This window comes from Toxotes jaculatrix, chromosome 8 (assembly GCF_017976425.1).
Source record: "Toxotes jaculatrix isolate fToxJac2 chromosome 8, fToxJac2.pri, whole genome shotgun sequence".
NCBI classification, from domain to species: domain Eukaryota; kingdom Metazoa; phylum Chordata; class Actinopteri; family Toxotidae; genus Toxotes; species Toxotes jaculatrix.
Genome location: NC_054401.1, coordinates 5,317,249 through 5,457,774, shown reverse-complemented (window position 1 = coordinate 5,457,774; position 140,526 = coordinate 5,317,249). Strand labels below are relative to the sequence as shown.

The 140,526-nt window shown below is 42.2% G+C and overlaps 7 protein-coding genes and 1 long non-coding RNA gene across 9 annotated transcripts; 4 read left to right on the top strand and 4 right to left on the bottom strand.

Annotated features, from left to right (window-relative positions):
* Positions 1–23,950: 23,950 nt before the first annotated feature.
* sh3bp5la (SH3-binding domain protein 5-like, a) lies at positions 23,951–31,866 on the top strand. The gene is made up of 6 exons (XM_041045192.1): positions 23,951–24,614; positions 25,336–25,398; positions 26,078–26,206; positions 27,206–27,370; positions 28,560–28,733; positions 29,716–31,866. Exons 1-6 carry the CDS (start codon positions 24,378–24,380, stop codon positions 30,259–30,261), a joined length of 1,314 nt encoding a protein of 437 aa, XP_040901126.1. The 5' UTR covers positions 23,951–24,377; the 3' UTR covers positions 30,262–31,866.
* A 745-nt stretch (positions 31,867–32,611) lies between these two features.
* On the top strand, positions 32,612–93,696 carry gabbr1a (gamma-aminobutyric acid (GABA) B receptor, 1a). The gene is made up of 24 exons (XM_041045356.1): positions 32,612–32,902; positions 35,671–35,757; positions 36,042–36,106; positions 37,730–37,868; positions 41,193–41,378; positions 42,695–42,712; positions 49,676–49,836; positions 56,619–56,753; positions 61,569–61,739; positions 62,459–62,560; positions 62,855–62,920; positions 63,151–63,342; positions 67,460–67,705; positions 68,427–68,490; positions 69,394–69,471; positions 75,325–75,475; positions 78,972–79,104; positions 82,512–82,628; positions 84,104–84,214; positions 85,265–85,358; positions 87,465–87,592; positions 89,660–89,788; positions 90,649–90,792; positions 91,456–93,696. Exons 2-24 carry the CDS (start codon positions 35,679–35,681, stop codon positions 91,738–91,740), a joined length of 2,994 nt encoding a protein of 997 aa, XP_040901290.1. The 5' UTR covers positions 32,612–32,902; positions 35,671–35,678; the 3' UTR covers positions 91,741–93,696.
* Positions 93,697–94,910: 1,214 nt separating this feature from the next.
* Positions 94,911–96,758, bottom strand: tnfb (tumor necrosis factor b (TNF superfamily, member 2)). Its single transcript, XM_041044480.1, has 4 exons — positions 96,435–96,758; positions 96,283–96,337; positions 96,112–96,171; positions 94,911–95,817 (listed from the first exon to the last, which is right to left on the bottom strand). The coding sequence occupies exons 1-4, from the start codon at positions 96,615–96,617 to the stop codon at positions 95,363–95,365; spliced, it is 753 nt and encodes a 250-aa protein (XP_040900414.1). The 5' UTR covers positions 96,618–96,758; the 3' UTR covers positions 94,911–95,362.
* Positions 96,759–101,289: 4,531 nt separating this feature from the next.
* On the top strand, positions 101,290–104,484 carry LOC121186205. The gene is made up of 3 exons (XR_005894413.1): positions 101,290–101,444; positions 101,923–102,261; positions 102,757–104,484. It is a non-coding gene; the product is annotated as an uncharacterized LOC121186205 (long non-coding RNA).
* Positions 104,485–106,669: 2,185 nt separating this feature from the next.
* On the bottom strand, positions 106,670–112,448 carry LOC121186180. 2 transcript variants are annotated; one of them, XM_041044847.1, is made up of 6 exons: positions 112,383–112,448; positions 110,264–110,387; positions 109,492–109,534; positions 109,315–109,347; positions 109,120–109,152; positions 106,670–107,575 (listed from the first exon to the last, which is right to left on the bottom strand). In XM_041044847.1, the coding sequence occupies exons 1-6, from the start codon at positions 112,439–112,441 to the stop codon at positions 107,226–107,228; spliced, it is 642 nt and encodes a 213-aa protein (XP_040900781.1). In that variant the 5' UTR covers positions 112,442–112,448; the 3' UTR covers positions 106,670–107,225. The 2 variants fall into 2 exon arrangements, with proteins under 2 accessions (XP_040900781.1, XP_040900782.1); XM_041044848.1 differs by lacking the exon at positions 112,383–112,448 and adding an exon at positions 111,333–111,418.
* A 4,882-nt stretch (positions 112,449–117,330) lies between these two features.
* On the bottom strand, positions 117,331–121,508 carry apom (apolipoprotein M). Its single transcript, XM_041044918.1, has 7 exons — positions 121,311–121,508; positions 120,724–120,863; positions 119,543–119,613; positions 118,241–118,375; positions 117,693–117,791; positions 117,555–117,582; positions 117,331–117,439 (listed from the first exon to the last, which is right to left on the bottom strand). The coding sequence occupies exons 1-6, from the start codon at positions 121,422–121,424 to the stop codon at positions 117,569–117,571; spliced, it is 573 nt and encodes a 190-aa protein (XP_040900852.1). The 5' UTR covers positions 121,425–121,508; the 3' UTR covers positions 117,331–117,439; positions 117,555–117,568.
* Positions 121,509–123,770: 2,262 nt separating this feature from the next.
* Positions 123,771–125,525, bottom strand: glrx3 (glutaredoxin 3). The gene has a single exon (XM_041044069.1). It carries the CDS (start codon positions 125,485–125,487, stop codon positions 124,510–124,512), a length of 978 nt encoding a protein of 325 aa, XP_040900003.1. The 5' UTR covers positions 125,488–125,525; the 3' UTR covers positions 123,771–124,509.
* A 25-nt stretch (positions 125,526–125,550) lies between these two features.
* bag6 (BCL2 associated athanogene 6) lies at positions 125,551–137,751 on the top strand. Its single transcript, XM_041044068.1, has 25 exons — positions 125,551–125,658; positions 126,426–126,513; positions 126,615–126,732; positions 127,103–127,317; positions 127,726–127,788; positions 127,872–127,994; positions 128,088–128,284; positions 128,488–128,620; positions 129,636–129,836; positions 129,927–130,149; positions 130,508–130,558; positions 130,669–131,012; positions 131,106–131,178; positions 131,317–131,669; positions 131,879–132,137; positions 132,262–132,431; positions 132,681–132,734; positions 133,602–133,710; positions 134,004–134,128; positions 134,821–134,955; positions 135,249–135,305; positions 135,413–135,637; positions 136,345–136,452; positions 136,548–136,694; positions 137,174–137,751. The coding sequence occupies exons 2-25, from the start codon at positions 126,433–126,435 to the stop codon at positions 137,267–137,269; spliced, it is 3,660 nt and encodes a 1,219-aa protein (XP_040900002.1). The 5' UTR covers positions 125,551–125,658; positions 126,426–126,432; the 3' UTR covers positions 137,270–137,751.
* Positions 137,752–140,526: the final 2,775 nt, after the last annotated feature.

The following is a 140,526-nucleotide window of genomic DNA, read 5'->3' as shown; positions in this document are numbered from 1 at the left end:
GGCCTAAGTGTGAGAGGCCAAAAGTGTTCCCCCAGAAAGTGTCTAGGAGCGCGTTTCGGGGCCTCAGGAGTGGTTTGGACCCCCCTTTTTGTGGTACTTTTTGTCAAGCTGAAGGTGGTGTTTCAGGTGGTTAAGAGTGCACAGGGCTCACAGGCCTAAGTGTGAGAGGCCAAAAGTGTTCCCCCAGAAAGTGTCTAGGAGCGCGTTTCGGGGCCTCAGGAGTGGTTTGGACCCCCCTTTTTGTGGTACTTTTTGTCAAGCTGAAGTTGGTGTTTCGGGTGGTTGAGTGTACAGGGCTCACAGGCCTAAGTGTGAGAGGCCAAAAGTGTTCCCCCAGAAAGTGTCTAGGAGCGCGTTTCGGGGCCTCAGGAGTGGTTTGGACCCCCCTTTTTGTGGTACTTTTTGTCAAGCTGATGTTGGTGTTTCGGGTGGTTAAGAGTGCACAGGGCTTGGAGTTTAAACCAGGGTCTGTTTTGACCGATTCTCAGGGGAGCAAGATAGAGACATGGGACCTTGTCCTACCCCCCCATTTGTGTGTACCCCGAGTCCAACGGTACCACCCTCGAGTCTCTAGGACTTAGGGTTCTGGAGTTATGAGCATTTGAAGTTCCCCCAAATAAGGGATTTGGGAGAGTGAAAATTTGGGGTTTTAACCAGGGTCAGTTTTAACCGATTCTCAGGGGAGCAAGATAAAGACATGGGACCTTGTTCTACCCCCCCATTTGTGGGTACCCCGAGTCCAACGGTACCACCCTTGAGTCTCTAGGACTTAGGGTTCCAGAGTTATGAGCATTTGAAGTTCCTCCATATAAGTGAGTTGGGAGAGTGAAAATTTGCCGAAGTGTGAGAGGCCAAAAGTGTTCCCCCAGAAAGTGTCTAGGAGCGCGTTTCGGGGCCTCAGGAGTGGTTTGGACCCCCCTTTTTGTGGTACTTTTTGTCAAGCTGAAGTTGGTGTTTCGGGTGGTTAAGAGTGTACAGGGCTCACAGGCCTAAGTGTGAGAGGCCAAAAGTGTTCCCCCAGAAAGTGTCTAGGAGCGCGTTTCGGGGCCTCACGAGTGGTTTGGACCCCCCTTTTTGTGGTACTTTTTGTCAAGCTGAAGTTGGTGTTTCGGGTGGTTAAGAGTGTACAGGGCTCACAGGCCTAAGTGTGAGAGGCCAAAAGTGTTCCCCCAGAAAGTGTCTAGGAGCGCGTTTCGGGGCCTCAGGAGTGGTTTGGACCCCCCTTTTTGTGGTACTTTTTGTCAAGCTGAAGGTGGTGTTTCGGGTGGTTAAGAGTGCACAGGGCTCACAGGCCTAAGTGTGAGAGGCCAAAAGTGTTCCCCCAGAAAGTGTCTAGGAGCGCGTTTCGGGGCCTCAGGAGTGGTTTGGACCCCCCTTTTTGTGGTACTTTTTGTCAAGCTGAAGTTGGTGTTTCGGGTGGTTGAGTGTACAGGGCTCACAGGCCTAAGTGTGAGAGGCCAAAAGTGTTTCCCCAGAAAGTGTCTAGGAGCGCGTTTCGGAGCCTCAGGAGTGGTTTGGACCCCCCTTTTTGTGGTACTTTTTGTCAAGCTGAAGTTGGTGTTTCGGGTGGTTAAGAGTGTACAGGGCTTGGAGTTTTAACCAGGGTCTGTTTTGACCGATTCTCAGGGGAGCAAGATAGAGACATGGGACCTTGTCCTACCCCCCCATTTGTGTGTACCCCGAGTCCAACGGTACCACCCTCGAGTCTCTAGGACTTAGGGTTCTGGAGTTATGAGCATTTGAAGTTCCCCCAAATAAGGGATTTGGGAGAGTGAAAATTTGGGGTTTTAACCAGGGTCAGTTTTAACCGATTCTCAGGGGAGCAAGATAAAGACATGGGACCTTGTCCTACCCCCCCATTTGTGGGTACCCCGAGTCCAACGGTACCACCCTTGAGTCTCTAGGACTTAGGGTTCCAGAGTTATGAGCATTTGAAGTTCCTCCATATAAGTGAGTTGGGTGAGTGAAAATTTGCCGAAGTGTGAGAGGCCAAAAGTGTTCCCCCAGAAAGTGTCTAGGAGCGCGTTTCGGGGCCTCAGGAGTGGTTTGGACCCCCCTTTTTGTGGTACTTTTTGTCAAGCTGAAGTTGGTGTTTCGGGTGGTTAAGAGTGTACAGGGCTCACAGGCCTAAGTGTGAGAGGCCAAAAGTGTTCCCCCAGAAAGTGTCTAGGAGCGCGTTTCGGGGCCTCAGGAGTGGTTTGGACCCCCCTTTTTGTGGTACTTTTTGTCAAGCTGAAGTTGGTGTTTCGGGTGGTTAAGAGTGCACAGGGCTTGGAGTTTTAACCAGGGTCTGTTTTGACCGATTCTCAGGGGAGCAAGATAGAGACATGGGACCTTGTCGTACCCCCCCATTTGTGTGTACCCCGAGTCCAACGGTACCACCCTCGAGTCTCTAGGACTTAGGGTTCTGGAGTTATGAGCATTTGAAGTTCCCCCAAATAAGGGATTTGGGAGAGTGAAAATTTGGGGTTTTAACCAGGGTCAGTTTTAACCGATTCTCAGGGGAGCAAGATAAAGACATGGGACCTTGTCCTACCCCCCCATTTGTGGGTACCCCGAGTCCAACGGTACCACCCTTGAGTCTCTAGGACTTAGGGTTCCAGAGTTATGAGCATTTGAAGTTCCTCCATATAAGTGAGTTGGGAGAGTGAAAATTTGCCGAAGTGTGAGAGGCCAAAAGTGTTCCCCCAGAAAGTGTCTAGGAGCGCGTTTCGGGGCCTCAGGAGTGGTTTGGACCCCCCTTTTTGTGGTACTTTTTGTCAAGCTGAAGTTGGTGTTTCGGGTGGTTAAGAGTGTACAGGGCTCACAGGCCTAAGTGTGAGAGGCCAAAAGTGTTCCCCCAGAAAGTGTCTAGGAGCGCGTTTCGGGGCCTCAGGAGTGGTTTGGACCCCCCTTTTTGTGGTACTTTTTGTCAAGCTGAAGTTGGTGTTTCGGGTGGTTAAGAGTGTACAGGGCTCACAGGCCTAAGTGTGAGAGGCCAAAAGTGTTCCCCCAGAAAGTGTCTAGGAGCGCGTTTCGGGGCCTCAGGAGTGGTTTGGACCCCCCTTTTTGTGGTACTTTTTGTCAAGCTGAAGGTGGTGTTTCAGGTGGTTAAGAGTGCACAGGGCTCACAGGCCTAAGTGTGAGAGGCCAAAAGTGTTCCCCCAGAAAGTGTCTAGGAGCGCGTTTCGGGGCCTCAGGAGTGGTTTGGACCCCCCTTTTTGTGGTACTTTTTGTCAAGCTGAAGTTGGTGTTTCGGGTGGTTGAGTGTACAGGGCTCACAGGCCTAAGTGTGAGAGGCCAAAAGTGTTCCCCCAGAAAGTGTCTAGGAGCGCGTTTCGGGGCCTCAGGAGTGGTTTGGACCCCCCTTTTTGTGGTACTTTTTGTCAAGCTGATGTTGGTGTTTCGGGTGGTTAAGAGTGCACAGGGCTTGGAGTTTAAACCAGGGTCTGTTTTGACCGATTCTCAGGGGAGCAAGATAGAGACATGGGACCTTGTCCTACCCCCCCATTTGTGTGTACCCCGAGTCCAACGGTACCACCCTCGAGTCTCTAGGACTTAGGGTTCTGGAGTTATGAGCATTTGAAGTTCCCCCAAATAAGGGATTTGGGAGAGTGAAAATTTGGGGTTTTAACCAGGGTCAGTTTTAACCGATTCTCAGGGGAGCAAGATAAAGACATGGGACCTTGTTCTACCCCCCCATTTGTGGGTACCCCGAGTCCAACGGTACCACCCTTGAGTCTCTAGGACTTAGGGTTCCAGAGTTATGAGCATTTGAAGTTCCTCCATATAAGTGAGTTGGGAGAGTGAAAATTTGCCGAAGTGTGAGAGGCCAAAAGTGTTCCCCCAGAAAGTGTCTAGGAGCGCGTTTCGGGGCCTCAGGAGTGGTTTGGACCCCCCTTTTTGTGGTACTTTTTGTCAAGCTGAAGTTGGTGTTTCGGGTGGTTAAGAGTGTACAGGGCTCACAGGCCTAAGTGTGAGAGGCCAAAAGTGTTCCCCCAGAAAGTGTCTAGGAGCGCGTTTCGGGGCCTCACGAGTGGTTTGGACCCCCCTTTTTGTGGTACTTTTTGTCAAGCTGAAGTTGGTGTTTCGGGTGGTTAAGAGTGTACAGGGCTCACAGGCCTAAGTGTGAGAGGCCAAAAGTGTTCCCCCAGAAAGTGTCTAGGAGCGCGTTTCGGGGCCTCAGGAGTGGTTTGGACCCCCCTTTTTGTGGTACTTTTTGTCAAGCTGAAGTTGGTGTTTCGGGTGGTTAAGAGTGTACAGGGCTCACAGGCCTAAGTGTGAGAGGCCAAAAGTGTTCCCCCAGAAAGTGTCTAGGAGCGCGTTTCGGGGCCTCAGGAGTGGTTTGGACCCCCCTTTTTGTGGTACTTTTTGTCAAGCTGAAGTTGGTGTTTCGGGTGGTTAAGAGTGTACAGGGCTCACAGGCCTAAGTGTGAGAGGCCAAAAGTGTTCCCCCAGAAAGTGTCTAGGAGCGCGTTTCGGGGCCTCAGGAGTGGTTTGGACCCCCCTTTTTGTGGTACTTTTTGTCAAGCTGAAGTTGGTGTTTCGGGTGGTTAAGAGTGTACAGGGCTCACAGGCCTGTGAGAGGCCAAAAGTGTTCCCCCAGAAAGTGTCTAGGAGCGCGTTTCGGGGCCTCACGAGTGGTTTGGACCCCCCTTTTTGTGGTACTTTTTGTCAAGCTGAAGTTGGTGTTTCGGGTGGTTAAGAGTGTACAGGGCTCACAGGCCTAAGTGTGAGAGGCCAAAAGTGTTCCCCCAGAAAGTGTCTAGGAGCGCGTTTCGGAGCCTCAGGAGTGGTTTGGACCCCCCTTTTTGTGGTACTTTTTGTCAAGCTGAAGTTGGTGTTTCGGGTGGTTAAGAGTGTACAGGGCTCACAGGCCTAAGTGTGAGAGGCCAAAAGTGTTCCCCCAGAAAGTGTCTAGGAGCGCGTTTCGGGGCCTCAGGAGTGGTTTGGACCCCCCTTTTTGTGGTACTTTTTGTCAAGCTGAAGTTGGTGTTTCGGGTGGTTAAGAGTGCACAGGGCTCACAGGCCTAAGTGTGAGAGGCCAAAAGTGTTCCCCCAGAAAGTGTCTAGGAGCGCGTTTCGGGGCCTCAGGAGTGGTTTGGACCCCCCTTTTTGTGGTACTTTTTGTCAAGCTGAAGGTGGTGTTTCGGGTGGTTAAGAGTGCACAGGGCTCACAGGCCTAAGTGTGAGAGGCCAAAAGTGTTCCCCCAGAAAGTGTCTAGGAGCGCGTTTCGGAGCCTCAGGAGTGGTTTGGACCCCCCTTTTTGTGGTACTTTTTGTCAAGCTGAAGTTGGTGTTTCGGGTGGTTAAGAGTGTACAGGGCTTGGAGTTTTAACCAGGGTCTGTTTTGACCGATTCTCAGGGGAGCAAGATAGAGACATGGGACCTTGTCCTACCCCCCCATTTGTGTGTACCCCGAGTCCAACGGTACCACCCTCGAGTCTCTAGGACTTAGGGTTCTGGAGTTATGAGCATTTGAAGTTCCCCCAAATAAGGGATTTGGGAGAGTGAAAATTTGGGGTTTTAACCAGGGTCAGTTTTAACCGATTCTCAGGGGAGCAAGATAAAGACATGGGACCTTGTCCTACCCCCCCATTTGTGGGTACCCCGAGTCCAACGGTACCACCCTTGAGTCTCTAGGACTTAGGGTTCCAGAGTTATGAGCATTTGAAGTTCCTCCATATAAGTGAGTTGGGAGAGTGAAAATTTGCCGAAGTGTGAGAGGCCAAAAGTGTTCCCCCAGAAAGTGTCTAGGAGCGCGTTTCGGGGCCTCAGGAGTGGTTTGGACCCCCCTTTTTGTGGTACTTTTTGTCAAGCTGAAGTTGGTGTTTCGGGTGGTTAAGAGTGTACAGGGCTCACAGGCCTAAGTGTGAGAGGCCAAAAGTGTTCCCCCAGAAAGTGTCTAGGAGCGCGTTTCGGGGCCTCAGGAGTGGTTTGGACCCCCCTTTTTGTGGTACTTTTTGTCAAGCTGAAGTTGGTGTTTCGGGTGGTTAAGAGTGCACAGGGCTTGGAGTTTAAACCAGGGTCTGTTTTGACCGATTCTCAGGGGAGCAAGATAGAGACATGGGACCTTGTCCTACCCCCCCCCATTTGTGTGTACCCCGAGTCCAACGGTACCACCCTCGAGTCTCTAGGACTTAGGGTTCTGGAGTTATGAGCATTTGAAGTTCCCCCAAATAAGGGATTTGGGAGAGTGAAAATTTGGGGTTTTAACCAGGGTCAGTTTTAACCGATTCTCAGGGGAGCAAGATAAAGACATGGGACCTTGTCCTACCCCCCCATTTGTGGGTACCCCGAGTCCAACGGTACCACCCTTGAGTCTCTAGGACTTAGGGTTCCAGAGTTATGAGCATTTGAAGTTCCTCCATATAAGTGAGTTGGGAGAGTGAAAATTTGCCGAAGTGTGAGAGGCCAAAAGTGTTCCCCCAGAAAGTGTCTAGGAGCGCGTTTCGGGGCCTCAGGAGTGGTTTGGACCCCCCTTTTTGTGGTACTTTTTGTCAAGCTGAAGTTGGTGTTTCGGGGTGGTTAAGAGTGTACAGGGCTCACAGGCCTAAGTGTGAGAGGCCAAAAGTGTTCCCCCAGAAAGTGTCTAGGAGCACGTTTCGGGGCCTCAGGAGTGGTTTGGACCCCCCTTTTTGTGGTACTTTTTGTCAAGCTGAAGTTGGTGTTTCGGGTGGTTAAGAGTGTACAGGGCTCACAGGCCTAAGTGTGAGAGGCCAAAAGTGTTCCCCCAGAAAGTGTCTAGGAGCGCGTTTCGGGGCCTCACGAGTGGTTTGGACCCCCCTTTTTGTGGTACTTTTTGTCAAGCTGAAGTTGGTGTTTCAGGTGGTTAAGAGTGCACAGGGCTCACAGGCCTAAGTGTGAGAGGCCAAAAGTGTTTCCCCAGAAAGTGTCTAGGAGCGCGTTTCGGGGCCTCAGGAGTGGTTTGGACCCCCCTTTTTGTGGTACTTTTTGTCAAGCTGAAGTTGGTGTTTCGGGTGGTTAAGAGTGTACAGGGCTCACAGGCCTAAGTGTGAGAGGCCAAAAGTGTTCCCCCAGAAAGTGTCTAGGAGCGCGTTTCGGGGCCTCAGGAGTGGTTTGGACCCCCCTTTTTGTGGTACTTTTTGTCAAGCTGAAGTTGGTGTTTCAGGTGGTTAAGAGTGTACAGGGCTCACAGGCCTAAGTGTGAGAGGCCAAAAGTGTTCCCCCAGAAAGTGTCTAGGAGCGCGTTTCGGGGCCTCAGGAGTGGTTTGGACCCCCCTTTTTGTGGTACTTTTTGTCAAGCTGAAGTTGGTGTTTCGGGTGGTTAAGAGTGTACAGGGCTCACAGGCCTAAGTGTGAGAGGCCAAAAGTGTTCCCCCAGAAAGTGTCTAGGAGCGCGTTTCGGGGCCTCAGGAGTGGTTTGGACCCCCCTTTTTGTGGTACTTTTTGTCAAGCTGAAGTTGGTGTTTCGGGTGGTTAAGAGTGTACAGGGCTCACAGGCCTAAGTGTGAGAGGCCAAAAGTGTTCCCCCAGAAAGTGTCTAGGAGCGCGTTTCGGGGCCTCAGGAGTGGTTTGGACCCCCCTTTTTGTGGTACTTTTTGTCAAGCTGAAGTTGGTGTTTCGGGTGGTTAAGAGTGTACAGGGCTCACAGGCCTAAGTGTGAGAGGCCAAAAGTGTTCCCCCAGAAAGTGTCTAGGAGCGCGTTTCGGGGCCTCAGGAGTGGTTTGGACCCCCCTTTTTGTGGTACTTTTTGTCAAGCTGAAGTTGGTGTTTCGGGTGGTTAAGAGTGTACAGGGCTCACAGGCCTAAGTGTGAGAGGCCAAAAGTGTTCCCCCAGAAAGTGTCTAGGAGCGCGTTTCGGGGCCTCAGGAGTGGTTTGGACCCCCCTTTTTGTGGTACTTTTTGTCAAGCTGAAGTTGGTGTTTCGGGTGGTTAAGAGTGTACAGGGCTCACAGGCCTAAGTGTGAGAGGCCAAAAGTGTTCCCCCAGAAAGTGTCTAGGAGCGCGTTTCGGGGCCTCAGGAGTGGTTTGGACCCCCCTTTTTGTGGTACTTTTTGTCAAGCTGAAGGTGTTTCGGGTGGTTAAGAGTGCACAGGGCTCACAGGCCTAAGTGTGAGAGGCCAAAAGTGTTCCCCCAGAAAGTGTCTAGGAGCGCGTTTCGGGGCCTCAGGAGTGGTTTGGACCCCCCTTTTTGTGGTACTTTTTGTCAAGCTGAAGTTGGTGTTTCGGGTGGTTAAGAGTGCACAGGGCTTGGAGTTTTAACCAGGGTCTGTTTTGACCGATTCTCAGGGGAGCAAGATAGAGACATGGGACCTTGTCCCACCCCCCCATTTGTGTGTACCCCGAGTCCAACGGTACCACCCTCGAGTCTCTAGGACTTAGGGTTCTGGAGTTATGAGCATTTGAAGTTCCCCCAAATAAGGGATTTGGGAGAGTGAAAATTTGGGGTTTTAACCAGGGTCAGTTTTAACCGATTCTCAGGGGAGCAAGATAAAGACATGGGACCTTGTCCTACCCCCCCCATTTGTGGGTACCCCGAGTCCAACGGTACCACCCTTGAGTCTCTAGGACTTAGGGTTCCAGAGTTATGAGCATTTGAAGTTCCTCCATATAAGTGAGTAGGGAGAGTGAAAATTTGCCGAAGTGTGAGAGGCCAAAAGTGTTCCCCCAGAAAGTGTCTAGGAGCGCGTTTCGGGGCCTCAGGAGTGGTTTGGACCCCCCTTTTTGTGGTACTTTTTGTCAAGCTGAAGTTGGTGTTTCGGGTGGTTAAGAGTGTACAGGGCTCACAGGCCTAAGTGTGAGAGGCCAAAAGTGTTCCCCCAGAAAGTGTCTAGGAGCGCGTTTCGGGGCCTCAGGAGTGGTTTGGACCCCCCTTTTTGTGGTACTTTTTGTCAAGCTGAAGTTGGTGTTTCGGGTGGTTAAGAGTGCACAGGGCTCACAGGCCTAAGTGTGAGAGGCCAAAAGTGTTCCCCCAGAAAGTGTCTAGGAGCGCGTTTCGGGGCCTCAGGAGTGGTTTGGACCCCCCTTTTTGTGGTACTTTTTGTCAAGCTGAAGTTGGTGTTTCGGGTGGTTAAGAGTGTACAGGGCTCACAGGCCTAAGTGTGAGAGGCCAAAAGTGTTCCCCCAGAAAGTGTCTAGGAGCGCGTTTCGGGGCCTCAGGAGTGGTTTGGACCCCCCTTTTTGTGGTACTTTTTGTCAAGCTGAAGTTGGTGTTTCGGGTGGTTAAGAGTGCACAGGGCTCACAGGCCTAAGTGTGAGAGGCCAAAAGTGTTCCCCCAGAAAGTGTCTAGGAGCGCGTTTCGGGGCCTCAGGAGTGGTTTGGACCCCCCTTTTTGTGGTACTTTTTGTCAAGCTGAAGTTGGTGTTTCGGGTGGTTAAGAGTGCACAGGGCTTGGAGTTTTAACCAGGGTCTGTTTTGACCGATTCTCAGGGGAGCAAGATAGAGACATGGGACCTTGTCCTACCCCCCCATTTGTGTGTACCCCGAGTCCAACGGTACCACCCTCGAGTCTCTAGGACTTAGGGTTCTGGAGTTATGAGCATTTGAAGTTCCCCCAAATAAGGGATTTGGGAGAGTGAAAATTTGGGGTTTTAACCAGGGTCAGTTTTAATCGATTCTCAGGGGAGCAAGATAAAGACATGGGACCTTGTCCTACCCCCCCATTTGTGGGTACCCCGAGTCCAACGGTACCACCCTTGAGTCTCTAGGACTTAGGGTTCCAGAGTTATGAGCATTTGAAGTTCCTCCATATAAGTGAGTTGGGAGAGTGAAAATTTGCCGAAGTGTGAGAGGCCAAAAGTGTTCCCCCAGAAAGTGTCTAGGAGCGCGTTTCGGGGCCTCAGGAGTGGTTTGGACCCCCCTTTTTGTGGTACTTTTTGTCAAGCTGAAGTTGGTGTTTCGGGTGGTTAAGAGTGTACAGGGCTCACAGGCCTAAGTGTGAGAGGCCAAAAGTGTTCCCCCAGAAAGTGTCTAGGAGCGCGTTTCGGGGCCTCAGGAGTGGTTTGGACCCCCCTTTTTGTGGTACTTTTTGTCAAGCTGAAGTTGGTGTTTCGGGTGGTTAAGAGTGTACAGGGCTCACAGGCCTAAGTGTGAGAGGCCAAAAGTGTTCCCCCAGAAAGTGTCTAGGAGCGCGTTTCGGGGCCTCAGGAGTGGTTTGGACCCCCCTTTTTGTGGTACTTTTTGTCAAGCTGAAGTTGGTGTTTCGGGTGGTTAAGAGTGTACAGGGCTCACAGGCCTAAGTGTGAGAGGCCAAAAGTGTTCCCCCAGAAAGTGTCTAGGAGCGCGTTTCGGGGCCTCAGGAGTGGTTTGGACCCCCCTTTTTGTGGTACTTTTTGTCAAGCTGAAGTTGGTGTTTCGGGTGGTTAAGAGTGTACAGGGCTCACAGGCCTAAGTGTGAGAGGCCAAAAGTGTTCCCCCAGAAAGTGTCTAGGAGCGCGTTTCGGGGCCTCAGGAGTGGTTTGGACCCCCCTTTTTGTGGTACTTTTTGTCAAGCTGAAGTTGGTGTTTCGGGTGGTTAAGAGTGTACAGGGCTCACAGGCCTAAGTGTGAGAGGCCAAAAGTGTTCCCCCAGAAAGTGTCTAGGAGCGCGTTTCGGGGCCTCAGGAGTGGTTTGGACCCCCCTTTTTGTGGTACTTTTTGTCAAGCTGAAGTTGGTGTTTCGGGTGGTTAAGAGTGTACAGGGCTCACAGGCCTAAGTGTGAGAGGCCAAAAGTGTTCCCCCAGAAAGTGTCTAGGAGCGCGTTTCGGGGCCTCAGGAGTGGTTTGGACCCCCCTTTTTGTGGTACTTTTTGTCAAGCTGAAGTTGGTGTTTCGGGTGGTTAAGAGTGTACAGGGCTCACAGGCCTAAGTGTGAGAGGCCAAAAGTGTTCCCCCAGAAAGTGTCTAGGAGCGCGTTTCGGGGCCTCAGGAGTGGTTTGGACCCCCCTTTTTGTGGTACTTTTTGTCAAGCTGAAGTTGGTGTTTCGGGTGGTTAAGAGTGTACAGGGCTCACAGGCCTAAGTGTGAGAGGCCAAAAGTGTTCCCCCAGAAAGTGTCTAGGAGCGCGTTTCGGGGCCTCAGGAGTGGTTTGGACCCCCCTTTTTGTGGTACTTTTTGTCAAGCTGAAGTTGGTGTTTCGGGTGGTTAAGAGTGTACAGGGCTCACAGGCCTAAGTGTGAGAGGCCAAAAGTGTTCCCCCAGAAAGTGTCTAGGAGCGCGTTTCGGGGCCTCAGGAGTGGTTTGGACCCCCCTTTTTGTGGTACTTTTTGTCAAGCTGAAGTTGGTGTTTCGGGTGGTTAAGAGTGCACAGGGCTCACAGGCCTAAGTGTGAGAGGCCAAAAGTGTTCCCCCAGAAAGTGTCTAGGAGCGCATTTCGGGGCCTCAGGAGTGGTTTGGACCCCCCTTTTTGTGGTACTTTTTGTCAAGCTGAAGGTGTTTCGGGTGGTTAAGAGTGCACAGGGCTTGGAGTTTTAACCAGGGTCTGTTTTGACCGATTCTCAGGGGAGCAAGATAGAGACATGGGACCTTGTCCTACCCCCCCATTTGTGTGTACCCCGAGTCCAACGGTACCACCCTCGAGTCTCTAGGACTTAGGGTTCTGGAGTTATGAGCATTTGAAGTTCCCCCAAATAAGGGATTTGGGAGAGTGAAAATTTGGGGTTTTAACCAGGGTCAGTTTTAACCGATTCTCAGGGGAGCAAGATAAAGACATGGGACCTTGTCCTACCCCCCCATTTGTGGGTACCCCGAGTCCAACGGTACCACCCTTGAGTCTCTAGGACTTAGGGTTCCAGAGTTATGAGCATTTGAAGTTCCTCCATATAAGTGAGTAGGGAGAGTGAAAATTTGCCGAAGTGTGAGAGGCCAAAAGTGTTCCCCCAGAAAGTGTCTAGGAGCGCGTTTCGGGGCCTCAGGAGTGGTTTGGACCCCCCTTTTTGTGGTACTTTTTGTCAAGCTGAAGTTGGTGTTTCGGGTGGTTAAGAGTGCACAGGGCTCACAGGCCTAAGTGTGAGAGGCCAAAAGTGTTCCCCCAGAAAGTGTCTAGGAGCGCGTTTCGGGGCCTCAGGAGTGGTTTGGACCCCCCTTTTTGTGGTACTTTTTGTCAAGCTGAAGTTGGTGTTTCGGGTGGTTAAGAGTGCACAGGGCTCACAGGCCTAAGTGTGAGAGGCCAAAAGTGTTCCCCCAGAAAGTGTCTAGGAGCGCGTTTCGGGGCCTCAGGAGTGGTTTGGACCCCCCTTTTTGTGGTACTTTTTGTCAAGCTGAAGTTGGTGTTTCGGGTGGTTAAGAGTGTACAGGGCTCACAGGCCTAAGTGTGAGAGGCCAAAAGTGTTCCCCCAGAAAGTGTCTAGGAGCGCGTTTCGGGGCCTCAGGAGTGGTTTGGACCCCCCTTTTTGTGGTACTTTTTGTCAAGCTGAAGTTGGTGTTTCGGGTGGTTAAGAGTGTACAGGGCTCACAGGCCTAAGTGTGAGAGGCCAAAAGTGTTCCCCCAGAAAGTGTCTAGGAGCGCGTTTCGGGGCCTCAGGAGTGGTTTGGACCCCCCTTTTTGTGGTACTTTTTGTCAAGCTGAAGTTGGTGTTTCGGGTGGTTAAGAGTGCACAGGGCTCACAGGCCTAAGTGTGAGAGGCCAAAAGTGTTCCCCCAGAAAGTGTCTAGGAGCGCGTTTCGGGGCCTCAGGAGTGGTTTGGACCCCCCTTTTTGTGGTACTTTTTGTCAAGCTGAAGTTGGTGTTTCGGGTGGTTAAGAGTGTACAGGGCTCACAGGCCTAAGTGTGAGAGGCCAAAAGTGTTCCCCCAGAAAGTGTCTAGGAGCGCGTTTCGGGGCCTCAGGAGTGGTTTGGACCCCCCTTTTTGTGGTACTTTTTGTCAAGCTGAAGTTGGTGTTTCGGGTGGTTAAGAGTGTACAGGGCTCACAGGCCTAAGTGTGAGAGGCCAAAAGTGTTCCCCCAGAAAGTGTCTAGGAGCGCGTTTCGGGGCCTCAGGAGTGGTTTGGACCCCCCTTTTTGTGGTACTTTTTGTCAAGCTGAAGTTGGTGTTTCGGGTGGTTAAGAGTGTACAGGGCTCACAGGCCTAAGTGTGAGAGGCCAAAAGTGTTCCCCCAGAAAGTGTCTAGGAGCGCGTTTCGGGGCCTCAGGAGTGGTTTGGACCCCCCTTTTTGTGGTACTTTTTGTCAAGCTGAAGTTGGTGTTTCGGGTGGTTAAGAGTGTACAGGGCTCACAGGCCTAAGTGTGAGAGGCCAAAAGTGTTCCCCCAGAAAGTGTCTAGGAGCGCGTTTCGGGGCCTCAGGAGTGGTTTGGACCCCCCTTTTTGTGGTACTTTTTGTCAAGCTGAAGTTGGTGTTTCGGGTGGTTAAGAGTGTACAGGGCTCACAGGCCTAAGTGTGAGAGGCCAAAAGTGTTCCCCCAGAAAGTGTCTAGGAGCGCGTTTCGGGGCCTCAGGAGTGGTTTGGACCCCCCTTTTTGTGGTACTTTTTGTCAAGCTGAAGTTGGTGTTTCGGGTGGTTAAGAGTGTACAGGGCTCACAGGCCTAAGTGTGAGAGGCCAAAAGTGTTCCCCCAGAAAGTGTCTAGGAGCGCGTTTCGGGGCCTCAGGAGTGGTTTGGACCCCCCTTTTTGTGGTACTTTTTGTCAAGCTGAAGTTGGTGTTTCGGGTGGTTAAGAGTGTACAGGGCTCACAGGCCTAAGTGTGAGAGGCCAAAAGTGTTCCCCCAGAAAGTGTCTAGGAGCGCGTTTCGGGGCCTCAGGAGTGGTTTGGACCCCCCTTTTTGTGGTACTTTTTGTCAAGCTGAAGTTGGTGTTTCGGGTGGTTAAGAGTGTACAGGGCTCACAGGCCTAAGTGTGAGAGGCCAAAAGTGTTCCCCCAGAAAGTGTCTAGGAGCGCGTTTCGGGGCCTCAGGAGTGGTTTGGACCCCCCTTTTTGTGGTACTTTTTGTCAAGCTGAAGTTGGTGTTTCGGGTGGTTAAGAGTGTACAGGGCTCACAGGCCTAAGTGTGAGAGGCCAAAAGTGTTCCCCCAGAAAGTGTCTAGGAGCGCGTTTCGGGGCCTCAGGAGTGGTTTGGACCCCCCTTTTTGTGGTACTTTTTGTCAAGCTGAAGTTGGTGTTTCGGGTGGTTAAGAGTGTACAGGGCTCACAGGCCTAAGTGTGAGAGGCCAAAAGTGTTCCCCCAGAAAGTGTCTAGGAGCGCGTTTCGGGGCCTCAGGAGTGGTTTGGACCCCCCTTTTTGTGGTACTTTTTGTCAAGCTGAAGTTGGTGTTTCGGGTGGTTAAGAGTGTACAGGGCTCACAGGCCTAAGTGTGAGAGGCCAAAAGTGTTCCCCCAGAAAGTGTCTAGGAGCGCGTTTCGGGGCCTCAGGAGTGGTTTGGACCCCCCTTTTTGTGGTACTTTTTGTCAAGCTGAAGTTGGTGTTTCGGGTGGTTAAGAGTGTACAGGGCTCACAGGCCTAAGTGTGAGAGGCCAAAAGTGTTCCCCCAGAAAGTGTCTAGGAGCGCGTTTCGGGGCCTCAGGAGTGGTTTGGACCCCCCTTTTTGTGGTACTTTTTGTCAAGCTGAAGTTGGTGTTTCGGGTGGTTAAGAGTGTACAGGGCTCACAGGCCTAAGTGTGAGAGGCCAAAAGTGTTCCCCCAGAAAGTGTCTAGGAGCGCGTTTCGGGGCCTCAGGAGTGGTTTGGACCCCCCTTTTTGTGGTACTTTTTGTCAAGCTGAAGTTGGTGTTTCGGGTGGTTAAGAGTGTACAGGGCTCACAGGCCTAAGTGTGAGAGGCCAAAAGTGTTCCCCCAGAAAGTGTCTAGGAGCGCGTTTCGGGGCCTCAGGAGTGGTTTGGACCCCCCTTTTTGTGGTACTTTTTGTCAAGCTGAAGTTGGTGTTTCGGGTGGTTAAGAGTGTACAGGGCTCACAGGCCTAAGTGTGAGAGGCCAAAAGTGTTCCCCCAGAAAGTGTCTAGGAGCGCGTTTCGGGGCCTCAGGAGTGGTTTGGACCCCCCTTTTTGTGGTACTTTTTGTCAAGCTGAAGTTGGTGTTTCGGGTGGTTAAGAGTGCACAGGGCTCACAGGCCTAAGTGTGAGAGGCCAAAAGTGTTCCCCCAGAAAGTGTCTAGGAGCGCATTTCGGGGCCTCAGGAGTGGTTTGGACCCCCCTTTTTGTGGTACTTTTTGTCAAGCTGAAGGTGTTTCGGGTGGTTAAGAGTGCACAGGGCTTGGAGTTTTAACCAGGGTCTGTTTTGACCGATTCTCAGGGGAGCAAGATAGAGACATGGGACCTTGTCCTACCCCCCCATTTGTGTGTACCCCGAGTCCAACGGTACCACCCTCGAGTCTCTAGGACTTAGGGTTCTGGAGTTATGAGCATTTGAAGTTCCCCCAAATAAGGGATTTGGGAGAGTGAAAATTTGGGGTTTTAACCAGGGTCAGTTTTAACCGATTCTCAGGGGAGCAAGATAAAGACATGGGACCTTGTCCTACCCCCCCATTTGTGGGTACCCCGAGTCCAACGGTACCACCCTTGAGTCTCTAGGACTTAGGGTTCCAGAGTTATGAGCATTTGAAGTTCCTCCATATAAGTGAGTAGGGAGAGTGAAAATTTGCCGAAGTGTGAGAGGCCAAAAGTGTTCCCCCAGAAAGTGTCTAGGAGCGCGTTTCGGGGCCTCAGGAGTGGTTTGGACCCCCCTTTTTGTGGTACTTTTTGTCAAGCTGAAGTTGGTGTTTCGGGTGGTTAAGAGTGTACAGGGCTCACAGGCCTAAGTGTGAGAGGCCAAAAGTGTTCCCCCAGAAAGTGTCTAGGAGCGCGTTTCGGGGCCTCAGGAGTGGTTTGGACCCCCCTTTTTGTGGTACTTTTTGTCAAGCTGAAGTTGGTGTTTCGGGTGGTTAAGAGTGCACAGGGCTCACAGGCCTAAGTGTGAGAGGCCAAAAGTGTTCCCCCAGAAAGTGTCTAGGAGCGCGTTTCGGGGCCTCAGGAGTGGTTTGGACCCCCCTTTTTGTGGTACTTTTTGTCAAGCTGAAGTTGGTGTTTCGGGTGGTTAAGAGTGTACAGGGCTCACAGGCCTAAGTGTGAGAGGCCAAAAGTGTTCCCCCAGAAAGTGTCTAGGAGCGCGTTTCGGGGCCTCAGGAGTGGTTTGGACCCCCCTTTTTGTGGTACTTTTTGTCAAGCTGAAGTTGGTGTTTCGGGTGGTTAAGAGTGTACAGGGCTCACAGGCCTAAGTGTGAGAGGCCAAAAGTGTTCCCCCAGAAAGTGTCTAGGAGCGCGTTTCGGGGCCTCAGGAGTGGTTTGGACCCCCCTTTTTGTGGTACTTTTTGTCAAGCTGAAGTTGGTGTTTCGGGTGGTTAAGAGTGTACAGGGCTCACAGGCCTAAGTGTGAGAGGCCAAAAGTGTTCCCCCAGAAAGTGTCTAGGAGCGCGTTTCGGGGCCTCAGGAGTGGTTTGGACCCCCCTTTTTGTGGTACTTTTTGTCAAGCTGAAGTTGGTGTTTCGGGTGGTTAAGAGTGTACAGGGCTCACAGGCCTAAGTGTGAGAGGCCAAAAGTGTTCCCCCAGAAAGTGTCTAGGAGCGCGTTTCGGGGCCTCAGGAGTGGTTTGGACCCCCCTTTTTGTGGTACTTTTTGTCAAGCTGAAGTTGGTGTTTCGGGTGGTTAAGAGTGTACAGGGCTCACAGGCCTAAGTGTGAGAGGCCAAAAGTGTTCCCCCAGAAAGTGTCTAGGAGCGCGTTTCGGGGCCTCAGGAGTGGTTTGGACCCCCCTTTTTGTGGTACTTTTTGTCAAGCTGAAGTTGGTGTTTCGGGTGGTTAAGAGTGTACAGGGCTCACAGGCCTAAGTGTGAGAGGCCAAAAGTGTTCCCCCAGAAAGTGTCTAGGAGCGCGTTTCGGGGCCTCAGGAGTGGTTTGGACCCCCCTTTTTGTGGTACTTTTTGTCAAGCTGAAGTTGGTGTTTCGGGTGGTTAAGAGTGTACAGGGCTCACAGGCCTAAGTGTGAGAGGCCAAAAGTGTTCCCCCAGAAAGTGTCTAGGAGCGCGTTTCGGGGCCTCAGGAGTGGTTTGGACCCCCCTTTTTGTGGTACTTTTTGTCAAGCTGAAGTTGGTGTTTCGGGTGGTTAAGAGTGTACAGGGCTCACAGGCCTAAGTGTGAGAGGCCAAAAGTGTTCCCCCAGAAAGTGTCTAGGAGCGCGTTTCGGGGCCTCAGGAGTGGTTTGGACCCCCCTTTTTGTGGTACTTTTTGTCAAGCTGAAGTTGGTGTTTCGGGTGGTTAAGAGTGTACAGGGCTCACAGGCCTAAGTGTGAGAGGCCAAAAGTGTTCCCCCAGAAAGTGTCTAGGAGCGCGTTTCGGGGCCTCAGGAGTGGTTTGGACCCCCCTTTTTGTGGTACTTTTTGTCAAGCTGAAGTTGGTGTTTCGGGTGGTTAAGAGTGTACAGGGCTCACAGGCCTAAGTGTGAGAGGCCAAAAGTGTTCCCCCAGAAAGTGTCTAGGAGCGCGTTTCGGGGCCTCAGGAGTGGTTTGGACCCCCCTTTTTGTGGTACTTTTTGTCAAGCTGAAGTTGGTGTTTCGGGTGGTTAAGAGTGTACAGGGCTCACAGGCCTAAGTGTGAGAGGCCAAAAGTGTTCCCCCAGAAAGTGTCTAGGAGCGCGTTTCGGGGCCTCAGGAGTGGTTTGGACCCCCCTTTTTGTGGTACTTTTTGTCAAGCTGAAGTTGGTGTTTCGGGTGGTTAAGAGTGTACAGGGCTCACAGGCCTAAGTGTGAGAGGCCAAAAGTGTTCCCCCAGAAAGTGTCTAGGAGCGCGTTTCGGGGCCTCAGGAGTGGTTTGGACCCCCCTTTTTGTGGTACTTTTTGTCAAGCTGAAGTTGGTGTTTCGGGTGGTTAAGAGTGCACAGGGCTCACAGGCCTAAGTGTGAGAGGCCAAAAGTGTTCCCCCAGAAAGTGTCTAGGAGCGCATTTCGGGGCCTCAGGAGTGGTTTGGACCCCCCTTTTTGTGGTACTTTTTGTCAAGCTGAAGTTGGTGTTTCGGGTGGTTAAGAGTGCACAGGGCTTGGAGTTTTAACCAGGGTCTGTTTTGACCGATTCTCAGGGGAGCAAGATAGAGACATGGGACCTTGTCCTACCCCCCCATTTGTGTGTACCCCGAGTCCAACGGTACCACCCTCGAGTCTCTAGGACTTAGGGTTCTGGAGTTATGAGCATTTGAAGTTCCCCCAAATAAGGGATTTGGGAGAGTGAAAATTTGGGGTTTTAACCAGGGTCAGTTTTAACCGATTCTCAGGGGAGCAAGATAAAGACATGGGACCTTGTCCTACCCCCCCATTTGTGGGTACCCCGAGTCCAACGGTACCACCCTTGAGTCTCTAGGACTTAGGGTTCCAGAGTTATGAGCATTTGAAGTTCCTCCATATAAGTGAGTAGGGAGAGTGAAAATTTGCCGAAGTGTGAGAGGCCAAAAGTGTTCCCCCAGAAAGTGTCTAGGAGCGCGTTTCGGGGCCTCAGGAGTGGTTTGGACCCCCCTTTTTGTGGTACTTTTTGTCAAGCTGAAGTTGGTGTTTCGGGTGGTTAAGAGTGTACAGGGCTCACAGGCCTAAGTGTGAGAGGCCAAAAGTGTTCCCCCAGAAAGTGTCTAGGAGCGCGTTTCGGGGCCTCAGGAGTGGTTTGGACCCCCCTTTTTGTGGTACTTTTTGTCAAGCTGAAGTTGGTGTTTCGGGTGGTTAAGAGTGTACAGGGCTCACAGGCCTAAGTGTGAGAGGCCAAAAGTGTTCCCCCAGAAAGTGTCTAGGAGCGCGTTTCGGGGCCTCAGGAGTGGTTTGGACCCCCCTTTCTGTGGTACTTTTTGTCAAGCTGAAGTTGGTGTTTCGGGTGGTTAAGAGTGTACAGGGCTCACAGGCCTAAGTGTGAGAGGCCAAAAGTGTTCCCCCAGAAAGTGTCTAGGAGCGCGTTTCGGAGCCTCAGGAGTGGTTTGGACCCCCCTTTTTGTGGTACTTTTTGTCAAGCTGAAGTTGGTGTTTCGGGTGGTTAAGAGTGCACAGGGCTTGGAGTTTTAACCAGGGTCTGTTTTGACCGATTCTCAGGGGAGCAAGATAGAGACATGGGACCCTGTCCTACCCCCCCATTTGTGTGTACCCCGAGTCCAACGGTACCACCCTCGAGTCTCTAGGACTTAGGGTTCTGGAGTTATGAGCATTTGAAGTTCCCCCAAATAAGGGATTTGGGAGAGTGAAAATTTGGGGTTTTAACCAGGGTCAGTTTTAACCGATTCTCAGGGGAGCAAGATAAAGACATGGGACCTTGTCCTACCCCCCCATTTGTGGGTACCCCGAGTCCAACGGTACCACCCTTGAGTCTCTAGGACTTAGGGTTCCAGAGTTATGAGCATTTGAAGTTCCTCCATATAAGTGAGTTGGGAGAGTGAAAATTTGCCGAAGTGTGAGAGGCCAAAAGTGTTCCCCCAGAAAGTGTCTAGGAGCGCGTTTCGGGGCCTCAGGAGTGGTTTGGACCCCCCTTTTTGTGGTACTTTTTGTCAAGCTGAAGTTGGTGTTTCGGGTGGTTAAGAGTGTACAGGGCTCACAGGCCTAAGTGTGAGAGGCCAAAAGTGTTCCCCCAGAAAGTGTCTAGGAGCGCGTTTCGGGGCCTCAGGAGTGGTTTGGACCCCCCTTTTTGTGGTACTTTTTGTCAAGCTGAAGTTGGTGTTTCGGGTGGTTAAGAGTGTACAGGGCTCACAGGCCTAAGTGTGAGAGGCCAAAAGTGTTCCCCCAGAAAGTGTCTAGGAGCGCGTTTCGGGGCCTCAGGAGTGGTTTGGACCCCCCTTTTTGTGGTACTTTTTGTCAAGCTGAAGTTGGTGTTTCGGGTGGTTAAGAGTGTACAGGGCTCACAGGCCTAAGTGTGAGAGGCCAAAAGTGTTCCCCCAGAAAGTGTCTAGGAGCGCGTTTCGGGGCCTCAGGAGTGGTTTGGACCCCCCTTTTTGTGGTACTTTTTGTCAAGCTGAAGTTGGTGTTTCGGGTGGTTAAGAGTGTACAGGGCTCACAGGCCTAAGTGTGAGAGGCCAAAAGTGTTCCCCCAGAAAGTGTCTAGGAGCGCGTTTCGGGGCCTCAGGAGTGGTTTGGACCCCCCTTTTTGTGGTACTTTTTGTCAAGCTGAAGTTGGTGTTTCGGGTGGTTAAGAGTGTACAGGGCTCACAGGCCTAAGTGTGAGAGGCCAAAAGTGTTCCCCCAGAAAGTGTCTAGGAGCGCGTTTCGGGGCCTCAGGAGTGGTTTGGACCCCCCTTTTTGTGGTACTTTTTGTCAAGCTGAAGTTGGTGTTTCGGGTGGTTAAGAGTGTACAGGGCTCACAGGCCTAAGTGTGAGAGGCCAAAAGTGTTCCCCCAGAAAGTGTCTAGGAGCGCGTTTCGGGGCCTCAGGAGTGGTTTGGACCCCCCTTTTTGTGGTACTTTTTGTCAAGCTGAAGTTGATGTTTCGGGTGGTTAAGAGTGTACAGGGCTCACAGGCCTAAGTGTGAGAGGCCAAAAGTGTTCCCCCAGAAAGTGTCTAGGAGCGCGTTTCGGGGCCTCAGGAGTGGTTTGGACCCCCCTTTTTGTGGTACTTTTTGTCAAGCTGAAGTTGGTGTTTCGGGTGGTTAAGAGTGTACAGGGCTCACAGGCCTAAGTGTGAGAGGCCAAAAGTGTTCCCCCAGAAAGTGTCTAGGAGCGCGTTTCGGGGCCTCAGGAGTGGTTTGGACCCCCCTTTTTGTGGTACTTTTTGTCAAGCTGAAGTTGGTGTTTCGGGTGGTTAAGAGTGTACAGGGCTCACAGGCCTAAGTGTGAGAGGCCAAAAGTGTTCCCCCAGAAAGTGTCTAGGAGCGCGTTTCGGGGCCTCAGGAGTGGTTTGGACCCCCCTTTTTGTGGTACTTTTTGTCAAGCTGAAGGTGGTGTTTCGGGTGGTTAAGAGTGTACAGGACTTGGAGTTTTAACCAGGGTCAGTTTTAACCGATTCTCAGGGGAGCAAGATAAAGACATGGGACCTTGTCCTACCTCCCCATTTGTGAGTACCCCGATACCAACGGTACCACCCTTGAGTCTCTAGAACTTAGAATAGAATAGAATAGAATAGAATGCCTTTATTGTCATTATACGTAAGTACAACGAGATTAAGCCACCACCAGTATCAGTGCAAAAGCAGTGTAAAATAAGATAATAAAAGATCTGAAGTATAAAATAAAATATAATATAAACTAAAATATTTACAAAATAAACAGACAGATGTGCACATGTATTGTTTATGTATTTAAGTGTGGTGTGATACATATGTATACCATATGTATATATATATATATTGCACATTAGTGTCGTATTCGGTATTGCACATTTTGGTATTACATTCAGTGTCAATTGCACATGTTGCGATAGTTAACAGAAAGTATTGCACATGAGTCCTTAGTGGCCGGAGTATTTCAGAAACTTCCCACTGGAGTTTAGGGCAGTTATAGCTTTTGGGAAGAAGCTATTTTTGAGTCTATTGGTTTTTGTCTTGATACACCTGTAGCGCCTCCCAGAGGGTAGCAGGTCAAACAGGTCAGAGCCAGGGTGGGAGCTGTCCTTGATAATGTTTGTGGCTCTGCTGAGGCAGCGGGTGTTGTAGATGTCCAACAGGGAGGGGAGAGGGCAGCCAATGATCTTCTGTGCTGTTTTCACGACCCTCTGTAGCCTCTCCCTGTCTGCTGCAGTGCAGCTGCCGTACCATACGGTGATGCAGTATGTCAGCAGGCTCTCAATGGATGAGTGGTAGAAGGTCAGCAGCAGATTGGAGTTTAGCTTGTGCTTCCTGAGGACTCTCAGAAAGTGTAGCCGCTGCTGAGCCTTCTTGGTGATTGACGTGATGTTCTCTGACCAGGAGATGTCGGCCGAGATGATGACGCCAAGAAACCTGATGGTGTGGACCCTCTCCACACACTCGCCGTTGATGTAGAGGGGGGCTGGGTCTGTGCGGTGCCTCCTGAAGTCGATAATGATCTCCCTGGTTTTCTTGGTGTTGAGAGCGAGGTTGTTCTCAGTACACCAAGCAGCCAGCTTCAGGATCTCCTCCCTGTAGGCAGCCTCATCACCCCTGGAGATGAGTCCGACCACTGTAGTATCGTCAGCGAACTTGACGATAAGATTGTCATTGTGGGCCGGCCTGCAGTCATGGGTGTAGAGGCAGTAGAGGAGAGGGCTCAGCACACAGCCCTGTGGGGAGCCGATGCTCATCGTGCGGGTGGAGGAGAGGTGGGGACCTAGTCTCACAGTCTGGGGTCGGTCTGTTAAAAAGTCCTTTATCCAGGCACATGTGAGAGGGGGGAGGCCAACAGTGTCCAGTTTTGTGCATAATCTGTCCGGGATTATTGTGTTAAATGCAGAACTATAATCCACAAAGAGCATCCGGACGTAGCTCTGCTGCTGCTCTAGGTGGTTCAGTGCAGAGTGAAGAGCTACAGCTATGGCGTCCTCAGTGGATCTATTTGCACGGTAAGCAAACTGGTTAGAATCAAAGTCTGGGGGGAGATAGTCCTTGATGTGTTGGAGGACAAGCCTCTCAAAGCACTTCATGATTACCGGAGTGAGGGCCACCGGTCGGTAATCGTTCAGGCTGGTGATGGGAGACCTCTTCGGCACCGGGACTATTATGGATGATTTGAGGCAGTGTGGGATGACTGCTTGATCCAGAGAGAGGTTGAAGATCCTGGTAAAGGTGGGGGCGAGCTGGTGAGCGCACGCTCTGAGCACCTTGCCAGGTACTCCGTCTGGGCCAGTAGCTTTCCTGGTGTTCACTGCCAGGAGCACCCGTCTGACATCATGCTCCTGGATGGTGAGTGGGGTTGCGTTGGAGCCAGAGCCAGATGGGGGTGTGGGTGTGGGTGAGGTTGGGGGTGGGGGCATGGTTGGGGCATGCTGCTGTGATTCAAACCGGGTAAAGAAGCAGTTTAGCTCCTCTGCCAGTGTTTCACTCTGTTCAGCTGTCGACGCATCGCAACCTCTGAAGTTGGTGATGTCTTGTATGCCCCGCCACACCTCCCGAGTATTGTTACTGGACAGGTGGGACTCTATACGCATCCTGTGATCCGCCTTAGCTCTTTTTATGCCTCTTTTCAGGTCAGCTCGAGCAGCACTGTACAGTGCACTGTCTCCTGACCTGAAAGCAGCATCACGGGCTCTGAGGAGTGCGTGGACCTGGCTGGTCATCCAGGGTTTCTGGTTGGGAAAAACCCTGATGGTTTTGTCCACAGTCACATTCCCGATGCAAAACTGAATATAGTCCAGCACCGTGCCTGTGAGTGTCTCCAGCTCCTGTTGTTCGAACACGTCCCAGTCTGTCTGTTGGAAGCAATCTTGGAGTTTGAAGAGTGCATCTTCAGGCCAAGTTGTTACAGTTTTTGTGGTGGGCCTGTTCCTGCATCTGAGGGGGGTGTAGGCTGGGGGCAGCAGGACGGAAAGATGGTCTGACTGTCCGAGGTGGGGGAGGGGTACGGCCCTGTATGCATTCTTGATGTTGGTGTAGACATGATCCAGGGTGTTCTCCCCCCTTGTAGTACATTTAACATGCTGGGAGAACTTCGGAAGTACAGTCTTTAAGTTGGCCTTATTAAAATCTCCTGCAATAATGTGAACACCATTTGGGTGGGCCCGCACCCAGGGTTCCAGAGTTATGAGCATTTGAAGTTCCTCCATATAAGTGAGTTGGGAGAGTGAAAATTTGCCGAAGTGTGAGAGGCCAAAAGTGATCCCCCAGAAAGTGTCTAGGAGCGCGTTTCGGGGCCTCAGGAGTGGTTTGGACCCCCCTTTTTGTGGTACTTTTTGTCAAGCTGAAGTTGGTGTTTCGGGTGGTTAAGAGTGTACAGGGCTCACAGGCCTAAGTGTGAGAGGCCACTAAGAAAGATTAGATTTCTAGATAGCCAGTGATAATCGAGCCGTTTGACAAAGCTACCTGTATAAGTTTGCACTAATCCACCATGACAGTCCATGGAGAGGAGAGTTTTTCTCTCTTTGTCTGAATCTATGATCACTTGCAGTGTTAGTATCTACGGCAGCCGCCCTGGCCCAAATGTTGTAGCGAGAGCGCGCATCTGTTTACTTCATCTGTAATGATGATGTGAGACCGAAACCACTAGCTAGCTAGCCTAGCTAAAGTAAAGAAGAACCGGTAAGACATGGACGAAAAAAACATGTGATGGGGGGACATAGTGATGATGGGCCTCTTTTTAGTTTTCATGACTGTTCTCACCTGCTTGCTGTGAAGCAGCAGCTAAATTCTCACTGATGGCGTTAGCTTGTTAGCATGCTAGGCTAACTCCAGTGGATTCGTGTTTCCGTGTGATTTGATATGGCAAATTGGAAACTCCTCAACAATCGCCACCGCTGGGATTATTTTCTAATTTACACCTGCTTTATAACACGCAACGGCTGTTAACAGGACCAGGCCTGTAGGTTTGTAAACTAGCCATCACGTCTGCTGTTGAAGCCTTAGCTAACGCTGCTGCTAGAGAAACCGTCGGGCTAGAATGGAGCCAGGTGGCTTGCGGGAGAGCCCTGCCGGGTCCGGGGAGTCTGATGCGGGGGATTGGAGGGAAGTTATTCCCGGTGGGGACGGGGACGAGGAAGTCAAAGCTGCCGAAACCAGTGGAACAACACTAGAGACGCACAGGGACACCTGCAGGGACGGCGAAAGCGAAAAACAAAAATGCGTGGGAGAGCAGCTGCATAGTCCCTACGAGGAAGAACTGGACCCTCGGATTCAGGTATGAGAACCAGCGTTTCAGCAGTTAGCTCTGTTAGTGGTCCTTTAACCTGCATCAAGCGAACATGTTTAATCAGCCAGGTTTTAATAAGTAACTAATGTCATTGACTGTGCATGTAAGGTCTGTTATCATGATTTCTTACAACAGGGTATCTGCAGATCTTGAAAAGTCTTAAAAAACACTGAACAACCATACTGAAAGAAACACTAAATGACATTTTTAGTCCTGTTCTCTCTTTGTGATCATATTTATAATCTCACTGTGGTTGTTTTGTTTCTTGTGGGCATTTTTGTTGGCTCATTGTGCTCTTTTTATGTTTCTTTATGGTTTCTTTCGAATCGTATTATGCTCTCTTTGCGTCTCTAATGGGATGAAATCTACAAAAACTGGGTTCAGTCTGTGCTTTGATTATAATAAAAGAATACATTGAAGTGAAATACTGGGAGTGTATTACAGTTTTTAAAAATAGGTGTTAGGACATTTTATTTACAGACGGGGAAAGGGAGGATTTGGTTTAATGTATTTAATATTTTATCTGCATGTTACAACTTTTTAGCGGTTGTATAGACACATACTCTTTATTATCATGATTCAGTGCTGTCCAGGACCACTATAGGATTAAGTCATCTTAACATGTAGTGTTTTTATCATTTATCATCGCACCACAACAAACTGGAATATGTTTCATTCCAGCAGCACATTATCATTCTTTTTCCTACAGGAAGAGTTGGAGCACCTCAATGAAGCCAGTGCAGAAATCAACAGACTAGAGCTGCAACTGGATGTAAGTAGAAGCTAGTGCTGATATAGTTAATTTAATAAACAGAAATTCAGTTATAACATAATAACTAATATAATCAGTTATTCACTTGTAAAGCAAAATGCCAATCATTCTCTGGTTTCAACTATTTATGTTTTACGATTACTCAGTTTTGAATCACTGCAAACTGAATATCCTCAAGTTTCAGACTGCTGGTTTTTACTTTTATAAACTAAACAATTGAAAAAATAAGTGATAAAGAAAATCATTGTGAGTTGCAGCCCTGGTAGAGCTATAGATTCCACCCATTTAATACAGTTCAGTGTTCCTGCACATGACTGATAAATATGGAGAACAGATTCAATAAAACCTCTTTGATTTTGAATGAAACCCACGAGGAATGTTTTTTCCTTTTATTTACTACCCTGGGTATTGCTTGTGTCTGTCTCTGTCGCTAAATATTTTATTAGTCCACGCAGAAGATGCTAATCAATATCTTAATATTGTTTCCAGTATCTTTTAGGCATAACCTTTGGAAAATTGAAAACTCTTAAAATGGAAAGTGTATCAGTGCTGATAGTTTGCCTCTCAAGGAATTGATTGTTCACATCCAGCCTCTCTCCTGTGTAAATTCTAATCACTCAGTCAGTCATTCTGTTACAGGTAAATCTAATCTTGTCATTTTCATGCATTAACCATTCAGGATGCCAGATCAGGGTACCGGAAGATCCTAACAGAGTCTGCCAGGAAGCTGAATGCTCAGAGCTCTCAGCTTGGTAGCTGCATAGAGAAAGCAAGACCATACTATGAAGCTCGTCGCCTTGCAAAAGAGGTACACACAAACAACTTGTGTCCAAAAATGTTAATGTGTCCTGTTGCTTAACACAGACAATGCAGTATGTACGCCTTTAAGAAACCCTCTTTGTCAGAAATGCAATTTACCATGTTGAGAGGTTATAATACATTTTTACCATGGTACCTGTGTTCTAACCTCAATATAAGCAAGGTCATCTGTAGTTTTCTAGGACCAGGCACTTAATCCCTCTTGGGGTGACATGATCACAAGCAGAAAGCTCTCAATTGCAGAAGTCGCTCCCTAAATACATTGTAGAAAAACTACAATCTAATTGTTCAGACAGCATTTGGAAGCGGTCAGGGATGCATTTGTCCACATACAGTGTTACTGCAAATGCATTCTTGGCTGCTCTTAATGTTTTCCAGAGTGGTTTTCAGTGTGCATATAGGATCATAAATCTCCTGTTCTTCACCAATTGCAAACAAAGTTGACAAAAGGTTTTCAGCCATCCATCCTTCATCAGGGCCTTTCATTAAATGTTTTGCCCTCTGTAAGCAAAGTGACAGAGTGAGCTTCCTCTGTCATCAGTGACTGGAGTTCTCAACATGTAAAAGTAAATCTGAGCAGGGGAGAGAAATCTGATCACAAGTGGTCATTCAACATGCATGTGAGATTTGTTGTTATGCCAGGTGTGAACTTCAGTCCATCTTAATCGGAAATAGGCCTACACACAATCTGGATACAAGATACTTGTTTTGTTCCTATGGGAGCTCTAGCTGTGTTAAATCATACACATGAGAAACTGTAAACAAATAAATATAAACAAGTATCTGAAAAGCAGTTTATTGTTTTCCTTTGGTCATCTGTTATTGGCCTGATGAATTTCCTTTAATCAAACTTAAATCATTTTAAAACAAAAACCATGCTTTACAAATACAGTTTAACACAGATTTGATTGTAATTGGATTTAACAGAACAAGCGGTTGTGTCCTTGTCATATTCCAGTTCTGTAAAACCTTTGTGTGCTCTCTGTAGGCACAGCAGGAGACCCAGAAGGCAGCTTTGAGCTACGAAAGAGCGGTGTCTATGCACACAGCTGCCAGGGAGATGGTCTACGTGGCAGAGCAGGGTCTGATGGCTGATGGCAAGAACACCCTGGATCCCACCTGGCAGGAGATGCTCAACCACGCTACTTCCAAGGTAATAAAAAAGAGGAGGTAGACATACTATAAGATAATGACGTCATAATTAGGAATGTGTGTAATTATGGTTTATAGCAGTGCTGCTATTCATATTTGTACTGTATTGATGTTCTTATTGTATTTTTTTAATCACAAAAAATAGAATTTGAAATTTAAAAAATCTATATATTATCATAGTCCCTCTTTCTGTTGATGTGGATGGACCGCACAGCTGGTAAATGGTAAATGGAGGAGGTGCTGGCTTTGGGGGTGGGGGCTGCTGTCTTAGCCAGGAAGCCTGTTCTCCTCTTCGGCCTCTCTGCTGTGCTGTCTGCTCTGTGTGCGTGTGTGAATTATATGAATGTAGATTAGTGATATTGGTATTTGGCAGCCTTGGACACATTCACAAACTGACTGGTAATGGGTGACAAAATTTGACAGAATAGACAGCTGGTGAAATTTTTCTCCATCTCACTGTAACAGATAGCCTGGCTGTGTGGTGCAGGTGGTGTTTTCTCTGCCGTCCAGTGTTGAAGAATATATAAGACCTTTGAAAATGCTGGAGTTCTGTAGACAATTGTAATGTAACTAGCAAATAAAGTATTTGTAATGTGTAATGGAGTAGCTCATCCCTGCCGCCAGTCAAACAACAACACAGAGGACAGCAGACAGGCTGATTACACGACAACAGATTACACCAAAACCATGTTTTCCCCTCTGCTCATCACACTCACTGGTTTCATCGAGTACCAGTAAGAGAACTGGCCTTAAAATTACCCCAGGTTCTTCAAAACATGGGTTCCAATTCACAGTTGGATTTCAGGCCGCATCTCTAGTTAAAATGACACCAGACCTGGGGTGGGTGGACCATGTGCAGTAGGTGCAGGATGGCTGTGGTGTCTCACATTGGACAATGCATGTCAGGACAAATTCAGAGGACAGACGATTAGGCTGTCTAACACTGGATGGATAGTCACAGCAGTTAAACAAGAAGCTTAGTCAGTTTATGTCCATTACCTTGGTACCAGGTTTATTTTAGCATATTTACACGAACTGGATGAATGAGCTGGACATACAGTGGAAACCATGTTTGAATCAAGAGAGAGGCTGATATCATCTACTTACTCCTAATGAACTGGCCTTGGTTTAGTGGTCTGTGTGTGTCTGTGTGTTTGTGTTAACACCCTGCTCCTGTGTGTCTCTCACAGGTGAACGAAGCTGAGGAGGAGCGACTCCGCAGTGAGCGGGAGCACATGCGTGTTACACACGCCTGTCAGGAGGCTGAGGCTCGGGTCCAGATGCTCCAAAAGTCCCTCAAGAGAGTCATCCTGAAATCCAAACCTTACTTTGAGCTCAAGGCCCAGTTCAACCACATACTGGAGGTAATGCAGGCACAGTAAAGTGCACATTATCAGCTAAACTGTAAACACATTTGCTGGTTAAGAAAAATAGTTACATAAAAAAAAAAATTCTTTGGAAATTTGCAGAACAGCTAAAATATGACATGTATAAAAGGACCTGCACCCATTACAAGGGTGTCATCATTATGCATACAAAGCTCTCCCATTCAGCAGCACACGGACTGCGAGCAGCTAAGTACAGACAGCCACTTTAACAATCACTTTGAGCACAGACAGGGCAGAAACTGAAAGTCTGCTCACTAATTCTTCTGCACTATTTGTGCTGACAAGACATCACACTGATATCTGCAGACAGCTGCTAGTTAGTATTAGCTGCCCGGCAGGGACAGACTGAATAAAGTAGAATCCACACAGTTCAGTCACTGTTCAGTCCACGGCCTCACATCTCGAAGCCAGAGATAATATCTCTTCAGGCTCAGATCAGTGTGCAGTCTACAGGCAGACAGTCCTGTAAACCGCTGTGGGTCTGCATGGACTGCCGCTATTAACAGATTACAGGACTGTCATAACTCAAGGCGGCTTACATGGCTCACTACTACCTATCTATTCAACTTAAAATATTATTTTTTGGTGTACATTATAACTCAGTTTCTACAGAGCAGACATTTTGCAAATCATTCAGCCTTAACTGAACTTACAGGAAGTAACCACTGCCTACAGATAAAAATTAACACAGAGGTAAATGTTAACAGAAAAAAGGCGCAAATGCAAAGATTGATCTCAGGATTTTAAGAATAAATATTGGATCATTCAAATAAAAATCATGATTAATCAGAAAATTGATTTCTGTTTTTGTCTAGTCCTAGTTGTAAATGTGCTGCTGAGTTGGCAGAAATGCTGTAATATATTCTGTGTCTTATGGATTTACTAGAGGTCACTGGCAGACATAAAATCAGTGTTGAAACTGATGATGAAAGTTGCTGTGCCCTCTGTGTGACTCCAGGAGCACAAGGTCAAAGTGCTGCAGCTGGAGCAGCACGTATCCAAGGTGAAGACCCGCTACTCCATCGCCCTGCGAAACTTGGAGCAAATCAGCGAGCAGATCCACGCTCAGAGGGGGAGGGACCAGGCCGAGGGAGGGTGTCCCACTGTGTGCGGTGGGCGGAGTCCCCCTGTTGGAGCTGAGTCCGACATCAAAGTTCAGGAAGAAGGCGGAGCCTGCGGTGGTGGTGCGACTGGTAAAAATCAAGTGGATGCTGCCATTGACCTGGTGGAGAAATACAAGGAGAAGGAGAATGAAAAGGAGAGGGAGCGAGCGGGATCAGATTCCCTCTCGGTCTTCAGCCTGCAGACCATCGCTTCCGACTTGGAGAAATATGACTCCATCGAGCACCTCGGGGACCTCAGCGATGTGGGGAGCGTGACTGGGGATGAGGGGGAGAAAGAGAGAAGCGGCATGATGGACAGAAGAGACAAGCTGACGGAAACAACCGCCAAAGAGCGTCAGCAGCAGTTCCACAAGCAGCACCACCGAAGCTTCAGTTTGTGAGGCTGTCATACAGACAACTGCTATAAACACTGCAAAAGTAAAATGTGAGTTATTTAAAAAAACTACAACTATAAACTACAAAGTATAAGACAGCGAAATAGCTGCAAATATAAAACTGGAGAGTTGAAGTTGTAGGTGTATGATACAATGTGTAAATAAGCACACTTATGTTGACTGACAACACATTATTGTAAAGCTGACACTGATCACAGTTGACACTGCAGCCTAGTTAAAACACTACTGGAATCTACACAGCTTACATCCCTCCAGGATACACCAATCAGCCACAACACTGAAACCGGTTACTGGTTTTAATGTTGTGGCTGATGCGTGTATGTATACTGTATATTCACTCCCTCTGAGGGATTCTGGGTAGAATTTGTTCCTTGAGCATGAAGGAGTAGTGAGGAACGATCAACCCCGTCTGAACAGCGAGACTGGAAAAAACAAAAGCCTCCGCTGTTTTCTTTCCAGTCGTGTCGAGTCTTATCAGCGATTGCTTCAAGGTAGAGGGGTCACAGGGTCTCTCTATACACACTGAGGTCCCCGCTCTTATTCACCCTCATCGAGTTAGTTTGCAGGGAAAAATGACAAAAACGATTCTGTCAGTGCAGAGTGAAAGCATGTTTGGGTTCACATTTCATATATTTATTTCCTCTAACATGCCTCAAGTAGTGCTTGGGTTATTTTTGGCACGAGAGAATGCGTTTTTTGAGAATTCCTGAAATGATGAATAGAACAAATGGTAGAGTCTGAAGACAAAATAGACTCAGTTTGACTGTTTCCATTCCAACAGCATGCACTCCTAGTTAACTATTTAAAAAAAGAAAAACATGTATGACATTCAGGGCTATATACTGAATCAAACACTTGACACAATGAAGCTCAGCCATGTTTTCTTTTTTTATGTCATTGTGCTGTAGTTTTTTTTGATGTAAAAGCCTTTCCCAAATTTATATTTTTTGGATATTGTTTACATTTAGATTTCTCTGGCAGAGAATTAATTTCCTTGTTGCCTTTTTTTTTTAATTTACCCTTGTCGTAATTTGAAGTGTGCCTTGACACAGAACAAGTAACCAATTTAGCACGAGTAGTACTTTGTTGTAAACTCATCTGTAGTTCTGTTTCGAACCATTTAAAGAACCAGTGTGTGCCCTGTATTGATTTTTAACCAATTTTAACAATCTGACTCACCCAAACACCGATTCGGATGAGACTTGAAGTGCTATGGGTTTTTTTTTTTTTGTATTGATTTCTGTATTTTCTTCTTTTATGATATTGTACTTTTATTGTCAAAGTATATGAAGCAAAACAACAAAGTCAAGAAATGACTTGTAAATGTATGTAATTACTACAAAGCTGGAAGATACTGACATGTACAGTTACATGTGTTGCTGATTTGAATATTTGACAGTTATGTTGTACAGATGTTCTGGATGACCCACAGTTTACCGTGTGTGTTTAAACCATTATTGCTGCAGTTTATCGGAAACACCTCTCACCTTCACTTCTGTCTTAACGATGGGTCTGCAGCCTTTTTGTGAATTAGTCATAATGTCACTCACTGTTTCCAGTTTATGCATTGTCATACCTATAATCAATAAAACTGATCATACTTATTGGGCTCCGTGATGCCCTTTTTTTTTTTTTAGATTTACTTCATATCTTGTAGGATTTACTGTAGATCTGCTTGTCAAGAGGCATGATAGGATGTGGATTCCTGTTTTGCAGATACAGGAAGAGGGATGGTGGGAGACAGTGAGAGGTTATGTCTTCCACAGTCTTCTCTCAATTATTCAGCAGATATATAAATATGAAGCAGGATGCTGATCTCAGAGTAGATGGCAGAGGAGGAGCAGTGGATGGTGGAAAAGACACAAAGGCGAGATAAAATAAGTCGACGGGCTTTGATTTGATAGATGACCAGTGTTGTAGAAATGACTGATTGCTGCTTAGTTGACTTAAGCTCCAAGGGGGCTTTAGGAAAGGGCTTAACAATGTAGTCACTGTTAATACCACAGCGCCATATCTGCACCTCCACCCGTGTTTAGTCTTCGTGTCGTGATATAATTATTCACCGTGGGATAAATCCGCAAGCTTATCGTGAGCCCAGCCTCCTCCTCTTAAGATTCATTATGATATTTTGCTGTTGTGGGCCTGGACCTAAGCGTGTTTCATCTTGGAAAGGAGGGAGGAGGGGGGGGGGGGGATCAGATCAGCGTGAGAGAGGGACTGTTACGCACGGTGCGTCTCCATCATGACGTCGTGAATTAGCTCAAGATTGTAGGGGGGTGGGGGGAGAGAAAAAGGAGGGGAGTGTGGTGAATCGGTGTTTCGTCGTTTATGGGGATGCGTTTGTATATAGTGCATGTATATTTTTTTGTATGGATTTTTGTCATTTCTTACCTTTACCATGCGTAACTGCAATACATGGAAACAAGCGGAATAAGATAGGTTTTGTTTTCGTAACATTCTGTTTACGCACGGAGCAGCTTGCACATTTATAGCCATATTAATATAGCCATAACAAAATCGTTGCAAAGATGCATATTTTTACCAAATAATCCGACACTGGGCTCTCACTGGCGGGTCCAACCCGGAGGACGAACTGTTATCTTGACAGAGCGCATCGAAACTAATAGTAAGTACACATGCTACAGCTTTGCTTCAGGGGGCTAGATGCTACTATTACTGTAGGTCTCAATAATAGACCGCATTTATTCAGAAAATGCTCAATTTCCCCGGTAGATAATGTAGACAGGTGCCGAATTCGTTCTTCATTTTGTATGCAAAGGCCATACATTTTCGATGGGCACAGGCCAGATTTGTTTTGAGTTCCCTCTTGCAAGAAGCCATCACCATCCTGTCCGCGTTTACCTTCTTATGCTTTAGAAAGAGAGGATCGCAGCGTGGGCTTTTACGCTTTTTAAACAACATGAAGCCGGTCTAAGCAAATGGCATGTTATTCTAGACGCTAGTTCTGAGACCTGTTCATGCGAGGGCTATCCGGTTCTTGTTAATATGGTCGGCCTTCCCCTCCAGGCCATCACGGATTCCCTTGTCAACAGCCGACAAGTAACTACCGACAGCATACGGTTGGTGGCACCCTTACTGTGACCCTCACGTCTCAATAGTTCATGCTCAGCCGTGCACAAAATGCAGCATCTGAGTCTATGTGCGTGTATCCCGTGTGGACAAAATAGCCAGTACATGCTTCCCAACATCGGAGTGTGAGCTGTCGTTGGTGCTGAAATGGACCGGATCAGCCCTTTTCATTGCAGCTTCCGGCATGATTAACACACAAGGAAGTAGGCAGCGAGTGTGTGTGTGTGTGTGTCTCTGTGTGTGTGCAACAGTGGCATTAGACGTGCAAGGGAATGTGGATGGACTGTAGGTGTTTTTGAAACGAGGTGTTTCACACAGCTGCGGTGTTTTGAGGCGGCGGCGGCGGCGCTGTCTGTAGTGCTGAAGCCTTAATTGCATTTAAAGCTTGAGGCTAGTTGACAGGCCCTCGTCCCCCTCTGTCTGCTCGGTGCCGCTGCAGCCCGTGCTGATGGAGTTAGCTGGCTCTGCGCTGGTGAGGCTGCCTCATACGTGCTACACTCACTCACATAGTTTGCTTTTATCCGGCTCAGTGTGTGATCGCTGATATTAATGACTCCTGCTGGGCTGTCCTTCTTTCTCCCCCCTTTTTTTCTCCACTGCCTCCCCTCCCTCCCTTCTTCCCACACAGGACAAAAGCACACACTGTACACTGCCAACACACATAATACACACTCTCTGGTGGTGTCTACCTCCTGCATGGTTCTTGTCAGTGAACTCTAAAAATACACTGGATAATGCTAATGAAGTATCCAACAGAGTTTGTCTGTCTTCCACAAGCAAGCCTCGCTGCCATCTGTCTCCCTCACTGTGGTGCTTTGCTTTGTTATGCCCCCCATCCACCCACCCCACCCCACCAAACACACACACACACACACACACACACCACCCCCTTTACTGCCTTGTTAAGTGTGAGAGTGTATGGGTGTGTTTATATTTGTGCATGTGTGACAACCTCATAAAGCAACATTTATTATTCAAAACTGCAAATGAGCAGCTATATATAGTGTGTTTATCACTGCTACAGTCAGTTGTGCATGTGAGTTTGTGAGTGTGTTTCCCTGTCTGCTGGCACTCGAGGTGCTGTGGCTCACGGGACTCAAGGGTCTTTTGACTTTTTTTTTTACTGTTTAGCATAAGTTTGCCCTTACATTGGGACAAGAGTTGCTATTTGTTGTTATGACAATAAATTCACTCTTTATTTAAAGGGGACTCCTCCAATTTTACACTTCAAAGTCAGAATGACTGCATATGTGGGGAAAAAAAAAGTTGTATAAAGCCTTTTGTGTCTCCAGAGGGAGCTGAGTGGAGTGGGGTTACCAGACCTCTATAGCCCACCATCTCAAGGCTACAATCGATGCTACTGCCACAATACACCCAAACTTCTGAATGAACTGTCAGTGGTCGTGTTGCATTGTGGGTAATGTAGGCACTAGATTCAAGAGTCTTTATTGTCCTTATGCAAACATAACGAAATTTTGCAATAAAAGACTATTTTCATTTCTGATTAACTGCTCAGATAACTGCTGAAGCTCTAGAGGCCACTAAGTTTTGACAAGGAGGAGGGATGCATGCATGGAATGAATAACACCACATTTTAACTGTCCATCTTGAGTCTGACAAGGTTACAGTGCTGAATCAGGGGTGTGCTCTTTTAATGTATCCCACAGTTTCTTTGCCAGTAGGGTGGGATGAGTCATTGCGCCTTAAAAAGCTGTCAGCGCACCTCAAAGCACCTTTTTGCCTTGCAATGGAAAGCTTTTGTGTCGATGGTCCACAAGCTGTTTTCTACCCTAACATGAAGAAAACTCTAAAGTCTATTGACTCTGCCTTGGTGTGAAATGTTTCTATGAGCAGCCACTTTTCAAAAACATCACTATCAGGCATCAAAACCTGTGCTGAAACGCTGTATTCTGCGCCTTTGAAATGAAGCAAAGCTGGCGATCAACTGAACCTGAGCTGTCTGCACTGTAGATGCAAACAGAAGGAGAGAGAGAGAGAGAGAAACGTGGACTCATCTCGCAGCTCATTCTCTCTGTGCACAGTCAGGGAGGCTGAAATGGGAGCTCTTTCTTTTTTTTTTTCTTACCAGAAAGTTGATGCATCCTTTTTAGAAGGACAGCAGTGAACCGAGAATGACTGTCTCAGGACTGAGGGTGTAGCATTAATACTGTAAGAATATTTTCTCGGTAACCATTTTCTTTTTGTCTCGTCTCTGTTTCTTTCTTTCTCCAAAACCCTCAATTTCCCTGTCACATTTTCCTAATTTATGTTAAAACCTCTCTCCCTCTCTTCTTTCTCTTTCAGATCCAGAGATGGCACGGCTATTGTTTCTGATTATTCTCTGTGCTCTTCCGTCTCTTGTTGTGCCCATACATAATTCATCAGCTGGAGGTAATTTGTGTGTGCTTGTGACTGGGTAAATGCGGGATTCAGTCTGTGTGTTTGCTATGTGTGTCTGTTTACAATAAGCATTAATGGACAGAAGTGACTCCACAGAGACCGCTAAGTGGCCTGAATGAAGCGCTGTAATTTGTGCAGAGAGGAAAGTGTTGGTTAAATTGGCAGTATACATTTTTCTGTAATATAGCTACATTATCTGGACACGGAGCCTTCCTCCTCTGCTCTTGTCGTCCTTCTTCATTTCATTCTTCTTCCTCCTCTTCTTTCATTGTCAGGCTGTGCCATCATCCGGCCTCCCAGGGACGGGGGCATCCGCTACAGAGGCCTGACACAAGAACAGGTACAGAGAAGACTGTTACTGCAAATTACAGGAGCTCACCTGTCAAATCAAACACATTAAACCACTACTGGCTTGAAGATTTTCAAAATAAATAACACAGAATTGGATTATTAAGAAGCTAACACTATATCTGCCAATAAATGTATCAATTGTTATATCATTTCCTCCTAACTGAATTGGAAATATAAAACATTATGTGAGCCTGAGAAAATAAAATGGTGACATTATATTAATGCAAATTAGCAGGGGATTATTACTTCATATGGTGAGGGATGTATCAGCTGATGATTTGTGTGGGATCATTTGCTACTGAGCAGTCTGGTGGTTCTGATGGCAAATTCGCTTACCACAACCATGTCCCACGATCAGCTGCGACCTTTGACCTTCACTTTCGGCCCTCCCTCTGAGCTTTCCATGTGTCATTCAGCTGTGAACTGTTCAGTAAAGCAAAAACGTCAAACAAAATCTCGAGACAACGCACGCCTTTTTTAAAACAGAAACACACTGCTTACATGTCGGGTGTGAAATCAAAGGGGCTCTCCACAGATTTTACACAGAAGCATGGGTCTACTTGTCATGGGGAGTGAACAGCTGTATCGCATTCTCTGGGGAGGGAACTTTGCCATGTCTTGGAAATAAATTCCCTGGTGATGTCTGGAGACAACAAATTGTTAATGGAAATCTTGTGTTACAAACTGAGGCTGCAGAGTTTGAAAGAAATGAGCATTTCCCATACAGGGAGGGACTAATGAAGAGACACTGTTGAGTTGCATTATGGGTAGTGTAGCATCCAGAAGTTTTGGAGCTTGACCCATGTTGCTCCTTTAACTCCTTAACATACATTGAGTGTGAGACCACATTCTTGACATTAGAAATAATAGTCTGACAAAGATTTCTTATCTCAAGGTTCGATTATTAGCTTTTCCCTGAGCTTTTAACTGCAAGTGCATTAACTGCATTTCACAGTCTTCATCAGCTGATATAATTTGCTCAGTTTCCATCCGCTGATAAAGACGGTGCACCATTGCTTCAAATGTAAATTATCCTCATTTTACACATATTTCCCCCAAATTCAGCCTGATATATTTAGTATCTTTGGAAATTAAGATCCAAGAGAAATAACAATGATCAATCATATAAAGCTCACAGGATCTAATTAACTCTGTACTGTAGCAAAACTACAATTAGAAGAGAGATTAATGTGGTTTCAAGGTGTAGGAAGGACCAAAACTTCCACAACTAAGCCATTCAAATGTGTGAAAGCTGATTGCACCTCTCTCCCTGTGTGCACACGTGTAAAACACACATACAGTGCAGGCACACAGCTCAACACAAAACAGAAACATAAAGCCTTGGCAGTCCATCTTATTTTTCCTCTCTCCCATCCAGAGAGGAGGTAAATCAGAGTGTGACAGCCCATCAATTCAGACAATATTGCCATAAAGTGTTCCTCCTTGTAGAGCCTTATTGTCACAGCCATATGGCACCAGACTCTGCTGCACTGAGAAAAAATGAAGAGGGTCCCTGAGTGAATTAGAAAAACCGGTATGAGAAAGCATCAATCACTCTTTAATTACTGTCTCTGCTTCTTCCAATCTCTCTGGGTCCATGCTACTCTTTCAGATCCGCAGTGTGCAGATCCTTCCTGTGGATTATGAGATCGAGTACATTTGCAGAGGAAACCGGGTGATCGTGGGGCCCAAGGTCAGGAAGTGCTTACCCAACGGCACATGGACGGACATGACGCAGCACAGCAGATGCTGTAAGTCCTTTTTGATCTGTCATCCCCTTTTCATCTTGTCCTCCTCTCTGCTTTTTATCTTGTCACAAATTTCATCTTTCCAGACAAATCTTGTGTATACTCGTCAGTTCTGACATGTCCTATCTGGTGGTGCAACAGTAAATTAAAGCTACAATTACAATAAAATGAAATCTCAGTTGTTTTGACAGCATGTCACCACCTTCCTCGTTTACATTACACGCAGAGGAAGCTGAAAAATATTCTGTAACATTCACTCTTGCTTAATTCTAAGGATTGGGATTGGAGTCATTTTTTTTATTCTCTACAGTACTGATATGAAAACCCACAATAAAGTAAAGTGATGCAATCCTAAGTGGAGCTCACATGAAATCAAAGCAGCCTTTTATTGTTCTGGTTTCCTACAGGACTTCCCATCTATTTAAAACCTGGAATAACTGATTTTTTGGCCACCTGGGAGCAGCAAGAACAAGTTGTGAAAACACCAACATATTACCACCTTTTAAAATGACATGAAGAACTTGCTGTAACAGTTTTTTATTTACACATCCAGCAGTTAGAGAGCAACATTACCATCCATTTGGATTTGTGCTTCTGATCACGGGGTGAACGTAAGGCCACTAATCACACTGTTTCTGGGCCAGAGTGTCTCCTGAGGGAAATATCTGTCTCTATAGCCACTAACTGTGTGTGTCAGCTGTTTGGTGCTGAACAGATAGTGTTTTTGGAGCTTTTCTTTTTTTGTAGAAAACAGCTGTGTGCTGCAGATGAAAAAGATGCTTTGAGAGCGGTGAGAGTGAACAGTAAAAGCTGCACCACTACAGCTGAACAATGATATTAGACTATAAAGATCTGCATAGGTAATGGGAGCTGCAGAGTGAAAAAAAAGTTTCTACTAAGCCAACTTGAAAGACAGTAAAACTTGTAAAGGAACATTATTGAGATTATCAAGCTGTCTGATCAAACATAGTTACAGTTTAGAGGATGTTATCATGTTAGAAGCATTGACAAATGACCCCCAGTAAAATCTTTGGTTGAATTAGGGCCATGCAAGTTAATGCTTGACCTTGGGAGGAGCATGTGTGACAAAATAATCTCAACTTATTTTCATATAAAAGCTGATAATACAAAAGAATACCTGGGTGCATGGCTGGCACAAACCAACAAAGGCCAGTCACCAATAAAGGCAGGGCAAAAACCTATTGATGGGGTGGGAAGTGGCTGGAACCAAAAGGTGAAAGCCAAACGTCTGACCTGACTGTTGTTGTTATACTGATGGAATTAGCACTGTGGAAATGGGCAAGACAACAAGTTAACATGAGGGAATTTATAACTTTCCATTGAATGGGAATCAGAGTCAGGAATCAGGAACTGGAAGCAAAGGCCTGCCTTTAATACAGTCATCCGACAGCAAAGGCCAACCTTGAACGGAGATGAGGGTTACGATCTCCCCCACATGTACAAGCTCTTGTTTGTATGTAAGCCATTTGCCAATTAAAACCATGAAATGTGGTCTGGTATTATTACCAAAGTGGACCTTTAAGCTAGCATTATTTTGTCACACATTTTAGTTGAATGTTCACAACTAAATTTCAGCGAAATCCTTCTCTTGTTGTACAGGTAATATGCTGCCAAACAGAGTTTGTAAACATACTTGGTTTTGTTGAATTCTGATATATGAATAGATTTGTTTGTATATTCTACTATAGATATCTGTGTCAGATGAAGAATTATATCAATAAATAGAAGTGAACTTATCTGAAATACCCCCATAGAGAACAGTTTGAGCAAATGCTTGCTGGTTATTGCTTTGAAGATCTATTTTGTAATTTTTTCACTATTTAAGATGTTTTACTGCTTCTACATTGTTTAACTGTGTATTTTCTTCTACAATCTTTGCTTGCAAACCAAAATTTTCTGATTGGACAGTGAAGCCTGAATGTAATTTCTAGTCAGATCACATCTCTACAGTGCCTCAGTAAATACTGAGAATAAGGCCACCGATCTTATCAAATCCCGGGTATATCTCTGTTTTTGTTCTTTCAGCTCACATTTAACATCAGTGGAATTTATTTTTCCCAAGAGTACATTCTCTACAGCAGGATTTGTGTTTGCTCTGGCTTATGTAAGAGCACAAGCTGCAGTGTGCAGATTGGAGTTTTATTATGTGCTCACATGCTGGAAGGAAGATTCAACAAACTAGGCAGCTCAACAGAATTATATTCGAGAGCTTGGCCATTTTGTCAAGAAATCAAACCAAGAAGACAAAGCTTAGGCCTGATTGATTTCTTACACGTAATTAATAGAAAATGGTCTCTTGTTTACCTTTTCAGACTTTCTTACTTTAAAATACAGTATCTGTATTAAATTGTCTCTATATTGTATTTGGGTTACATCTATGTGATTGAACTGTTTGGCCTAAATTCTAAGTGTCATGTCTGGAGAAATACAGGCACCACTCATCACCTGCCCAACGCCATCACAGCGATGAAGCATGGTGGTGAGCAGGGGGTTATTCAGTGGCAGGCTGATCAGAGCAAATTGCAGAGATATTCTTAATGAAAACCGGGTCCAGAGTGATCAGGTCGTCAGACTGGGCCGAGGGATCATCTTTCAGCATGACGATGACCCTAAGCACAGAGGCAAAAAATGAACTGGAACGATTTTAGCATGAACCAGCAACATAACAAAATGTGTAAATGATGAAGGCTGCTTCATTCTGAGCACAAAATAATGTTTATGATTTTAACTATGCCTCACATGACAATGTATGTGTGTTTTAAGTGTTTTTAGTTCCTTGTTTTGGTTTTACGGCCTGTAACTTTATGGTCGCTCTCATCAATTTCATTTTCAGCTGCAGGAGGCAGACATTTTTCTTCAAAAAGCCTCTACACACCACCTATCCAGCACACAACAGCAGATATTTTCCTCAGGAGTTGGTAGAGACAAAAAATAGAGCTAAAGAAGAGTGAAGGCTAATATTTCTCAGTGGTTGCTGGATGTGTGAATAGACAATTGTTTGTGAACAATTTCACTATATCAATCTATTTATAATGTGGTTTTATGTCAGTGTTTTTACAGCGTGTTCCACTGCCACTAAGTGGCCAAAAAAAAACATACAAATACTTCTTTAAAGTTAACTAGGTAGTTAGCTAGCCTGTCGCTGGCCCTTTGGTCCCACTCATAGAGCTTTTGGACACCTAACAACATTATTTCTTTCTCCAAAGCACATTCGCCACTACTACTACGTACCCCAGTTATTATGTATTTATCTTTCTGTAACTCTTTGTGTCTCGCTCCCTCTTTCTCCCTCCCTCTGGTTTCCAGTGCTGCTGTGCCCGAGAGTGTGGACGTCTCTGGAGAACGGGCGGGTGACGGTGAAGCCTCCTGGACCTCCAGTGGAAGGGACAGTGCTCCATTACAGCTGCCACGCTGGCTTCATCCTGGAGGGCAGAAACATCAGCCACTGCACTAAGCTGGGCAAATGGGATGCACCTAAACCCACCTGCCTCTGTGAGTCTCTCAGCCATACCATGACTTGAGTAGATGAGAATTACACTAAGCTGCCAAATACAGTAGAATTAGGAAAATGATTCTGTATGGTGGGATGCTATTTATGGCTTATAACTACATCATAGTGTGTTAAAACACATTTGTTAAATGTTTATATACTGCTAATAAATGCTAAATAGGTAAATGCTAATAAGTTTTAAGATTTACTGTAGTATTTAGCTCTAAAACGATTAGCCCATAATAGAATAATCAACTGAAAATTCATCAACAACTATTTTTCATCAAAAATGCCAATCATTATCTGAATCCAGCCTCTTTCAAATCTTTAAATCAATATTTGGGCAGAAATGTACAATGTAATCCAAAAAACATCCAGTGCCATTTTATCACATAGGCATGGCTCACCTAGGGTTCACATCCTGACTCACAAAAATGGGAACATAAGGCTTTAAAGATGACAGATAATTACAAACACCTGTTCTCCCAATGGAGCACAGTTGCTAGGCAATAAATGATCCAGCCAATCAGAGTATAATCCACAGAGGGTGCTCTGTATTGTTGGCACAAGCAAGTAAAAGGGCAAGTGTGAGAGGATATTTGTGATGTCACCCAAGAGTTTTCAGTTATAGCAGTTGGCATGTGTGAGAAGGTTTGTCCACATTAGTGCAAAAAAAAAAAAGAAAGAACTGAAAGAACTGAGATTACCAACTGGTTATCAGAGAAGTTGGCATGGCAACTAGTAAAAGTATGGGAATGGTAGTATTAAAGAAAGAGGGACTTATCGGCATAGTTTGGTTGAGTAACTGAAAGTAGGCTACTTATATTATAATCCTTAGTATATATATACATTTATAAATGCTTAATTGTTTACTGATATATATTAATACTTCAACCTTACTAAAGTACTATTTAAATCTCTTACGATGTTAAAATAAGATTTTGTGTGCCATCTACACTATATAACTGTATTAGAATTAAGGGTTTGTCTGTCTATTCTTGTGGTATGCCTATAAAATGTCACATGATTACATAATACCACAGTTGGGGACCTCCTGGCAGGCATTACTGCTTAATTTGGTGCATTTCTTAGGAGAACTACCAAGATGTGTCACTGCCATCTAGTGGAGGGTAATCATTTGAATTTTCAGCTTCAGTGCACCAAATGTTAGCTAACAGTACATCATGTAGATCAATAAGCTGAAAGCTGTTTTCAGATGAAGTAGAATAATCCTTGGCCTCTAGTTAGATGTTCTGCACCTGAATTGTATTTTTAATCAACTGCTCTTTTTCCCTCTTTTTCTTTTTGCCTGCCAAAGACGACAGAAACTACACAGGTAGGAATTTTTTTATTCTTCCTATGATGTTCTTGCTATGTAAGATACAGTGTCCAAATCCTACTGAACCACAATAGTTAATTTTGTTGTTTATTGTGGACATACAAGAGCCCAGACCACGTGGACTTGGTGACACTAAAATATGCAGATGTGGTGAAACATTGTCAGACATTTTCACAAAACATTACACTGCCAAACAAAGACTTTTGTCTTCTTCCCCAGACTCAACAAATCTGCCACAAACAAGGTTCCCTTCCTTTTAAAAGGTTTTTAAAAAAATTAATGAGAAATGAAAGGCATTCTACTCAAAGGCACAGCCCTTAAATCATTATTTCATGCATGAGATTGACTTTGACATACCGAGATCTCATAACAACGATCCCATAGCTAATGGTAGTGTACCTGAATGTAACTGTACATACAAATATCTTTGACTTTTAGGTTAATTCTGCTTCACATAAGGCTGCACAATACTGTGCCGCAGAAGCAGTGTGTGTTGTCACCACAGGGGGGCAGCAGTGATCTTTGAGAAAGTGGCCAAACTCGGGTGTGTCTCCATTTGGGGCAGCCATAGCCTAAAGCACTAACAAGTGGTTGTACTGTAACTGAAGGTTTAAATCCCCCACACCAGCTGGAAATATCTGACTCTCTTGGGGAAAGGGAAACTTCGTCTATGAACAACTTTTCCAAACAAGATTATATTTCAGTTTTATTTGAAACTGTGAAAGACGTTAAAAAAATTAGTTTTCATATTTAATGTTTGAAAACATATACAGGCTGACAGCATTTACCCCGGCTTATTGCCAGACATTACATGAGGAACACTATTTTTCTACCCCTGAGTACTGAGCAAAACCTTTTTATGTATCAAAGCACTGAGAGCGAAGATTACAACTTTAATTTGCTCATTAGCATCATTAGTGGGGTAGCATTTTCAACTCAGCCCATCCAAACGAACTCCCTTATGTCTTTAGTTCATTTTAATTCCAAAGTTCTAATGAAAATTGTGCATTCTTATTAGTTTGTTGCTAATCGTTTTTGCTATGCTCCTGCCCTCTACAACTAAGAGGCATTTTTGAAAAGAGAGAGCACAGCACAGCACAGAACTAGCTGTGGGTTTGTCACCACGCAGGTATAAATATAAAAAGGTATGAAATATTCTGTTCACTTGCACTAGTCCTACATGCAGTGCAACTAGAATATTGTATTTCTGTTGCTGTGTGAGTAAAAGTGTATGAGATTGCAGCAGGTCAGTTCTGAAAACGTACTAATGTGCTTAGTCAGGCTTCCCTGGAAAAAATAAAGGGTCAAAACATCCACTGGTACAGCCATTTTATCTGATCCCTGGCAAGGATGATGAATACATTTGTTACTGATGCAGGATGGCTCACCCTCTTGCATGGTTATGTCACCACATTAGGAATTGGCCAGATATTGAATCATGCTCTAGCTTACAATCCTTGGAAGGCTCACAACACTGCACAGTTACTCTAATGAATTAGGCATAAACCTGTACTAGTCTTTCATAAGCCAAACACTCCTGCTCACGGATACACCTACTCTTTATGCACACATTTACACCTGTCTGTGCGCACACAATATGCAACGCTGAACTCCATATATAGTTTTAAGTAAGTAATCCTGTAAGTTACTGATAAAAACTTTCCAAATGTCACGGATGGACTTGACAAACACATAATTAACAAAGCAGCAGAGAACACTGTTTCCGCAAATAGAAATTTCCATCTACTGTCTCAATACTGACCTCCTTCTGGCTCTGCTCTCTCTCTCTTTCTCTCCTCTCCATGTGCCATCACCACCCACTTACTGCCTCCTCAGCGGGAGAAAGGTTAATACCCTGCTCCTGTCTGTGTCTGCTGTACCCTGTGAGTGTGCGCGCGTGTGTGTGTGCACACATATATGCAGTATCATTGCCTCTCTAGTTTATCCGTTTTCTCCAAGTACAATATATCAAATATCAAAACCATAGGTACACAATAAGTACAAACAAATCCGCAAACAGCCAGGACATAACAAGGCAAAACAACTTCTGTCCAAACTCTGCAGCCGCTCAAGACTTTAGAATTGCTAACAGGCATTCAAGCATGTTTTTGTGCAGATAATTGTTACCCAGCACCATTTTCAGGTGTGTGTGTGTGTGTGTGCGCGCGCCTCCTGACGATAACTAGAGCTGCTATGATTAGTTGATTAATCTATCAATCAATCAATAGAATAATAATCGCCAGCAATTTTTTATAACTCCTTAATCGTTTCCATCCTTTTTTTCAGCAAAAATAGTGAAACCATGCCAAATATTCTCTGGTCAAACATTTTATTGCTTTTTAAGGTTTCATAAACCAAACAATTAATTGATTAGTTGAAAAAATAAGCTGAGGATTAATCAGTAATGAAAGTTTTACTTTGTTACAGCCCTGTGCCTAAAAAATTTAGTTTAATTGTTGATAAAGTAATTTAATAAAAAAGCAAATGTTGGCAAATGTTATAAGAATAAAAATTAATTTCAAAAAATTTCTGGGGACTACTTTCAGTGGTGAAGTAACACACATTTGGTACACTGGGGGGGTATTTACTGCAGCGGTCCCGCTGTGGATGTGGGGATTCACTCAAAATAAACCACCCTGCCCATGTTCCTTGTAACAAAAGCACATGAAGGCTCACTGATGTGTTTTTAATAGTTTTTTGATAACAATAGTGGTCTGTGGCAACAGAGGAATAAGCTATAGCAGACTTTGTTGTGAGATCAGTCCATTGTTGGTTTTGGACTAGTGGACTCATGGGATTTGTTAAAAATAAGAAAAATATACTGTGGAGTGCCATTTTTATCCTTTGAAAGATCGGTTGTATCATCAGGATTTTAACTGTACTGTTATCGTCACAGTATCACTGGACGCCAGGACATGCAACCAGACAAACTGTTTATTAGCACTAAGCACCACCTCATATGGTGGAAAATGATTTACCTTGTGTGTCCTGTGATTTATTCCCACTCCTCACCTGATGGAAATGTGAATTTGAGCCGCGCATGTGGCAGTAATGGATTTTTTAAAGCTGATGAATACTGATCGTTTGGCAGTCAAAAGAACTATGATCGTGATTTAGCTGATGATATTCCTTTATTCAGAGTTATAGTCATAAAAATACACACTCGGTTAACGAATGTTGCTACAAAGTAATGCCCTTGTGGCAGGGTATTCTTAACATATTTCCCTCCACCCTGATACTCAGGCATGATTTATTATTCTAATAAGAGTCTAATGCTGCAGAGTATGGGAAACGAGTTAGCGTGTAGTGAGCTGCTGCAGGACAAATTACGTAATGATGGTACTGTATCTAAGTTAGTGCTTCTCCACCATGACAAACTATGTTTTTTTTAGCATATTGTCCAAGTTTTATGCTCCAACTGATAAATCGCTGTTCCAGTATCAGCCAATAATAGTACTGACCCTCAAATGTATAAATGCAGCTTGAGTTTTCACCTTGCTCATACCAAAGTCTGGTCTCGGCACAGAGAAACTACATATGACTTGCTCTGGTGGTACTGCTGGTGCACTGTGGAAAAACCTTATGTCTACAAAACATTAGCGTCTTGGGAACTGCAACAGTCTGATTGATTTTACACAATATATTTTGTCAGAGCATTTTCACAACGATTTGGATTGCTCCCTGAATAAAATGTACTCTGCAGGTGGAGGATAATGTAATCTGGCAATTGTGTTAAAAAGGGAACATTCAAAACAGTATTTTCCCCCACTATCGCTTCTGCCAGGAGGAAAACAGGCCATTACCGTGAAGGATGCCCAGTGTGCAAACTGCAGACACACAAATATACAGTGCGAGGTCCTCATTAAAGCGGCTCAGCAACATGTTACAATGCTCATGTCTCCATTGCATCTTTTCCAGACTGTGCCACAGCTAATGTCTTCTCTGAATGTGGCATTTGCTACCATGGGGGTTGTTAACACTGCACTGCCCGATGCTGGTGCGTCTTGCCTGTGTTGGCTGCAGGCTTATGAAGCAAAACAGCATATAAAGTTCACAGCTGAATAATTGATAGTGCGTTGGATGGGTCACAGGGTGGCAGCGAGGATGAGGAGGTGGAAGTGGATGGCAAATACCAGCAGATGATCACTACACTCACCTCAGCCTGCGAGGGCTTGTTAGCAGCTGGATCTGAATAACTCTCTGCTACATGGAGATATCCAGATAATGAGATTTGGTTAATGAACCAGGGTTATATAACAGTCATATTCCATCGCCTAACTACAGAGGGTTTTTAATTTAGACTGGAGAAATAATGGTCATCTTCTCAATTGCTGCAATAAGTAATTCTCAAAAGGGAACTTTAACATTAACATTACACTGCAATTAGAGCACTTACACAGGAACTGAAAAAAACATGAGCGTGAAATGGAATTAAAGTGTAGTCAATAATCCAAATAGGATGCAATGAAAATGGCAGAAAGTACTGTCGCCACCTCAGTGAGTTTCCACTCTTTTCTTAGATAAGTTATTAACCTTTAGTTATACAGTTCCTCAAAGGACTGAATGATAGCCAGTGATGCTAGCAGATGCATCTCCAAGAAAAAAAAAATCTCATTTTAGAGCAGTACACAGATGAAAACCAGATCATTCAGTTTAAACTATAAAGGCTTAAAGGCCATTGTGCCTGATTATATGCGTGTAGGTGTTTATGTGTGAATAGGTGCGAGAGTGTGTCTTTGTGTGTCAGAGATTCAGACAGGGACTGTGCTGCGAACAGAGGGTTCAAACAGCAGGTGTGCAGAGCGTCCAGTGTCTCTCTTATCCAAAGTAACTGCATCACTGTCTCTGCTCTCCTCAGACAGAGATGAACGCAAGTAAAATCAGCTATGATCGATACCACCTGCCACATTTTTTTGCTGATTTCTCAAAGCAGTTTCTGTTGCATTTTATAGACTTGGCTGTGAAGGAGAGGCACAGATGAAATGGTCTATGAATTAGCAGAGGCGGTTACAGAGCAGAGTTATACACTGCTCATGTGTGGTAGAACAGTAAGCGTTTGCAGGTCAAACAGCACTAAGGCATACAGGTTAAACTCTGCTTAAAATCTGAACATTCCTTATACTACATATAATTGTTTCAATAGAATTTAAATGACTGTAGTTGATTGTCCAGGTCCTAAGAGCAGAATCAGTGTTTTAAAGTGATTGCGCTAGCTCTAAGGATGGTGTTGTTGGTTTGTCAGTCGCTTGGTCTACCACTGTGGTCCAGACTTTGTACAGATATGCATGGTTAACAGAGGATGAACCCTGATAACTTTGGTGATCGCCTGAATGTTTTAACAACTAGATTGCCACTACATTTGGTATTTGTGGTATTATTTGATAATAAAATATTTAGTTGCAGCCCTACACCACATTAAAATGTAGTGCTTGAAAGGTGCACTGAGCGATATTTGAACGTTGTAGTTTAGAAACTTTACTGTAACTGATTCATGACCATATATGAACATATCCTGTTAAAACTTAATTGAAATCTAATCAAATACTGTATTGAATTCTGATGCCAAATCATATTGTCAGAAATTTTTTTTGATGTTGTGGAACATGTTGTGCACCTGCAAATGAATTTGCACTTATTTGAAGAGAAAAGAATCTGACTCTCTAGATGTTTAATAGTTTTTGTTTGTTTGTTTGTTTGTTTTAAATTGGCTTGTAACCGAGGTAGCCATATGTACTGATGCACTGATCAGAAATCGATAATAGATGTACAAGCCAGCACTAACCCAGCAGCTGCAGGGGGTGATGGAGAAAGAAGCCGCAAAGAAGAACATATCAGAAAATAAGGTTGTGTGAGACTCTTGTGGAATGAATGTACTGTTTAAGTTAAGCTCAGCGTTTAAATCATTACAAACTCTTAGAGGACATTTTGCCCAGAGCCCCCTCCCAGCCACTTAACAGCCCCCCCTCCTCTCAGTATACATTTCAGACTTGTCCTGACTCACCCCCCCTCTCCCCGCTCTCTCTCTCTCTCTCTCTCTCTCTCTCACTCACACACACACTCAGCCAGCCGGTGCTGCAGTGGATCAGTCGTAGAGCTGTGGCGCGCCTGCTTTTCCGCGGCAAATCGTTTCATCTGTTGGTATACGGCTGCGTTAAAGGGGGGAGAAGTAGCCTGTTTTTTTCCCGATGCTTCAGCTCTCAGTTCACGCTCCAGTCTTTCGTTTTCTTTTTTTTCCTCCACTGTGGCTCCAAATCCACACTCGTTTGACCCAGTTGACATATTCTGCGCGGACCCTCGTGTCCAATTCGCGCGTCATTCTCGCGTAAAAGTCATGAGCAAGGGGACGCGCGGTCCAATATTCGTGATTGATTGCAAGTCGAAAGCGAAGCGTTAGTTTAGTCGCGCCAAATGTGTGGAATTGCGTAGAAATGAGTTGGACTGCAGGACCGAGGTTCGCTTGAAACTTGACTGATGAGCAGCACTGTGTCCTCGCATGATCGCTACGAGCTCTGCAAAGTAAAGACTTACTGAACTGTTTGACTTAGTCCCAAAAACATCCATCACGCCATGTATAATTAACCACGCATTATGCTAAATTATACGCAGACTAAATTATTTACTCTTTCTACTAAACACATGCAATTAAGGGTAAACAGTTGGCTTTATGCACAAAATCTGCAAAGCTCAACATAATATATCCAAACTCGTTGGTTTTCAAGGAGCCGGACACGTGTTGAGTTCACTTACATTTTAGTTACAAATTTCGCACATAAAATAGCCTTTGCCCCGCTCGAGTCCGCTGCAGCACCGGGTCCAACTTACTCCGGTTCAGCTCACCTTGAACCATGCTGGCAATGAGCAGAGGTCCTCCGCGGGTAACTCGCGTAACCCGCGGGCACAACATGTTCCTCCGGGCATCTCTCATCGTCCTTCTCCTCCTCTGGCCACGGCCGTCCGCAGGCAAGAAGAAGCTATACATCGGAGCGCTGTTCCCCATGAGCGGAGGTTGGCCGGGCGGCCAGGCGTGTATGCCCTCCGCTCAGATGGCCCTGGACCTGGTGAACAACAGGAGCGACATCCTGCCCGACTACGAGCTGGAGCTCATCCACTACGACAGCATGGTGAGTGCATGTGCAGGAGAGTCAGAGAAGGAGGTGCGTGCTGAAGTGATGTGTGGTGTCAGTCTGTGAGGGATCTAATGATCTGCCTCTCAAATTATCACGAGGAGTAACTGACTTTTGTCATGTTTGTGTGCTGCAGGCTTTATCGTTTGTCATCACTCTTGTGTTTGATTCGGATGTTTCCTCTTGCAATCTGCATCGTTTTCTGACTTTATGGAGTGTATTTTTTTTTTTTTTTATCACCATAGTTTTCTCAAGAGTCATGGCGGGCAGGTAAATGCAAGTTTAGTCTGCTGAAACAACAGGACATGCTGCCTGTTTAGAAACACCTGTCTTTTCCCAAGTCACAGATCTCAAAGAAGAGATTTCATATAAGGACACTCCATTGATAACTAACCCTGATGTCCTCACTCTGCTTAGCAAAGGGGACTGCCATACTACTTACAGAGCTGGTTTGTGTTAACTGAGCAAACACACCTCCTGCTTGTTGCTCATCAATCATTAATCATGGTGGTATTTTAAAATGTCAGCATTATCAACCGCTATAAATCCAATATCCGCCTCCCAACTGGTTTCATTTCCCCTGGCTGCCCCAGTTTACCACCCACTACACTCACATAGACTTTAATCAAAAAGCACATTATTTATCTTTGTGAAAAATGTTCTATTTGTGGCTGTTTGCTGCATGTCCTAATTGTTATTCTGAAAGTTTGTCTCCAAAAGGAACCATTTTTCTCAACGGAGGGATGAGTGCAGACACACGAAAACAATTACTGGATATCCCCCTCTGTCTCCTCTCTTGAGGGCCGTTATCAATCATGCTGCAGGACAGATGCCTGGAGAGAGGCCGGGGCACCAAACAGTTAACTGCACTGGGGCTGGTTAGAAATTTGCTACGAGCTTTATTCTGATTGGTGTACAAGGCTCTGCATTGGAATCCTGTTTAACAGAATAGCAGGGAGAAAGAGTGAGTGTATGTGTGTATATATGTGTGTGTGTGTGTGTGTGTGTGTGAGAGAGAGAGAGAGAGAGAGAGAGAGAGAGGGAGAGTTGGCATGGCAACACAGTTACTCTTGAAGCAAACCACAGAAACAAATAAGGTTTCAGCTCTGTGAAAATATGTGTGCAAATTCATACGCTGGATGTACGCAGAGCTGATTGTACAATGCATGCTTATTCACATTCTGTTACACATACACCTTGTTCTTTGCAATCAAATGCTAAACAGATCAAATATGTGTTTGTGTGTGTGTGCATGTGTGTGTGTGTGTGTGTGTGTGTGTGTGTATGTGTATGTGCATCCTCTGATTACAAGTGTAGTGAAACAGGCAGCTGCAGCTGTAGCCGCCATAAACATAAAGATAAAGCAATTGCGTGAACAGATTTCTTAGGGATTGAAAAACATCACTCCTCGTGCTCCAGGAGTCACTGGTGCCTCCGGCTCGAAAAATAGATGCAGATCCTTTGAATAGAACAGCTCAAAGAGGCTGGTATAACATTGTCTGAGCGACTCTGGTTAATTCCTTGAATTAAGTCAAGGGGGGGGAATTTATTGCTCCTGCTCTGGGTACAATGTGTTTGGAATGAGTTTTTTTTTTACCTTCTGATTGCAAACGTTTTTCACCTGGCTGGAATAGTAATGAGGATCTTACCCTCTGAGAGGCAGAAAAGCAATTATAAGAAAAGGGATTAATTAGCTATGATATTTACATGCAGTTATTATGACTTGTTTGGTCAGAGAGCAGATCTCCACCTTGCAAGCACAAACCTTTGTTTAACTGTGAGATTAAGACAAGGGTGTAACTGGCCCTTTGTTTGCTTGCATCTCAAGATCAAGGCTGGAGAAGAGTAATTATGCAGCAGACACTCTTGACCTGAATTTGTTATCGTGATGAGGAACTTTTATTGCGTCTTTAATGTCTGACGGCAGTCTTGAATAAAAGGCGAGAATTAAAGTTTGACTTGGATTTGGCAAACAGGTGCCTTAAAGACACAGAAACTTCAGTTTGTGACCATTAGGGCTGGAAGTATCAAGCGATGTCCTCAGCTTGTTCAACATCATACAATATTCATGAAGCTCAACACTTAATCCCAGCCTGTTCTTTTAATGGATGCAGATACCCTGTGGTAGCAGACGGCTTGTTTCTCTGGCTATCCTGGCGACAGCATCAGACTATTTACAGCCTTCTGAGATCTACACACACATGGGCAGACGCGTACACATGCACACACTCCCCATGCAGGCCGTTGCCATGGATATATCAAAGCCGAGACTGCGAACTTTGATCAATTATTAACAGTGATAGAGTGAGACAGTGGAGATACAGAGAAATGGTGAAACAAGGTGCTTCCCTCACTTCCGCCCTTTATTTTAATCAGCTGTGACACAATTTCCCATCCACTGTGGCACAACCAGTATTCATTACTGGTCCTCATGTATGTCCGTTGGAATATAAGCATGGCGTTGGGTGCCAGATGTAATTATGAGGAAATTAGGAGATATAGTTGTGCTTCCTTTGAGATTCAACACAGACTAGCCCCCAGGCCCATATCTTATCCCCTCTTCACAACTCTTTTTTATTATTCAATCTGGAGTGTATTTACAGTGTGTATTATGACAAGCCGGTGTCCTCTCCCATTATTCCCAGCCCCGGGAACCTTCAGCGTCTGTCAGAGGTTCTCGCTGGCCGGGTTTGACTGATTGGAAATCCTACATCGGCATGTTAATGTCGGCACTGATATTAGCTAGGGGAATTTCAGCACCAAGGGCAGTGACAGAAGTGCTGGTGCTTTGTCATGTATGTGTGTGTGTAACTGTATGAGTGTACTTTTATGGCTATGTACACACACTTGCACTAATCTGTGTGTGTGTGTGTGTGTGTGTTTGTCACACAGTAAATGTGAATGTGTACGTGAAGGGCATCGGGCCGTCAATCCGGGTGCTCTCATGAGCCAAGGAGAGCTAGGAATGAAAGTGGAAATGGTGATGACCCCAGAGGGCTGTAGAAGGCAGACCTCCAAGAATAGCAGAGATTCCTGTGCCTTTATTGCATACCTGCCAACACCCCTGTTTTCTCTGTCTATTTTTTTTTCATAAGGGAGACTGTGTGCTTTTACGCCTCTTACAGTGCCGTGTTCCCATTTTGTTACCAAAGGTTTCATTTCTTACGTTCATAGGAACACTGAATGATTGAAAGGTTCAAGTATAGTATCTGATGCCATTTTGCAGTTGCATTCAAGAATAGACCCCCTTCATTATACACCTTTACAGCCGGTTAACCTTTTCTTATTAACTCTACTGTGGAACGTGGAATAAGCATCTGTTAGCGGTGGAACTGCTAGACTTATTCCTTGAAAAAGACTAAAGTCAAGCACAAACCTTTCCTTCTCTATTTACTCTTAATTTAATGATGGAGGTTTTTGATATAAGAATTTCATCTTTATTTTAGCAGCATATTCCATAGTCTGGTAAATTTCACGCATTGCTCTCAGAGATCAAAAGGACCCTCCATGGGATGATTAAGGCATTTTTGAGCTTTTTTAAGCGATGTTTGTCCACTGTGATTGGGTTTGCCATCCAATAAAAATGTTTTTCTCACTAATACTTACCATTATATTTTTCCCAGCAAACATTCGACTATAAGTCTTGTTTTTTTAATTTAAGCTCTGCAGCCAAGCTTGCTGTTGCAACTATATTTAAACTTTGCATTCTGCACTGCTGCTGGCTTTGATCCATTTCAAAATATATAATATATTTTGACTAAACAAGTTAGGGGATAATAGCTCCTTGCCTTGGTTTGAATGCTTAAACAACCCCTACAAGGTCAGAATCTGCACTTTTTAATTTAGATCTGTTTTCAACACATTATGAGCAGCGAGTAATTTGGAAAACTTATTAAAACAAGCTGCTAATAAAAGCTGTGCTGTTCGATGGTAATGATAGATTGATTAAACAATTCAAAGATAATCAGCGTAGGCAATGAATTACCACTCATCAGGGTACAGTTAAAACGCTGTAATGCCAGAAAGCTAACAAGCTTCTTCTCAGTGTGCAGTCAGCTGACAGACACGCTGACAAAGAACACAAATAACCTTCAGGAAAGACAATGTTTAAAAAAGGTCTGTGTGTCAATCTGCATCTCCCTCACACAAATGTAACACAGCAATTCGTTTTATGAGGAACAGGCAACCGTGTGCTGTGGATGCTCAACAGGCTGAAGGTTTGTAGCCAGCTGAACGCTGCAGCTGCTGATTTTAACCTGAAATGCCAAAGATGAGGAAGTGATCTGTGAAATCAGCTGGTGTAGTGATTGATTGGGAGGAAAACCTGCAGCCTCTCGGCCCTGCATTGCACAAGGTTGCCTGTTCCTTTATAACATCAATATTGTGAAGCTGCTTTCCCAGTCAGTGATAATGCTGTTAACCAAGTGAACTGAGGACAGTCAGCGGTGCAGGGAAATGGACTCAGTCAGTGATTTTACTGCACTCATGAACTCTAATTAGTTATAGTAATCAGCTTAGGGCAATATTTTGATGACAAGTAAATAGGATCTCTGTACAGATTTATTTTGTTGTTGGTCAGTGAGTTCAAAGACGTAAAAGCCAGCTTTCTAACTGCTTCCTCTCCTTGCTGTGGTGATCTAGCAGCAGGAAGGAGACTGACTGTTCTTCTTCAAGACCATTGTAAATGATAAGTGTTAAGATATTTCAGTACAACAGCGTACTGCTGAAGGACTTAAATTAAAGCTGACCAAAGATACCATTCTCGGTGAAAGATGAAACTGCCATATTTTACAGCCACCTCCAAGCCTATCAGGAGTGTCTGATAATAAAAAGTGAGGTAGCACTTCAGATGCAGCTCCACTAATCACCACTAGATACTGGATCCAAATAATAATCCGATTCCCAATTAAAATAAATACTTTTTTGTATCATTATGCCTTGGTTACCTGTCCCCCCTTAATTCTATGCAGGCTCCACTCTGTAACCCAAATTTGGTGCCAATTAATGCCATTTTCTTTGGAACAAACGTGTCAACATGGCTTCAACGATAAACCGAACTCTAGGCTTAAAATTGTCTGTACAGAAAATGTACAGATGGATGGACCAAATGTGTTATGCTGGTTGTAATGGCCTTAGTTTGAAAGTTAATGTGTGCTTGTTAGAGCCAATTAGGTCAGATAGCAGCAGTGCACAAGGTGATGCAAAATGATGCACTTTTATATCACTGTACTGTCCGAAGCCCCTGAGCAGTGAAAAACCTAAAGGGGATGCCAAGAAAGTTTAATACAAAAACGGACACGGGTTTGACTCACTGTTAAAGCTGTGCTCTGCACATCTCACACTATTTTTTCCCTGTTTCCTGCTTCATTGGAACCTGTGCATTAGACGGTACAGATGGCGTGACCTTGGTTTTCTACAGTCTACAGTGATGACATGCACAGTTTGAAGAGGGCATGTCCTGAAGGTCTTTATGTGTCCCAGCAAACCAAAGGGTCAGAAAGTTTATTTCTTTTCTTTGTTTGAGACTAATAAAGAAAACCATATACGTGCATTTATAAGTGAGAACATCAGCGCTCAGTGCTCTGCTTTAATAGGGTCCAGACTGAATTATCTAAGTACATGTAAACATCCTGACTTTTTCAGCAATGACATGACACCACTATAATTCCACCCAATCTAGAGTTAATGGAAAACACATCAATCAATAAGAAGCCCGGCTACTCCACGTATTCCTGGGTCTTGAGTGGTGATTACCTTTTCAGAAAAATCACAGGGCTGCCTCAAAGAGACAATTCAGCCGTTGAGACAAACACCCCAATTAGGAGCCATATTTGGCCGATGCCATCATCGGAGTCAGTACGATTGTTTGTGACACTCATCTGTGTGTGTGTGTGTGTGTGTGTGTGTGTGTGTGTGTGTGTGTGTGTGTGTGTGTGTGTGTGTTTTGTTTGAATGTGCATGTCTGTACTTGTGTTTATGAGCCATGTCTCCTCTTTCATGCTGAATCATTAGATGTGTCAGGCCAGTTTATCTGTGACTCTGATGAGCAGTGCAGCAGTGACAGCCTGTTGGTAATCTGGCTGACAGAGCAGTGATGGATCATTCCAGCCACACTCTCACCACCTAGACATTCTGTAAATGACTTTATTGGAGGCTTGTAATGACTTGTGATGGCTGCTGTTGTGGTCATCAAGCTCCCTTTTTGGTTTCTGGCTTTCTTTCTGTTTTTATGTCTTGATCTGTGGACATGTGGTGTTTTGATGACACACGCTGGCTGTGTGGACGTGAACTTTATGCAGATTATACGTTTTCTTCTATTCTTCCAGCTTGTCACATTTGCATCTGCTTGTTTGCTGCTCCCTGCTACTTTTGTGGCATTTTCCTTTATTTTATCTTGACCTTGTCTCTTTTGTTTTTTTCCATTTCCCTGAGTTGTCCTTCTATTTCTCCTACTTGTCTTTTCTCTTCACATTTGCATTGACCTTTTTGTCGCTCCTTGCTACTTCCATGTCATTTCCCTTTACTTAATCTACTCTCTTCTGTTTTCTGTTTCTGTCTACAATTTTTTATTTGTATCTTCCCTTTCCCATTTCCCACCCATCTGTCTCCCCGAGTCTTATCTCTTCCATTTTCTCCCCGAGATTCCTCCATGTCTGTCTCTCGCTCCATTTCTCTTTATCTCAGTCCCTTCAATTCATTTATTTTGCTTATTATTGAGCCACCCATCCATCTAGTCATCTGTCTGTCCTTTTAAACACTTTCTCATTTTCTCCTTCCAGTGTGACCCAGGTGAGGCCACCAAGTTGCTGTATGACCTTCTGTACACCGAGCCCATCAAGATTGTCCTGATGCCCGGCTGCAGCGGCGTCTCGACGCTAGTGGCTGAAGCTGCTCGCATGTGGAACCTCATAGTGGTGGGTGTCTCTTACAGTTTATACCCAAGTACACACCTTCAGGACATGCTTCAGTCTCCAGTCATTTCAACCCATAGGTTTTCATATTAGTTAAGGGGAGGCTCAATATATCAATATCTCTGATGTCCATCACAAATTAATGCCCATAGAAATCATACACAAAGATTCTCTCTATAACTTTATAACTCCACAACTTAACTAATCATCAAGTTTTCTTTAATATCAAAGGAATCCAGTGATAGTTGTTTGTACAGCCATGGGCACATTGCAAGCTGGAATTTCTAATAGCTAATTCAGCATTCTGTTAATGGTGCCGATTTGGAAAAATGTACACAAAAACAGGCAAAATAGATAGTTTTGGTGATATGGGTTCAGATCTTGAGATATCACTGTCTACCACAACCCCAAAAGAGTAGAGGTGAAGGGAATAGTGTTTGTGAGATTCACAGCATTGAGAAAAGACATTTAAAAATTCAACAACATCTCTTTCCAGTGTCCCTGTTCCTCTGCAAAATCCACAGAACACACTGTCACAGGGGTCGTTTCTTCAGTAGAAACTTTCTTCAATGGCAAGAGTTCACAGCAAGCACTGTGGATTTACCTCCACTGTATTTCAAAGTCAGAAATCCCAGACAAAAATAATAGAGATAAAAAATTATTTGGGGGGATTCCTTAGTCCAAAGTAACTCAGTAACTACACTGATCCTCTGAGGGGAACAAGAGCTCGATATCATACAAACAGCAAAGAAGACAGTGTTGCCTCTTGTCCCATGTCTTTGTCTCTGTTGGACTTTTGTTCTGGACTACCATGGTGAGGGATATGAGCTGATGAGAAACCTTGATACTGACACCAAAATCTTCAGCTCTGTTTTTGCTGGAAGACTATTGGACCCCTGTTAACTGCAAAGAATGTAAAACCTACTGCAGATGCTCTTTACATTCACCTAAATTATGATCTTTTGTATATGCAGTTATTGCACTAAGTTCCCAAAATCAATGCTGTAGTTCACTGATCTTAAAATAATTCACAATGTGATGAGACTTTACGAGGTTTCACAATACTGTATTGACAGCTGCAGTATAGCAGAGGACAAAATACATAGTTTGACCTCACATACTGTATGGTAATACATTTATTACTTATTATTTTTCAACTGTAAATTCATGTTAGATCTATAAATCAGCAAGAGATCTGATATTGTCCTCTGCTGCTGTTTTTTATGCTTTCATCAGTCAGCTTATTTTGTTTTTCTCATTCTCTGCCTTCTCTTGATCTGCCTCTCTGTCACTCACAGCGCCCTGCTTATTAGCTTTGTCCTGTAATTGAAGTTTCATCCAGAGATTAGTCATCAAGAACAATCAGTTCTAGTGGTTGGCATCTGCCCCTCTTTCTCGTTTCTGGTCTTTCTCTCTTTGTCACCCTTTCTTTCCTCATCATTAAAAACTGTTTTCCACTTTTTGACTATGCCTTCCTCTTTTCTCTATCTGTTGTCACTGCCTGGAGCTGGTCTGCTCTGTTTCAGCCTTTTTTTCCCCTTTCTTCCTTCCTTCCTTCCTTCCTTCCCTCTTTCAATCTTTACCGTCTTTCTCTCCCACTCTTCATTTCCGCCTCGCTCCCTCAACTCGAGCAGTCGATTCTCCCCACTCACAAAGGGATCTGTCTCTCTTTACTACACGCCACCACTGGCACAACCTCCTAACCGCCACACTCAATTATTTCTGTATGCGTTCTGCCTGCAGGAGCCTCCTCGCATGTCAAGCAGCCTCATCAGAGTGCCGGGGAGGCAAAAGCAACCTCCATTTCTGGACGCTGATCAAGGAGGGGCTCTTAATTTGATCCCCCATTTCCTATTTTAAAAAGCACTGTAAGCCATAGTCGGGCATTGATCTGTTACTATAAGGCCACAGGAGAACTGAGAATTGAGAGATATTGTTTGTGGTTTTTGGGACGCCTCGATGTGGAACTTTGCCTGCCTTTTGCAGAGTGCTGCCACATTTGTCTATTTCTGCCACAGCAGCTTTTTGCTCCGTTTTAGTTTTGTCTCTTTTCATGTTGTGTGGTGAAGGTTTATTTCAGTGTTGCTATGGGGAAAAGCTTGCAGTTCTAAGTTTGGTAATTTTCAGATTTTGTGTAACCTCAGTTAAGTCATTACATTCTGTTAGACACAGTGTAAATGAAACTGTTCAGTAAACAGATTGGACAGACTATAAAAATCTTTTCTCACTTAGCTCTAGTGGTATCTAGCCATGTTAGTTTTGTGTGTGTGTGTGTGTGTGTTTGAAATATTGACCTCTGCCTACAACTGAGTTTACAGAATTTATGGCTCCCAGTAGGGCTGAACGATTTATCGTTTTCTGATCGAAACTGCGATTTCAGACAACGCGATCATGTGATCGCCAAAGCTGCGTTTTTTTTTTTTTTTTTTTTTTTTTTTTGCAGTGCTCCTGACTGACCCAGGATCTGCTGTGTAAACTTTTTTACACATACATGCCGACTCCTTACCTGCCGAGCTCACCAATCAGAAGCGGCATGCTGCTCGTGGACAGGTCACGCTAACCAATCAGTATAACCTGCTCCACCTGCTTTCTGAAATGGCTTCAACTAGACCAGAAGCGGAGTTATGGGATTTAATCCCCAAAAAAGCCGCCCCGTTAGCTCAGTTGGTAGAGCACGGGACTCACTTTCTCAAGGTCGTGGGTTTGAAACCTCACTCCGGACGGTACCACCTCCCATGGGCTCACCACCTGTGGGAGGTGATGTAGGACTTCGGTGCATTGTGGACTGGGTGGGAGTCGGTCCCCGCGACCTGAGCTTGGACCCAGATAAGCGGCAGATGGTGACATGACAGCACGTCGAACATTTGGGAGTATTTCGGGTTTGAGGCTGCAGACGTGCACCAGAAACAGGTACTGTGCGAAACCTGTCGCGCTAAAGTTGCGAAAAGTCACTTGAAAAATCACCACAGGCATTTGCATGACGGAAAAGTTTCTGTTGGCATGCAAACTGGTGAATCAAATCGAAAACGCAATATCTGCCAGAAAAGTCGCAATTGGATTTTTTTCCAAAAATCGTTCAGCCCTAGTTCCTGGACAAGGGTATCCTGAAAACTATGGTGATCCCGTGACTTTTCATCTGGCGCCACCATCAAGTTAAAATTTCAGTTTGTCCATCACTGTGGTTTATAACCAAAGACCTGCTAAACTAATGACATTCCCATCAGTCCCGGCTTTAGCTTTTGTTCACTGCCTATAGCAAATGTTAGCATGCTAACGTGCTAAACCGAGATTGTAAGGTGTGTTGATGTTTAGCAGTTAAACGCCAGCATATTAGCATTGTCACTGCGAGCATGTTAGCATGCCGAGGTTAGCATTGAGCTCAAAGCACATTGGTGTCTAGCCTCATGAGCTACTGGTATGGCTGCAGACTCTCAATCTAGTTCAGTAAACAAAATTACATTTCTATTCATGGGATTGATGCTAGTTTGCTGCTGTGTGGTGTGTGTGACTGTTAATGTGGTTTTTAGACAAAAGTTTTTTTTTCTGTCATTTAGCTCCCGTCACACTGCCCACATGTGCTCATTTACATGATACGCTCCTATAGATGTTTCCCATGGGTTGAGGATTTACTTGTGGTTTTGGAGCAGCGTGTGACTGATGCGCATCCAACCCAGGTTATTGCTAGAATTTACAGGTCACCTTATGCAGAGCCTATGTTTGGGATCGCTGCCTATCACTTTCATCACTGAGCATGAGTCGTTCACCAAACCGACTGCTATGGTTTTCCCAGATCTTCCACACCCAGATCATCTGTCACTTTTTGTGTAGCTTCCCGTCCATCGTACTGATGCCTTCGTCTACCTGAGTGTGCCCATAGGGATTTGTTATTATGGGGAGTCCAGATTGTACATGACACTTGACATCTATCATCAAGGCCCCTCTGTTCACCGCTGGGAATGCCCAACGGTGAACGCCCCAGGGCTGGTAAAGGGTATAGGTAATGGGGCTGAGATGAGAGCTGGGGAAGAGGATAGGCTGTATGTAACTGTAATGGTTCCCTGAACGCCAGGCTTCTCATTTTAAAGGAGACCTGTCGAGGATTTTATCTCCAGTTGTCACTGTGAAACTAATTGTTAGAGGAACAGCCTTCTCTCTGTTTCTGTTGGCATTTTCCACCATCCCTCTTCTTCCCTGCTGCTTTGGACACACATCTTAGCCGTCTGTCTCGCCACCTCAAGGGTTTTTTTTTTTTTCTTTTTTTCTGGGAATTGTACCTGAGAATTCGGATTATATAGCTCCAAATGAAAGAAACAGATGATCAACAACAACAATAATAATTAGATCATTTTTAAAATTTGTTTGTAATAGTAGGAAGCGTCATCACAATTTCATGGCAGTGTATGCATGGGAAATCCTGCATGCAGTGTTATATTATGTTTTACTTTTAATTGAAAATACAGAGTTTATTGATACACTTCATAAGCTGGAGGGAAGCTAAAAGGAGGGAGGGAGGGGATGTGGATGAAAATGAGAAAATGAGCACAGGGATTGTCTCTCTGGTTCTCTGTCTTTTTGCTGGCTTTCGTTTCTCTTGTTTGCCGTTTGAACCAGTCGCCATCAAAGAACTCTGTGTACAGAGGAGGAACAAGAGGGTCCTGATTTTAATACAGTTGATTGAAGTGTGTTTACTGATGCCTGGGAGGACCTTCAGAAGTATATTTTTCTCTATTTCCTTCCCCCCAAATGTCTATATCCTTTGCTCCTTTCTGCCCCAGTCACTGTTTTCCCCTTCTTTTTCTCTTTCTTCGTGTTTCCCAGCTGTCCTATGGCTCCAGCTCACCGGCTTTATCCAACCGTCAGCGTTTCCCCACCTTCTTCCGTACGCACCCATCGGCCACCCTCCACAACCCCACCAGGGTGCAGCTCTTCCAGAAGTGGAAGTGGACTCGGATCGCCACCATCCAGCAGACCACCGAAGTCTTTACCTCAGTCAGTAGCTTTAATCTCCTTCATCTCAACTTTACACCATCTTTTTTTTTATCTCCAACTCTTTCCTCTTCTTCCTTTTATCTCTCTCGCTTGTTTTTTTTTTTATCACCCTATCCATGTCCTATCATTTTTTTTGTAAGATGTGGGTGTGGGTTGCCTGATTGCCTGCCTGCCTCTGTATGTTTGTTTATGAGAGCAGTTGTGTGTTCTCAGGCTATGCGATACACCTCCAGGCAATCTCTCCTGGCGATTGATGGAGGATTTTTGAAGTAATTTGTTGGAATATTGGTTGTGAGAAATATTGATCAAGCAATACATCTCTCTGAGGCACAGCGGTCGATACCATGACACTTGGGTTGGTTCCTGTAATGGAGGTTAATGATCCCACTCTCACATTCTTTCCTCTCTCTTCTCACATTCTTCTTTTATTCTTTTCAGTTGCATTCTTTGTCTAAAAATCTTTTCTCTCCCATGCTGCCTTTCTTGTTTATCATACATCTCCACACTGTCCATCCTCCTTCTGACGTTTCTCATATACACTTGAGATTTTTTTGTTTCTTTTTTCCCCCCTTGGACTCTGTTGCTTTTCTTTTCTCTTTCTCTATAATCTCAACCCGTCACCTCTCTCTGTCTCTCTGTTCAGCTGCCTCTCTAACCACTTCCTCTCTTCCTCCTCTCTCCCTGTCTGTCTCCCTCTGTCCTCCCCTTTCATCTTGCAGACTCTGGACGATCTGGAGCAGAGGGTAAAGGAGGCAGGCATCGAGATCAGTGTTCGCCAGAGTTTCCTCACCGACCCTGCTGTCGCTGTCAAGAACCTCAAGGTGCTTTGATTAAAAATTCACCTCAGCTGCTGGTCGTCTCTCTCTCTCTCCCCCTCTCCTTCCTCCTTTGGCTCACAGCTGCACACGATACCATTAGCATAGAGGTGATTTGATAGAGGAAATTAATGCGCCATGCTAATTAGCAACTCCTGAACAGCAGTACGTGCCGTCCTGCGAAGCAGCAGGAACTTTGGAAAGCTGCACTGCCACATCAAGCTGTGCTGTTGTGAAGTTATATTGTTGCTGCTGATGTAACTAAGCAATGCTTTGTTTTGGTTTCATGTTTTGACGCAGCGCCAGGATGCAAGGATCATTGTGGGTCTCTTTTATGAAACTGAAGCCAGGAAGGTGTTTTGTGAGGTTAGTACCTTTTCCCTCTCGATTGATCCCAGTAGGCTGAACCTGACTCGGCATTAGCAGAAATTGAGCCCCTGCATTAGCAGAAATAATTAGCTGCTTGAATGTCTGAATGAGTTTCCTTGTTTGGCAGTGATACAACATGCTCAACACATCTAATTCTCCTCATGCTTATTTATCATTCTCGCCCTCCCTTCATCCACCGTCTGTATCTGCCTCCCTCTCTGCTGCAGGTGTTCAAGGAAAAGCTCTATGGGAAGAAGTATGTGTGGTTCCTGATAGGCTGGTACGCAGACAACTGGTTCAAGATCAAAGACCCAGCTATCAACTGTACGGTGGAGAACATGACTGAGGCTGTGGAGGGACACGTGACCACTGAGATCGTCATGCTGAATCCTGAGACTGTCCGCGGCGTCTCCAATATGGTGGGAACACATAAAACACTGTATCATCTCATCCTCTTTCCCATTACTGTAATAATTATATTAAAGAGATATTAAATAATCTCTGATGCTAATTAGTGACAAGCAACTGCAACATGACCAGCTTGGAACAAGAGCTTCTGGTGTACAATTTACTACTAATAAATCACATTTATGTTATGGAGTGAAATGAGTGAGAGGTGCATCATAATGCAAAAATCCTTAAGGCACTTAGGTCCAAGTGCTTCTAATGAAGTATACACACAGAACTTCACAGATATAACATACAATAAAAACTGAGGACAAATCAACACAGGAAGTAAAAATAATTGGAAAAGAACATATTGCACAAATCCATCATGAAATGCAGTACTTCAAACAATAGTAAACTCCTTTAACTGATTTTAAGTGAAAAACATTCAGATACTCGGAAAAGGAACAGCTTGTTTTACACCAGTTTCACCTGTATTTTATGTCTCCGTACACCCAAAAAGTGTGATGCTGATTATGTACCAGAGTCTAGTAAGAGAAAAAAAAAACACAATCAACCATAACATATATAGAGTTTCCCAACTTTCCTGACTTCTGACTTTTCCTGTAGTGCCAGTATGAAGTTGACATTTTGGTTTTTAGTAAAATATCTCAACAACAATTGTATGTATAGTCTTGACATTTGATATCGACTTTCATGGTCCCCCCACAGGATCAGAATTGCAACAACTTTAAGATTTTCCATACAGTGGCATCGTGAGGTGAAAATCTAAATTTGTGCAATTTGTATTTGGGTTTATAAGCTGCAAAACTAATGACATTCCCATCACTTCCAGTGGCACTTCTGATTAGTGCTAACTGGCGAAAAAATTTTTTCTAAATTGCTTAAATAAGATGGTGAACATGGTAAACAATATACTTGGCAAATGAAAAGCATGTTGGCATTGTCATCGTGATCTAAATGCTAACAGTAGCATGTTAACATGCAACCAGTTGTGCAGTCTGTGCTGATTCCCTATAAACAGCCAATGCACCGAGTGAACAGACATTAAAGTTAGCTAGCAACATACACACCAGCTGTGTGTATAGCAGTGTGCTTGTGGTTGTGCTCAGAAACAGAATCTCCAGTACTTTCTTTTAATTCCCTCCAGTCTCTCTCTTTCACCTTCTTGTCTTTATACAGCATGTTCATCAGGCAGGTTTGCAGTTTTTTGGACCACATTTAAACATTTTTATTGTGTTTGTACATCATTTTGAATTTGCATATAACTGTATCTTTCCATTGACTTTGTGTGCAACTGTGCTGCATCTAAAATCCACTTCACATACTGTCTCAATGCACATTAGTCTTCTTTAATAAGCAAATTAAACGCTGACCGATTCCTAGATTTCGCAGAAATAAAAACAAATAATACTGAGCCCTGAAATGTTGCAAAATCCTCCAATTTTTAGATCCTTTCTAAATTGCTAGCGATTTAAATTGCTAGTGTTTCTATATAGCGTTTTCCAATGATCCCTTATCAATCAATCATATAGTATTGTACTGTCTTCCTTCTTGCCATTAATGTAGTTTGAGCTCTTTGTCTGTTCATCCCAATATGCTTAATGCTACGTTTTTTTTAACTATTCAGCTCTTCTTATCTGTATCAATAACTACTGTCTTCTGCCATGTATGTGAAATGGATTGATCCTCCTGAGACAGTTTTTTCCTACAAAGACCAGACACTAAGTGTTTAGTGTCATAGCTTCACTGAGCTGCGTATGTCCTTAATCAATGTTATGCTTCTTAAACTTCTGACACAGGACAGAATAATAATTATTTGTTCATGGGAGAATGCCATGGATTATTTATTTAAATTATCAGTGTTGTACTGTTTTTGAATGTCTTCCTTTATAATTTGGCAGACCCACGTTCTCAGGCACTAGTCGTCTCCGCTTCTCTTTCACCCATTTCACCTTCTCTAATCCTCTTAAACGGTGTCTTCCCCTCTCTGTCTCTCCCATTGTCTGACCTTCTCTGACTCTGCTGGTCTGTTGTGGATCATCCTTTCACTCTTCTTGTTTACCCACCTCTCCTTTCCCTTCTCTTTTAACATTTCCTCATCCCCCACCTTTTACCTACCCCTCCTTCCCTCCTTCCCTCCTTTCCTCTCTCGCACTTCATCAGCAGCTGTTGTTTATATTCATACAGCACCTGCCACTACCTGCTGATTTAGCTGTTGACGTGCTGCTCAACGGGTGATAAGAATTACAGCCACAACTCCTGCACATACCCAATCTATTCAAATTCAATTTCCAAGTTTGAAATTGGCATATTTCTTCTAGATAGAGGACTCAGATGAAACTAGCGTGCCAATACTGCGGGGTCTGCAATAGCACATTGTCAGCTAGTTTTCGGTAGATAGTGGCAGATTTAAATGCCAAATGCCAAGGTGGAATTTCAATGAGATGAATTTGACATAGCTGAACTGGAGGTGTGTAGGTCTAATTGGTCTCAGAGAATCCACAGGGACACCTTGATGATTTGTAGCAATAATCTCCCGTTGTACATTTATTCCTGCTTTCAGTGGGAGATAATGTCTATTGGTTTTTAATTATAAAAACTGTTGTAAACAACCTGATTTTATACTTTGGTATATTGTTCATCTTATCTCTGGAATGAGATGTCCTAATCCTGCAGTTTTTAATGATTTAATCAGAACTTAATTCACAGACTCTTTTGTGGACGCTTGTTTGGCTTCTTTGTGGTTCTGTTTAGAATTTCCTTTTTTATTTTGTAGTTATGCTCCTTGTTTATCTGTTGTGGTGTTACTTTCTGTCTTTGTGGGGTTTTTCCCCCCTCTGTTGTGATTGTCTGCCCCGCCTTGATCTGTTTCACCTTTTCCCAATTACCTCTTGTGTATTTAAGCCTCTGTGTTTTTCTGTCTCACGGTCAGTTTGTCTGCGTATGCTCCTGTGTTCTAATGGATTTACTTCCTTTGCTGTTTTTTTTTTCTACGTGTGAGAGTTCCTGAGTTTCTTTTGACTTTTGTTTCTGTCTTTTTTCGAACAACTTCCTTAGTTTCCTTTAAGTTTGTAGTTTCTCGAGTTATTGTTCTCTATTTGGATGTGTTTTGGTTTCCTGAGTTCTTGTTCCTGGCTGTATGGACTAGTTTCCATTTGCCTGTAAGCCAGTTATTTTTGTCACTGATATATTGTCATTAATCCACCTGCCTGAGTATCTGCATTTGGGTCCTCTTCCCTTCTTCTTGGCCACCCTATAAAAGAAACAGAGCACCCTAGTTTTGCTAATTTGCTAAAATTGTGTCAACATCTGCAAAGAGATACTTGAAATATTCAGATCAATCCCATGTATGTGTGTACATAGTTATGAAGCTCCATCTTTACACAAAGTGTAGATAGGGCCACACTGGGTGGTTTTACAGGGAGTTCAAGCAGTTACTGCTCCGGGCTATGAAATAGCACAGCACATGATTCCTGTAAAACCACAGCTTTTTGGTGTCAGTCTTCTCACCTGACTCTTGGAAGAAAAGCAAATGAATATATTCTGTAAGATATCAAATCATTCCTTTAGAACTGTCTCACTGCAGCAGATAGCACATCTCTAATGCCAAATGGCTCTTCAGTTTACCTGAACATTTATTCAGTATAGTTTTATTCAGTATAGTTCTAATAGCATACTGTTTACATGGGGTCAATTGAGTGGTCCAAGTGCCCCTCTGTTCGGCTCATTTACCACTCAGTAGCTCCTCAGGCGGGGCCAAGTGCCCTCGAGTCTGCCCAAGAACTCCTGTGGCCCAAGTTCCCCTTTGGTTGCGACAAATGCTAATCTGGTTTGACCTTGAGAGAAAAGTTAATCCTAACTTTGCATTTAGAAATAGTGACATATGGATGTTTGAAATGCACCATTCTCATGGCGCCACTGAATGGGTGGGCAGACTGTTGCTGATTCATACAGTCCAAATGAAGAACAAAGGTCAGTTATGGGGATCCGAGGGTTGAAATTCCTTCTGATAAAAACTGCTTCTCCTTCACTGTCTCTTTACCACTGTTTAAGTTAACAGACAAATGAATGCATCTTTGGACCAGGGACTGCTCTTTGATGTCCTTTCTGTCTTGTTTCTTTTAGACATCGCAGGAGTTTCTTGTTGCCTTGATGTCTCGCCTGGGAGGAAAGAACCCAGAGGAGACCGGCGGGTTTCAGGAGGCTCCTCTTGCCTACGACGCAGTGTGGGCTCTGGCCCTTGCCCTCAATAAGACTGTCGCGCCACTGAAGGCCAGGGGCCGACGTCTGGAGGACTTCAATTATAACAACCACGACATCACCTCCGAGATCTACAGGGCCCTCAACACAAGCTCCTTTGAAGGTGTTTCGGTAAGTGCAGAGGATGAGAAAATGGATGGGAAAACAAGCACAGGTAATAAAAACAACTCTGTAGGCACATTTGTTTTAAATCTCTGTACAAATGGGAAAAAAAGTGATATCACAGAGTCATTGATGTAGAAGTTAACTAAATTTTTCAGAAGTGTATAAATCTTTCTGATAGTTACATAATATTTAATGTTTTGAGATAAAAAAAAAAAAACCTAAAGCGAGCACACATAAAATGCCAGTAAGAATACCTCACTTCACAAACGTGAAGACTGTGGAACATTAATGTTTAGCTGGATTTACCTCCTCTGGGGCTCCAGGACAAAAATTTCTTCTTGGGGCCCCACTGACATCAACAAATCTGATAACTGAGTAATTGCCCGTGGGCAGTTTGCCTGGTTGGTAATCCAGCCCGGCCATTTGCCTTCTCATCCAAATATAAATGGCTAACTTGTCCGATTGTCTGACTGCTCGTGTTTCTTGCCCTATTTAAAGCATTTTTAGTGATGCCACCACGTTCCATGACCTCAGCTTTTAACCTGATCAGTACAGTTTTGCTGGCTGTGTCCCCATATTTAGCATATACAGATGAAAGTAGCCTCAGTTTTCGCGTCTAAGAAATCAAATAAGTAGATTTATCAAAATGTCAAACTATTGAACCATTCCTTTAAGGATGGAGATAAAAAATTGCAGGAAAACTGAATTCCTCCCGTCTGTGTCTCAGGGCCAGGTGGTGTTTGACGCCCAGGGTTCCAGGATGGCAATGACTCTCATCGAACAACTGCAAGGTAAACATTCCCACACTGTCCCCCAAAGATGTTGAATTGCAGAATCTGGTCTTAACAGTAAATGTCAGTCGTTCATTAAAAAGAATCATTACTGACTGTATTCGTCATGTATCGATGGTTACTCTCGGCTCATTTCAGAGCGAAGCCTCTTTCCTAGGGAGGGTTTTGCGGCCTTCACAGCGATTGATCTCAACGTGCTATAATTGCGTATGTGATGGGACTTGATGCAGGAGTGTGTTGACTCAAGGCTTCGCTTTAATTGGGCACAAGCCTGCGTTTTAAACTGTTTCTGGAAATGGCATCCTTTTTGTCACCAGTGACTTAACGAGTTTCCCCGCATAAGATGAGGTTGAGGATTATTTTCTACCTCTGTTCTCTTTGGCGTCCTAAAGGATGAGAATTTATAATCCTGCCCCTTTCCCCTCGCATTCTGTCTCATATTTCCTGTTGTGGTGTCGAGGTAATTTGACATCCACAATGAGACGACCTGACTTGAATCCTTGAATCACTGTGGGACCTCATCAGTATTCCTGGTCAAGACTGCCACATAAGCTCCTTTTTTTTTTTCCTCTTCCTTTTCTCCTTCTTCTCCCCTTGGTACTTCTTTGTTTGTCCTTCTTTATGCACCTTTTCATCTCTCATTTCTTTTATCTGTTCATTGTGTTTTTTTTTGTTTTTTTTTAAGTAGTCACACATTCCATTAATATGAAAGCACAGAAATCACAGAAAAATAGCTAAATTGTGTTAGTATGAATGTAAATGTTTATCTGCTCTGTCGAGTTTTGTTGTATTGTTTGAAATCACAATCGCCCACAAAAAAACTGGGACGAATTGAATTATACAAGCAATACTAATTAAAGTGCATCTCCCTTTTTTCTCTCTCTTTCTTTCGCAAACATGCAGGAGGTAGTTACAAGAAGATTGGTTACTATGACAGCTCTCAGAAGAACCTCTCCTGGTTTGGAAACGATGTTTGGATAGGTAAGATGGAGTTCATGACACTGTCTTGGCTCAGCTTCCTGTGTCTGTATTTGTCCTGTCTGCCATGCTGTGACTCAGCAGGGTCACATCTTTGTGCTTTGACATTAGACCTCCTCTGTGTGGCTTAATTTAGCCTTTCTTACTGTCTTAATGATATGTAATCATGCCGGATTTTCTCTAACCACTAGTTTAGGTGAAGCTAGCTATTTGGATGCTGACGCTCGCCCCAAAATGAGCTTCCTGTACACTCACTGTCCGACTTGTGTTAAAATGTCGGCGTGGAAAATGCACAGTAATCAAACAGGGCAGCAGCTAAGTTTGACTGCATAACCCAGGGGTTTTAAAAGCCTGACACTGGCCACCCCCTCCTCCTCCCTCAGCGAATTAGCTGCAACTTGGCTACAACTTGAACTGGAATGTAAGGCGCATCCTTTTTTTTTTATGATTTCTAAGTGGATTCATGGGTATTTAATCGCAATGGACATTGGAAATAATGTCCATATCGTCTGAAAGTGTGAGTCAGACACAGAATCTACAAATGTGTTTCATGTCTGCGTGTTAAGATTCGACTGTGTTATGACTCTGAGAAGGAGTGTGAGTTTGAAGCAAATTGTTCTGCTCCCCCTCTGACGGGCGCTAAGGGTTTTAAAGTATCTTAATGGCCTCCATAAGCTGTGTATCACAGCCTGTGCTGCAGCTCCAACTGCTGACTATGTTGATATGCGGGATAAATCAACAGGCCAAACTACAAAACAGTGACTTGCTGTTGTTTTTACTGACATGGACCCTTCCCTATTACCTCCCGCAGTATCTGTGCTTCACATCTCTCCCCCCAGGCCTCATTATGTGAAAGCCTCTGGGCTAACCCTACCAGCTAAGCCAAGAGTTTGATTTTACATCATTCTGCTAAATGAAGAAGATTGAGCTCACGTCACACAAACCACAACTTACACTCTAACTCCTGCTGCCCATATTCTAGTTTGCTGTGAAAACCTATTACTGTTGATTTACCTCAGGCACCAAGACCAATTCTGTGGTTGTTTACTGGCCCATACCTCCCTGGAGGGGTGACATACTTGTGCGTGGACAGAGTGTGCCACTAATCAATCCTGCATGCCGCGGTGGTCCGTAGAGAGACGCTTTTTTTTTTAGGCATTTAAGGAAATTATCTGTTGCCAAGGTTTGACTAAACCCAGAAGAGGTAGAAATTCCAGGTCAGCATGGCCGGCGAGGGACAGGTGACCTGTATGCATGTAGGCGACATGTCCTTCACCAAGTTGGCTGCCAGCTCTTTAGATTGGCTCGTTGCAATGTGACAGGCTCGTGTTAGCCTAGTTAAAACCTGCTGAGTTGAAAATGACTTGCCCTCCAATGTGGCAGAGGTGAGTTTTATTTACTGTTTCATCGCCTTTCTCCACAGGAGCTTGAGTTTGTTTTATGTTTTTTGTTTTCTACTGTTTACCAAACAAAGAGATATCCATCTGACATATACGTGTTTAGAGGAAATGAGTAATTTCCTGCTCTCTGGAGCTGACTCACTTTGGGGAAGTTTTTTTTTTTTAATGGGGAGGGGTGGGGGGGTTCTTGGGGGGTGGAGTACATACTGGGGTTTTCAACTTAACCCCTCCGCTGTTTTCCTGTGTGTTTACCAAGCGCCTCCATGCCTCTCACTCTCTTCACAGTCGCTCTTAACAACCACTTCAGCTCAGCTCTTCTTCTAATCGCTGTGGCAACTGTTATAGAGCTTGGTCTCCATGGCAACACCCTGTCCTGATTCCTTGATCAAGGACGGAGGAGGGTTTAAATGGTGCAAACGCATTGACTGAATGGACAGTTGACACATGCATACACACACATGCACACACAGCAGTAGCTTTACTACTATTCCATATTGTACATTCATTCATTCATATATACAGTCTTTTGTGTTTATTTTGTACAGTCCTTTATGCATTGTATAATAATAACAATAACTTTATTTTTATAGCACATTTCAGACATACAGTGCAACTCAAAGTGCTTTACATTAAATTGTATATAACAACATTTGAATAAATATAAACAAATGTGTTAAACGGTGGCAACTAAAACACTGAAATAATACAATTAAACTGGCTGGAACAATAAGAATGAGATTTAAGACGCGATAAAATTCTAAGAATTTTTTGGTCAGATTCAGTAAAAGCAAGGATACAGGCCTCATAAAAGCAAGACTAAAAACATGAGACTTGTAAAAGAGGAATGGAGTCGGCCTCACGTTGGACAGCTTTAAAAAGTCGGAGCAGTAGAACCAGGGGTATCATCTTTTTTATTCCGTGCATTCTTCTTTTTTGCCAAAGCCTTGGGGCATACATTACCCACAATACAGTTCGAACCACTGACTCTCAGATTTTGGTGTTATATGTTAGTAGTAGCTAATGTAGCCTGGACCCTCTAGGCTCAAGCAGAGATGAGAAGTGGGCTACGGAGGTCTCGTAAGCTCACTTCTTCGCGACTCCACACCTCCAGATTTTTTATTTTTATGTTCAAATGTGGTCTTCAGACCCGGCCTGCACTTTGGCACAGTTCTCTCTGGATCCATAAAAGACTAAATACAACTTCTCTGACGTATGAAGTAGTACTATCTCAGATCTGTAAACAGACTTTAAAATCTGCGGAATTCCCCTTTAAGGGATTAGTCAGAAGTTGCATGTTGGGTGTACCACACTGAGTATATATATAAACAGTTTTGGTTAATGAGGAAAGGAGACTGCCCCTCCGTACTTCCGTGTCTCAGCTGTTGGTACATTTAATGGTGTAGTGTTCAATGACCTCAGGCAGCAGTTAGGAGTATAGACAGAGGCACAGCTAAGTATGGAGGTGCCATTCAGAGCATGTGAACTAATAATAAAGTATTTATTAAAGTCAAGTAATCCAATGAAAAGACGCTGAAAATGGTGTTCTTGTTAAAACTGGCAGCATATGGCAAATGTTACGCTTGCGCACTCACACATGCATAAACTCAGTTGCACCTTTTAAAACACATTATGTGTCTAGGTCACTGCACATTGGTACGGCTTTTCAACACATCATATGTTGTGTGTGCTGTTCAGACTGCATCCTCTCCTGTAGGTCACATAGCAGATATGCTGTAAATTACACAGATGGAAAACCACTCCATAAACTCTTTTTTTTCTCACAAACAAATGGAAACTCATGCAAGGGAATCTGCAGTTCCTGACAAGTCTTAAAAAACACTGAATTCAGTTTCCACAAAAACCTGAGAAGGTATGAAAAAAATCTTTGATACTTTCTCTTTGCCTGCTGCGGATAGTGATGTTTGTTATAACATGTTTTTGTGTCTGATTGCGGGCCTTTGAGACACTTTTAAATTAAAAGCGAGATGGTTGTGACAGCAGATACTGCATGTAGGGACTGTTCAACCCGTTTCTGTGGAGTTTCAGTCATCACCAGCAGTGTTCATTTTAGTCAAAACTCACATGAATTCATGATTTTTAATTGGCTAATTTTTCCATCTATTTTGTGCTGCCTGTCCATGTCCAGGATACATTTATTTGATAAATTACATCATTAGGATATAATGTTATATACGTCTGGAAAATACTTTAAAAATGTGATATAATAACAAATACTTCTGGGCCATGTTGTTCTCACTGGTTCTCAATCATACTTTTTATCATAAATTTTGTCCAGTGTGATCAAAAAACAGGTTTTAAAATGTTTGCAATTCAACTTGGTGAACTCAGCAGAAACCCTCTGATATTGTCATTCATCAGTCAGATGACACCAGATACACATCGGCTGTGTGATGGCGGTGACACCAATCCAAACAGAGCGTGATGGGCGTCTTGACACCCTGCAACCGTCGAGGGGGCGACACTCTGACACCCTCTGCTGACATCTGACACATCAGCTTCACGCAGTGCTGACACTCCTTCTCTGCTTCCCCTCTGACATGCACACGCACTCTGTCTCCCTCTAATTCTCTCTCACACAGAAACATACCCACAGTAAACACATACTGTAGTGTATGCATGTGTAAATGCTCCCCTGCACTTGCACTCGAGTACAGTCACTCATGCTTACTGTTTAGGTCTACATGTTTATCATGCATGTAGGATATATACAGTCCACACTGGCTTACACAAGAGTGCGTGCGCGCACACACACACACAAATCTGTAGGCAGTCCCAGATTTAGGCAGACAGATAGTCAGAGGCTGTTTAGTGTAAAAAGAGGCTCCCTGTCCATCTGCCCCTCTTTGAACCCTCCTCACTGAGGAATTCTTCTGGTTTAAAGCTACTCAAGCATGAATAATTAGGTAGCACACACACACACACTCACACACAAACTCTTTAAAAACCTAAAGTTCCAACTGTTAATTAAACCTACAGTTATGTAGTTTCCTGCTAAATTACATTAATTACTAAAACTGACATTTAAGTATAAATCATTGGTAACCGCTGATGGTTATTTAACTTCTCTGTGCTGAAGCTGTATCAATATTTCATGGAGGTGGTGGAGAGAGAATAAACTCTGGGCTCTGAGGGCATAAATGCAATTAGTACTTTTATTTAATGCACTAAACAAACAGAATTATAACTACAAGTGCAAAGGCATTTCTTGTTGATTAAAGTTTTGTTCTTCCATGAATTCTGTCATGTAAAATACAGTATAAAGGGCTATTCTCAAATAGAAATAGTTTGAGGGACGCGTTGTCCAGCCCACGTAGGAAATCAGAAGTGTTTATAATTGTTTCGAATGATCAAAGGCAAAGTGAAAACTCAGGCCCCTTCTGAAGAATCACACTGGAACCTTAAAGGTTTCTTAATTAGCAACTGTTCCCACTCGTGTTTTCTGTCAGAAAAGACTGAAACAGTGATGATCTGAATGGGTCAGCCTGGCTTCACGACCCGCCTTCTGACCTTGATTGAAGGTGTGTTAGACACATGGTGAACAGGCGTTTCTTGATGGCAATTTATTTTGGCGATACTGATGTTTAAACAACATTCAGCTGGGCCTTTTTGTTCTCTGCTTACGAGAAATAGAGTGAGCATGAGGAGAAAACTGATACTTAGCTTTATTTGGTGCTTATTGTATCGAATGAAATTCTGTGCAATTCTGTGGTTAAGCACTGATGTGTATCAGACTACAGCTGCATGCTTGCGTCTGTCTAAACAGTGATGGCAAGAAATTGTGTGCAGCAGTTTCTTATCAGTCAGTCAAATGTGCGTCTCAGAAGGCTCAGCGACTCCATCATTGTGAAAAGTTATGAGGAGCTATGGTTTCCACTTAACTCCAGTGATTGGTACTCTAATAATTAGATGCTGATTGCTTATACTTATCATTTTCCATTTGCGAACAAGTTGTGCAGTCATGCAGCCATTTTAAGTCGTTTTAGAGAAGACTAGAAGCTTGTTGGTTCAAACCCAGCACCAGCAGGGTGAACCTGGGTGGGGAAAATGAAACAGCAGCACTTGCCTTTCTCTTCATTACCACCACTGAGATGCCCTTGAGCAAGGTACTTAAACCCCACCTGCTCCAGTGAAACTGCTCAGTGGCAGGCAGACAGGACTTGTGCGTATGTGTGTAACTGTAACTTCTTTACAGAACAATCCAAAGTGGCCACAAAAGTAAAAAATACAGTCCTGAGATGGCTTTTTAAAGTCCAGTCCTCAGCCAACTGTGAAAAGCAATTATTTGGAGCTCCAAGTAAAAGTGATCTGTAGAAGCTTTTATCCCATTAATACAGTGAGATGTGGGATTTGTCCTGGGGTATTGTAATTGCAGCGGTAAAGGTAGGTGGCACTGGAGGCATTTTCACTCATCACATTTCTTTCTCTGTTCATTCAGGTGCTGGACCTCCGGCTGATCGGACAGTGGTGATTGAAGAGTACAGATTCTTGTCTCAAAAGCTGTTTGCGGCCGTGTCCGTCTTCGCCGGCCTTGGCATCCTGCTTGGCATCGTCTGTCTAACCTTCAACATCTACAATGGCAACGTCCGGTAAGTTCTCTAACATTGAACGAGCCCCAAATACAGCATGTGCATTCATTGGAGCTGCAATGATTAGGCAAGGAGAAAGTCTGTAGAAAATCAACTGGCAACTATTTTGAAAATCAATAAATTGATTTAAAGTCAATTTTTAAGCAAAATACCAAATATTTAAAGTGAATGAGTAAGAATTTGCTGTTTTCATCATAGTAAATTGGCTTTTGGGCTTTTGTCTTTGTCCTTCAAAAGGTATGTGATTAGTGAAACCTACAAATAATCATGGAAATAAAGTGGGAGGTCATGGTTAAAAGGATTCACTTTTTTTTTTTAAATCTGAAAATAATTAGAAGTGATAGTTCAGTTAAATGGGATGTCAGTGGCCCAAAGGTTAAAGACACAGGTTTGATACATGAAGGTCACCAGTTTAAGGAACCACAACAGCTCCGAAAATTTGAATCTAGTCAGAGGAAATGACATCCGGCGTAATAATCTCCGGCTGCTCCAGCGGAGCTGATCGCTCAGTGTGGTTGCGGACCATGGGTGAATGTGAATATTTGGTATGACTACAAAGTTAGTGATTTGGGTGTGGCTTTCTGCAATCGAGCAGCTGGTTTCATTGTCACCAGTTAAGCATCGCCCTAGACCAAATGCAAATAGACTTCCTTTAAAGAGTGCCTTTTGATCTAGGATTTCCAAGCTTAATACGTGTCTGTGAACCAAGTGCTGCATATCTCTGATGTCTTTATAACATAGTATTTTTATGTTTGACCTGGGTCAAAGTGATTTAAAGTCCCATAAGACCATGAGCTTATCTGGAGTTTTTTGGAAAGCTGGAGAGGTTTGTTCCTTTGTGGAGCTCAGGCTGGCTCAAGTGTGCAATTCAAGCCCTCGTCTAGCTTTGATTATATTTCAAACACAATTTCACCTGTTTTTACAAAACAAGTTTTCCACCAATTGCCTTGTTAGGAGATAGAAATACATGGCCAGTCCACTTTAAAAACAAGAAGTCAAATGCAATCACCGTCTTAAAGGAGCAGCCCTCTGGAAACTCAAACACTTTGACGCTGTTTAAATATCAGCTGTTCTGTTTGTCCAGTGTCTCCAGTGCAACTACTGTAAAGTTTTAAAAACCTTTTAAACTGCACAGAGTAGGATACAAGCACAACACACACATCACTACATGCAAATCTTATACAGATCGCCTCTTTTTCTATGGCTACTTGAACAATCAGCAAATGGATTTAATAGAAGTCTAGGATTTGGATCCATGTTAAAATCATCGCATCCACAATCGCTTGGTTTCAGACCTCAAACAAACTACACTGAAGTTAATTTGGAAGTTGACTGAGACCGAGACCCTGCATCAGAGTTTGATTGACAGCTTTCGCACCAGACCAAACAAACCAGAGTTCAGTTTAGCCAAACAAAACAGGCGAGGTGTGACAGCTCCCTAAAACATCAACAGCAAACATAAGTTTTTGGACCCTCAGAGTCACACAGAAACCTTCAGCAGTCATTGAGGGATAAAAATACAACATAGAAGAGGAAGAGATACCATTTTTCCTTTTATCAGTAGCCTCGATCAACCATAATTCAAAGCAACCACAATACGTGGTGCATAATAAGGTAATAAGCACTTTACATCAGAAAAAACTCCTGCAGCGCAGTGAAAATCATATATTCATGGTGTGTAACAGCATTAAAGGTTTTTCAGAGGTATCAAAGGCTGGTCTGGGGCCAGTGTGCAAGTGAGAGTGTTTGTATGTATATGTATGTATATGTTAATGTGTGTTTGTATGCAAGCAGCATAAGTGGCAGGAGTGTGTGGTTGTACAGCAAATAAGCAGTGTGCCCTGCAGGGCAGCACAAGGGCAGGTCAACGTGATGAAAAACTAAAAGACGCACACCTACTGCTTAAAGATGAGCAGCAGCTAGAGGAGCAGAGGAAAGCTGCTGTTCTGGATGGGTGGGTGTTACGGTACAGTGCAGATTATATCAAACAAAGTTAAATCTAGAGTTTTTTTGAATTAGAATACGGAGATTGATTCTAATGTGGCAGTAAAATAAAAACATTGTCATAACTCGATAGGACTCGCTATACTTATTTTTTCTTATGATGGTAATTACTTTTTGCTTCATTATCCTTTAAGCTCCTGTCTGTACTTTCACATACAGTACAGTGTTTGAACATGATTACCACAGCCACGCTTCAATGCGGCGGCAAAACTTTCATCTGATTTCAGAAATGTAGGCAGAGGAATATGGATGATAAGGAGCTTAAGGCATCTGCAATTAATTGTTGCCATCATGGCAAAATGAGGTTTAAAAAATTAAAGGATCAGTTCACCCAAATTAAAAAAATACCTTTAATGATATTCATTCAGGTAGTTTAGGTTTTGCAGCAGTAACCATCTTTGATATTGCTCTTGCCACCCTCTTACAGTGTAGGACAAGTGCAAGTGCATTGTGGAAGGATAGTATCCATCAATAGAGGCCGAAATTTACTGTTTCATATGTATACTTTATGGTTAGTGTAAATCCACTTTATTCTAAAAGCGTAGGTATTAATATATAGTATAGTTTTGGGATACCACTTGCCTGACATGGGCCTCCGACTTACAATTACATGCTGGAAATATTGGGAATTTCTGGCACAGATGGTATCTCCTAATTTAAATTGACGTATATGCTGTTTGCATCTGCTTTAACTTGGAAATGAACTGCTGCAAATAACTAGTAGGCTGTTTATCTGAGGCTAACCATCTTGGAATAATGCATGAACGCTGCCAAGTTGAAATAAGTGGTGTTTTTCCTGTTGTTAGCATTGTGAGCATGTTAGCATGCTTACGTTAGCGTTTAGCTTAAGGCACTGCCACATGGAGCTGCTTGCATAACTGTAGACTCTCAGTCTTGTTACCACAAAAATAGTCGGTATTAAAACTGGTGACAGCATGATGAGTGCATTATCCAGAGAAATCAGCATATTGTCTCTGTGCAGGTTTTGGCATCACTGCCAATTCTTTAATTAATTAGGAAAAAGCTCACCTGTCAAACTCAGCTGTGTCAAAATAAGTTCTGCACAGGAATTTCCTTTTTCTTTGTCATGTGAATTTTTTTTTTTTAGCTAGAAAATCCAGTCAGATGTAACAGTTGCTTCACAGAAGGCAAGAAGTCGCCTTCTGTCAACACTGATTAGATTAATGACTGTCAATCACACATCAAAGGAAATGCTCCGGGAAGAGCGGTGTTCCATATTTGACAAAACATGGCCGACTGTGAACCAGCAAATAAAGATGATTAAAATTTCCATTAAAAACCAACACGAGAACAATTAACAGCAGTTGTTGGTATTTCTCAGAGCTGACAGCAGACCACCAACAGAATTAATGCCTGTTTACTTACAAATTTACCTTCAAGCAGAAGCGTAAATTATAACTGCTTTTATAAATGTGTTTGGTTTTTTTTTTTTGTCTTCATGTGTCCCTGTGTGTATCTGTCACCGTTTCAGCTACATCCAGAACTCTCAGCCCTACCTGAACAACATGACAGCGGTGGGCTGCATGATGGCTCTGGCTGCAGTCTTCCCGCTGGGGATTGATGGTCACCACGTCCACCGATCACAGTTCCCCGTTGTCTGCCAGGTAACAGGAGAAAGAGACAGACAAACAGAGAAAAGCCAGAAGGCAGGGAGAGGAGTATGGCTGGGTATTGCCTGCAAATATTTGGTTTCACTGATTTGATTCTGGTACTACAGCGGTAGTTTTTACAAGGTCTGTATCCTGGATAACCTGTATCACAAAGCTGGTTATCTACTGGATCTGTGAACTCCTGTTTCGCTTACCTGTCTCGCTTACAAGTGTGTTCACGTGAAGGAGCCAGAGTTATAGCAGCAGTGAAATTAAGTGCTTAATATGAAATGAGATGAAACGGAAATGCCTGCAGTAAGAATCGGTTACGGTGACAGCAGGAAGGGATGTTCAGCAAGGTGAAATTTCATGAAAATAATCACAACTGGAATAGAATAAGTATCTGTAGAAACACTAGAAATAACTTCCAAATATTAAAACTAAGGCTATGAGTGAGTGTGGCAGTTATTGTGTATGACTGTGCATATTTTAGAGTATTTTTTGGCTTTTTTCTTCCAGAGATGAACAAACTATTCAGAAGTTTTGCATGTGATGCAAAACTTTAATTGCATTGCATTTATAATCATAGGAGCTGATTAACAATGTACAGATTACTTTTCTAACAGTGGACAGAAGAGGGTTCAAGTTTTACTTCCAGTTATTATCACAAAGTCACCTGATGTTATTATGAGCTGTGATGGAATAAGAGCGTAAAAGAATCGGCACTGTCAGGAATTAATCATGCTGCAGTTTCAGTGCAGCTATAATTATCATTATGTATTTATTTATTGTTGTAAAGTCTTTCTCCCTTGTCAGTTGTCGGGGCTGTTGCCAGGTTGTGATTGGATCCTATGAAAATTAACTTGCTTTGGAGCAGGTTAGCTGTGCAGCACAGGCTACCATAATTATACCGTGGTAAACCTTTTATAAGACACCGTCCCTGCCGTGGGACACACCTTGGTCTATACCGGACTCAGTCTCAGTCAGGACCCTCGTGACACTGTTGACTCACACTTGGTTCAAACTTGTAGCTGTCTCCAAAGTGTTTTCCACACAACAGGCAATAACAGTAGGCAAAAAAACTTCTGTGAAAATTTGATTTAATTTACCTTTCAAAGGAGATCAGAGGAATGACTGTAATCAAAAGGCTTGAAGAGCAGTAACCTTTTTATTTTGGCTAACCCACTAATCGTTTTGAGGTACAGGCCACTGAGGGTTAAGGCATACTATCCAAAAGTTTAATATTCACATCAACACCTCTTTGCTCTCAAATCAACGTTGACTCGTTGTATTTGATTTGCAGTGCTGCTGGACCTTGCAGTTATTTTTTGCACTTTGCAGTTACAGCTGTCAGTTTTAGCAAGGCCCTGCCCTACTGTGAAATTGTGTTCCTACTTTAAGCAAAGCCACAGTTAGGTGTTGTGACGCCCTGACAGTTGTGATGTTGCTGCCTGTGGCAAGCAGACACATGCAAACCAAATCAGCAGTTGTTGTAGGATTTTGATCACGCACACTGAGTGGATGAAACATGATCAAAGTTTAAACACTGACATGATTCATTGAGTATTTGCATGTTTTGGTTTTCTGTATTTCAGCCATAATTTTGCCGGGCGCCAGAATAGCCCAGACGACGGGATCCCGGCAGTAATGAGGAGTGGGTGTACTTCTCAGTCACCCACGTTGAATCTTTGTGTTGTGGAGGCGAGAGCGAGATTTCCATTTCTGTCGCTCCTCTGCTCTTTGTCCCTGTCCAGTTATTCTCTCTCATGCTTTGTTCTGTCTCTCTCTGCCTCTGACCTTCTGCTCTGGATTGTTTTTTTTCTGTCTTTCCATCTCTTCAAACTTATATTATCTCTGTCCTGCTCCTGCTCGCTCTCTGCCTCTTGCCTTATCACCTACCTTTTTTCTTCTCTACCCCTGCCTGTTGTCCCCCCCCAACTCCTTGCACCCCTCCTCTATCTATTCATCTATGTTTCCTCTCTATCCCTTCTTTTCTCACTTCCCTCTCCTGTAAAACCTGCAAATTCCTCATCTCCTTCCTTTCCCTGTCTTCTCACCCCTCTTTTTCATCTCACCCCTCTCATCTCCTTTATTCTCCCCCTTTTCTCGTCATATCTCAACCCTTTCCTCCCCTCTACTCTCCTTTCCTTTCCTCTCTGTATCATCTCCAGTTCTTCTCTTCTCTTATTTTCATCTGATTTCACCCTCTATTTTCTTTTTCATCTCACCCTTCTCCTCTGCTCCTCTCTTCTTCCCCTCCTCTCATCATTTTCACCTTTCTCCTCTCCTCTCTTCTCCCCTGTCACATTTAATCTCACCTCTCTCCTCCCTCTCCTCCCTTCTCCTATACCTTCCTCACTTCTCTTGTTTATCTCACTCCTCTCCTCTTCTCTCCTTATCTCATCTCACCTCCTCCCCTCTCCTCTTTTTGTCATCCTCACCTCTTCTCCCCTTTCTCCTTCTCATTTCTTATCTTCTATCTCATCTCAGCCTCTCTTCTCTTTTTCATCTCACTCCCTCCTCACTTCTCCGCCCCCCTCCTCTCCTCTCCTTTCCAATTCATGGATGTATTGGATGTGCGACTGACTGAGAATATGTGCACGGCATGTTTTATTTTTCTGGCTTAATGGAAGAAATCAGCATATAAGGCAAGGGCTTAATTTCCACTGGAGGAGCTTTTAAAAATCCTGTTCCTGTTCCCCTCACTTTTATATCTCAAGTTGATATATTTTTTACTTTACTCTTACTGTTCAGCCACCACAGTCTAAATGAGAAAAGAGAGGAAATGATAAAAATGTTAATATTTTCATCTGAGTCGCCTTCAGTTGTCACTCTGTGCTCAGAGCAGTAACCTTAATGAGATGTGAGTGGTACATGGTCTGTGGACTTTTTTGCCCTGGGTTTTGTGTCTCAGGCTTCTTACAGGCTGCAGTGCCTTGTTGGTGAAATTTATCAAGAATGTACGCAGCCTGTAAGGAATACCTGCAGATACTACTCCCACCTCCTCTCTATGATTTTCATTATAGAAAAAAAAAGGTGATCTGTATTTTTATTTACAGGTAATATTCTTTTAAAAATGTTTGAATAAAACATCAGTTTAAGAAAAGGCAGTGCAAAACAGACCTCTTTATTGTAAAGATTCAAATACAACATTATCTATCACTTCTGTCAAGGACGCTAAACATGGTTGTAAGTGTATTGTGAATGCAGTAACATTATCTTTTTTGAAATGACAATAATAACCAATGTCGGGGTTAGATTGATTTACGTGTAACTGTAACTATAAATGCAGGTTAAATGATATTTGGTTCCTGTGTAGTATCAATAAGCAGTATATAAAAGCATGAAAATGGTTTGTAAAAATTCTCCACTCCACTCTTTCTCCTGTCCTCTCCTCTTTCCTGCCCTCCCTTCTCCTTCAGTTCCGCCTGTGGCTCCTCGGCCTCGGCTTCAGCCTGGCGTACGGCAGCATGTTCACCAAGATCTGGTGGGTCCACACCCTCTTCACAAAGAAGGACGAGAAGAAGGAGAAGAAGAAGGTAAGGAGGACAAGTGGGAGGGAGTGAGGGAGGGATAAGCCTCTCAGCAGTCTCAGGATCATATAGAAAGGATGGGAGAGGGAGGCCTGGCCATGCAGCATGTGTGGCACTGGCTGATAAAAAAAAAAAAAACTTAGAAACTTTGCAGGCTTCCTAGTAACATAAGCTTCTAAGAGGCCAGCTCGGCATGATTCACTTTGGCAGGGTGGAAGCGAGAGTGCAGGGATAAGGGTTTTGGATGCACACTGACATAGATACTGTACTTTACACATGCACACACAAAGCACATGTACCCACGCAAATGCATAGAAACATGCAGAAGCAGATTTTGGGCACACATAACCGGGGCCCTGATGCCAACGTCATCAGCTTTATTTGCATGCCGGTGTGTTGAAGAGTGGGTGTGTATGCATTTATGCTTGTGTGTGTGTATGTGTGTGTGTGTGGGTGTGTGTGCCTCCTCTTGAAGATAGTGTATCCTGGAGCCAGCAAGATACTGCCAGTCTGCGATGTGTTGTGGGAATTTCTAAGACCTAATCAGAAGAATAAGAGATTAAGCCATTTATGGAATATTTATGAATATGGATGAGTATTAAAGTTCTATGCAGAAATCCAACCTTCGGGGGGTTTATTATTTGAGCCAAAGCACAACGAATCGGGTTGACTTTCAACTCTCTTCATGTCCAGAGAAGGGCAATTTGCCAGAGAGCTCTGTGTGAGTATTTAAAGTAACTTTCACAAATTGAGGGGAGACTGAGCGCTTTTCAAATAATTTTTCATGCAAGTCAAGTGAAGAGGCGCCTAGGACTGTGTAATGTGTTTTCGTCTTTATTTTATTTTTCGGTTTTAGTCATTGTACGCTTGAATAGCTGTTACTATGTCGGAGGCGCTGGGAGGGAGCCAGTGTGGTCGAATAAAAAAAGATGTGTGGAAAGACAGAACGGGAGCAAAGTGGGAGAGCTCATTTTTGTTGCTTGTTTTCGGTTACGGGTGCATTGCTTCCATTATAGCTTAAGTTAAGAATAATGGAGTTGATATCAGTCGCTTTGGAAACTGTCCACACAAAAGCAGTGTCATCTCTGTGTGTATAAATGATGATTTCAGGTGGCAGCACAAATATAGCCGCTGCAGCTCCCTGTGTGTCGCTTGGAGACACACACACGCGCGCTAACTCCTGCTGCTCCTAAAATATACTTGGACACACACACATACACACAGATGAGACACATTCAGAAAGACAATTCGTGCCCAGTCATCCAGAAATCACAAGGACGCCTGTCGTATTATTTGTCCTGGTTGTTTGTCTTTGTTTGTGGACTGGCTCGTAATGCCCTTGGATAGTGATGACTGCTGTGTATGTGTGTTTTTGTGTGTGTTTTGTGTGTGTGTGTGTGTGTGTGTGTGTGTGTGTGTGTGTGTGTGTGTGTGTGTGTGTGTGTGTGTGTGTGTGTGTGTCTTTTCTCAAACTCACACAGCAACACTTGGAGCCATGGAAACTCTACGCAACAGTTGGAGTGCTGCTGGCTATCGACTTCCTGTCACTCATGATTTGGCAGATCGTGGATCCTCTGCACATTACGGTCGAGGTAGAGTACGAGAGACAGATGAGATAATTCGTGTGTCATCACCCATTTGCACAGACCGTGCAGCCGCTGTCATCAGTCAATAATGCAGTAATGAGACACTGAGCCTCATTTGTAGAAATGTTCTTTCATTTTGATTCATCTTACACTTAAAGAGCACGATCTAAAACAAGGATAAATACCATGTCAGTACACAAAGCACAGATGGACAGCAATAATATAACAGTGACATTTAGGGCTTGAATAATTATTTGTGCTTGATAATGTTTGATTGAACCATAAGCACTGTTTAAGGTGCCCTGTGGCATTTATCTAATAAACAAGCTTTTGTTTAATGAACTATTCATCAAACGGCCGAACAAACATGTTAAATGCCCTCCCTGCCTTACAAAACATTTATCCTTTAAAGGTCCATTGAAATTGTACATTTAACTTCATTAAACCTGCATTAATCTATCATCAGTCTACAGTTATTTCCAAAAACAGATCTAAGCCAAGCTCCCTTAGACCCAGCATCATAGAACACTTGAATAGAATGAAGCCATTGCTAATGTTTTCAGTAACACCTTTCCTACTATTAGTTAAAATGTCTCTTGTGAAAAAGGCTTATTCTGAAGGTTTGTTATGAATTCCTTGGTGAGACTTTTTGTTTTGCCTAAAGATTAAATATGAACTGTTGTCTTCTTTTCATGGGGGTCTCTAATGATTTTGTAGATGTGGTCATCAGTCCAAATCTGCATAGCACTGATTTTAACTGCAGTCAAAGCTTATCTAGAATTTTTAAATATATATATTTCACGTTTATTGCATATCTGATACTGTGTTAATTCGGTCATCTATAGCTGTTTTGTGAGAAGGACCCTATTTACCCGAGGGGACCAACCGTGCAGTCACTAGGGCTTATGCTTACAGTGCATTTTTGCCTCCTTCTCTAGTGTGCTGCTGTCTCATCGTTTCTTAACATCTCCCACTCTTTATTTCTCTCTCTCTCTCCTTTCCTCTATCTCTTGTATCCATTCCTCTTCCCTCTGCCTCCGTCTGCCATGTGAGTAGAAGTTCACTAAGGAGGCCCCTAAAGAAGATTTGGATGTCCTGATTCAGCCCTTGTTGGAGCACTGCAGCTCAGAGAAGATGAACACATGGCTTGGTATCTGTCCTTTCTTCTTTTATTTTTCTTCCTTTTTTTTTACCCTCTCATTTCTCAATCTGTCCCTTTATCAGTCTCTGCCCTGCTCAGGTTTAGAATAGCTTTGTCACACACATGGACACATGCAGACAAGTGTGCATATGCGTACACACACACACGTCACTGCCATTCACTCTGAATTAAACAACCCCCGCCTCCCTCAGCCCCCGCCACCCCCTTACGTTTGATTCCTCTTTTTTTCCTCTGCTCTCGCTTTTCTCCCTTTTTGCTTCTGTTGTTGTCGGCCCACGCAGTCCCTCTCTCTCTTTCTCTCTAGCTGTCTATCTCTCTGCTGTCTTTCTTAGTGTGGCAGCTCTTATGAAAGTATAATGGTGCTGAAATTCAAATAATGTGGGTCACAAACTGGGCCATTGCCCCATAGCATTTCCTTTCTTGGAGAAGAAAAGATGGTGCTTTAATATCAGGCGGTATAAAGAAACAATGGACAGTCTGAAGAAGTGTCGAAATTCTTCAGTCACACAGTTTCTCTTTTCTTCCCCGTTTTCTCACTTTCACTGTTATATTATCTTTTCTCTGTCAGTCTGTCTAGCTCTGACTGGTTTTCCACATATTCACCCTTTTTGTTCTGTAGTATGTATTGTATCTGCGTTTTTGGTTTTCTACCTCTGCACAACCCAGTCTCCACTACTCATTCCCTCAGTGACCACACTGAAGTGCCTGCAATGTTACTATTACGAGCAAGAAATAGCCTTGTTAAGCCATGTAAAGAAATAACCAAAGTGATTTATGTGACATTACACTTCCAGAAGGTTGAGGGACTTTAAGAAACAGAGTAAAATAGCAGGAAAAAAAAGTATTTTGCTAACAAACTGTGCCTCTGCTGCATGTTAGCGGCTCTGTGAAGTTGTACAGCATGTAGGTTGTACTTGGGCTAAAGGCTATCATGAGTGTACTAACATGCACTGCTAACATGCTAATGTTAAATATTATGTTTAGTGTGCTAGTATGCTAACACAGTACAGCTAAAGCTATTTTTGCAGATATTTGGTAATAAACCAAAGTTATGGACAAATTCCAACTTTGACCTGATGATGCTACAACATGAAAACTTGTGTAATCGCTGAAAATTTTCGAGGGATTACTTATAAAAACTCAGTGGCAATCCATTCATTGGTTGTCAAGAGACTAAGACTAAGAGAACTACAAATTTAAACCTCGTGGTGGTACAAGTGGAAAAGTCAGTGGATCACTAAAGTCATTGGGATTCACTGTCTGGAATGTCTGTACTAAATTCCATAGCTAGACTAACCGACTAGCATTGCCATTTCTGGTGCCACGCTGCTCACATGGATAAATAGGAAATGGTCAAAATTAATACAGCAAATGCTAAGACATCCTGTTTTGAACATTTTTTTTTTTTGCTACTGTTGTGTTTTCCTTTGTACTCCTGATATCCACTGTCTTTAGTACCTTTCAGTGAAAATGAACAAATCTCTAAAAAAGCCTGTACTTTGATGTGTCCATATGCCACTAAGACTGCATCTATCTCCACATCCTGCAATGTGCAATATTCTTACATCACAAAGACTGCTGGATAACAAATATTACTATGGAACACCTCATTTCTGTGTGCACCACCAAACAAAGTAGCTCTGCTGTTTAACTTTGATTATGCTTTCCTCAGCTAACATCTTTCTGTGATTGTATTAATGCAATCACAGTATGTGGTTCACGTACCTTACAGACAAATGGGAGCCAAAGGCTTTGTAAATCTGAAACCAGACGTGATTTGTAAACCAGATTGTGAATGAAAAGCTAAAATTTGACCCCGAAAGCCAGAGTATTAATATTGAACCCCGATAACATACATTTATCTAGAGTTTGGTTATGCAAGTAGTTATTCATCATTTCGTTTTGTTCTTCAAATTGATGAAGATTTGGCCCCATTTGTAAGCATACACACATGCGTACACACACACATACATACATGCATATACTCAGGTGCTCGAGTACTTAAATTATATCCTCCATTGCATTACGCATGTCACAAAGCTACTCGCTCACTCACTCACTCTTTTACCTACACTGTTTTCTCCCTCCCTGCAGGTGTGGTTTATGGCTACAAGGGTCTGCTGCTGCTGCTGGGCATTTTTCTGGCTTACGAGACCAAGTCTGTCTCCACAGAAAAGATCAATGACCATCGGGCCGTGGGGATGGCTATTTACAACGTTGCTGTGAGTCCGAAAAAGAAATGACGCCGTCATACCTAAGCTCCCCTTTCTGCTGTTTCTCTTTCCCTGCAAAGAGCAGTCGATAGCACTCTGAATAACATTAAGGTGGCAATAAGTACGATTTTTATTGCCCCATCGCACAAAATGACCGCAGTATATCTGTGCGGGGTTAATCAATGCCAGTGCTTCCATGATTACTTTGTGTGGTGCTGAGATTTCTGGCCTCGAGAAGACAGTTTCCTGCTCATTTAAGAACAAAACAGGCAACTGGCCAGCATTTCAAGACATTTTACCAGCAAAGGCTTAAAAGCCTCGTTCTCATGGGGCAACTGGTTGCAATTCCTGCAGGTTGTTTATAGAAGTTAATGGAGTTCACAGATAACTTAATGCTCCTTTCAATACCTCTGTCGTGTATTTTTCTTATTTGAGTAGATAATAAGAGTTTTCTACATTCACCATTTTGCAGCGATCTTGTTGTTGGCACAGCAGAATGTACTTGACAACTTTCCCTCTCAAAACAACCTTTGGGACATACTGAGCATCACAGATCGATGATCTAGTATAAAATACCGAAAAGTACATGCTGGTATAATGATTGGTTGGAACAATACGAGACACAGAAACAGGCTTATGTATGAAATATTCAAGCTTTTCCACAAGTGCGCTTTGAGATTTTATTCTCTAAAAGGCAGATCTCTGGATGCATTTCTGTCCAAATCATAACACTGCCAGTGCAAACTGCTGTCTTATATGAATCATAAATTTTGATGCTTATGGTGCCTGTGGTGCTGTGATAGTAACATATCTCGGGTCTCTTTTGTAAAAATGAAAAAATGTTCTCATTGGGACTTCCTGGTGAAATGAATGTTAAATCAATAAAACATGAAAGGGTGCATCAAAAACCTTTACAGTGGTGGAATCTCATGCATCTCAAGCTTTCCTTAGGTTTGTAGCCGAGTACTCTGTCCTTTAGCTTTAGCGCCGAGCATATATATGGCAAAAACTCTGTGCACAGTGTGCGTTATGCATTATCTTTGTGTGTGGATGGCAAAGACTGCATCCACAGAGCTTTATATGGAGCTATTACCTTGCCCTGTGGCAAGAGTAGGTTTAAAAATGTTCTCATTTGGGCACTAAAGTAGAGTGGTAAACGCAACCATCAGTCATAAACATTTTTCAGTGACTGTTAATAGCAAGTGAATCATCTTAAATGAAGCCACCTTGGATGCACTTTACACCAAAATGGCTGCCATTATGTTCACTTTAGCCACTTTAGACAAACACTCGCTGCCATTTCCTGACACTTCTGACACAGGGTAACTTTGAAATTGATGTAAAATGTCTGGAAAAACTTTAACTGCCAGAGGAGTTTCTCTGTTTTGATCAAAAGCAGGCAAACATTTTTTTCTTGTAAAGTTTTAAACTGCCATTTTACAAAGTTTCCTGTCCTCCTTTGGATTCCCATTAATAAATAAAAGAGGACGCATCCTAATGAGCATCCAAACACTTATCAACTGTAAACTTTGTGGATATGTAATTAATAAAATGGACTTCCATCAAGGAGAGGATTTATCATTGATCTATCGTTCATGTTTATTTATGACAGAATTAAATGAAGCTTGCGAGCTCATTTCATCACATGGTTCCATGATGTGAGGCGAGTCTAATTTTATTATTTCATGTTATGATATACACATTTCAGTTTTATGGTGAATAGTTAATGGTGTCTGTAAAGGGACCTCCTTCCTCTATGCTAAGCTGTGAGCTTCAGGCCCTGATGAGATGACAATGTGATGATTGTCAGTGCGCTGTTGTCACTTCAGTCATGACTTTTTAATGCTGTTTTCACATGGGAGCCCTCCCCGGAATGATAAACAGATGCCTAATGCTTTTATGGATGCGATTTTCCTCCCCTCTTGTTCTCTCACTTTCCGACTCTACTTTATTCTCCACCCTCTCCCCTCTGCCTCCTTCTTTCTCTTTACTTAAGACTCACTCTTACCTTTTCCTGCTCCTTTGTTTCAACTTCTCTTTTTTTCTTTCTGTTTCTCTGTGTCTCTCTTCCTGCAGGTCCTGTGCCTGATCACGGCTCCAGTGACTATGATCCTGTCTTCGCAGCAGGACGCCTCCTTTGCCTTTGCGTCTCTAGCAATAGTCTTCTCTGCCTACATCACTCTGGTTGTGCTTTTTGTACCCAAGGTACTGATGCCTTTAGGAACGGCTGCACACACTGACAATTACAGTCCAAAGGTCACACATTCCACACATTCTCTGTGTCTTTAGGACCAGACAGTGCATGAAAATGATGAACTTCTGGAAGTTCCCATTGTTCAGTCTGACACCCACACAAACTTTGATGTTGAGTGCAGTGCAACATTGGACTGGTTGTGACACTAAGTAAGAAGGCTACTTAAATGATCAGATCTTTAATACGTTGTTTGATTTTGTCACTAAGGTGTCTGTGAAATTACAATAAAGGTGGTTAATATAATGTTTTTACATATGTAGCTGCTGGAAACATTTGGGTTTCCAAAAGAAAATGTTCTGGAACAAACAAAGTGAGTTATTTTACACGCTTGGCTGCAGCTACAGTGATTTGTTTGAAATAAATAGAAGAGGAGCTGGGTAGTGCTCATGAGCGCTGCTGTAGACGACTGTGCAGACAGAGGAAAGAGTGCCACCTACAGAAATTCAAACAGAAAATCATTAAGAGAAAATCCAAGGAAAAAATAAAAAACATCACAATATCGTCACCACTGTTTGATTGTCAGGCTATTTCTGGGAGCTCAGTGCAGAGACAGCACAGCAGTGAGCGCTGAGCATGAAAGATGTCGCCAAAATAAGAAAAAAAATAAAAGTAACATCACTTTAGATTAACTTCAGTGATGAAAACCTTATTGAGCCTGCAGACAAGTGTGAGAGATTTGGCTAAGAGGGTCGCAAATATTAAAAATGTGCTCTCCTTAGGCATTCTCAACAGATGGTTTATTCATTCAATGCAGAGCTCTCTCAGGCCTGATTTTGTTCTTTATTGACTTTCTGCTCCTGTGGCGGTCCAGATGCGGCGCCTCGTCACCCGCGGTGAGTGGCAGTCGGAGCAGCAGGACACTCTGAAGACCGGCTCTTCCACCAACAACAACGACGAGGAGAAATCCAGGCAGCTTGAGAGAGAGAACAGGGAGTTACAAAAGATCATCCAGGAGGTGAAGATAGTAATCACACTGCACAGGCTGATTTATTCATTTCATTTCTAAGATTTCTGAGCACTACATAAACATTTAATAAGTTATTAATGGAAAACAGTTCTTTAATGTGGTTGTAAAAGCAGATATTAGGAAATGTGAACATATTTTATGACATTTTAGCTGTGTTTTAGTATATTATACTTTTTATACAGCAGTCTTCACTTATGGGGTCCATGGGAGGGGTCATAGCTGTTGACAGATACATTAATAAACATTTATATCTACACTGTAGCCTATTTAGCATGCTAATTACAGTGTTAGCAGAGGTTCAATAGCCAGAAATACAAATGTTTATTAATCTGCTTCTCACAGATGATATGAAAAATATCATCAATATCTTTTTTAAGTCATGTAACTGGGATTATAACCTCATGTTCATGAGAGATCTGACTGCATGAGTGGATACAAGAAGATACACATTGTGAAAAAGATGTTTAAACAAAAGCATAACTAATACATTTTAATATGTAAGATATGGATAAATATCTTATGACTCAGTTAAAACGTCTAAAACACTGAGATTTAATATCTGATTCCTGCTTAGAAATGCTAAATAAGGGGAATTAAAGTTCTATGTTAGCCTTACATCGACTGAACACTCTCTTCGCGTTATGTTTTCAGAAAGAAGAGAGGGTATCAGCACTCCGCAACCAGCTGGCTGAGCGACAGTCTCTACGTAACCGCCGCCGACCCTCCACAGGCCAGAACCAGAACCACAACGCCCCCCCGCCCTCGTCCCAGCCGGATCCCAAGTCTCTGCTTCCACCGCCAGGCTACCCCAACCCCACCACAGACAATCACTCGCTTCCGCCCTCCTTCTCCAACTCTTCCAACCTCTACCCAGCAGACAGCAAGATGAGCCGCAACCACTGTCACAACAGCCAGATCCCACTGCTGTATAAATAGGCGATCACGGGAGGGAGGCAGTCACACAGTGCACACAGGGGACACAAAACACAGGGAGACACTGTGACTTTCACTTGTTTGGGGCGATGAGCACAGCGGTGTAGTGACACTGTTTTAAAATACGGCGTGGAGTCACAAATAGGTACACAGGAGCGCTTTACACTTGGCAGCTTCGGGGAAAGTCATGCAGGTAACACCCATCCTCACAGTTTTGATCTCACTGTGTTCAACTCAGCAACAAGGCACTTGTGACTGGTCAACACAGCGACAAGCACATCTCCAGACTAACGGCACTCAAGGTCCTTTTCAAAGGTGAAGTGAATGGATAGATCTCTTCGTCATTCCTCTCCCTCATTCGTTATCTCCTTCTGTTGTGGAGACAACCACATCGAGGATCTTAAAAGGAAAAGTTTGTGTTTGTGTCTTTGCTAAGTCGTCTCCACCTTTTGTCTTTAAAGTTTGTTGACTAGACAAGCACAGTAGTGATTTATATTGTTCTGTAATATCTGACCTGTTTCGTCATGGAGTTGTTGTTCAATTATTTGTTTACTTTTCCGGAGAGTTGTGAAAGCTGAAATTTACAAAGGGACTAAGCAATGTACAGTTTTTTTCCCAACGTTTCCTCTGTAGGGCGGCTGAGCTCGACTGTGTGGAATTCTGGTTTCACTGAAAAGTGATAATGTGCATTATTAAATAGCCATAACTGAGAAGAGTCAAGGAGCTTGGCATGTATGGACGTTTGTTGTCAGAACTGTGTTTTCAAGTACGGCATTGCATCTTAAAAACCCAGTGTTTTGCTGATGGATGAATATTACACCCATTTTACAGGAGAAAATTATAAAAGCTTACAGATGTATGAGGACAATTTTGATAGTTTTGCCATTTAAAATGATGTTTTGCAATGTATTTTTTGAGATTTGCGTTGTATCTCTTTAGCAGTAAAGTACAGTAGTAGCCATCAAATAAATCCCACATCCTGCACCTCAAGTATCATGCAGATGTTACTGGCTACTGCTGCAGCCACAGTCACTGCAGCTGATTGTTATATTTTGTAGGTAATAACTGAAGGGGACTTAAAAATCTATAACTATGAAACTCCAGATTCCAACTTAACAGAAGAATAGTTTGTACTTTCTGCCTCCTGAAAATAAAAGCCAATTTATATTTCTACAGCAGCAGCGAGATGTGGGGCTTCTGTGATGGCTGTTTCTGTAGATATTCAGAGAAAGCACAGTTTTTATACACATGAAATTTGTTACATGTCATTATTGTGAGCCTTTTTATTTTGAAAGGATGTTGTTGTTTTTTTTAAGTTTTCCCATAACAGACAATCTGGATGGACGCTCATTTGTTTGTACTTTTCTTTCTCATTTTGCCTTTGAATAACTGTAAATGTATCACAGAGGGATATAAGTAATGTGACATACTGTATTTATTCAGCAGTTAATCTGGATGTACTATTTCATTCATGAGCTATTTCCAGATTTTATAAAGCAATGATACCTGAACAGCTTTATCAGCAGGTAAAACAATACTTTGTCAAATGTTTTTAAATATATATATATACTTCAGTGTGCACTTTAAACTGAACAAACTATGGTTATTCCACTTTATGTTACTGTTATTCTAATACATCTTAGCTCAGGGTATGGAGAAGGACAGTCATAAATGAATGAAATAGGCCATATTTATTAACTGTGCAGTTCATGGATCAGATAGTGTAACATATGAATGCAGAAATAATTTAGGAAATGTTCTATTATCTCGCACATATATGACAATATACATGGATTTGGGGATATTTGTATTCACTATATCTAAGATCTTAAATGTTAATATATTTCAGAGTATGTGTATGCAAATATATGGGTACCATAAATAAAAATAATTGTTTTTTCACATGGTATGTTTGTGTTTCAGTGATACCTTTTGTATCATTGGAAATGTAGAACAAGAAGACAGTAATTAATTAGAAGAGTTAATTCCCCAAACACAGCCCCGATTCTGTAATTATCTGAAAGTTTGAAATTATTAGTGGATTACTAGTGGATCTTTATTTCAACTCAGCTAAATCCTATTTGTAAAATAAAAGCACAGTTTCACAATGTATTTTCCAGGTTTTATCTTTTTAGAAACATGAACCTTTTGTCGAACAGCTCCCTAATGTAAAAACAAAAGTCTTAAGATCCTGTGGATTACATAGCTGAGCTTATTTACGTCATCCACTAGATGTCAGCAGTTATTTATTGCTTTTCTGACTCACGATGACCTTTCAAGCAATTAACTCTGTCAGGTTGAGTATATTTGCCAGTGAAACTTAATAGTTTTCACCAAGTTGACCCACGGGAGTCCAAGAGCAAATAAACTCTGAAAAGGAGGTCATTAGATAAAAGTGGGAAGTGGTTTTCAACACAATATATCCAGCTGCAAAGGCCGGTGGGAACTTCATTACTGAGACAATAAGTGGATGTTTGTAATTAAATGAGAGCAAAGTAAACAAATTGCTCCCAAGTACAGTACAATCAGATAATTGTATAATGTGTAATTTTAGATGATGACAGTCAGAAAACCAGCTATGCTGTAGTCCCATGACCCCACAACACACAAACACACACACATACACACAATGTATGCTTTCCAGCTGACTGCAGATGAGGTATGTGGTAATATGCTGAAAATGGTTGGTGGTGTGGAGGAGGGGGGAGGCTGAAAGGTGTGTAGGTGTGTGTGTGTGTGTGTGAGTGCGTGCGCAGGCGCGTGTGAGTGAGTGTGTGAGGGTGGGATGGGGGGGTGTCGGTGGGGAAAACCCGCTCTGGGCTGAGGCTTCTGTGGGCCTCCACCTGACACAGCATTCAGTGAGACTCAAAAAAGCAGGAAATTCCCCTTGTGTTGTCTGATCTAACAAAGGAAGTATTTGCTGGCTGTGGAGGAATTTCATAGCAGCTTTTGCCAAGTAGTAGACCAAGTCTACTGTAGTGTGTGTGTGTGCGTGTGCGTGTGCGTGTGTTTGTGTGTGTGCGTGAGCTACTGCCCTGGCTGGCTGGAACTGTTTGCCAACTCAGCAGCAACTTTCTATCAGGTATTTCAGTGATGAAATTAGATCATACTTTGAACTGACACGAAATTGTGATTTTTTTTGCTTTTTAATAAAGTTTAAGTGCATAGAAAGTACATAAATATAATCTTTGAAACCTAACCCCAACATTTTAAATATAAATAAATACAAATAAATATATAAAGACTGCAATAGTATGGGATGATAACAAGTACGTACACAATCCTCATGATCCTTGAACCTTAACTCTGCAGTGAAGAGCTGTGTCGTCATCCGGTACAGCAGAGAACATGTAGCCTACTACAATCTCAGGTCAGCATAAATAATGTACAAAAGTGCCTAAAATAGAAATAATGTTTCAAACTGTTACAGTTCATAGGATTTTAAAAAATCAGCACAAGTTTTATCTCCATTGAGATTTCAACATTTCTATATCACCATGAAGATGAATAGTAATAAAAATTACATAATACTAAAAAAAAAAAAAAAAAAAAAAAAATTGTTAAAAATAGCCAATCCTCATGGCACTGTGCATAGCTCTTCTCTATCAATATCACAACAGTCTTTTCAAAGTGCAAACACACCAAAGAAAGTCTTGCCTGCATCAGTCTCTAGCTCTGATAGCTGGTTGGTTTCTGTCCACAGCTTGTCTCCTCTATACAGCTGAAACACTGCACCCAGGTAAATGGCGTTGTACCAGCCCTGTCCATCTCTGTAGCTGCCCTCCTGAGCAGTGGTTTGGCACGCCGACCTCACCGCACTCATCAGAGATACCTTCCTGCCAACGGAGTCTGAGAACCGCCAGATCCTGTGGCTGAGAGGTGTGAAGTGTCTTCCTGCTCCCTCCTCGTTGCCATCACTGCAGGAGACTCTGAACGACGCCTGGCTGTAGACGAAGTAAAGGCCAGTTCGTGGGATAACAATCTGGTTGTTTACCAGCTGGAAGCCGCCCTGAGCGAATGCCTGGCCTTGACCATCCTTCCATTCCAGTTGTTTTTCCAAGCTCTCGTCTTCGTAGCTACCTGGAAAATGGAGAAGAAGAAGCACCATTACAGCCCTGAAAACACCTGAGTTCTTCTCTGCTGGGTCTTAAACACAGGAGCGAATAATTAACAGGTATGATGTTAGGAAAGTGGGATGAAGTCAATGAATAACTTATGCAACAAGTTCCTTGTAGTGCTCCTGGCTAACATACTTCTCAATGAAAGTAACAAATATCGCACAAGTGGAAGAAAGAGTCTGAAAGACTCTTTGGGAAGCCAAGCTCATGAGCCCATTGTTTATTGAGAACCAACCCAAGGTAGGCAATGACTCACCTTCTAAATGGATGGCTGCCTTGGCTTTGCTGCTGATTCGCTTCAGCGTGTAGTGGGGATCTGAGGAGAGGAGGACAAATGTGAGCTTGTCTCAAAAAACCCACAAAGACTTAAATATATCCCACAAAACCCCTCAGAATTTTTTAAATGAGCAACCATCCATATAATCACCTGTTTCCTCAGCAGAGTCGTTCTTGATTAATGTTTCTGTTCGGCCTAATTGTGTCTGTATGGAGGGGAAAAATAGATTGATTAGAGACACTAACATGGGCATTTCATTTCTTGAAGATGTCATATCAAATTGAAAGAGAGACCATCCTTACCGTCATTTCTCGGCCATTCCAGTACCAAGCAAACAGCAGGATGCCTCCTACACAAAGGGCCGCAATGAGAAGAACACCGAACACCTTCCATATCCACTCTGTAGATGACTTCTTTTCCACCAAAACAACGGTCCTCTCCGTAGGACCCATCTCCAGGTCGCCCGGTGCAGTTGTGTATTCCATCACACTGTGCACAACTCTTATGTCAGAGACGTTACGGCTTGCTGTTAAGGACAATCTACAAACTAAATACTTGGCTGGATGCTGTGTCTGTGTCTTCAAGTGCTTCCAGTGCTCAGTGGTGATACTTCTCTCTTTGTGTTGCTTTTGTGTTAGAATGAACTTGTGCCAAAGAGCTTGTAGTATTTATGCTGCCGCAGCTGCTTCAGCAGAAGGGAAACTCCAGTGATGTCACTCTGTAAGTGGAGACAGTGCAGCAGGCAGCAGCAGAGCGACCTGGGCCATGGAGAGAAAAGAGCCGCGGCCGAGCGGGGAAAGAGAAGTCACAGAATTTTTAGTGGAGTTTTACCAGAGAGTGGAACCCAATGGGAGTCGTGGTTTCAGGATGGGAAAGTGGTTGGTCTCTACTTTCAGGTTTTAAAAAATTACACAGTGTTGTAATACACACACACACACACACACACACACACTGCGCACATATTGAGACAAACACAAAGTCACAAACAGACATAAACACATGTTCACTGCTGACTGGACCCACCCACAAAATGTAAGCTTTGTAACTGCTGAGGTGAACAGTCAAGCACAGATAACCATAAAGCTATTTTAAGTGTCTATTAATGTGCAAACATTTGTTATTGTGTTTTACTGGTTCGTGTTCATCATTTGTTCATACAGCAGCCTGCCCACAGGAGTAGTCATAGTTGTCAACAGACTGATTAACAAGCTCTTATATCTGCTCACAGCTGCATTATAGTTTATTATAAACCTTTAAAATCGAATAAGCGCAATTAAAGGAAAGTGCTGAAGCTATTTTAATTCTTATCTTAACAAACAGAAATGCACAGTCAAATACCTAAACTGTTAACTCAATGATAGCTGTCTCAAGAAATCTTAATGAAAATGTATGCACAGTAAAGAGTTACCGTATGACAAGATATCTAAAAACACAAGTGTGAAAAACAACATGTGCTCAATCAAAAGCACAAGTTACAAGTTTAATAAATCGCTATATTAAAACACTTGTACCGCACTGTGATTGATTGTGTTTTTCTCTAAAATGCCCCATCACATTGTGGGGTTTTTTTTTGGGAGACTTTCTCTTTTTCCGCGTGACATAGTGTGTATACTTAGAAATACATTTTTATTTTTGAAATCTACTTCAGTCCCAAAAGAGAAAATTGAGAAAAACTTGGCAGCCCTCGTCTTTCTGTTTCAGAACTGGGGGATGATGTAACTCAGTCCAAACCACTCAACAAACAGGTTTTTACAGTTCTGCTTAGTGACGATTAGCTCAGTCTCAGTTTCCCCATTTCACTTTCTCATCTGACTTTTTGGGTTTGAGACACAACATGGTCTGGGCTTTTTATCCCACATGCCTGAAATGTCCAATGAAAGTTCTGTTTTCATGTGGCAGTCATTTTTTTAGCATTACTTGTGAATCTCTCTCATTAAGTCTCCCTTGTGTATTACTGTTTCTTGGTTGTTCGGCCAGGGTGTAGAAACTTTTGAGTGGGTGGGGTGGGGGTGGGGGGCAGGCACATTTGTAAAGCGAGTAAAATGTTTTAAATGATTGCATGGTTTATTCAGTGTATTATATTAATGCCAAACATTCTGTGTCACTTTGTGGTTATTTTTGTGTCTTTTTTGTCGTTTTGATCTTTATGGCTGTTTTTATTGCCTCTTTGTTTTGCCGTTTTGTTCCTGTTTGTCGTTTTTTGTCTCTTCGAGGTCCTTTTTTTCTCACTGTGGTGGTTTTGCGTTTCGTATAGGTTTTCTGGTGTTTGTGGTCCTTTCTTTGTTTGTTTGTAGTTGCTTTCATCTGGTATCATTTATCATACTAAGAAGTCAACTGCCTACCATTCTCTGACTTTGGTAGAGGGGGGGACCCCCAAGGAGGCAACAATCAGATTTCCTGGCCATCCCTCTGGCCCTCCCCCTGCAATGTGGCTTTGAGTGAATTGTGTGTTTGTGTATCTTAGAAACCTGTCAGGATTCAAGTGCCGTAACGCTGAATACTAATGTTGTAGTTTTAAGTGTGTGTGTCGTTATGTGTGAAATCAGAGTTGAAATTACACTCCCAGGTCTGACCATGACGGTTTTATTCCAACATGCAAACACAAACCGACCGCGAGATGTTGCAGGATGATATCATCCTCACCATCCCCATACGCACCCACATGACTCTCACACACAAACCAATTTACACGTTGCCTCATTACAGTTCCTCCTGCTCACTCACCCACCACCTCTAGATTATTCATATGAAGATTCGCCGGATGATGTTCTTGGTTATCATATCCGGTGTGCTCAGACTGTACAGGAAGCTCATATATGGCTTAGATTCCCCAACTCTATCACTTAGAAAACAACCACGACATTGCTGTCAGATCCATACCGACGTTCTATCTCGATGTGACAAAGAAAAACAAGAATACAAGCTACATTTAGTGCTAAATATCCGAGGAGAAAAAACATACATCTACAAATAGCAGGAAATTATACTTCCCTTTTTCAGTACACCTCACTTGGAGATTGTGTGAGCATATAAATGCTAAACATGGAAAGGTTATCATATTGTGGGAGAATGTATCTTGTACAGATATTTCAGGTGAGGTAATTCCCAAAGGCCACCGTCTCTGATGAACTGATAACAGATGTGGTTTTAAGAGGTGATCTATATCTCTATAAAAATTTTCCTGGCTGCCTGCGAAAAAAAAGTTCTTAAACAATGAATGGACATAGTAAAAGATCCCCAGAAAACCTTCCCAAAAAATGAAAGAAATTGAGGAGGTTGTTACATGTCTGGATCTGAAGAAACCCAAGGACAATATGGACTCTGATACTTTTGTAAATTTTGCAATTTGCAGTTTTTATCACACTGTACAACATGCTCAACCTTTCCAAGAAAAAAAGACCTGCATTTTCCCCAGTCAGAGGTTATCTGTGAAATGTACCTCACAAACTCCCACTGGATTCCTCCATGAGAAAAATCCCTCTTTTCATGAAGTGGGGGAATTGTAACACGGGAAACTAAACCTCCTCAGTTTGAGCATTCACATCTATGTGCCCTTTTAACTTCCCTGTGTGCCGGAATCTTTATCAGCCCTCTCGTCGTCTTATGGTGACACATTCCCCACATGTAACTCCCCACTTTGAAAAAGCCTTCTTTTGTTCTTTGCTGATTTTGCTCATGGATTGCATCATGAAATCCCAGGATTGTGTGGCCATCACGCAGTGGAGCTCAGCCACAATGCTGACAAAGATTGCCTCAGGGCAGGAAGGAAAGGATGGGCGGAAGAAGGGTTGACTGACGGTGGGAGACCAAGGATAGAGGAAGAGAAGGAGGAAAGCTATTGTAAGGGACCAAGCTGTTATCTTGATGAGCTCCATTTTCAGATTTGTCTGGTGACACAGTTGCAGGTGCAAGTTCTTGAAGAAACAAAAAGTCCACATCACAAGGTTTTGGTTTCCTTCTCATCATTCCTTCTACAGTGTAAATGTGTGTGGGCTCAGAGGGAGCTGTTGATGTGTAAGGGAATAAACTAGGCCAGAATGAGGTTTAACCACAAATGCAAGTTGGCTTCCGCTGCCACCAGACTGTATAGTCTGGTGGCCTACAAATCTCCATCATACCTCCAAGAAATTACGCTTAACCTACTGTACTACTAGGTGGTTTACCTTCTCATTTTCCTATTATATCTGTCATAAGATCAAACGGAAACCATTCGCCTAGGTTAGGTAGAACTTAGCCATAGCCATGAAATTCGCTGCTACCAGTGTCAAAGGGTCATGTTTACAGGGGCAAGAAATCAATTTAATGAAGTGTTAAGAAATACATTTTTTGGATTTAGCTGGAGAAAATGCTGGGGAAAGGACAGGTAGTGGAGGTTAGAAAATCCACAGCACATGATGAATGCAGCCTGAGGTTAACATGAACTTCCACATCAGCTGTGCTGTTGAGTTTCAGTGGGAGAATTTACAAAAATATGCCTGAATATACACAAATTTGTCTTAGTGTAGAGTTTGTCAACAGATTTCACAGTAAACACACAACCGCATGTGTGATACATCAAAAACCAGAGATTGTTCCACTGTACTTTTAAAGGATATTTCAGATTTACAACAGTTTGGGTCTTATTATTGTAGTTTATGCCATCAATCATATCAGTAATAAAAACAGTGCTCAACATTTCTGAGGTCAGGGAACATGGAAACATTGCTGAAAAGAAATGTAAGTATTTCAAGTGGTCAGAGGCTTAACCCTCTGAAGTCTGTTTAAAGAAGTCTATTTAACGGTGAATAGGAAGAGCATGTTTTAATTTTTTTAGTAGCAGCGCTTTATATGTCTGTCTCTCTCTCTCTGTATGTTTATATCACAAAGAGAAATGCTGAGAATTTGTGCCTTTTTATGGGCGCCTGTATCATTTTTCTTGTTGGCTTTATTCTTTATTAAACTGGCACAGGCCAGATAAACTTATTTAGAAGAGAAAATTAAGGTGAATGGAAAAATGACCACCCATTTGTAAACTGTAAATGTCACAAATATCAGAGTTGGTATCTGCCACAGACTGACTTCCTGTTTCAACTTTCACCCACAGTGCTATCTGTAGTTGTGCATGCACAGTTTTTCTGTTGAAGATAGTGACTGATAACATTTTGGACATGCCTGCTTTCTTTTGACCTCCAAAAAAAAAAAAAAAAAAGGTTAAAAAAAGGTTAAAAAAAAAAGTCTGATTAATCTGTTTACGTGTTTCAAACTCATCTGATCATCTTGCCCCTGCTGGACTTTCTTTAGTGATGTTGTTGGATGCCCAGATCTCAACTTTGGTGAGTACAACCTAATCATAACCAATGGAAACAGTGGCCAAAACTGAAGTTAAAACATAAGTTGCAATAAAACAGAATTATCCTTTCACAGGCATGGATCAGTGGAGTACATTAAACTAGAATTTGATTAATTAGTTTGGTCTCCTGCAGGCAGTGTATGGAGCTGTGAACACAACACCGATATACATACATATATACATACCATCAGCTATAAAGTTGTTTGTAAACACTTGCCTGTTTACACATCCAACACACACAAAGCAATGTTACCATTTATTTGGGTGCATGCTACATGACAAGTCTAAGTCCAATATTCACTCTTCTTTTAGCTCTAAATTGATCTCCACCAACTCCTTAGGGAAGTCCTCAGTTAGACTTAACTGACGGACAACTATCTTTATCATTAGCTATAATTACTTTTCAAGCTGCCATCATCACATCATCATGCATTAAACTTTTAATGTGGGCTGTTGTACAGACTGAGGAGCTATCATGAACAGCGAGGGTCCAGATACTGTGGTGGATGTTGACCGGACAAACAGCGGGGCTCAGTGATTGGTCCTTAAGGCACACTTACAGGTGATTCGCCTACTTTCTGGCTGCTGATTGGTGGACTGAAAGCGCTACCGCCCCTACCCCAGGACACTGAACACGGTGAATCCAGGAGTCTCTGCCGGTTGTGGGCGAGTTCAGTCGCCGGCGCTTTATCGAATAAAAAAAGAGACAAAAAGGTTTTAAAAGCCATCAAATCCAGCGCAAATCCACCAAGTTGACAACACTCCCTCTATAACTCCGTCTGACAGCTGAGGCCTGGAAGGTGAGGCGCAATGACACCTTTTGTTTGTTTTGTTTATTTATTTACGTACAGGCTCTGTTGTCAACTAAATGTTTTGTCATAGCTGTGCCATGAAAGACTTGAAAAAGCTTACATTTGTTCATATGAGTGCAAACTTTTGGCATTTAATGCAACATTATCTAAAAAAAATGCTCTGCGTTTCTCATTGTCTTAAGTATCCTGATAAACAGAAAACCGGAAGCCATTTTGCACCAATTGTTTATTTATTTATTTTGCTTATATACCAGTCCTATAATAAAACTAACCTAAATGAAAAATTGGGCTACTTTTATGACAGCTGAGCTGCCTTTTGTCATTCCAATGTGAACACTGGGTGACAGACTTAAACATTTCAGACAGAGCTTTAATACAGAAACCGAAGATGAACTTATTTCAAAGGGATTCTTATATGGTTCACAAAGAATAACCAGACTTGCATGAATATTCATAATGTCATACTTTACTCTCGCTTTGCAGGACGCGGCCGGCCATTGAGAGTCTCCCACTGTTTGTTGCTGGGCAGGTAGCAAACAGTGGGTTTATCAGACTTCTTGCAGAAGAAACAGCTGCCTGCAGAAGCTGGAAAGGATGCCAATGAGAGTGGTAAGAATATATCCAAACGAGAAAGTTAGGGGATGTAACACAAACAAAGAAAACGTTAACGTTTTATAATACAGCCTGTGATTTACAGAGTAATTTTGTTGTATGAATCATGTATCAATAAAACACCGGTTCCAGCTGTACTTAGATCTGTGTATAATGAAAGAAAATAAGACCATTGGGAACAAGGGAGTAAGAACATTCCTGACATTTTGGGGGGAAAATGGCCTTAACAGCTCAGATATTCTGTAGAACCTATGAGGTGATTCTGGTGTAATGTATTTCACAGTTATGATATGCTACAGTGCAGATACAGTAAAATCTCTCAAACTTGCATATTGCTGAAGAGCATAAAAAATATGTGCGTTATGTTCCCAAAATGACAATGGACACTCACCACTGATGGGGCACAACAATGTAGTTTTGGGTTAGGAAACTCGAATCTTGGAATAATGTGAGACTGATCAGTTGTTTATGGAGTAGGTAAACCGGATTGACTACATTGCAATAAAAACAGATGCTTTTACCATTGGCTCCTTTGCAAGGCTGAGGGGAACGTATGATAATTCTCTGTGGGTCAGACGCTACAATCGACCCTTTTCACATTACTCACAGTCATGTAATCCATTACTGATATAAAGCATTGATCCGAGAGCAGAGCATCCAGTCAAAACCCATTAGAAACCCAGTGACATACAGACTACCGTCACTGCTGATAAAATCTGTCCAGACTATATGAGATGGTTTCAGTTCCAATTTTATCAGATGTAGTGTTTGAAAAGATGTGACTAAGACAGTTTACTTTCTTTGACCTTTGACAACTTGTAGAGCATGCAGGCTCCTCCTCAGTTTCACATCTAGTGTTGGCCTTTTAGCAGAAGTTGGAGGTGCTTTGTGTCTTAGAGGGAAGCAGACAGTATTGTATTCAGATTTTCCCATTTGCTGGGGATTCAAATTTCACATTTTAGTCCTAGGTCCACTTCTCTAATTTAAAGGCGATCATTTCCTGCACACGCTTTGACCTTTTTTTATTGGAGAGTCACAACAGAGTTTGTTGATTTTGTTATTGCACATGAGGCAGTGACTGAAATGAGTAACTTTATCCCCGTTTCTTCCTCCTTCATCTCTCTGGAACCCCGGCAACTACAGCATCATGCAAAAAAAAAAAAAAAGCCACTAGTACAGGCACTGGTATTTGTTCTCAGACAGTTAACACTACCACATGATAAACAATTGATTCAACATGAGAACCCGCATGTGACTAAAGCTATAATTAAACAAATCAAAAAATAGTACATCCTGTCAACATGACTTAAAATCACATGACTCATCATCATTGACAAGACAGAGGAAGTGAGGATGGACGTTTTTCCCCCTTTTTTGTATTACATTCAATAAAAACATAAAAAAGAGCTATTGATCATCTAACGGTGTTCTGCATGGTGCAGGAATTGTGGCTGACGTATCAAGTAAAACTTGTAAAACATAATTTGACTTTGTAATTGTATTTGTTTTGTGCCTACATCTTTCTTGTGATCATGTGACTTGATTGCTGTAAAACTGTAATTTCCCCGTGGGATTAATAAAGTAATTTTAGCTATCTAAAAAAGACTTTTACGTGCATTCACATACACATACATTACCTTGAAGCAGTACAGCAATGACACACTGGGTATCAATGCAAACATAGCAGCAGTGGTAAGAATGTAGCTAACTACATTTCCTCAAGTACTGAGGTACATAATTTTACAGCAAAACATAATGAGCTTTTAAAGTATGGTGCGTTGTTATAAATTAAATGACCCAGCAGTATGTAAAGCAGCTAAAATTGTCTCCATCTTGACCAGTTACAAAATTAAAATGCTGCTGCCACATTCATTTTGTCAGTAATTAAGTAATATAATAAAGTTCACCGGTATGTAAGGAGTATTTCTACTTTTGAAATTTTAAGTAAACGCTATTGAAGCATTTCTTCACTGAGCTACTTTTGGAGTAGTTGAAGAGTTAAAGTGGCTGTAATGGTAAAAATAAATAAAAATGGCTAGAAAAAGAGACTATCAGAGAAAGTGTGGTTATTTGTTACACACCAAAGGTGGCCTGTATTTTAAGCATGATAGTAAATAGATTGCTTTCCAACCTCCTGGAATTAACTGAAGAAATGTTTTGTCTGACACACCTCACATGCCATTACCTAATTGAATTCTTAATGTTTATCTCCGCCACATTACCATCAGGAGTGCCCTAACTCGTTTCCTTATATTTTATTTTGTCCTCGGGTCCTTTAATGTTTGATTCCATGGCCCGACTAAGAAGCCATCAGAAATGAAAAGCCTCACAAGCAAAGCCTACATAACTACAATGGCATGAGAGAACAAAAGTGTTTCAGAGAATGTATGAGGAAGTTGGCACCCTCTGGTACCTGTTTGAGGTGATGTCATGCTGCCTGCTTTCTCTAAATCCTGATATTAAGAGGGCTCACGTGTACAAAGGTAGTGTGAGCACTGATACAGTGAAGGGCAGCTGCTGGGCCTTGTGTGTGTATTGGTGTGAGGGTGTATTTGTGTACTCATGAACTTATGTCTTTGTGTCATGTGTCCTGTCCTCCTTTGACACATTGGTTGTGCATGTCTTCAGAAATGAACTTTACATGTATGTGAGATACAATTTGGTGCGTGATGGTGGGGGCAGTATCAGAAAATAAAGTCACCACAACAATGGCGGATAGAGGGAAACTCGTAGAGCTTGTCCACCTATCATACCAGCTATGATGTCACCTCCACCATTTTCTCTGCCGTGATCAGTGGCACTGTAATCTCTGGTTTTTGTTTACATTGTACAAAAGTGGAATTTCCCAAGGAAGATATTTTGTTTTTGGCTAGGAAGGATCAGGCCATTTTTGCCCCCTGATAGATATATATTTTTCTCTTTTATCAGTGGCCTTAGTCTGGTTCAATCAGGGCTTTCTCATGTATAGAAATACAAATGTTCATATATTTGCTTGCATTAAACACAAATTTAATAATTTAAATCCGCTTATGAACTGTTTCAAAGCAGGGTCTTAATGTTCGCTGGACTGATTACTCTTGTTCAGCAGATGAAACACAATTAGGCTGGTTCCAATCCAGTAAATATACAAGAAATTGCTGTTGTTCATTTGATGCAGCAACAAATCAGCAGCTTAATTAGAATATAGTTGCAGGACCCCACTGCCAAAGACAGACATACTGACTGAAAAGTACACTTTAGCAGCTATCTATAACCGGCTTTGTGCGTTTAACATGGATTCTGAGAACAGTATTAGCTCCTATTGCTTGCGAGGAACCAAACTGCCTCTAAGGAGTGTGATGAGTGTTTCGCTTTCAAATATGTCTGTTGATGTGTTATAAAGGGGAAGCAGTATGACTGATGTTGCAACAAATATGTGGCTTCCTGTTTTGCACCTGTAGCTTGTTCAACACAGTCTAATTGAACATAACCACAGTTATTCTGTACTGCATAATGTGTGTGTACAGCCTCAGGCCAGTAGGATGAGTAACACCACATTTTTTGTTGGCAAGGGTGTTTAATGACACTGTTGAGGTTTCTCAGACATCAGTGGAATGTCTTTTGTTTGTTAGCTTTCTAATGTGATGTATGACAATGGTAGTCAGTGGGTAACAGACTGGATATGCAGCATCCAGTGCACTCATACGTGTAAAGTAGGGAGGTGGCCCCACCATGTGGTGTGCCATGCAGCTCACAGTACAAATAAAAAGTCTTTGAAATAGTGCATTTTTTATTACTCCCCACCCCCTCGGAAATCAAACCACAACAATATTATATCCCATTTCATAAATTAAACAAACAGCAGTGACCCAAAAAAAAAAAAAAAAAATGATGCCCCAGACAGTCAGTTAGCTTAAAAAATTACAAGGTCAGCAAACAGCACACAGTTGGACTGATGCGGTATGTTGTTTTGCCAATATATTTTTGTCCAAAGTCAATAGGAAATGAAGATGTGACCTTTTATAACAAAGTTTTGAGTAAAAAAAACTTCTGTACCCTGCCTGATGGAGCTTTATAGCATTTTAGTGTTCCATGTTGGCCACAGAGATGATTAAAAGGCTTTACTACCCTGCAAAGATAAGATTCAATTCCGTAATTGCTGAACATCACAGGATCCCCGTTTTGAGTATGTTTTAGCATAAAATCATCAGTTACTTATCTGGCACGAAATATTGAAAGATAAAAAAACTACTTATGATGAACAGCTTTTGTTTAAACATACTAGTATAGCCCCCACTAACCAGTTCAACCACAAATAATTTTCTCTTGAATAGAAAAAAAAATCCTCGAGGTCTGCAGTACTACTGGAGCTTATAGGCACCCCAGAATGTGCTGTCTTTTAGAAAATCATCTGTGATATGTAAGCTGATGCTGTCTCCCTCTGTGAGGCTGACAATCTTGGCCACCCACACAGAGCCCTCTGTTGTGCTTGGGAAGGTCCCCTCAACCAGTTTCATCACACTTTTACCGAACGTGGCATCTCTCCTCAGAATCACAGATTTGGCTGGATTCTTACTTTGGTGTTTGGTGAAGGTGACCTGGGCATAGATGAGGTAGAAGCTGTTTTCCTTGCAGTGGATAGAGTTGTTGCCCAGGTAGAGGGAGCAGGAGGGACATTCAGGTGATTCTTGCCAAACGTTATCGTGCAGAGCTGCAGGAGATCCAACAAACTTTTCTTCAGCCACTCAAATATTAAAACGTTACCAGCTCACGCATGAAACTTCAGGTGGTGCAACTCCTTCCCACGTTTTATTGTTTTTACATGACTGTAAATTGTTTATGTGAATTTAAACTAGTTTTAGTTTTATTTCTTGAGTTTTACAAATTGTTCTTGCCCATGAAAAGAGACGTGTAACTAAAACCATCTTTAGTAACAGTAATTTAAAAAACCCTTGAAGTCTGATTTTTGCTGTCAGAAACTAACAAATTCAAAAAAATATGAATAAAAACTTGATATTCCTTTCATTTCTGGGCTGGACTATTAGAAACATTCTCAACCAAACTATCATCACAAGCTGTATAAAGACATCAGTTAAACTAAGTCAGAGTTGATCTTCCAATTAATAGCTAATTTCCTTCCAGTCGGCAGACTAACCAACGCCTGACGATGTTTGTTGTCGTGGGCTGTAATTATACCTTAAGCTGGTACGTCCCACGTTATAGCTCTGCTGCAGGATTGTTGTGGTTCTCGAAACCCACTTCACACAGAAAAAGGCAGAGTGGTGGGAGGGACACAGCGCATGAGAGTGGAAACATGATAGTGCTATAAGTCTTTCTCAGTTTAAATAGTGGTTTAGATTGGTGGGAAAAATAAAAAACAGAAATATAGGGATCTCTCATGTGAAAAGAAAAAAACTGTTTGTGTGGCACCCAATAGCTCATAACAAGAGTGTGATTGGAAAAAATAGGTTTATAGCTTAATAATGAATCTTGTGGGAACTCAAATAAACCCAGTGAGATCTGTTTCAGTCAATCTGAATTTCTCACTTTAAGTGTATCAGTTGGGGAATTCAGATTGGGAGTTATTTTGTTGTTATTTACTAGCTGCTGCACCCACTCCTCTTCAACCTGCTGTGCCTTCATCATTGTCATTTAAAGACTTCCTACGTGTCTCAGTATTACTCAGCACCAGTATTACCCAGAGAGCATGTCTGAGCTTGTTGCACTTGACATCTGTAGGCGTTGAATTTGACTGCAGTATTTTATACTGTAGAGGTGTAATGAAAGCAAAAGAAATCAGTAAAAAGTGAGAGTCTCTACTCTCAAAATACATCGGTCAGTTGAAACTTCGTTGGGCAGCTAAGCCTCATTTCTGTCTCTGGAAAGCAGCTCTAGAAAGAGTTTCTCACTCTTTGAGTCTTAGAAAGTGACACCAAAACCTGACACTGACAGATGACATGTTAGAAAAATGTGATATGTTGTATATAATGTTTCCGCGCTAACGCTAGAAATATGTCAGCTTGACACGAACGATTTTAAAATATAAGTGCAAAGCCCTAATTCCTTGACATTTTAGTTTTGCCCTCAAGTTAAAATAAAAAAATACAGCCTTGAAACTTAGACACATGCTCTATATACCAAGAATATGACAACGTTTTTTAGAAAGTCATAATCATCCAAGCACATAAATTTACCACATACGAAGAAGTGATGAAAATAAATCTGAACATTGATCAGAGGAGGAAGTGTACTCACACTTGATTAGCTGGATGTATGAGAGAGAGGATCCTGAAAAGCAATATCATTTAGAAGGTTATCTGCTGAAGAAGCAACTGTACACATCACATTATACTGTGGGTTCTCCATTTAGCATCTTTCAGCTTGTATTAAACCTTTATAAAAGTTTGGTAAACTTTAGACATTGACAATAAAAAGTACATTGTAACTTACTTGCTGACTTCAAAGGAGCTGCCAAAGTGTTGACTGCAAAAGAAAAGAATTAAGTGAAATCCAGCTTTATTCATGTAAATGTGATGTATTTTCAGGTTTTTACTAAAATGCTCATATTCTTTTTAAAAGGTGACTTTTGAAGTGATCACAGCAATATGTGACATCCGGTTCACGTACATGTTGGACTGACATGGTCTGGCTTCAGTGTCGGGACTTCATCCTTGAAAAGACAGAAAACAAAACAAAGCATTGCATCATAATCATCAACCCTCTGACTTATCTGAGATGCCTGTACAGTAATCTTGCGTATCAAAAAGTCACAAAGAGTTGTAGTTTGTGTTCATGTTTGTTATGAGTTACATTATGCTCTACAGGTTCTGTTTTTGTATCCACCCTTCAAGCGTTCACATATTGTCACACCGAGGCACCTTTGAGTGTCTTTATTTCAAATATGGCTCTCATCCAGAAGCCAGATCCTGTCCGTCGTGATGCTGCTGCCACCTAGAGGCACTGACTTTCAGTAACAATCTTAACTTCTGAAGAAAATCTTGTTAAAATAAAGACAGCGATGAGGCTGGAGCCGCTTCGAGACAGCACTTCAAAAAGCTTTTCATTTTTTCATGTAATATCATTTTTACGACTTCCAGCTTTTAAGTGACATCATGAGAATTATGCAAGTGGAATTTTACAAACACACGTGAGACATGATTTCACATAGGATGGCACAATTCCGACCTCACATGTTCATACATGTGACATGTACCAGCTACATGAGAAATAACAAAGAGTCTTAATGTAGAAAACCAAAACAGTTCCAACTACTTTAGTATTCAGTCATCAAGTCACCATATAGTCACTAGAGCAGGTGACAGCTGACACTTAAAGCAGCCACCTGAGCAGTGAAAGTGAATGTGTAACTGTAATTTTCCTTTGTAGCAGGTGCACTGACCTCAGTTGACTTTGATTTGATTGAAGTGAGAAATGCAGCCATAACCACCATGGCCACGGTGAGGAGACCACACCACACCTGCAGCAGCAGGTACTTATGAGAGCACCTTGACTGACCCTCCATTCTGTCAAACACAGACACACACACGCACATGTTGGTTTTGTTAGATGTTTAAGATTGTATTGAGTGTAGCTGATAACCTGGAGACGTCATGGAATACCAAACTGACCTTTTTAATAAGCTAGTCCTCATTTTGTAGTGTTGAGCATGATTCCATTCAGTTATGATGACACTGTACTCACCATTTTTGTTTCTGATGTTTCATATGGCTTTGACAGTGGCATAAAGTAAATAAGTACATTTATTCAGATACCGTTTACAATTTTGAGGTATTTGTTACCTGAGTATTTCCATTTTATGCTGCTTCTACCACACCACATTTCAGGGGCTAACATTGTACCTCTTACCGCACTACATTTATATAACAACAATATGACAAATAACTGTTTGACCATTTCTATAAAAAAAAATGAATACAACTTAGTTATAACAAGTAGTAGCGCTTTGTTTTTTGTTCCTTTATTAATCATCTCACAACTTCTCAGATTATCTTGTGAGCCTAGTTTCAGACCCACTGGACTAAACAAAAGTATATTTTACTGGTGACACCTTTGTACTTGAATTTTATACTTGTAATTAACTTTTTTTTTCATTGTAGTACTTGGTAATTGGTGCATCTGCTTCAGTAAAGGATCTAAATACTTCTTCCACCACTGCCGTTAGGGCAACAGGCGGAGGCAGTTAGGTGAGTTGCAGAGAAATCCCTAGTTTGATCACATTTTTTAAACTATTTGTGGAAGACAGAGTCTCTATGCCACTTCATCAGGTCTCAGAAGAATAATGGTCAAAACTCATAAAATAACAACAAAATAGTTTGTAGACCTTTTACCACTCTTTTTATGTGAGACTCAAGAAGTATAACCAAACCAGACTACACAGAAAATGTACCAGGCTAAAAGTATAAAGCAAACATGACACAATATTAAAGAGTAAACCAGTGGTTTCCAACCTTGTTAGCAGTTCCACCAGAGACAGATTTCCCCTTTAAACTTCTCAGAGTGTCTGCATTGCATACAGTTCACTCTGGGTACATGTACCCTCAGCTCACTGCCACTGTGCTGCTGCCTCTCTGGGATTTTACCTCAGTGGGAGTGCTTTTGGTCCAGCACAGACACCACCATGGTCATGAACACTTTGTGATTTTTGCTGTTTATTTGCAGTGACACAGACTGAAACTAACCAGTGATTGCTAACACACTTCTGGCCACCAACTATAGGTCAAATGGTTGTTAGCCAAACTTCAGACCTTTAAACATGAATGTGAGAAGAGAGTCTAGAGGTAATTTCCAGCAGCATTCTTTGTATACTGGTCTGCTTTGCATTCCAGTGTATGTGGTGTATGTAAGTAGGCGTAACACAGTTCACTTGGTACAGCAAGTAAAGATCAGCAGTAAGTTAATCACTCAGTGTATCATTATATTTAAGGTAACTGTATTTACTGGATTCTTGAAGTATCTGATTCTACATTACATCCTAATTTATGTGCTGACTATCCCATAAAAAGTTGAGCACTTTAGGTTAATTACTCAAAATGCCAGTCAGTGAATAAATCCAAGCAACATCCCAACAAGTCTCATTAAATTTTATATGAAGGGTACAGTTGATTTTCAACCACAGACTATGGAAATGTTATGAATATGTCTGAAAACTCAAAATGTCATTATGTATTGTGTTCAGTTGTATCAAAACATGTTATTATTCCTGCTAGATACTAACACAGAGGAACCCACTAAAATGATGGCTTGATCTGTTTGTAAAAACTCCTTTTTAAAAATTGGCCATCCCCTATCTACACATACAGCACTTGCACAGTTTGGGACTTTGAGCAACACTTTTCCCTCAGCAGCAATTACCTTAATCACACACCAGTGAAAAAACATAAACATAAAAACATGAGAAAGTATAGTATTCTTAGAAACAGGAAAACAGGAATTAAATACAAACAATTTGACACACGTTTAAGAAAGTAACCAAATTAAATCACTAAGTCCTGACTCACCCAGTGTGTGTTGCACTCTCAGTGTCCAAATTCATCTGCTGCTTCTCTCTAAGAGACATGTCAGGTTGACAGGGTTTTCCCTTTGACATTGGCTTATAGTGAGGATGAGATGGAGTTTTTTTTCTTAACTCTGTAGAGAGAGTTGTGGTTAGACAGAGAGGAGGAAGAAAGCTGTGGTGTAGGTGGCTCCACTTGTGGACAACAACATGTATTGCATATGGAATGAAACTGAAGCACCACATATAGAGTGGTGTGAAACTTTCATTCGATGGATGAAACCAAAATGCAGTTTCATATAGTATAACTTTAATGCCAGACAAATGGTCACCCTCAGGTTGCCTAAGATGAGAATAAAAGTAAAAAAATTAAACAACAAATCGTTAAGATGTTGAATGGAAGGCGAAAATTGTGGCATTTCAGTGACGCGAAAAGACATACATTTGTCGTATGGCTCCCCAGGTTGACACATTAATGTTTGTGGTGGGCGGTTTGTGATTTCCCACGTTTATAGGTCACTGTTTAAGTTTAACACCCAACCAAATATGACAGGGACTTTTTCTGCACACCTTGCATGTCATCTGAGATAACCTGATGTGTGGCCAGGGAAACACACTGCCTGTCTTTTTTATTTCATGCAGCACATGATACCATCCCTCTTGACATGCTGCCGCCTCATTTAGTCTCTCTTCAAAGTCTATTTTCTGAATGTGAGACTCAGTATAAATAATAACACCTTAACATGTGTTTACATTTGTCATAGATGTAACATTTAAAGGGTTAAGAAAAAGAAAAAGAGTAATTTTCAGCTTCATGAAGTGCTTGAACCTACCCTTAATTTTGTTTGTTAAATATGTTTGGGGTTGTTTGTTCAAATTCAGTCACTTCCTTCCTTCCTGTTCTTTCATGAACCACTCATAGGACAAGTTCATCTATGGCTATGCTCGGGTTTCTTCTGCAATCCAATCAATCTTTTATTGTTATAAAAAAAAGTGCCGGCATCCTTAGCATGTGCTGGTACTTCTTAAAGTCTTTTTTTAAACTGCTACGAGGATAGTGTAACTGAGATTTGCCACATTTTTTCTGAATGGAAGACTCATTATAAACAGTAACACCTAAACAAGTGTCTGTATTTGCAGTAGAGTTGAAGTATGAAGGGTTAAAAGAGAAGAGTAATTTCCAGCTCCATGAACTTGAACATGCCCCAGATTTAGATATTTAAATATGCATTGATGTTAACTTCACCCTCTTCCTTCCATCTCTCCTTTGACTAATCGATAATGAAACAAAGTTGATCTGCTGCTTATTCGAAACTTTCTTAGGAAACTGATTTGATCTTATTTGATATAAACAGTGCTGGCATCAGTGAAATGGGTATTTTTAAAGTCTATTTTCATGTACGGCTAAGAGGAAAGTATGAGTAAGAGCTGTCACATATTGTCAGAATCCCTAAACAGCTTTGTGAAGTGCTTGAGCATTCCATAGATATTGTTGTTTAAATATATGAAGAAAATCTGTTAAATTCAGGCACTTCTGTCAGCCCTGTTCCTCGACGGACCTATTATGAGACCAAGTGCACAAATCTAAATTTGAAATTTCACTTCAGAGTTCCTTGTTGAATGGATTAGCTCATATTTGGTATAAAAAAAAGTGCAAATCACTGGCATGGGACTTTTTATTAAGGTTATTTTAACCTGCTATGAGTAAGATTTGAACATCAGCATCTAGTCAGAACCAACTGTAAAATTCCCTCCCATAAATTTTAGCTTGCAATTGTTTTTGTTTTGTTTTGTGGCTTTTTCTGATCATTTAGATTCTTAACAGCACTTAGTGTATAATACCACAGCATTCGCCAAAACCGATCCATAAGGTAATGCAATCTGTGCAAGATAAGAGTGAAAGATTAGACTTATCTTCCTGGAGACTTATTTTGTAGATTTTTAGGAAAGATGGCATAATTCCATTGATGGTAATTATACATGTTCTATAGTTTCAGAAGATAAGTAATGTATTGCATTTGCAGTAAGAGTTCTGTGGTCCATCGTTGTGGTGGTCATAAAAGGATGGGTTCCAGGGTAGGTCTGTCTTAAAAATAGACAGTTGCCCATATTGAACATGGGAATAATTTGCTTGCTGTAATAATGTCTCCTGTTCATACTGTTCATTCTGGATATTATGAGATTCCTTCTTCAGTTGTCAAGCTTTCTTCAGCTTTCGGTGTAAGTGATACCACAGCCTTTTGTTCTTTGCAAAGCTAATGTGAGGCTTCAATAGCCTGAGTAAATCAAATAAATAAAATCTTTTTGGAATAAAATTCCCTTGTGTTTCCCTGGGAAGTGTTTCCTTTTTGAGCTACAGTGGAGGGGTAACAACGCAAAAAGGGAAATTCATGCTGGAGGACTTTATTTACTGATTTGACTAAGTCGGACTGTTAAAGGCGATTTTTGCCCCCTCAAAATAACTAATCTCCTAGAAATTTCTGAATAATAGTAACAGTAAGTATATTTTGAAGGAAATGAAAATGCAGAATGGATTACCTTTTGTCTAAATATAATGAGGAAGTGTTGTTAGAGTACCTGGTAACTTAAAGCTTTGATGGTTATGTTTAGGCATTCACAGCATTTGGTTAAAGCTAGAGAAAGAAATTGTAATTGGGAAAACAGTTTAGTACTATATGAACATAATTTCAAGGAGACATTGTATTTTGATGGCCAGTAAGAACAGGAGGAATGATTACAGTAATCAAGAACCATTTCAGTGTTCAAGTAAACACTTGAATATTGTTTAAACATAGGCTTGAAAAAATGTCCTTTAAAGTGGACCAAGGTACGCTTACCCAGATTTTGGCAGCAGATATAAAGCAGTAACTGGCATTATGATGAGAAAAGATAAAAGAAGATGGAATGAGAGAAGGAGTAGAGTTACATTTTTAAGTAGGATGAGATGAGGATGAGAAATCTTGCCATGAAAACAGTAGTGAAAGCTGAAAGTTGGTTTTAAAGACTGCAGTGTGAGCCAGAAAGACGAGAGAGTGAGAGGGTCAATTTCCATTTCGCTTCACTGTTTTTGGTTTCGCACTCCATGGGGCATCCCCAACTAACCAGTCTGTGTTCTCCTGGATAATGTAAATGTCACCAACTTTCTACCAGCTTATTTCTATCAAGCACTCATTACAGACAGACAAACAAACATACGCACACCTACATACGTGACATGAAAAATAAATGGGCTGGATGTGGGTTGTTGGGTGCTGTCCCCACTCAAAACAAGAAGGGAACAAACAGTTTTCCACTGTTGTTTCCTGTGCATCTTACCTGCAACAGTAAGGTGTTTGATGAAAACACATTTACGGGTTCTTCTTATCAAATGCCTCCACATAATTTCCCACTATGCACCAATGTGGGACAGTGAAAAAGGATGGAGGTCACACTAAGGTCTCATTGTACTGAGATTTTAAATAGAACAAAAGGACACCTCCACCTCCAGCAAGCAGGAGGTGGAAGGAGTAATTTTTAACAAACCAGGCACATTTTATTTTTCAACATTGTCACCTCCTTTATTTACACACTTAGTCCAATGGTGACGGAGCCAGACCAAAGTCGTGAACTCCTCAGATTTATCTTGTGAACCTTTGGATGGGGCCCGACCCCTATGGTAGATTGGGAACCACTGGACTGATTAAAATTAGCTCCACTTCAAGCAGCTACAACAGAAAAATGCTGCTTATGCACTGATGCGTTAATATTATCAATCTAATGATGCCATAAATGACATTGCTCACAGGGACTAGTCTGTATTTAGAATTTGTTACTTTAAGTACATCTTGATTGAAACACTTAATTAGGAACGTTTATTTGTACTGGAATATTTTTATACTGTTGTACTTCAATGTAAATAAAGAATACTTCCTCCACCACAGGTGGACACGCAGTCCAGTGCCACTGTGCATGCAGACAGTGGATTTTAAATAAGCATTACGGAACACACTGATTTCTGTTAACCAAGCAGAGACCAGTAAAGGGAAACCAGCCTGAAAAGCTGAATGGGGAAATTCAACTTCTGTTTTTTCTTTAGTCATTTGTTCTGCTATCATTGTACATGCATTTGTTTTCCTCTCCCCAAGCATTTTCACTACCTTAGCACTTATCTCACAAATAAGTGCGTTACTAAGTGACCGTGCTTTGTTTAGTAAATACATGTTCAGAAGAATGTTGCACAGCTGGGATATGTCATCATGGTTGTGTCACACTGAGCGGTGATAGGACAGAGCACAACATTAATAACATAGTCATGCCGTGTTTTGTTTGGCCTAGAGTAAAGGTGTGGTACAAAGAAAATGGAAGTGACTGGAATGTTAGTTGCTGTGATAACATGAGCTTAAACACAAACACATAGCTGCTCTCATTATCTTCCTTCTCTTTGTTCTGAGTAAACAGTTATTGCTGTTATTAATAACTGTCACTTCCTGTGCACGAGAGAAATATTTTCTGGGAAATTTGTTTACAGATGAGAAAACTTTCATGGACTGTGCACAAATAAAATCTGTTGTATATCAAAATACAACGCAAAGTCGCAAAAAATGTTTTTTGCTTTAACAAAAGTTTTTGTTAGTGAACTTCAGTAAACTGAACAAATCTGTGTGTTTAATTAGTGTAAAGCCAATACAGAAATGTTCATGAATGAACCTTCATTCAAGCTATGTAAACAGGAATTTCTGTCCAGTAGCATCATGGGAAACCCCCTGGGTTTTTGCTGGGTGGATGTAGGTCGAACCTCCCCCACAAATGTGTCTTTTTCTCAAGCTATTGCACTTGGGTGGCTTCACTTTTCATTGTATCTCTATATTTGTGATACTACAACTCATTGGTTATATTACATATTTTCTGATATTTAAATAACTGTCCGTACTCGCTATTCTTCTCTTATAAGAAGTGAATAAAACAACACATTTCAAGAGGGGGAAAATTAATGTATTTTTGCTTTATTTATTTCACTGTTACTCAGGGAAAACAAGAAATAAATGTGTTATTTTCCCAGGTGTCCAAGACCCCTGCAACATCCTGTAAGAAATTGTGGAGAGCCTGTACTGTAATTTCAATCAGCAAAGACAGACCAAGTTAGGTATGAACGATCATTAAAATGACAATGGAAGTAAAATTTAATATTCGTTCCTACCTCAGTGTAAATGTTTAGGCGCAAAACTCTGTAAATGCAAGTATAATTGTTAGGCTTAAATAGAAACATGCTGTTGTTCAGAGGCACCATCTTCTCCAAAAGAAATAATAAAATTAAGAAATTGTGTAAATGACAAACCTTTTGATTGAGGCAGTTTGACACTTGCCAACATGTTTTGACAAGCTGAATTTTTCAGAAATGTTGTCACCACCTCAGAGTCCACATCACTCTGCCGAGCTACCATGTAAAGTCATTGACAAAAAAAAGTTAGTTTCATGTGTCTGCACGGTAGCCACTTTGGTTGCCGTGAAACATTTACAACAATCACGTGGTGTTTGTTTAAATTACCTGTCTGTTATTATCTAAATACTTTGTAGCCAAAGAAAACAAATATCCAGTTTTTAACTCATGATATCCTTAATTTTGCTGCACTCAAAAGTAGCTTTGTAGGTTGAGGACTAAAAAGGAAATCAACGAGATTTTGGGGCCCATAGTGCAATCCACTGACTACAAGATAACTGACCAGATTACAGCTAATCAGTTAGATAAGTGACCAAACTACAACAAAGCACAAGCTGGCTGCAGATATTTTCTGGGTATTTAACTTAACCTGTAAAAATGAATAGTTTTGGAGAGGGTGGATTATTGTTATTTTGGGGCAAACTATTCCTTTAGGGTTGACTTACCATATAGCATAAATCTGTTGAGGGAATCGACAGTGTCTGTTTCCTTTAGAGGTGGCTCCACTTCCTGAAAAATGATGCAGTTGGCGCAATTGGCCCACTTGCCAGTCCAGAGCAAGTTCTTCCGCTCGGGCTTTCCTGGAGCAAAACCACAAGACACAGACAACGGTATTGATCAGTAAGAGACACTTGACCAGGTGGACATTTGGAATCATTTGCAGAAGTGGCTTTTAAGGCTGCTTTCTCTTAATTGACAAGTTAAAGGCTTGGCGGGATTACTAAACAAAGAAAAAAGCTCCAAGTTAACTGAAGAATGCACCAGAAATATGTCTATGGGAACTATTCTAACTCACTTTGTGGCAGGGAGTTATATGAGAAGATTAATACCGATGTTTTATATTTCTGTCAGATGTAAGGCTACGGCCAGCAACAACAATATGCCGTTCTTTTGAGGAAAAACCTTCCACTTAAGTCAACTGATCAATAACTTGAACAAATCATGACATTTAGTCAAGGGCAGTCCCACTTTGTCCATTCATTTAATGGTTCATTAAGGTTAGGGTTAGGAATTTTTGGAAGTGCTACTTACTACTTGGGGGTTCATCTGAAAAATTCAGTCATTTTTTTTGATAGATGTGGTACTTTCTCTCTTTGTTCTTTTGGTATCCCCCTGTTTTGTTTTGTTTTTTAAATAGCAGTCCCTATTTTATGTCATCAAAGCAATAAAAACAGCAGTTAACTTTGGAAATAAGCTCTGGCAAGCTGTATTTGCTTGTTCACCGAGCGTGAGAAGAAGGATGTGTGACTCTGAAAAGAAACTCCCGCTATTTGTTCTACATGTGATGAGTATAAAGGAATTAGAATTAAAGAATTAGACATTACAGGTTTGGAATTACATTGATAATGTATTTGTGAATTGAATTTATTCAGTTTTTAAAGTTGTAAACACCCCCAAAAGTAAAAAGGGCAGAGTTTGTTGTATGCTGCGTAGAAGCCCCTTGCAGCCAATTTGGGAGATTGGGCTACATAAATGAAATTGACTTGATTTGACTTGAATACACAGAAATGATCAAGGGTTTTCCCAGTGTGCTAAGAATACAATTCTGGGAAAATTACCGAATCCCTGTAATGTTTTGGCATGAATTTGTATGTTTCATTTAAACACTGGCACAAAATTCCCATCTTCAGTCTGTCTTAAAAAATAGGGCCAAAAAAATGGCCCTTCAGAAACTCATATCTGTAGATTCTGTGTGTGTGTGTGTGTGTGTTTTGAGCATCTGTGCATGCAGATGGCACTGTTTTTACCCTCCAGTTCCATATCTTCCCTTTCAGGATGTAGATGATAGGTCCAGTTCTTGTTTATGCAGTTATCTCCCCTAAAAGATGTATTAAAATTGAACATATACGATGAGCTTGAAGTGCTTTTATAAATGAATCTTCAAGATAAACACAACATAAAACCTTTCATTTTTTAAACATTGTTCACACCTTTTACACTTTCTAACTGTCACTTCTCTAATTCTGGTGACTATTTATAACCTTGGGTTTTCTTGTTTCTGTTATTTCTCATGACCTTGTCTTGTTTTGACCCTTCTGTAAACCAGTTTCATACACGTGTTATATTATTAACACTTAAACTTATTGTCAGTGGTGGAAAATAATCACCTGAGTACTCAGGTGCTTTACTGGCGTGTTTCCATTTTTTACTACTTTGCATCTCGATTTTACTTCAGTTCAGAGGAAAATGCACTTTTTTCTCCACCACAGTCGGGAGATATCTTATAACCCCCCTATCTTATAACCCTTCAGAGGGGGAACCACTCAACTAAACTACCTAACTGTACATAAAGGAGTTAAAACTAGCTCCACCTTGACCAACTACAACAGTAAAATACTACTAAACTATCTAATAATGAAATGCATAATGATACATCAGTCAAAGGGCACAATTTTTTTTACTTGGGTAAAGGATTTGTGTACTTCCACCACTGGATATTATAAAGGAATAAAATTATTACCCAATAAAGACTTTAACTGTTCTTTTTTGAGGTTTTGAGATTAGTTGTGAGTCCAAATAATAAAATAAATGCACAGTATAAAATCAAAGCAAACTACCTCTGAAAAGGGCAAAAGACGTCAAAAATGTTTTCACTTCTTTGACTTAGTTAACGGCTATGTAGCAAATAGCTTTAAATTAAAAGTACATATCAGATCACTCGATCACTTGAACTATGAATATCATGTCACAGCTTCAGTTCCAGAGAGATCAGAAAAATTGACACCTCTCACACTGGTTTTGGAGAATTGATCTTTGACCTTATCATGACCTGCACCATGAACAACTTACACCCACACTGTCATTAAGTGTTGTGAAATATTTTAACTTCCTCTTTTTTTGGACTTCCAGATGTTAGGGTTTATTACCTTTCAAATACCTGTGTATTCATTACCTGTGTGTGTGTGTGTGTGTGTATTTCTTTCCTCACATGCGCATAAATCCGGTCAACAGCAGTGTGTTATTGGCTGTCTCTTCAATGCTGAACAAAATGTTGTCCAGTGCTTTGAACTTCTGGATGTCAGCCTCTCTATGGCTGACTGCTGCTTTAAAGTACCATTTCCCCAGATACTAAAACACAAAAAGGCACAGAGGAATGGAATAACAGTGTGGGATGGTGGCGACAATTTAGTTACGGAAACCTTTTTCAAGATATAAGCCCACAGCTTGCAACAAAGACCACTAAAGGAAAGATCAGAGGGAGTGGAAAGTGCAGTGTCTAATATTTTTCAGTCTGTATCTGCAGATAGTGAAACACTAGTGCATTACACATTAATACACTTTCCTAAAATGTTACACAACAGGACTAAAAGTCAAATTAGCATGCTTGATGTGAAATTAGTTATAAAATTCGTTTCCCTGAAAAATTATCCAAAAGAAAGAGCAAGTGACAGAATCAGCATTTTCAGTCCATCATAATACATTGTTGGACAATGTGACATTTTTGCTTTTAGTTGTGTCGTGACCATGTTTGCGTTTTCATAATACCAAAAATGCAAAATTACTTTTATTTCTCACCTGCTGACGGTTAACAGTGTTGACAGGCAGCAGTTCAGGAAATGAGCAGGGAACGATGGCCTGATACAGCAAACCATATAGATAGAGAAAATATGACAGTGCTTTTTCTAACATAACTGCAACCTTAGAGTCAATAATGAATAATGAGCCTGATCAAAATGCTGTAAAATCCTAAGGACAGTCTCTGATGTGTAATGTTTCAACATGTCACTTGAAAGCAGTGTGGGTGTAAGTAAATTATTAACCTATATATTTGCAATACCCCTGACCTTTAAAAGAGACGGGTAATTGAGTGAGCATGGGATGTGTGTATCCTTCAATGTAAAGACACAGATTTAGGAAAAACACATTTATAGTAAAATGAATCATTCTTCCACACACTGAGCTTTACTCATGTTCCTAAATCTGCTTCAGGGAGAGACTTGCTTTAAAGCGCTCTCACTAACTGAGTCACCATCATATGTAGGAGGTGGTGGTTTCTCTTAAGTTACTTAAACAAAACCAGTTATTATAAAAGGTCTTAGTAAACTAACGTGCGACAACTTCCAATACTCTCGGAAAACCGTTGCTAATTTGTTTGTGCTCGGTCTGTCCTGACTGCTGAAGTCCCACACACTCTGTCAACATACATCTGCTAGGAATCATTAACTACATGTCTGAAGTTAACAGTACTTTCTATCAACCTACACTAATGTGTCTGTCTGTCTTTGTCAGGTTTTGTGGAACAAAATTGCAAGAGCACTAACTAACAAACACTCTCACTCACACTCACAGTCTGTTGATTACTTTCTCAATTTATCAATGAATCTTTTATAAAGTTTCAGAAAACAATAAAGAAGAGGAAGAAGGAGAAGAAAGAAAGAAAGAAAGAAAAAAGCCTATCACAGTTTCACACAGCCCAGGATGACTTAGTCAAATTGCTTGCTTTGACCAACAGACAAAAACAAAAAATATTTAGTTAAATATCATGTGGAATAGTCATACTAACATTTACATTATAGAATAAGTAAATTGTGTAAATTGTTAGCATTTTTTACTTAAATGTTTCCAGTTACTTTTGTTTTGATTGTTTTATTTCAAGAAGTTGTCTGTTGTTGTTTTATTTCATGAGATCTTAAATCAAGTTGTATTTGTGTTCGACATGTACTTCCACAAGGTGGTGTCAAAAAACAAACTTGTCTGCACACATTACATCTGTACAATATTCTTGAGAAACCTGCCCTTTTTGATGTAGGGGGCTTTCTACATTAAATCTAACAAACTACACATAAGATTACATCACATATATAATGCATGTAGTGTAAAATTATATGTAGAATCCTGTTTCATTGCTATCTCTAGCCATGTAAGACAGCTTTTATGTCTTACACAAAGTAAGTAATTGTGAATATTTTTGATAAACATAATAAAAGTGAGCAGGGCAAATTGTTTTCTCCCCGATATGCACACCACTACAATATGATATGGATAGAAATACATGTCAGATGATGCATGCAAAACATTTTCCTCTAAACTCAGCTTAATGTTTTTAATGCCATGTTTGTTTTGCTTATTGTTTAATTATATGTTCACTGTCATGTTTCTGTTTTTGCCCAGTTGATTGATTAGATGCACCTAGCTGAAACCAATGCAGTCTAAATATTCCTGTAGTAAAGCCAACCATCAGGAAGGTTATGATGTTCAGTCCAGAGCTTTTGAATTGTGTTGTGTTATGTTATGTTATGTTATGTTATGTTATGTTATGTTATGTTATGTTATGTTATGTTATGTTATGTTATGTAGACCGGTGGTTCTATTATTTTGTCCACTGCATTTCTATCAGTGGGGGCAGGCTAAATAACAGGAGCACCCCTCAGCATAATGCCATATAATTCAATAGCAGCACAAAATACATTCTCTATAATGATTCATACACATGAATCAACACCTCTCTAAAACAATGTCTGTAAAAACTGAACATTGTCATCTTCATGAAGGTAGGATTTATTGCAAGATTGATGTCTTAGACTGTATTAGTTTTAGCTGGGCATGCCTAGTAAACTGCCAACTGTGTGTGTGTGTGTGTTTATATACCAGGCCTCCTAAATGTTTTACCTACCCATGCACTGCACTTATTTTTTAATTTATATGTTCAAATAAACTACTAAACCTGGATTTTTGTTTTCTGTTAAGCGTACCTGTTAGTGTGTCCACTCCCTGTTGTTAATTACCATTTGACTAACTTTAAAATTCAAATTGAACTGCAGCCAAGAATGGTGAATGTTTTGTATATGATTCTGAATACAGCAAATGATCTCCTTTTTCTGCAATAACATCAGTGCACTTTCAACATCCTTCCTTCTTACTCGTTAGGTTAAAGACCTTGTAATATTTTTGTTTTTTAAAATGGAACTGTTTCCTGTGCATTCTTCGGTGATATCTCAGGCCTACTAAATAGTTAATGTAAGTAGCACCAAACACAACATCTGATATTTTTTTTATTGTTTAATCATAATGTTAATGATGAACAAACACATCAGTAAGTGCCACACAGAATTCATTGTAAGTATTTAAACTATAGTGATTCTTATATATGGTAAAAGACACTTTTTCTGTCTGTCAGGTGAAGAATGTTTGGACACGAGCTGAACAGGACGGCATGAAGAGTAAGCAATAAAGTGTGAAAAGAATGCTTAGTACCAGGCCAACTTGGACTAAACCAGAAATGTGCCCCCCAGACAATATGATCCCAAGTCAGCTATTTAATGGTATTTCCCCACTGTCAGAAAGCATGGAGGTGTTTAAACCGAACACAAAGCATGGAGGAGGTTTTTTAACCAAACTGCAGGGATTTATAAAATTAAGAAGGGGGGTTTTACTTTCACATTAAACATTTCTGAAGATATATTTTCAAGAATTACCCAAAGCAAAACTTTCCAGTAACACTTTATGATGGAAAATTCAGAATGAAAACCAAGACAATTCTCGTTAACTGCAGTTTCATTTTTGACCGTAAACACAACATGGACCTATCCAAATGCAACAATAGTTTGGTTATAAGAGAGTAATTTGATTATTAATTCTAATTTCTTTTCGTAAATTGTTTCTTTCACTTCTTGGCTCTCCTGTAATGTTGCATCAGTGACAGAAGGCTGATCTGGGCATGTGTCGTGTAGTAGGTTGTTGTTGTTCCCTCTCTCTGATGCCATGGCAAATACATTTACGACTCCCCCTTTAGCACTGACACCAGGTCTCCACTCTCCTTCAGCTCCTTGACTATGTCCAAACCTCCAATCAGCTCTCCTTTCACATAGAGCTGGGGATAGGTTGGCCAGTTAGAATAAGTCTTCAGACCCTGACGCACCTCTTCATCCTGCAGAATATCAAAGGTGTCATAATCCACCCCGGTGCCGTTTAAAATCTCCAATATCTGCCTGCTGAAGCCACATCTTGCAGCCTCTTTGTTGCCCTTCATGAACAGCATAACTGGGCTCTGGTTGATGATGGTCTTCAGCCGGTGCTCCAAAGTGACAGCCTTGGGGCAGGTGTTCTCCAGTTCTCCAGACTCTGCCAGCTCCTTCACAATGTCCAGTCCTCCCACCAGCTCGCCATTCACATACAGCTGAGGGTATGTGGGCCAATTGGAGTACGTCTTCAGCCCCTGTCGGACCTCCTCGTCGGACAGGATGTCGAAGCTGCTGAACTGGATGTTGTGTTCCTTCAGTAGGGCCACAATCTGCCGGCTGAAGCCGCAACGGGGCTCCTGTGCGGACCCCTTCATGAAGAGCATGCAGGGCGCCGCGTTGATCAGCTTCTTTAGCCGCTGGTTGAGGTCTGTGGAGCTACCCTCCGCAGCTCCACCCGGACTCCCGGTCACTGCCAAGCGCTGAACCTTCTTGGTCAGCTCCGGAGCATGGGCCCCGTCTAGGCGATCCACCTTCTCTCCGCCTTTGAAGAAAAGGAAAGTGGGGACAGAGGAGATTTCATACTTCTCCGACACCTCCGGCACCGCTTCCGCCTCCAACTTCACAAACGTGGTGTGTGTGTGCTCTTTGGCCAGCTCGGCCATTACTTCGTTCATGTGGCCGCACTGGGGAGCCCATGCCGCCTGAAAATGCACCACGGTCAGGCATTTTCCAGCTTTGGCCAAGATATCTTCAAACTTCTGCTGAGTCGTAGCTTCCACGAGATTCGCCATTTTTCTGCCCCCTGCGCAACGGTTCCGGTGTCGCCCGGACGTCACATCCGCGCAGCCTGGTAGCTTCTGGCAAGTACCAGAGCTTCTACCTGGAAGTCATTTCCGTCTTATTTGGTGATAAGAAACAGCTGCATACACTGGAGAAGTTGAAAAGACAGAACGACGTTTAAGGTAACCGCTAAATAACTCGGTCTTCGTGAAAACGAAACGCCCTGTTGTCTTTGATTTAGTAAGCTATTTGTAACGTTTAGTTTGTTTAGCATTAGCTTAGCCCAATTAGCTTCGTTGCAGACGTCGGTCTGGTTTCCAAGCTAAGCTAAGCTAACTACTGCTAGCAAGCTAGTAATAACTAAACGGTAGCTGGCTAACATAACGTTAGCGTTACATGTCACTGTTCAAAGTGTTGTGTTCTTGTTGACATTTTAAATATCCGCCCGGCCCAGCAAAACACAGCTACGGTAACCTAATGTAATTAACGTTCTCCGTAACTGTTCAAAACACAGTTTCAGATTTGTGAAACCTTTAGTCTGCTTGTGAAAACACTAAAAGGGGATATCACTTTTTTTGTTCATATCATCAAACGAGGTCTAGATGAAAAATCACTATTAGACTTGTCAAACGTGCTTGATTTACAAGTAGACACTAACTAGTAAGAAGTAAGTCTACATGCTAAAACATGGAAAAGGGCGATATCCCTGCTTTTGGCACAGTTGGACCATCTCAGAGGAGGTCTACAGCAGCCAACAAATACCAAGAACTGTCAGTGCCTAAATGCCAAAGATGTGTTCAAATTTAAAATTTCCCATTCAAAATGGTTGTTCATTTTAGGTGTTTTTGCTAAAAAAGTAATTGGTTATCAGATTTTTTAAACTATTATCAATGTCTGAATCCAGTAACTGTTGGCTTTAATTACTGGCATACATTATTTTATGATACAGGAACATCATGGAGGAACAAACTGCAGACATAGAGGTGACAGTCAAAACATTAGACTCCCAGAGCAGGACCTACACTGTTGGCGCTCAGGTAAATAAATCCATTCCTACTGCAAAATGTGGAGTGACTTCTCATTTTCAGTCAGCCTTTGAGGTTGTCAGACTAATGTCTTTTCCACCTCCTTTTTGTAGTTGACAGTGAAGGAGTTCAAGGAGCACATTGCCCCTTCAGTGGGTATCCCTGTGGACAAACAGAGGCTGATCTACCAGGGCAGAGTGCTACAGGATGAAAGGACTCTGACAGACTACAGTAAGTAATTAAGGGGTTAAATAAAGAAATGTGGAACTTGATTTTATCTTGTTTCAAGTGAACTTTTAGATTTATTTCTGCACTGTTATTTTGTTACAGTACCACAACAACACAAAATATTCTCATTTACACACACATTGTTTCCTAATATTTGGGCTACCCATTACTTTACACTCAATTATGATGTTCATTTTCACTATTTTCTTATGCTTTACAGACCAAACAACTAATTGAATAATTGAGAAAACAGAAATAAATTGAGAAAAATTAAAATGTAGCTCACTCACCCATGTTTCAAAATAAAAAGTGAGAAGTTAAAACACTGTCTAATGTGCACAGATGTAACTGAAATTTTCTCTTGTTGCCCCAGATGTGGGTGGTAAGGTGATACACCTTGTTGAACGGGCGCCCCCTCCACCCTCTCAGCCTAGCTCAGGGTCAGGAGGCAGTTCAACTGACAGTGGGCCCTCCTCGTCCTCCCAAGGAACATCCCAAGTGCCTCCACATGACCGCAATGCCAACAGCTACGTAATGCTTGGTACCTTCAACCTCCCTGTCAACATTATGGACCCCCAGCAGATACAGGTAGGCCTGCTTTGTGACTTGTTTAGGAGCAGTGTCCTGTGGTTTGTTTAATATATTTATATAATACACACTCAGTGGCCTCTTTATGAGACACACGTACAGTCTGTTGCAATTCATACAATTGTTCCCCTTACAAAACAATAATGTACTCCAGCCCACCGTCATGATAAACTATGACCTTAGTGCGAAAACAGAATTTAATTTTAAAACCAAACATTATGGGAATCATAAAAGCTGACATTTTGGCAAAACTGTTGTATTAAATTACCCTAAACTGTTTACCTAATAAAGTGGTCACTGAATATATGTTGTCCAGCTTTAATCATGACAGTCAGAATCTTTTTTTTTTTTGTGTCAACTGTTGATTCCAAAGGCGTATTAATGGCGTGTGTTATTCCACTCATTTAGACATCAGTTCAGCAGATTGTGGGAGAGAATGCCAGGAATGCCAGAGTCACAACCAGCACTGGGGTAAGATACTATGTCTGCTGATTTTATACAATCCCTCTTGACATTACCCTATGTTTTGTTAATTGTCACCATTTCTGTTTCAGAGCAATGGGTCCGTGAATGTGCACATTGATATGGACCAGCCAGTGCAGAGTGAGCCAAGGCTTAGGCTGGTGCTAGCTGAAAACCTGCTGAGGGATATCAATGATGTCATCCAGCGAATGGAGGTGAGAGCTAAACCTTCAAATTTTTCCATCAGCGAAGCTAAGCTGCTGCCTGATCAGTAACAAATACACCTGCTGTCTTGTGTCTGTTTTCAGGGTCGACCGAGTGACTCATCCTCCCAAACGGAAACTACGTCTGCTGCTGCCCCCCCTCCTCCCTCATCTTCCTCTACCACCTCCACTCCCTCTCCTTCTTCTCAGCCCATGGACACCTCCCCACCTCCAACAACTCCTCCGCCTCCACCCACCTCTTCAGCACAACCCGAGGGACCAACACCCCAACCTGGACCCAAGTGAGACATATTCTTGTTCTTGTGACTCAGATTACTTATCCTACATAGTTGTGTGAGGATTCATACACGCAATTCTGTTTTTTGTTATTTTACTCTAAACCTTTTTAAGTCAGGTAAACTTGAAAAGAACATGAAATTATTTGGCATCAAATGGATGAATTGTGTTTGATTGTGACCAGCTTAGATTTCCTTTCCTCCTCTAGTCATCCCAGCCCAGCCGAGCTGGCGGAGATGCTGTCTGAGCTACGGAGGGTGGAGGAGAGACTGCAGCCCTTCATCCAGAGAGCTCACACCATCCTGGAGGCAGCCACCACCGCAGAATACAACAATAATACAGTAGGATTCAAACAGCTCAATAATCATTAACTGGTGTTTTTAAGAAGATGTCTGAAATAGATGCTTTTTAGCATTATGCCAGAATATGTGTTTCATTCTGGAAAAAAGAGATTTCATTCATGTTTTTTTAAACTGATAAAGGTTCAAGGGGAGCAACAACTTAAATATCAGGTCGAGTTTTACTGTTAGCAAACATGTGGTGTCACAAGGATTTTTCAAATAATATTTAAAATAATGTACTGAGAACAATATCTCTGCTCTCCTGTATGCGTGACTGTTGCATCAGAGGACAGTAAAACTAAAATCAAGATAAAGACTCTGTCTTGCTAACTTTTATTTATTTCATTCTGCATTTCTATCCAAGCAATCAGCCTCCTACTTGATGAGCAATGTTTGGACCAAAATGACATATGAAATAAATCAACAGTTAGTGACACATGACTCATGAAAAATATTTTTGTGTTCTTATCCTAAAATTATGATAATCACTTGTGAGATTAGTATAATTGACACCACTAAAGTTGCCATATAAGGCTACCTGTTCTGCTCTGTTTGCAAAGTTTAATTCACAAAAATGTCACCACAAAGTGAAAACAATTTCACACAAATCACAAAAGCCTGTGAGTAAACTGGCAAGCCATTACGATGATAAAATGATCATAACATTATTTTAGTTCATCTTAGTCATGTAATTTATTTTAGCAAATTTCTGCATCATATTTAAATTCATTCAGATTGAGACATTATGATTTCGGTTCAAATGTGTATATTTTACACCTGTGGAGAAAGGGAGACTCGTACGTGCAGCTTAAGAACAAATTTGTTCATATGAGTGGTTCCATGAAAGCCAATGTGCTGCAATCCTCATTTATGTTACAGTTTGATTAGTACAATTAATAATGCAGTTGAAATCTAACCTTGGCTTATTGATATTCTGGTTTATCAATCCTGGGTTTTTAACATTACCTAGCTGTCATTCAAAATGTTGCTCAAGCTGCTTTCTTCTCTGGCACAGGAGAGAGAGGAGGACCAGCGGACTCTGATCGTGACAATGGAGTGTCTCCGTTTCCTTGGTAACGCGCTTGTGGCCCTGAGTGACCTACGATTGAACCTAATGAGCCCTGTACCCCGCCACCTACATGTGGTGCGGCCTTTTTCCCACTATGCCACCCCGGTCACTCTGCCCGGAGCCGTACATCACCACATCCCAGTGCAAGTGAGTGAACACAAGCAACTTTTAGTTGGAAGTTATTAATGTGAACCTTGTTTTTAATTGGACTGACTGTACTTGCATCTTCACCAACAGATGAACCTGGGTGCCACAGTGACTGTTGCAGCTAACAGCACTGACGGACAAGCCCCGCCTTCTCAGTCGGCCAGCCAGGCGGAGCAGGCAGGTCAGGGACAGACCTCCCCCCCACAGACTTCCCCGTCCAATCAGCAGGCTGGTCAGGGACAGGCTGGCCCCCGGGTCATCAGGATCAGCCACCAGGCAGTCCCGGTGGTCATGATGCAGATGAACACGGACGGTGTGTTGTCCCCTATCCGCCACTGATTGAATGCTCCGTTCAGATGATGTTTGTGTGTCATATTGCTGGGCGGCAGCGCATTGGAATGAAATGACTGCACATATCACATATCACACTACTGCATCCTCCATGCTCTGCCTATAAGCCTATAACCCCATTCTTTCGAAACGATCGAAAGAATGGGGTTATAGGCTTAAATCTAAAAAAAAAACAAAAAAACAATTTAATCATCTTTGTTCAATGATTGCTGTTATTTCAGATGTGCTTCTGTGGAGAGTAATGTTTTGGCAGGTTCTTTAGGATTGTACAGGGGACTTAAAGCTTTTTTGTGTATCTTTCTGTTTGTGTGTGTGTGTAGGTCCAGGTGTAAACCCTAATGCAGCCGGTCAGCAAATGCCTGGACAACCAGGTAAAGGAGAGTTTATGCAAATCAGTCATTTCTTAACTTTTAAAAATCCATCTGATTTTCTACTGATAACAAAAATAAATAATTCTGTTCTTGTCTGTTTCTGCCCTCAGGTGGCCTCCCCCCTGACTTTATGCGAAATCTCATGCAACAGATCAGCCAGTACGCTGCTGCTGTAGCTACTAGTGCTGCCACGGCCGCCACTGGCCAGCCAGTCCCACCTCAGCCCACCCCTCCCGGCTACAGCTCCACAGCCAACTCCTCAGCTACCACCACGGGTCCTAACACACCCACCACCACCCCTACTGCTCCTCCACCACCTCCTCACACTGGACCCCAGGCTAGGGTTGTGTTCACCCGACCCCCCTTTGCACCCAACATGCCTCCTCCAGCTTTCGGCACCCGGGGAACCACCATCAACGTGAGGGCTGCCATGCCAGGCCAGCAGCCAGGACAGGTGGGGATAATATCTTCTGATCTGTTTCCTGTTCACTTTTTGAGGCTGATTGTCAATATGATCCACGTTTAATTCAAAAATCTTGCTCCACAGCCTTTCAACCCTGCTGCTCTCAACCAGATGATTAGTGGACTAGTTGGACAGCTTTTGCTGCCAGGACAAATGGGTAAGCTCTTCCTTTTTCCTGAATTTTTGTTGCATTGTCAGCATTTTTCTGTAGTTTTAATAGGCTAACCCCTAATCTTTAAAAAGGATTGGTAAAGAATTGCTGTCAATCTGTGATATTTCACGGTTTTTTCCACAGCTGGTCAAACAGTCACATCATCCTCCTCTTCGTCCACATCCTCATCCTCCTCTTCCTCCTTTTCCTCCTCCTCTCAAACTTCCTCATCCTCATCCTCCTCCTCCTTTACCTTCTCCGCCTCGGGTCCAACACCTCCACCTACTGCAAACACTACTAGTCCACCGAACCAACCTGAGACCAACCCCAGTGAGCCCCAGTCTCAGGAGATGCCCCCAGACCTCAGTCAGCTCCTCAGTTCTCTTCTGGGGGCAACCGGTGTGGCTGGTGCAGGCCCTGGAGGAGCCCCTTCTATCACTGTCACCACGTCTGGTGTCCCAGCTTTCATCCAGGGAGTGGGTGAATTTATGCAGCAGGTCAGTGTTTGAATGTCCGACATGACTGCAGTGAATAGACTTAAAAATAGCCTAAAAATTGCACTTGCGTTTTGAAATGACTCACACCCAGAATTTGTATTTCATTTCAATAATCCAGAATTAATAATTTTGTTACTGACTGAAATTTGTCTGTTGTGGAGTTTCAAAGTAACGTCAAAAAAATCCCCAATCCTCATTTCAATTTCTAGGCCCAGCCCATCTTTTCTCCACCCCCACCTCCCTCTGGTACTGCTCCAGCTCCCGGCACAGGACCCAACCCAGTGCCCAACCCCCCTGCAGCTGCTGAAGCCCTCAACCCGGAGTTGTTCACAGGCATTGTCCGTGGTGTTCTGAGTACCATGATGGGCTCTCTGGGCCAGGCCCAGAATGACACAGAGAGCATTGCTCAGTTCATGCAGAGGCTGTCCCAGGCAACCAACATCTTTATCAGTCCTGAGGATCCTACCGGTAAAGAGCAGCACATCATTCAGTCAAGGAGCATATCAGAAAATATCTAAATTTTACTCCTATTGATCACTTAATTTCCTGTATCTTCTTTTATCTTTCCTTTTGTTAAATTATTTGTTCCTAGGGTTTTTTGGGGAGCTGCTGATGTTGGTGTGCCAGACATTCACCATGTCAGACCTTGTGATGCTGCTTCATGGCCAGCACCAGCCCCTGGCTCGCATCCAGCCTCAACTGTCCCAGTTCTTCACCCAGAACTACCTCAGTGGCAGAGAGCCCACCGACCAGAATATTGCTGTCAGTTCCACACACCGAAACAGAAATTGTTTTTCTTAACTTCAGAAGGATTATCCATCCTTAAATACTGAAGGATGTTTAAAAATATGTAGTGCTAACGGAATTTTCATTACAGGGCACGTGTTTGATAATTTACCTGTTTTATTCTTTTGTGTAATTGACCAGTAAATATTGTATTTTTGTTGTCTTCTCCCTCTGTATGCCATCATTCTCTTGTTTTTCCTCATGTCCTCTCTTTCCATCCCTTAGGAGGCTGCCGACAGTCTTGTCAACGAACTGGAGGAGTACATCACTGAGAGTTTTGTAAGTCCTTGATGCCCACTCCTCCCTCAGTAAAATACTAAACAGGAAATGATGAAACATTACCACATATTTTATTTACACTATAAGATGTTAATTTACCACAGTCAAAACACTCAAAACACTCAGCATCCATCACAACTGGCGCTGTGTCTGTTATTGTTCATTCACTAGTCACTACATGCCATATTTTTCGCAAAATTTCATAAAATTGGACACTGTTCAGGGCTGTGATGTTACACAATAAATTAGATCCACTTTTCCAGCAGTAAACTCTCAGCAGATGTAGGAAGCCAGGGCCTGGGTGACCTGGCAGTGATCATAATTTAACTACTTTTGTTTGCATCATGGATCACTTGAATCTGCTTTATCAGGTAAAATATTTCTGACAAGGCCAGTGCGACAAAAGCCTTTATATATGTGACTTAACCAGAAGTACCTCATTGAGATTAGACATCTACAGGAGTAACACAAAGGATATAAAACATAGGGGTTACAAAAAGCACAGACCACAAACTGATATTAAAATGCATAAAATATGAAGAGAAAAATCAATGTCAAAGAGATGAGACCAGAGGGATAATGTAAAATTCATAAAATGACAGTATTCAGTGCATGTATCAAGGCAGATATGAAGAATGAGGTGTGTAATGTGAGATAGAAATGAGAAACTTAAAAAAAGCAAATGACAGCTGCAGATTTTGGAGCAAAAGACGACATAGTCCAGTAATGAATTTGTAAAACATTATATTTCAGCTCCATGTAAGAAAGTTTTAGGCCAATTTAGTTTAAGTCACTTTAAATGTTGAAATGCTGTGCCTTTTTTTTTTCAAGTAATTGAAATGGAACCTTCTCTTTCAACTCCTACAGAGAGAGTCTTCAGTCACTGTGTTAGAGGGCGTTGATATTACTCAGACCAACATGTCTTTCTTCAGACAGCAGCTGACTCACATCGCCACACACATTCTGCGCTGCACTGGTAAACTGTTTTTCTTTTTCTAGTTTACTGTATGTGTTGGCGTTTTGGTTCCACTACTGCCTCCATTTGTGTTAAAGTGTAGGTTGCAGCATGAGAGGAAATCCTATTTTCATTATTTATCATTATTTATATATTAGGAAAACCACTGTGAGATGAATAAGTAAAATGAACTTCCTTAAAGTTCACTGTCACAGTAGCAAATGCACTTAATTGTAAAGGAATTTGTTATTGAAATAAATGTTTTAGTACATTATTTTTACGTATTATTTAATATCAACATTCTTCTCATCCAGATGACTCATTTGGGCTCCGACTGCTACAGATGTGTAACCAGGCCCTGTTTGAGTGTCTTGCCCTGAACCTGCACTGCCTGAGAGGAGACCAGAGAGCTCTTACTGCAGTCATCAACCACCGAATAGTTAGTACACAATGTTTCACTAAACCTCATTGTTTCTTTCTTCTCATATTCTGCTCTCAGCAGACAGTACACTCCAGATGAAACATGTTAGGCAAAGGATATCAGGTTTAGTGCTTTGACAAAATGCAGGTATACTCGTGTCTTCTTGCAGTAGGCAGATGGATACGCTCATGAGTGCTTGTGACAGTTAATGGGGGAAAAAAAAAGAGAGACGACCAAAAACTCAACCTAAGGCAGCAGTTAGTGGGGGGGGCTGTGCAAATGTTTTATCAATTTGCCACACAACCTTGCAGACTTTGTTTTGGTCACAAACAACAATTTTGACATTCCAAAAACAAGTCATTAGATTTTTCTTTGAGTATACTACCTTAACTCTACAGCTATCTACTCTGCCACTGTTTATTTCTCCTATACCAACATTTAATTTACCTGTTCACTCTCTAACTCTCTGTTCACATGTTTAAGATTTCAGTTTGTTAATATTTTAAATCATGTCGTGTAGCTGACAAGTACAGTTTTGCTGTTTTTATGCTGCCAGAATGGCCACGTGAATGATAAGGAGACAAAACAAAAGTTACTAAAATCACTAAAAGGTTTAACAATCCAAAGAAAAAAATCTTGACAAAAAGACTAAATGCAGAACAAAAGAGCTGTTGTGACGTAAAAGCTGATTTTTCTTTTTGTGTTTCCAGCGAAGGATGTCCAGTGACATCAGCCCGAGCCTTGTCAACTGGATGAGCAGCATGATGACGATGAGGCTGCAGGTCATTCTGGAGCACATCCCCGTCACACAGGAGCAGATCCAGAACTACATAGTTTACACACAGGTAATGGACCAGACACGCAGTTTTTTAAAATATATATATATTTAGTGTTTATTTTATATCAGTTTCGTTGGCTCCTCGTCAGAGTGGCTCCTTTTTCTCTCTCTGTAGATTTAATTTTCTGAATTTTACATTTGAAAATGGATCAGTTTCCTGCACAACAGAATGCATATGTGTTAATAACATGTTACGTGCAGAGGAAGCAGCCCATCTTATCTGATGGCTGTTACATATCATGTTACTTTGGACAGCACGTCTGAAATGGCTAATAAATATTAGATGACATTCTTTCACAGAGAGATCAGTCTTCTGCAACTGGCACACAAGAGGCCGAACGAGCACAAAGTGCAACGGTAAGCTTGGTGTGTCTTTAATATCCTTTTCAGATCCACTCAGTGTGACATTTTAGGTACTGATTTGCCTTTTGGTTCCCTCATTTCGCTGTTCTCCACTTCCAAAGATCGGGGACACACACTCACCAGCTGCGGCAACCACAGCAGAGGAGGCCATGTCGGTGTCACACGACACGAGGGCATCGTCACGGGACACAAGAGTGTTGCCTGGGGACCTGGGAGCCTCAGGAGGAGCTGCACCATTAGGTGGCGACATGGCAGTAGCGGGAGCTGAAGGAGGGAGTGAGGAGTCCTCTGGAGAGTCAGAGGCCTGGGCAGCGGCTGTCCCCCCTGTAAGAGACCACACAGTTTGTTTACTGGTTTTATTTAACATTTTTGTTTTTGTTTTGTTTGTAAATGTGAATCAGGGCAGTGCAACAAAACATGTTTCCTTTCCTGGACAGTTTTTCTTTTTTTCTGGATGAGCTAATGAACAAACTGTCAACACGTTTATAAAACAGCTTCTTCTGTTGAAAATAACTCCGGTGAATACTGTGGTAGTGAAGTTTGGATTACACAGAGTAAATGGGACACTGATTCAGGAAAGACCAGTTCATTGACACTGTTTTAAAACAACACTCAAGTGTCCATATGTACACTGAAAAAGTGTTTTGGCTGTAGCAATTGTGTCTACACTGATTGTTAAGAGATCCCCTGCTCACATAATTGAGGTGTAAGAGATGGGGGACATCTCTTACACCTCAAACACACAGTGGTCTTTGAACAATTATTAATTTTAAACTTTAGCCAAAACCTTTCTGCAGTCTGTTTTTGTCAAATCAAGTAGGTATTTTCCAAATGTAGTGTTATTTTTAGTACAAATTTCCCTCTTTGTGTTTGCTCAAACAATGTTTCCCTGGTGAGCTGTTGTGGAGTGACAGTAGCACAAAGAGGCTTTGATTGCTTTTGACTTGCTGTTTTAAGCCAAATTTGAAAAAATTAACTACCCCTGGTAACTCACCTTCATATCTCCCTTCTTTATTTACTGTATGTGTTGTAGGAGTGGGTGCCCATCATCAGGTGTGATATGATCACACAGAGGAAGATGAAGGCTCAGCCTCCGTTGTCTGATGCCTATTTGCATGGCATGCCAGCTAAACGCAGAAAGGTAATCAGAGCAGTTGTAACTTCACTTGTTAGACACAAGTATCACCTGTCCTTACCTTTTTTTTTTTAAAGTTGTGTTGATGTGTGTGTTTTCAGACAGGACAGGGTGGTGGAAGCCTCCTCTCCCTCTCTGATGCAGTGAGTCAAGCTGCCAGGACGGCTGGAGTGAAGCCCATCACTTCTGCTGAGCGGTTGCAGGACGATCTGGAAACCCAGGAGCTCAAGGAAGCATATGCAGAACAGGTGACTAAATCTTACCTGTATCTAATAACAAACCAGAGACACACTACATATCATTTAGGCTAATGATGACTATAGTGTGGTGCTTTTGTTTCCATAGATTTGATCATTATTTGTATTAGGATACCAAAAGTGGATGAGATAGTAGTATTAGTTCTAGAATAATAATTCTATTATCTCATCTGCAAGTAAATGAGATGATAGTAGAATTAAAACAATTAGTTGGATTCAGTTTTTCAAGCAAAAATGATGAAAAATCCCCCATTGATAGCTTCTTAATTGTGAATGTTTTTCTCTGTTTTATATGATTGTAAACTGAATATTTTTGAGTATTGGACAAAACAAGACACTGAAGACGTTACCTCGCAGCCAATTAAAGGGATCACATTTGTAATCACGTCTTCCTCTCTAACCACGGAGTCACCTTCTGACATAGCGCTTGTACCTTCTGCCATAACCATGTTATCTTTTTCTTCTCTCAGGTTAAAACTGACATCAAGAAACGAGTGAGGGAAGACCCGGATTTCAGCTCTCAGCAGTTCCCCAATGCGCACAGAGCCTTCTCATCAGACTCATAATCAACTTCAACTGAGAAGCACTCCAGCTGTTTTCAGATTCATCTATATTATTTTTTGGATCTTCATTTAACTACCACTCATTGCAGTCTCTCCCCACCCCACCAGTCTGTATACCTTTTTTAAGCAGTTAGCCGCTCTCAACTAATTGCCTAATGCTAATGTGACTACTTCCCCAGTGCCTATTTATTGCTTTGTGTTTATTTTGGTCCAACTTTTGCTGAGAGAATGTTCCTGATCAAAAAGGTATTATATTAGATTGAAGTTTTACTAAATCAGGTGACTTTAATTCTGTTTGGTTACATGTGTCCGTCTATTTCTTTTGCCCTCTTATCCTCGTGTTGCTTTGTTAATATGGAGCCTGAGTTCTCATTATTTAGTGGATTTTGGCCTTCCTCTCAATACTCTAAAGTGCAAGAGTATACTTTCATGTGATGAACATGCTGTACAGTACATGAATGTACAGTAAGCTTAATAAAAATCTTGATACAACAGAGTACTCTTTTTGAGTCTGAGTGATACTGGCTTTGAGACTTGCTGAAAGCACGCCGATATTATCAGCTGATATTAGCTTCTTGTAGCTATAGCATTATGTCAGATATGTCTACTAGTAAATAACATGCAGGTGTCAAAATATGCCAAAAAGTGATTTTTTAGTAAGACCTCAAAATGTCATAAAAAACATCATAGTATACTAAGGCATCAAAATATGCCAAAAAAAGTGATTTATAAGTAAGTCCTCAAAATGTCATAAAACACATCATACGGCCATAAGGCGTCAAAATGTGCCAAAAAAAGTGATTTTTCAGTAAGACCTCAAAATGTCATAAAAAAATCATAGTATACTAAGGCGTCAAAATATGCCAAAAAAGTGATTTTTTAGTAAGACCTCAAAATGGCACGAAAAATGTCATACAGCCGTAAAGCGTCAAAAAATGCCAAAAAAAGTAAAAATTTTTTTTGACCTCAAAATGTCATAAAAAACGTCATAGTATAGTAAGGCGTCAAAATCGGCCAAAAAAAGTCAAATTTTTTTTTACCTCAAAATGTCAGAAAAAACGTCATAGTATAGTAAGGCGTCAAAATCGGCCAAAAAAAGTCAACATTTTTTTTTTACCTCAAAATGTCATAAAAAACGTCATAGTATAGTAAGGCGTCAAAATCGGCCAAAGAAAGTCAAATTTTTTTTTGACCTCAAAATGTCATAAAAAACGTCACATAATATAGTAAGGCGTCAAAAAATGCCAAAAAAAGTCAATTTTTTTTTACCTCAAAATGTCATAAAAAACGTCATAGTATAGTAAGGCGTAACAAAATCGGCCAAAAAAAGTCAAAATTTTTTTGACCTCAAAATGTCATAAAAAACGTCATAGTATAGTAAGGCGTCAAAAAATGCCAAAAAAAGTCCAAAAAAAATTTGACCTCAAAATGTCATAAAAAACGTCATTGTATAGTAAGGCGTCAAAATCGGACAAAAAAAGTCACATTTTTTTTTACCTCAAAATGTCATAAAAAACATCATAGTATAGTAAGGCGTCAAAATCGGACAAAAAAAGTCAAAAAAAAATTTGACCTCAAAATGTCATAAAAAAATGTCATAGGTGTAAAAAAATGCCAAAAAAAGTCAAAAAAATTTTTGACCTCAAAATGTCATAAAAAACATCATAGTATAGTAAGGCGTCAAAATCGGACAAAAAAAGTCACTTTTTTTTTTTTAACTCAAAATGTCATAAAAAACGTCATAGTATAGTAAGGCGTTTTTTCGGCCAAAAAAAGTCAAAAAATTTTTTGACCTCAAAATGTCATAAAAAACGTCATAGTATAGTAAGGCATCAAAATCGGCCAAAAAAAGTCAACTTTTTTTTTTCACTTTTTTGTCATAAAAAACGTCATAGTATAGTAAGGCGTCAAAATCGGCCAAAAAAAGTCAAATTTTTTTTTAACTCAAAATGTCATAAAAAACATCATAGTATAGTAAGGCGTATTTTTCGGCCAAAAAAAGTCAAAAATTTTTTTGACCTCAAAATGTCATAAAAAACGTCATAGTATAGTAAGGCGTTTTTTTCGTACAAAAAAAGTCAAAAAAATTTTTTAACTCAAAATGTCATAAAAAACGTCATAGTATAGTAAGGCTTTTTTTTCGGACAAAAAAAGTCAACATTTTTTTTTACTTCAAAATGTCATAAAAAACGTCATAGTATTGTAAGGCGTTTTTTTCGGACAAAAAATGTCAAAATTTTTTTTGCCCTCCAAAAGTCATAAAAAACGTCATAGTATAGTAAGGCGTTAAAATCGGACAAAAAAAGTCAACATTTTTTTTGACCTCCAAAAGTCATAAAAAACGTCATAGTATAGTAAGGCGTTTTTTTGGACAAAAAAAGTCAAAATTTTTTTTGACCTCCAAAAGTCATAAAAAAAGTCATAGCATAGTAAGGCGTCAAAATCGGACAAAAAAAGTCAACATTTTTTTTGACCTCAAAATGTCATAAAAAACGTCATAGTATAGTAAGGCGTTTTTTTCGGACAAAAAATGTCAAAAATTTTTTTGCCCTCCAAAAGTCATAAAAAACGTCATACTATAGTAAGGCGTCAAAATCGGACAAAAAAAGTCAAAATTTTTTTTGACCTCCAAAAGTCACAAAAAACGTCATAGTATAGTAAGGGGTTTTTTTTCGGACAAAAAAAGTCAAAAATTTTTTTTGACCTCCAAAAGTCATAAAAAACGTCATAGTATAGTAAGGGGTTTTTTTTCGGACAAAAAAAGTCAAAATTTTTTTTGACCTCCAAAAGTCATAAAAAACGTCATAGTATAGTAAGGCGTCAAAATCGGACAAAAAAAGTCAACATTTTTTTTGACTTCAAAATGTCATAAAAAACGTCATAGTATAGTAAGGCGTTTTTTTCGGACAAAAAATGTCAAAATTTTTTTTGCCCTCCAAAAGTCATAAAAAACGTCATAGTATAGTATGGCATTTTTTTCGGACAAAAAAATTCAAAAATTTTTTTGACCTCCAAAAGTCATTAAAAACGTCATAGTATAGTAAGGTGTCAAAATCGGACAAAAAAAGTCAAAATTTTTTTTGACCTCCAAAAGTCATAAAAAACGTCATAGTATAGTAAGGCTTTTTTTTCGGACAAAAAATGTCAAAAAATTTTTTGCCCTCCAAAAGTCATAAAAAACGTCATAGTATAGTAAAGCGTCAAAATCGGACAAAATAAGTCAAAAATTTTTTTGACCTCCAAAAGTCATAAAAAACGTC

What these genes read in the sequence shown, in the direction of transcription:
- apom (XM_041044918.1), bottom strand. Translation starts at nt 121,424, where the DNA reads ATGTTAGAAAAAGCACTGTCATATTTTCTCTATCTATATGGTTTGCTG. An exon ending in ACACTGTTAACCGTCAGCAG is followed by an intron (nt 120,864 to 121,310) that starts GTGAGAAATAAA and finishes TTTGTGTTTTAG; the next exon opens with TATCTGGGGAAATGGTACTT. An exon ending in TTGACCGGATTTATGCGCAT is followed by an intron (nt 119,614 to 120,723) that starts GTGAGGAAAGAA and finishes TACATCTTTTAG; the next exon opens with GGGAGATAACTGCATAAACA.
- gabbr1a (XM_041045356.1), top strand. Translation starts at nt 35,679, where the DNA reads ATGGCACGGCTATTGTTTCTGATTATTCTCTGTGCTCTTCCGTCTCTT. An exon ending in CCAGGAAGGTGTTTTGTGAG is followed by an intron (nt 62,921 to 63,150) that starts GTTAGTACCTTT and finishes TCTCTGCTGCAG; the next exon opens with GTGTTCAAGGAAAAGCTCTA. An exon ending in AGAAGAAGGAGAAGAAGAAG is followed by an intron (nt 82,629 to 84,103) that starts GTAAGGAGGACA and finishes AAACTCACACAG; the next exon opens with CAACACTTGGAGCCATGGAA.
- LOC121186180 (XM_041044847.1), bottom strand. Translation starts at nt 112,441, where the DNA reads ATGTCTCTTAGAGAGAAGCAGCAGATGAATTTGGACACTGAGAGTGCA. An exon ending in AGACCATGTCAGTCCAACAT is followed by an intron (nt 109,348 to 109,491) that starts GTACGTGAACCG and finishes TTTCTTTTGCAG; the next exon opens with TCAACACTTTGGCAGCTCCT. An exon ending in ATACATCCAGCTAATCAAGT is followed by an intron (nt 107,576 to 109,119) that starts GTGAGTACACTT and finishes GATCTCCTGCAG; the next exon opens with CTCTGCACGATAACGTTTGG.
- sh3bp5la (XM_041045192.1), top strand. Translation starts at nt 24,378, where the DNA reads ATGGAGCCAGGTGGCTTGCGGGAGAGCCCTGCCGGGTCCGGGGAGTCT. An exon ending in TCAACCACGCTACTTCCAAG is followed by an intron (nt 27,371 to 28,559) that starts GTAATAAAAAAG and finishes TGTCTCTCACAG; the next exon opens with GTGAACGAAGCTGAGGAGGA. An exon ending in AGTTCAACCACATACTGGAG is followed by an intron (nt 28,734 to 29,715) that starts GTAATGCAGGCA and finishes GTGTGACTCCAG; the next exon opens with GAGCACAAGGTCAAAGTGCT.
- tnfb (XM_041044480.1), bottom strand. Translation starts at nt 96,617, where the DNA reads ATGGAATACACAACTGCACCGGGCGACCTGGAGATGGGTCCTACGGAG. An exon ending in GGAATGGCCGAGAAATGACG is followed by an intron (nt 96,338 to 96,434) that starts GTAAGGATGGTC and finishes CCCTCCATACAG; the next exon opens with ACACAATTAGGCCGAACAGA. An exon ending in GGCAGCCATCCATTTAGAAG is followed by an intron (nt 95,818 to 96,111) that starts GTGAGTCATTGC and finishes TCCATTTTCCAG; the next exon opens with GTAGCTACGAAGACGAGAGC.
- bag6 (XM_041044068.1), top strand. Translation starts at nt 126,433, where the DNA reads ATGGAGGAACAAACTGCAGACATAGAGGTGACAGTCAAAACATTAGAC. An exon ending in CCTACACTGTTGGCGCTCAG is followed by an intron (nt 126,514 to 126,614) that starts GTAAATAAATCC and finishes TCCTTTTTGTAG; the next exon opens with TTGACAGTGAAGGAGTTCAA. An exon ending in TGCCAGCTAAACGCAGAAAG is followed by an intron (nt 136,453 to 136,547) that starts GTAATCAGAGCA and finishes GTGTGTTTTCAG; the next exon opens with ACAGGACAGGGTGGTGGAAG.
- glrx3 (XM_041044069.1), bottom strand. Translation starts at nt 125,487, where the DNA reads ATGGCGAATCTCGTGGAAGCTACGACTCAGCAGAAGTTTGAAGATATC.